The 121,999-nt window shown below is 48.8% G+C and overlaps 1 protein-coding gene across 3 annotated transcripts; it reads right to left on the reverse strand.

Annotated features, from left to right (window-relative positions):
• Window positions 1–6,275: 6,275 nt before the first annotated feature.
• On the reverse strand, window positions 6,276–98,834 carry LOC147081173 (NACHT, LRR and PYD domains-containing protein 3-like). Of its 3 annotated transcripts, none has more exons than XM_085980911.1 (7): window positions 98,427–98,834; window positions 89,150–89,308; window positions 61,528–61,623; window positions 54,126–54,292; window positions 20,533–20,704; window positions 20,368–20,433; window positions 6,278–8,587 (listed from the first exon to the last, which is right to left on the reverse strand). In XM_085980911.1, exons 1-7 carry the CDS (start codon window positions 98,473–98,475, stop codon window positions 6,849–6,851), a joined length of 2,448 nt encoding a protein of 815 aa, XP_085837037.1. In that variant the 5' UTR covers window positions 98,476–98,834; the 3' UTR covers window positions 6,278–6,848. The 3 variants fall into 3 exon arrangements, with proteins under 3 accessions (XP_085837039.1, XP_085837037.1, XP_085837038.1); XM_085980912.1 differs by lacking the exon at window positions 98,427–98,834 and adding an exon at window positions 91,949–92,231; XM_085980913.1 differs by lacking the exons at window positions 89,150–89,308; window positions 98,427–98,834 and adding an exon at window positions 91,970–92,232 and having other exon boundaries at window positions 6,276–8,587.
• Window positions 98,835–121,999: the final 23,165 nt, after the last annotated feature.

Here is a 121,999-nt window from a genome sequence, read left to right on the forward strand (position 1 = left end):
CTCCCACCCCTACTCCTGAACATTCTTACTCTCACCAACTTACCTGCACCTCCACCCATCTCTCTCTCTAATTATCACATCCCCATCACTCTGCCTTCCCCACCCTACTCCTGAACATTCCTTACTCTCACCAACTTACCTTGCACCTCCACCCATCTCTCTCTATATTATCACATCCCCATCACTCTGCCTTCCCCACCCTACTCCTGAACATCCTTACTCTCACCAACTTACCCTGCACCTCCACCCATCTCTCTCTATATTATCACATCCCCATCACTCTGCCTTCCCCACCCTACTCCTGAACATCCTTACTCTCACCAACTTACCCTGCACCTCCACCCATCTCTCTCTATATTATCACATCCCCATCACTCTGCCTTCCCCACCCTACTCCTGAACATCCTTACTCTCACCAACTTACCCTGCACCTCCACCCATCTCTCTCTATATTATCACATCCCCATCACTCTGCCTTCCCCACCCTACTCCTGAACATCCTTACTCTCACCAACTTACCCTGCACCTCCACCCATCTCTCTCGATATTATCACATCCCCATCACTCTGCCTTCCCCACCCTACTCCTGAACATCCTTACTCTCACCAACTTACCCTGCACCTCCACCCATCTCTCTCTATATTATCACATCCCCATCACTCTGCCTTCCCCACCCTACTCCTGAACATCCTTACTCTCACCAACTTACCCTGCACCTCCACCCATCTCTCTCTATATTATCACATCCCCATCACTCTGCCTTCCCCACCCTACTCCTGAACATCCTTACTCTCACCAGCTTACCCTGCACCTCCACCCATCTCTCTCTATATTATCACATCCCCATCACTCTGCCTTCCCCACCCTACTCCTGAACATCCTTACTCTCACCAACTTACCCTGCACCTCCACCCATCTCTCTCTATATTATCACATCCCCATCACTCTGCCTTCCCCACCCTACTCCTGAACATCCTTACTCTCACCAACTTACCCTGCACCTCCACCCATCTCTCTCTATATTATCACATCCCCATCACTCTGCCTTCCCCACCCTACTCCTGAACATCCTTACTCTCACCAACTTACGCTGCACCTCCACCCATCTCTCTCTATATTATCACATCCCCATCACTCTGCCTTCCCCACCCTACTCCTGAACATCCTTACTCTCACCAACTTACCCTGCACCTCCACCCATCTCTCTCTATATTATCACATCCCCATCACTCTGCCTTCGCCACCCTACTCCTGAGCATCCTTACTCTCACCAACTTACCCTGCACCTCCACCCATCTCTCTCTATATTATCACATCCCCATCACTCTGCCTTCCCCACCCTACTCCTGAACATCCTTACTCTCACCAACTTACCCTGCACCTCCACCCATCTCTCTCTATATTATCACATCCCCATCACTCTGCCTTCCCCACCCTACTCCTGAACATCCTTACTCTCACCAACTTACCCTGCACCTCCACCCATCTCTCTCTATATTAATCACATCCCCATCACTCTGCCTTCCCCACCCTACTCCTGAACATCCTTACTCTCACCAACTTACCCTGCACCTCCACCCATCTCTCTCTATATTATATCCCCATTACTCTGCCTTCCCCACCCTTACTCCTGAACATCCTTACTCTCACCAACTTACCCCTGCACCTCCACCCATCTCTCTCTATATTATCACATCCCCATCACTCTGCCTTCCCCACCCTACTCCTGAACATCCTTACTCTCACCAACTTACCCTGCACCTCCACCCATCTCTCTCTATATTATCACATCCCCATCACTCTGCCTTCCCCACCCTACTCCTGAACATCCTTACTCTCACCAACTTACCCTGCACCTCCACCCATCTCTCTCTATATTATCACATCCCCATCACTCTGCCTTCCCCACCCTACTCCTGAACATCCTTACTCTCACCAACTTACCCTGTACCTCCACCCATCTCTCTCTATATTATCACATCCCCATCACTCTGCCTTCCCCACCCTACTCCTGAACCTCCTTACTCTCACCAACTTACCCAGCACCTCCACCCATCTCTCTCTATATTATCACATCCCCATCACTCTGCCTTCCCCACCCTACTCCTGAACATTCTTACTCTCACCAACTTACCTTGCACCTCCACCCATCTCTCTCTATATTATCACATCCCCATCACTCTGCCTTCCCCACCCTACTCCTGAACATCCTTACTCTCACCAACTTACCCTGCACCTCCACCCATCTCTCTCTATATTATCACATCCCCATCTCACGAGCCACCCCTCACACTCACCCTAGTCCAATCATACCAACTAACAACACACAAGGATAGGCAATTGTGTGTTTTAGCCAATGTTCATGTGAAGTTTCTGTTAATGTGGTGTCAAACATTGAAATCTTTATTTTCAACACTTTCCGTTCTTCGACAGATTTGTGTACATGTTTGGAAGTGGCTTAGTGAGTTGCAGTGAATGGTGAGACATAACGGAACTCCTCGCAATGTTGATGAGTGTGACAGGAATGGTTTGGGCATTGCAGGGATGCTTTGTGTTGTTGGTGTGGGCTGGTGTTAACCTGGCGCATCATGTGTCATCCAGGGCATGCAGTGCCAAGTGAAGAAATTCTGGCCATGGTGAGGCCATCTCTGGTGACCCGGTCAGCAATGTGGCCGGGTGTTGATGTCCTCTGTGCGGTGCAGCATCAGGACTTGTGGAGAAGGTTGGTGTTGTTGTTGGTGCTGCTGGTGTGCCTGGTGCTGCTGGTGTTGGGGCTGATCGTGGTGAGACTGAGGCCCAAGGTGAGACAGTATAAACCAGACCCATGCTGGTGTAATAGATGGCAGGTGAACTTGAGATATCAGAAGCTATCTGTTAACGGTGAGAGAGGTTGTTCCAATGAGGTGACACTGGATAGAGAGTTTGCTCCAAACACTTGCAACCTGCATAAAGCTCAATCTGTCTTCCAAATGCAGTAAGCAACAGCTTCTGAGCTTGGAAAGTGAACAGCTGTGAGATGGGAGCTTTTATAGCACATTTCCAGCTGTCAAGTAATGAAATGATTCCATGGCCTTTCAAATCCCGCCCTGGTTACCTGACGTGATCCCCGAGCAGCGTGGACCACAGGAACATAGGGTCTGATGAAAGGGAGGAACTGAAAGAAATCAGTATTTGTAGGGAAATGGTGTTCGGGAAATTGATGGGATTGAAGGCCGATAAATCCCCAGGGCCTGATAATCTACATCCTAGGGTACTTAAGGAAGTGGCCCTAGAAATAGTAGATGCATTGCTGATCATCTGCCAACATTTGATGGAATCTGGAACAGTACCCATGGATTGGAGGGTAGCTAATGTTACCCCACTGTTCAAAAAAGGTGGTAGAGAGAAAACAGGGAATTACATCGGTAAGCCTGACATCGGTAGTGAGGAAAATGCTAGAGTCCATTATAAAAGATGTAATAGCAGAGCACTTGGAAAATAGTGACAGGATCGGACAAAGTCAACATGGATTTACAAAAGGTAAATCGTGCTTGAATAATCTACTGGAATTTTTTGAGGATGTAACTAGTAAAATAGATAAGGGAGAACCAGTGGATGTGGTGTATTTGGACTTTCAGAAAGCTTTCGATAAGGTCCCACATGAGAGATTAGCGTGTAAAGTTAAGGCACATGGGATTGGGGGCAAGGTGTTGACTTGGATAGAGAACTGGTTGGCAGATAGAAAGCAAAAAGAGTTGGAATAAACGGGTCTTTTTCTGAGAGGCAGGCAGTGACTAGTGGGGTACCGCAGGGATCGGTCCTTGGACCCCAGCTATTCACAATATATATTAATGATCTAGACAAGGGAACGAGATGTAATATCTCCAAATTTGCAGATGACAGAAAGCTGGGTGGGCGTGTGTGTTGTGAGGAGGATGCCGAGAAACTACAGGATGATTTGGACAGGTTGGGTGATTGTATTGCATCTGCCATGCTTCTGCCCAATGTGGATAAATGTGAGGTTATCCACTTTGGTGTCAAAAACAGGAAGGCAGATTATTATCTGAATGGCAATAGATTGGGAGAAGGGGAAGTGCAATGAGACCTGGGTGTCCTTGTGCACCAGTCGCTGAAGGTAAGCATGCAGGTACAGCAGGCGGTTAAGAAGGCAAATGGTATGTTGGCCTTCATAGTGAGAGGGTTTGAGTACAGGAACAAGGATGTCTTGCTGCAGTTGTACAGGGCCTTGGTGAGACCACATCTTGAGTATTGTGTGCAGTTTTGGTCACCTCATCTGAGGAAGGATATTCTTGCCATGGAAGGAGTTCAGCGAAGATTCACCAGACTGATACCTGGGATGGCAGGAATGACGTATGAAGAGAGATTGGGTTGATTGGGCTTGTACTCGCTGGAGTTTAGAAGAATGAGAGGGGATCTCATTGAAATTTATAAAATTCTAACAGGACTAGACAGACTAGATGCAGGAAGGATGTTCCCGATGGCGGGGGAGTCCATAACCAGGGGTCACAGTCTAAGGATAAGGGTTAGACCTTTTAGGACAGAAATGAGGAGGAATTTCTTCACCCAGAGAGTGGTGAACCTGTGGAATTCTCTACCACAGAAGGCAGCAGAGGCCAATTCATTAAATATATTCAAGAAGGAGTTGGATATATTTCTTAAGGCTAAAGGGATCAAGGGGTATGGGGAGAAAGCAGGGACAGGGTACTGAGTTTGGATGATCAGCCATGATCGCATTGAATGGCGGAGCAGGCTCGAGGGGCCGATTGGCCGACTCCTGCTTCTATCTTCTATGTTTCTATGTAAACTCTGAAGGCGAGCTGAAAATAGTTGTTACTGTAATCCTCTGTTAACAAGGTTATAATGACCTGAATTGCCTCCCCCGCCGCTACGTGTCGGGTCTGCTCTGCTCTGACAGACCCGACATTTGGGAAAGGCACGTGGTGGCGGGTTGACATCGGGGTCCCGAACCACTGGGGAAAAATCCATTTTCCCACTCGACCCGCCACTGATCGCGCCCGCTGACCCCTGCGAAATTCCCCCCTCACTGGGAATGTATCTCACTCTGTCCAACTGCCCATATATTCAGGGACTGTCCGTTAATGTATTTATTAAATAAAGTGCTGTCTGTGTGGAGCCTTTAAATGTCCCTCAGTCCGGTCTCATTCCCTGATGATCAGAATTACCCTCCTGGAGCTCAGTGACCGGCCTCGTCATGTTTGGAGAAACTTGTCTCAGTTCTGCTGCTCCTTAAATCCCGGATTTTATGGGAATCGGTCGATTTTTTCAGAATTAAATGATAAAGCGGTGATTCCCTGTGCTTTATACTCTGTACATTATATTAATCTGTATATCATCTCGGGGTGAGTTATATTGTGAAACGCTCACTGCTGCTGTAAAATCCGCCCCCCAGGATTTTATATAACAAGGAGAATTAATTCTGAAATAAAAACAGGAAATGCTGGAAATACCCAGCAGGTCAGGCAGCATCTAGAGAGAGAGAAACAGAGTTAATGTTTCAGGACAAGGACCCCTCGTCAGAACTGGAACAAGTTACAGATGTAACAGATGTTTAAGCAAGTGTCGGGGCCGGGAAAGGTGGGGGGAGCGGAGGACAGAACAAAAGGGAAGGTCTGTGATAGGGTGGAAGACAGGAGAGATTAAATGTGGAGGCTGGTGGGGTGAAAGGTGAAGACAAGGGGAACCTATCGTGGTTCTGGGAGGGAGGGGCAGGGGTGAGAGCAGAAGTGTGGGAAACAGAACAGACACGGTCAAGAGCCGCGTCAACCACGGTAGAGGGGAATCCTCGGTTGAGGGAAAAGGAAGACATGTCGGAAGCATTGGATGGAACGTGGCATCATCAGAAAAACTGGGAGAATGGGCCAGCGTCCTTACAGGAAGCGAGGTGGGAGGAAGTGTATTCCAGGTAGCTGTGGGAGTCAGAGGGCTTATAGTGAATGTTTGTCAATAGCAGCAAGAGAGTTTATTCTGTCCCGTTACAAGTTTTAAATGTCCCTGTGCTCCTAGTTTATAGGGGAGGGGAATCTCTCACTTTATTCCCATTATTAAACTGGCTCTACATTTATTTCGGGGTAACTGGCCCGGCAGTTTTTGGGGAATTTTCGGAAGTTCCCTCCCCGAGCGGGGCCTCACACACGGGGGGCAGATTATGGGGTATTCTCGGGTTCACTGCCCCCGGTTTACCCAGGAGCCGCCCGCTGTGTGCGAGGCCCCACCGCTGGCCGGTGTGTGTCTGTACTCCGGTTAGATTGGAACCTTTTCACCGGCAGGTTTAAGATCCTGAATATCAACCTTTACTCAATGTTCAGGACTGTGAATAATTGTAAACATTTACAGCTGAAAGAATTCCCAATTCCCCAATATTCCCAATCCAGGAAACTACCCCCTCGACAGGACACACCCTGCACGGTATTGGAGTAAATATCGAACTGTTAGTGATTTAAACTCGGGTTTCTCTCCTGTTTCTAGTTGAAATGGTGGATGTGGAAAATATTTTACATTAATTTTATCTTTACTGCCAGATTCTATTTTATGTTTATCTTCCGCTATCCAGTCTTATTAAATGTGACTTATTGTAATTATCAGACTCTCTGTGACCTGTATCTGCTGATCCGATAAAGACTGTAAAATCCCTACTTGTTCACAAGGATCCATTTTAGATTCTCCAGTCCTGAGGGAATTACTGACCGATCCTCTTATTATTGGTCATATTTGTGTTGAATCCGCTTCTCCCTGGTTTAACTGAACTGTTTGTTTCCCTACATTACGGAGCAACAACACAATCCGTGACTGTTCTACAATTCACCCAACAGTTAGAGACAAATAAACAGTTACCTCAACACCCGGCATTTGTGCAGTACGGGTCCCAGCCGCTGGAGTCCTTCACACTGAATGGAGCAGTCTCCTAGATCGAGGCTTTTTATTGTATCACAGAGTCCAATGATGTGAAACAGGACCGCACAGTCAATCGGGGTCAATGTCAATCTATTAAATGTAAGTGTTTCCACAGATCCCACTGTTTGCCGAGCCAGTGCTTTATTCTGAGACTCAAACAGGTAGTGGAATGTGTTCAGGAGGTCCCTTTGACCAGTTTCACTCCCTGTGTCTCCAATCTGTCCTTCAATCTTCTCCTTCACCCAGTCAATCACTCGGCAGGTGGTTTGATGAAGAAATCGACCCAGAAACTCCTCCAGGGGCCGAGCTGCCTGTGGGGAGGAGAGACCAGCAACAAAACGGAGAAATATCTCAAATCGCCCATCTTCCTTGCTGTGGGCTTCTCTGAGGAGTTTCAGGATGTCCCCAGGATCTGGAGTCAGGAATTGTGCGAGTGCGGCTACAAACTCTTGGATGGTGAGGTGTGGGAATGTGTACACCACGCTCTGGACAGAATCATCTCTCTCCAGAAGTTCCATCATGAACCCAGACAGGAACTGGGAAGGTTGTAGATTGTACTTGATCAAATCTCCATTTCCAAACACAATCTTCTTCTCGGAGACTCCTGTGAAGGCCATCTCACCAAGCTTCAGTAACACATCACGGGGGCTTGCAATCTCTCGGCCATGGTTTTTCAGAATGTTGTAAATATAGTAGGAATATAGTTGGGTGATGGTCTTGGGAACTCGCCGATTCCTGTCTCTTTGTGTAAAGAAGGGGCCCAGTGACAGACCGAGGATCCAGCAGTAGGAAGGGTTGTAGCACATGGTGTACAGGATCTCGTTCTCTTCCACATGTTTGAAAACAGCTGCTGCCACCGCCTGATCTTCAAAAAACTTGTTGAAATATTCCTTCCGTTCTTCACCAACAAATCCCAGGATTTCAGCCCAGACACTGATCTCAGCCTTTTCCAATAAATGTAATGCAGTGGGGCGGCTGGTCACTAGCACTGAACATCCTGGGAGCAGCTTGTGCTGTATTAAACTGTACACAATGTCAGACACTCTACATCGGCATTCGGGATCCGTGCACCTGTGCTGAGGTTCAGTATTTCTCCGATTGTCAGCAAAATCGATCCTGTCCTTGAATTCATCCAAACCATCAAATATAAACAGCAATCCCTCTGGGTTCTTCCAGAGCTCTCCCAGAATATTCCTCAAGTAAGGATAGAAAATGAGTATCAGATTCCACAGGTTTATTTTACAGTTAATAGCGTTCAAATCCCGGAATTTAAAACTGAAAACAAATTGAAAGTTTGGGTATATTTTCCCAGTGGCCCAGTCATGAACAATCTTTTGTACCATTGTTGTTTTTCCAATCCCTGGGACTCCGCTCACTGCTCCTGAACGCCCAGATTTGGATTCTCTCTGGGAAAAACTGCTGTGGAACAATTGATTAGTTCGTATTTTTTCCAGCACTCCCCGGAGATGTTGTTTTCTCCACTCTTCATGGTCTCGGCCTCTTGCCAGCAGTTCATGTTCTACAAGTGTCCGATCTCGAACAGTAGAAATGATCGTTAGTTCAGCGTATCGATCAACCAGCTGGAAAATCTTAACCTTCTCCTTTATTAGGATCGTGTTCAGTCTCAGTGTTTCAGTTTGTACCCGGAGTGTTTCCTTGTGTTTCTGCTGAACATCTTCAATTAGAACAGACAGAAAGTGGTTTCAATGTTAGTTGTATTGACAAAAACAACTTCTCAATAACATTGAATGTTCAGTAAAATATTGCACGGTTTATTTCACAGCTTCAATAGACGTGCGTGTAGAAATTAAATCTCAGTTAATGGAAACCTCGCTTGAAAGCGAACAATGGTCGAGAAAAGTTTCAAATCCTCACTTGATTCTAATATTCACTGAACATGGAGGTTTCAATGAAGGTGATATTTTCCCTCTGATGGTTAATACTCTCCGGCCTGTGCTGTGCTTTAGAAATCACATTACAAATCCACACATGATCCTGTTTATACGACAGTAGAAGTTCTAGTGGATCAAACTCTGAAACCGTCAGTGGTGATTCCCTTCTGAAGCAATGGAAAACGGGATTGATTGCTCACCGAGAGGGACAATGTGCAGAAGACCCGCCGTTAGTGTATCAGACCGTGGGCAGGTTATCTGGGTTAGTGTGTACACTGGGAGAGGGACAGACTGTGAATGGACAGGACTTGCACTGTTACTGTATCAGACCAGGGGCAGGTTATCTGGGTTAGTGTGTACACTGGGAGAGGGACAGACTGTGAATGGACAGAACTTGCACTGTTACTGTATCAGACCGTGGGCAGGTTATCTGGGTTAGTGTGTACACTGGGAGAGGGACAGACTGTGAATGGACAGAACTTGCACTGTTACTGTATCAGACCGTGGGCAGGTTATCTGGGTTAGTGTGTACACTGGGAGAGGGACAGACTGTGAATGGACAGAACTTGCACTGTTACTGTATCAGACCGTGGGCAGGTTATCTGGGTTAGTGTGTACACTGGGAGAGGGACAGACTGTGAATGGACAGAACTTGCACTGTTTCTGTATCAGACCGTGGGCAGGTTATCTGGGTTAGTGTGTACACTGGGAGAGGGACAGACTGTGAATGGACAGAACTTGCACTGTTAGTGTATCAGACCGTGGGCAGGTTATCTGTGTTAGTGTGTACACTGGGAGAGGGACAGACTGTGAATGGACAGAACTTGCACTGTTTCTGTATCAGACCGTGGGCAGGTTATCTGGGTTAGTGTGTACACTGGGAGAGGGACAGACTGTGAATGGACAGAACTTGCACTGTTACTGTATCAGACCCTGGGCAGGTTATCTGGGTTAGTGTGTACACTGGGAGAGGGACAGACTGTGAATGGACAGAACTTGCACTGTTTCTGTATCAGACCGTGGGCAGGTTATCTGTGTTAGTGTGTACACTGGGAGAGGGACAGACTGTGAATGGACAGAACTTGCACTGTTTCTGTATCAGACCGTGGGCAGGTTATCTGGGTTAGTGTGTACACTGGGAGAGGGACAGACTGTGAATGGACAGAACTTGCACTGTTACTGTATCAGACCCTGGGCAGGTTATCTGGGTTAGTGTGTACACTGGGAGAGGGACAGACTGTGAATGGACAGAACTTGCACTGTTTCTGTATCAGACCGTGGGCAGGTTATCTGGGTTAGTGTGTACACTGGGAGAGGGACAGACTGTGAATGGACAGAACTTGCACTGTTACTGTATCAGACCCTGGGCAGGTTATCTGGGTTAGTGTGTACACTGGGAGAGGGACAGACTGTGAATGGACAGAACTTGCACTGTTTCTGTATCAGACCGTGGGCAGGTTATCTGTGTTAGTGTGTACACTGGGAGAGGGACAGACTGTGAATGGACAGAACTTGCACTGTTACTGTATCAGACCGCGGGCAGGTTATCTGTGTTAGTGTGTACACTGGGAGAGGGACAGACTGTGAATGGACAGAACTTGCACTGTTACTGTATCAGACCGTGGGCAGGTTATCTGTGTTAGTGTGTACACTGGGAGAGGGACAGACTGTGAATGGACAGAACTTGCACTGTTACTGTATCAGACCGTGGGCAGGTTATCTGTGTTAGTGTGTACACTGGGAGAGGGACAGACTGTGAATGGACAGAACTTGCACTGTTTCTGTATCAGACCGTGGGCAGGTTATCTGTGTTAGTGTGTACACTGGGAGAGGGACAGACTGTGAATGGACAGAACTTGCACTGTTACTGTATCAGACCGCGGGCAGGTTATCTGTGTTAGTGTGTACACTGGGAGAGGGACAGACTGTGAATGGACAGAACTTGCACTGTTACTGTATCAGACCGTGGGCAGGTTATCTGTGTTAGTGTGTACACTGGGAGAGGAACAGACTGTGAATGGACAGAACTTGCACTGTTACTGTATCAGACCGTGGGCAGGTTATCTGTGTTAGTGTGTACACTGGGAGAGGGACAGACTGTGAATGGACAGAACTTGCACTGTTACTGTATCAGACCGTGGGCAGGTTATCTGTGTTAGTGTGTACACTGGGTGAGGGACAGACTGTGAATGGACAGAACTTGCTCTGTTACTGTATCAGACCGTGGGCAGGTTATCTGGGTTAGTGTGTACACTGGGAGAGGGACAGACTGTGAATGGACAGAACTTGCACTGTTACTGTATCAGACCGTGGGCAGGTTATCTGGGTTAGTGTGCACACTGGGAGAGGGACAGACTGTGAATGGACAGAACTTGCACTGTTACTGTATCAGGCCGTGGACAGGTTATCTGGGTTAGTGTGTACACTGGGAGAGGGACAGACTGTGAATAGACAGAACTTGCACTGTTACTGTATCAGACCGTGGGTAGGTTATCTGGGTTAGTGTGCACACTGGGAGAGGGACAGACTGTGAATGGACAGAACTTGCACTGTTACTGTAACAGACCGTGGGCAGGTTATCTGGGTTAGTGTGTACACTGGGAGAGGGACAGACTGTGAATGGACAGAACTTGCACTGTTACTGTATCAGACCGTGGGCAGGTTATCTGGGTTAGTGTGCACACTGGGAGAGGGACAGACTGTGAATGGACAGAACTTGCACTGTTACTGTATCAGACCGTGGGCAGGTTATCTGGGTTAGTGTGTACACTGGGAGAGGGGCAGACTGTGAATGGACAGAACTTGCACTGTTACTGTATCAGACCGTGGGCAGGTTATCTGGGTTAGTGTGTACACTGGGAGAGGGACAGACTGTGAATGGACAGAACTTGCACTGTTACTGTATCAGACCGTGGGCAGGTTATCTGGGGACAGGAAATTGGTTGTGTTTCTGTGTGAAATCAGGGTAATATTTTTCACTGAAGGGTAGTAGAGTGGGAGACCAGTTACCAGGGAGGACACTAAGGGGCAGTGTGATTGGGGACAAGAGACAATTGGTTGTGTTTCTGTGTGAAATCAGGGTAATATTTCTCACTGAAGGGTAGGAGAGTGGGAGACCAGTTACCAGGGAGGACACTAAGGGGCAGTGTGATTGGGGACAGGAGACAATTGGTTGTGTTTCTGTGTGAAATCAGGGTAATATTTTTCACTGAAGGGTAGTAGAGTGGGAGACCAGTTACCAGGGAGGACACTAAGGGGCAGTGTGATTGGGGACAAGAGACAATTGGTTGTATTTCTGTGTGAAATCAGGGTAATATTTTTCACTGAAGGGTAGTAGAGTGGGAGACCAGTTACCAGGGAGGACACTAAGGGGCAGTGTGATTGGGGACAAGAGACAATTGGTTGTGTTTCTGTGTGAAATCAGGGTAATATTTCTCACTGAAGGGTAGTAGAGTGGGAGACCAGTTACCAGGGAGGACACTAAGGGGCAGTGTGATTGGGGACAAGAGACAATTGGTTGTGTTTCTGTGTGAAATCAGGGTAATATTTCTCACTGAAGGGTAGGAGAGTGGGAGACCAGTTACCAGGGAGGACACTAAGGGGCAGTGTGATTGGGGACAAGAGACAATTGGTTGTGTTTCTGTGTGAAATCAGGGTAATATTTTTCACTGAAGGGTAGGAGAGTGGGAGACCAGTTACCAGGGAGGACACTAAGGGGCAGTGTGATTGGGGACAAGAGACAATTGGTTGTGTTTCTGTGTGAAATCAGGGTAATATTTTTCACTGAAGGGTAGTAGAGTGGGAGACCAGTTACCAGGGAGGACACTAAGGGGCAGTGTGATTGGGGACAAGAGACAATTGGTTGTGTTTGTGTGAGAAATCAGGGTAATATTTTTCACTGAAGGGTAGTAGAGTGGGAGACCAGTTACCAGGGAGGACACTAAGGGGCAGTGTGATTGGGGACAAGAGACAATTGGTTGTGTTTCTGTGTGAAGTCAGGGTAATATTTTTCACTGAAGGGTAGTAGAGTGGGAGACCAGTTACCAGGGAGGACACTAAGGGGCAGTGTGATTGGGGACAAGAGACAATTGGTTGTGTTTCTGTGTGAAATCAGGGTAATATTTCTCACTGAAGGGTAGTAGAGTGGGAGACCAGTTACCAGGGAGGACACTAAGGGGCAGTGTGATTGGGGACAAGAGACAATTGGTTGTGTTTCTGTCTGAAATCAGGGTAATATTTTTCACTGAAGGGTAGTAGAGTGGGAGACCAGTTACCAGGGAGGACACTAAGGGGCAGTGTGATTGGGGACAAGAGACAATTGGTTGTGTTTCTGTGTGAAATCAGGGTAATATTTTTCACTGAAGGGTAGTAGAGTGGGAGACCAGTTACCAGGGAGGACACTAAGGAGCAGTGTGATTGGGGACAAGAGACAATTGGTTGTGTTTGTGTGTGAAATCAGGGTAATATTTTTCACTGAAGGGTAGTAGAGTGGGAGACCAGTTACCAGGGAGGACACTAAGGGGCAGTGTGATTGGGGACAAGAGACAATTGGTTGTATTTCTGTGTGAAATCAGGGTAATATTTTTCACTGAAGGGTAGTAGAGTGGGAGACCAGTTACCAGGGAGGACACTAAGGGGCAGTGTGATTGGGGACAAGAGACAATTGGTTGTGTTTCTGTGTGAAATCAGGGTAATATTTTTCACTGAAGGGTAGTAGAGTGGGAGACCAGTTACCAGGGAGGACACTAAGGGGCAGTGTGATTGGGGACAAGAGACAATTGGTTGTGTTTCTGTGTGAAATCAGGGTAATATTTCTCACTGAAGGGTAGTAGAGTGGGAGACCAGTTACCAGGGAGGACACTAAGGGGCAGTGTGATTGGGGACAAGAGACAATTGGTTGTGTTTCTGTGTGAAATCAGGGTAATATTTCTCACTGAAGGGTAGTAGAGTGGGAGACCAGTTACCAGGGAGGACACTAAGGAGCAGTGTGATTGGGGACAAGAGACAATTGGTTGTGTTTCTGTGTGAAATCAGGGTAATATTTTTCACTGAAGGGTAGTAGAGTGGGAGACCAGTTACCAGGGAGGACACTAAGGGGCAGTGTGATTGGGGACAAGAGACAATTGGTTGTGTTTCTGTGTGAAATCAGGGTAATATTTCTCACTGAAGGGTAGTAGAGTGGGAGACCAGTTACCAGGGAGGACACTAAGGGGCAGTGTGATTGGGGACAAGAGACAATTGGTTGTGTTTCTGTGTGAAATCAGGGTAATATTTTTCACTGAAGGGTAGTAGAGTGGGAGACCAGTTACCAGGGAGGACACTAAGGGGCAGTGTGATTGGGGACAAGAGACAATTGGTTGTGTTTCTGTGTGAAATCAGGGTAATATTTCTCACTGAAGGGTAGTAGAGTGGGAGACCAGTTACCAGGGAGGACACTAAGGGGCAGTGTGATTGGGGACAAGAGACAATTGGTTGTGTTTCTGTGTGAAATCAGGGTAATATTTCTCACTGAAGGGTAGTAGAGTGGGAGACCAGTTACCAGGGGGGACACTAAGGGGCAGTGTGATTGGGGACAAGAGACAATTGGTTGTGTTTCTGTGTGAAATCAGGGTAATATTTCTCACTGAAGGGTAGTAGAGTGGGAGACCAGTTACCAGGGAGGACACTAAGGGGCAGTGTGATTGGGGACAGGAGACAATTGGTTGTATTTCTGTGTGAAATCAGGGTAATATTTCTCACTGAAGGGTAGTAGAGTGGGAGACCAGTTACCAGGGAGGACACTAAGGGGCAGTGTGATTGGGGACAAGAGACAATTGGTTGTGTTTCTGTGTGAAATCAGGGTAATATTTTTCACTGAAGGGTGGTAGAGTGGGAGACCAGTTACCAGGGAGGACACTAAGGGGCAGTGTGATTGGGGACAAGAGACAATTGGTTGTGTTTCTGTGTGAAATCAGGGTAATATTTCTCACTGAAGGGTAGTAGAGTGGGAGACCAGTTACCAGGGAGGACACTAAGGGGCAGTGTGATTGGGGACAAGAGACAATTGGTTGTGTTTCTGTGTGAAATCAGGGTAATATTTCTCACTGAAGGGTAGTAGAGTGGGAGACCAGTTACCAGGGAGGACACTAAGGGGCAGTGTGATTGGGGACAAGAGACAATTGGTTGTGTTTCTGTGTGAAATCAGGGTAATATTTTTCACTGAAGGGTAGTAGAGTGGGAGACCAGTTACCAGGGAGGACACTAAGGGGCAGTGTGATTGGGGACAAGAGACAATTGGTTGTGTTTCTGTGTGAAATCAGGGTAATATTTTTCACTGAAGGGTAGTAGAGTGGGAGACCAGTTACCAGGGAGGACACTAAGGGGCAGTGTGATTGGGGACAAGAGACAATTGGTTGTGTTTCTGTGTGAAATCAGGGTAATATTTTTCACTGAAGGGTAGTAGAGTGGGAGACCAGTTACCAGGGAGGACACTAAGGGGCAGTGTGATTGGGGACAAGAGACAATTGGTTGTGTTTCTGTGTGAAATCAGGGTAATATTTTTCACTGAAGGGTAGTAGAGTGGGAGACCAGTTACCAGGGAGGACACTAAGGGGCAGTGTGATTGGGGACAAGAGACAATTGGTTGTGTTTCTGTGTGAAATCAGGGTAATATTTTTCACTGAAGGGTAGTAGAGTGGGAGACCAGTTACCAGGGAGGACACTAAGGGGCAGTGTGATTGGGGACAAGAGACAATTGGTTGTGTTTCTGTGTGAAATCAGGGTAATATTTCTCACTGAAGGGTAGTAGAGTGGGAGACCAGTTACCAGGGAGGACACTAAGGGGCAGTGTGATTGGGGACAAGAGACAATTGGTTGTGTTTCTGTGTGAAATCAGGGTAATATTTTTCACTGAAGGGTAGTAGAGTGGGAGACCAGTTACCAGGGAGGACACTAAGGGGCAGTGTGATTGGGGACAAGAGACAATTGGTTGTGTTTCTGTGTGAAATCAGGGTAATATTTTTCACTGAAGGGTAGTAGAGTGGGAGACCAGTTACCAGGGAGGACACTAAGGGGCAGTGTGATTGGGGACAAGAGACAATTGGTTGTGTTTCTGTGTGAAATCAGGGTAATATTTTTCACTGAAGGGTAGTAGAGTGGGAGACCAGTTACCAGGGAGGACACTAAGGGGCAGTGATTGGGGACAAGAGACAATTGGTTGTGTTTCTGTGTGAAATCAGGGTAATATTTTTCACTGAAGGGTAGTAGAGTGGGAGACCAGTTACCAGGGAGGACACTAAGGGGCAGTGTGATTGGGGACAAGAGACAATTGGTTGTGTTTCTGTGTGAAATCAGGGTAATATTTCTCACTGAAGGGTAGTAGAGTGGGAGACCAGTTACCAGGGAGGACACTAAGGGGCAGTGTGATTGGGGACAAGAGACAATTGGTTGTGTTTCTGTGTGAAATCAGGGTAATATTTTTCACTGAAGGGTAGTAGAGTGGGAGACCAGTTACCAGGGAGGACACTAAGGGGCAGTGTGATTGGGGACAAGAGACAATTGGTTGTGTTTCTGTGTGAAATCAGGGTAATATTTTTCACTGAAGGGTAGTAGAGTGGGAGACCAGTTACCAGGGAGGACACTAAGGGGCAGTGTGATTGGGGACAAGAGACAATTGGTTGTGTTTCTGTGTGAAATCAGGGTAATATTTCTCACTGAAGGGTAGTAGAGTGGGAGACCAGTTACCAGGGAGGACACTAAGGGGCAGTGTGATTGGGGACAAGAGACAATTGGTTGTGTTTCTGTGTGAAATCAGGGTAATATTTTTCACTGAAGGGTAGTAGAGTGGGAGACCAGTTACCAGGCAGGACACTAAGGGGCAGTGTGATTGGGGACAAGAGACAATTGGTTGTATTTCTGTGTGAAATCAGGGTTATATTTCTCACTGAAGGGTAGTAGAGTGGGAGACCAGTTACCAGGGAGGACACTAAGGGGCAGTGTGATTGGGGACAAGAGACAATTGGTTGTGTTTCTGTGTGAAATCAGGGTAATATTTTTCACTGAAGGGTAGTAGAGTGGGAGACCAGTTACCAGGGAGGACACGAAGGGGCAGTGTGATTGGGGACAAGAGACAATTGGTTGTATTTCTGTGTGAAATCAGGGTAATATTTTTCACTGAAGGGTAGTAGAGTGGGAGACCAGTTACCAGGGAGGACACTAAGGGGCAGTGTGATTGGGGACAAGAGACAATTGGTTGTGTTTCTGTGTGAAATCAGGGTAATATTTTTCACTGAAGGGTAGTAGAGTGGGAGACCAGTTACCAGGGAGGACACGAAGGGGCAGTGTGATTGGGGACAAGAGACAATTGGTTGTATTTCTGTGTGAAATCAGGGTAATATTTTTCACTGAAGGGTAGTAGAGTGGGAGACCAGTTACCAGGGAGGACACTAAGGGGCAGTGTGATTGGGGACAAGAGACAATTGGTTGTGTTTCTGTGTGAAATCAGGGTAATATTTCTCACTGAAGGGTAGTAGAGTGGGAGACCAGTTACCAGGGAGGACACTAAGGGGCAGTGTGATTGGGGACAAGAGACAATTGGTTGTGTTTCTGTGTGAAATCAGAGTAATATTTTTCACTGAAGGGTAGTAGAGTGGGAGACCAGTTACCAGGGAGGACACTAAGGGGCAGTGTGATTGGGGACAAGAGACAATTGGTTGTATTTCTGTGGATAAGCTGAAGAGAGGAAGGTGAGTTCACCTCGAACAGGGACAGACTGGTTTGGACCAAAGTAGCCTTGTGTTCCCCTAAACATCCTCCTGTTGTGTTTCAGAAAATGCGATCAGCTTTCAGTAATTTTACATTTATATTATTTTTAGATAACAGTCTCATCAGATAATCGATCAGAATCAGAACTAGAACTACCGCCCACTTCACTCAGTATTACGTTAGGGAAGACAGACTTCATTTCAACAGTTACTATTATTAAACTCCATCGTTTCATTTGGATACGAGTTGCCGATAATGTAGTTTTGAAAATTATAAATATGTTTGTGATAATAATTAAATTGGGATTCAAATCCCCCTGAATGAAATGACGGTTCTTTCAGTACAACAAGATTCTCTGTGCCTAGTTTGTCTGTTTTACTGCCAGAGGTAATCGGCACAGTCAATTTCAAATCACCCAGAACACGGCCTATTGCTCATGTTCCTCCTCAGTTAATGTTTGATTGTGAAACTCTGAACATCTTCTCAGATTAGAGCGAACACTATCGGATGTTCATGAGGTGATGTACAATGGTAATGCTTAACCTTTTCCCAATTCTGCACCACTGACCACAGTTTGTGCTGAATAGCTGCCCAGGGGCAGAGATAACATCCACATCAGGCACTCGTTTCACACGGTATAATGGTCTGGCCAGGTGTGTGTGGGGTTTCACAGTGTATCAGGATCCTGCCAGGTGTGTGTGGGGTTTCACAGTGTATCAGGATCCTGCCAGGTGTGTGTGGGGTTTCACAGTGTATCAGGATCCTGCCAGGTGTGTATGGGGTTTCACAGTGTATCAGGATCCTGCCAGGTGTGTATGGGGTTTCACAGTGTATCAGGATCCTGCCAGGTGTGTATGGGGTTTCACAGTGTATCAGGATCCTGCCAGGTGTGTATGGGGTTTCACAGTGTATCAGGATCCTGCCAGGTGTGTATGGGGTTTCACAGTGTATCAGGATCCTGCCAGGTGTGTATGGGGTTTCCCAGTGTATCGGGATCCTGCCAGGTGTGTATGGGGTTTCACAGTGTATCAGGATCCTGCCAGGTGTGTATGGGGTTTCACAGTGTATCAGGATCCTGCCAGGTGTGTATGGGGTTTCACAGTGTATCGGGATCCTGCCAGATGTGTATGGGGTTTCACAGTGTATCAGGATCCTGCCAGGTGTGTATGGGGTTTCACAGTGTATCAGGATCCTGCCAGGTGTGTATGGGGTTACACCGTGTATCAGGATCCTGCCAGGTGTGTGTGGGGTTTCACAGTGTATCAGGATCCTGCCAGGTGTGTATGGGGATTCACAGTGTATCAGGATCCTGCCAGGTGTGTATGGGGTTTCCCAGTGTATCAGGATCCTGCCAGGTGTGTATGGGGTTTCACACGGTATAATGATCTGGCTAGGTGTGTGTGGGGTTTCACAGTGTATCGGGATCCTGCCAGGTGTGTATGGGGTTTCACACGGTATAATGATCTGGCCAGGTGTGTATGGGGTTTCACAGTGTATCAGGATCCTGCCAGGTGTGTATGGGGTTTCACAGTGTATCAGGATCCTGCCAGGTGTGTACGGGGTTTCACACGGTATAATGATCTGGCCAGGTGTGTGTGGGGTTTCACAGTGTATCAGGATCCTGCCAGGTGTGTATGGGGTTTCACAGTGTATCGGGATCCTGCCTGGTGTGTATGGGGTTTCACAGTGTATCAGGATCCTGCCAGGTGTGTATGGGGTTTCACAGTGTATCAGGATCCTGCCAGGTGTGTATGAGGTTTCAGTGTATCAGGATCCTGTCAGGTGTGTATGGGGATTCCCAGTGTATCAGGATCCTGCCAGGTGTGTATGGGGTTTCACAGTGTATCAGGATCCCGCCAGGTGTGTATGGGGTTTCACAGTGTATCAGGATCCTGCCAGGTGTGTATGGGGTTTCACAGTGTATCAGGATCCTGCCAGGTGTGTATGGGGTTTCACAGTGTATCAGGATCCTGCCAGGTGTGTATGGGGTTCCACAGTGTATCAGGATCCTGCCAGGTGTGTATGGGGTTTCACAGTGTATCGGGATCCTGCCAGGTGTGTATGGGGTTTCACAGTGTATCAGGATACTGCCAGGTGTGTGTGGCTATTCTCTGTCTAGCAGGATCCTGCCAGGTGTGTATGGGGTTTCAGTGTATCAGGATCCTGCCAGGTGTGTATGGAGTTTCCCAGTGTATCAGGATTCTGCCAGGTGTGTATGGGGTTTCACAGTGTATCAGGATCCTGCCAGGTGTGTATGGGGTTTTGCAGTGTATCAGGATCCTGCCAGGTGTGTATGGGGTTTCGCAGTGTATCAGGATCCTGCCAGGTGTGTATGGGGTTTCCCAGTGTATCAGGATCCTGCCAGGTGTGTATGGGGTTTCAGTGTATCAGGATCCTGCCAGGTGTGTATGGGGTTTCAGTGTATCAGGATCCTGCCAGGTGTGTATGGGGTTTCACAGTGTATCAGGATCCTGCCAGGTGTGTATGGGGTTTCACAGTGTATCAGGATCCTGCCAGGTGTGTATGGGGTTTCACAGTGTATCAGGATCCTGCCAGGTGTAGGCAATGTGCAGTTGGATTAACTGGAGCATACAAGACCTGCAAATTTACCAATAATTCAAAAATCAGCTTTATTTGTAAATTGAATCTATGCAGAACTTTTGTGGATTAATCACGAATCCAAATAATGTTCAATCCTATTCCCTGAGCCTTGGACCTTCTCATTCACAGATTCTGACAACATTTAAACAAATCAGCTCCAGTCAAATATTTGGATTCTATAGTGAGATAAACGGTTTGAAATCTCCATTTCATCACTTACCTCTCAGGTGACTGGGTACTTCGGATAAACCTCGTGCGATGTTCATGTAATCAAATGGATCAGAACCTGTTTAAATCAATTAGCGTTCATGAAATCAGATCTGTGTAATATTATAGTAAAATCCTGTTTGAATGTGAAACTGAATTCAGTGTGATTTTACCGTACCAAGTTCCTGTATTTCTTTCAGTATTTTGTCCAGCTTTGGTACCCCATGGCGCATTTTCACAAAGGATTCCCACATCACCCTTCGGGCCCGAGAGCCTTTCTCCATCACCAGAGTTAGGAGAAGTTTGGAACTGTCCGCCCGGTTTCCCTTCTCCGCGAGCTCAGTGACTTTCTGTAAAGAATAGTAATGAATGAATTGAGGAGCTGAGTGAAATATAAACACCGAGAATGAGAAGGAAAGGATCTGCTCAGTGATGGGATCTCCCAGTTGTTGAGCACAGGAAGCAGTCACTGTGCCGGGTTCTGATCCATTCTGAACATGGGCTGAATATTCTGTAAATATCTTGATTCAGTCATTAACGGCAAATAAATTTGATGAATTATAGTTCTCGGAGAGTGAGGAATCACTGAGAGCAGTTTTAATGTGATTATTTGTCTCTGTCCTTCAGTGTCCAACATGACATCAGATTACTGACAGACAATATGATAGACTCCTTTCTCTCAGTTTTTCCTGCTGCTGCACTTTGTGATTTCCCGAGAAATAAAAAAGCAGCGAGTCAGAACTCTAGTGGCAGGGAAGGAACGAATCGGAAGTGAGAGAAACAGCTAGAAAACTGCCTGAGAAATTACACTGACTAATCGAAACAATCACTGTTGGTGTAGAGCTGGAGAATCGACCAATAAAAATAATGAAAAATCTAATCGCTTTCCCCCCGGTAATTGAAATGTCCGACACCCGTTATTTTACACATCCGCTGCCGGTATGAAACCTCGGTAACCGGGAACAGATATCCAGCAATGGGGTTGGTGTAGTCAGGACTTTCATCATCAAAGATTACATTTATATAACACCTTTAATGCAGAAAAGAAAGCGTCAAAAGGCACTTCAGAGGTGCAATCAGACAACGGACAGAGAGATGATGAGACGTCGAGAACGATAGCCTGTTGGTTATGTTACTGGTCGGGTAACGATATGGAGAGGGCGAGGTGTGGAGAACGATAGCCTGTTAGTTATGTTACTGGACGAGTAATGATATAGAGAGGGCGAGGTGTGGAGAACGATAGCCTGTTGGTTATGTTACTGGACGGGTAATGATATAGAGAGGGCGAGGTGTGGAGAACGATAGCCTGTTGGTTATGTTACTGGACGGGTAATGATATAGAGAGGGCGAGGTGTGGAGAACGATAGCCTGTTGGTTATGTTACTGGACAAGTAATCCTGAGATAACGGTCCAAATATCATCGTGGACGTTTCATGAATTGAATTCAAATTTGAAACATTTCAAAACAAAAAGCTGATATTAGTAAAGATTGTTGTAAAACCCAATGCCCTTTACGCCTGGTCTATACGCGACTCCAGTCCTTCACCAATGTGATGGCCTCTGAAATGGCCTAGAAAGCCTCTCGAAAGAAGGATACAGAAGAATAAAACCGGGCGGACCGCTCAGCTTCGGCATTGGATTCGGACACCACAAAGGAACACCCAGCCCAGTCAACCCTGCCAATCCCTCCTCATTAACTCCTGGGGACTGGTGCCAAAGTAGGGAGAAGTGGACCACACATTAGTCAAGCAACTGTGTGACATAGTGATACATTTAAAATCATAGTTATTAGGCAAAGTCCCAGGTACCGCCATCAGCAGTCATCGGACAGGACAGACCCACCAGTGGTGGGCGCAGTGATGTACCCTCAGATGCAAGTGTCCTTCGTGTCATCAACATTGACTCCAGAGCCAAGGAAATCTCATGCCTTCAGGTCAAACATGGGCAAGGAAACCTCCTGCTGATTACCACCTACCGCCCTCCCTCAGCCGATGAATCAGTGCTCCTCCATTTTGAACACAACTTGGAGGAAGCACTAAAGGTGACAAAAGTTCCAGAATGTACAGTAGGTGTGAGATTTAGTGCAGAGGTCCCCCGCATTTCAGTATCAAGAAACAAATGAATGAACTGGGCACAGCAAATGCTAAAGGTCCCGTCAATATTCTGGCTGTGGTGTTGAAGATCTGTGCTCTGGAACTAACCGTACATCTAGTGAAGTTGTTCCAGTATATCCACATCACTGGAATCTGCCCGACAATGTAGAGAATTGTCCAGGTATGTCCTGTCCACAAAGAGCAGGACAAATCCAACCCGATCAATTACCGCCCTATCAGCCTGCTCGCAATCAAAGTGTTGGAAGGAGTTATAAACACTATCAAGCAGCACTTCGTCACAAATAAGCTGCTCACCGAGGCTCAATTTGAGTTCCACCAGGACCAATCGACTCCAAACAAAGGACCAAAGAACTGAATTCCAGCTGTGAAGTGACAGTGACTGTGCTTGGCATCAAGGCAGTGTTCGACATGTGTGGCACCATGGAGTGTGGTTATTGGAGAATCGTCTCAGCACCAGGACATCACTGCAGGAGATCCTCGGGACAGTGTTCGACGTGTGTGACACCATGGAGTGTGGTTATTGGAGAATCGTCTCAGCACCAGGACATCACTGCAGGAGTTCCTCGGGACAGTGTTCGACGTGTGTGGCACCATGGAGTGTGGTTATTGGAGAATCGTCTCAGCACCAGGACATCACTGCAGGAGTTCCTCGGGACAGTGTTCGACGTGTGTGACACCATGGAGTGTGGTTATTGGAGGAGAATGGTCTCAGCACCAGGACATCACTGCAGGAGATCCTCGGGACAGTGTTCGACATGTGTGACACCATGGACTGTGGTTATTGGAGGAGAATCGTCTCAGCACCAGGACATCACTGCAGGAGATCCTCGGGACAGTGTTCGACGTGTGTGACACCATGGACTGTGGTTATTGGAGAATCGTCTCAGCACCAGGACATCACTGCAGGAGATCCTCGGGACAGTGTTCGACGTGTGTGACACCATGGACTGTGGTTATTGGAGGAGAATCGTCTCAGCACCAGGACATCACTGCAGGAGATCCTCGGGGCAGAGTTCGACGTGTGTGGCACCATGGAGTGTGGTTATTGGAGAATCGTCTCAGCACCAGGACATCACTGCAGGAGATCCTCGGGACAGTGTTCGACGTGTGTGGCACCATGGAGTGTGGTTATTGGAGAATCGTCTCAGCACCAGGACATCACTGCAGGAGATCCTCGGGACAGTGTTCGACGTGTGTGGCACCATGGAGTGTGGTTATTGGAGGAGAATCGTCTCAGCACCAGGACATCACTGCAGGAGATCCTCGGGACAGTGTTCGACGTGTGTGGCACCATGGAGTGTGGTTATTGGAGGAGAATCGTCTCAGCACCAGGACATCACTGCAGGAGATCCTCGGGACAGTGTTCGACGTGTGTGACACCATGGAGTGTGGTTATTGGAGAATCGTCTCAGCACCAGGACATCACTGCAGGAGTTCCTCGGGACAGTGTTCGACGTGTGTGACACCATGGAGTGTGGTTATTGGAGAATCGTCTCAGCACCAGGACATCACTGCAGGAGATCCTCGGGACAGTGTTCGACGTGTGTGACACCATGGAGTGTGGTTATTGGAGAATCATCTCAGCACCAGGACATCACTGCAGGAGATCCTCGGGACAGTGTTCGACGTGTGTGACACCATGGAGTGTGGTTATTGGAGGAGAATCGTCTCGGCACCAGGACATCACTGCAGGAGATCCTCGGGACAGTGTTCGACGTGTGTGGCACCATGGAGTGTGGTTATTGGAGGAGAATCGTCTCAGCACCAGGACATCACTGCAGGAGATCCTCGGGACAGTGTTCGACGTGTGTGGCACCATGGAGTGTGGTTATTGGAGAATCGTCTCAGCACCAGGACATCACTGCAGGAGATCCTCGGGACAGTGTTCGACGTGTGTGACACCATGGAGTGTGGTTATTGGAGAATCATCTCAGCACCAGGACATCACTGCAGGAGATCCTCGGGACAGTGTTCGACGTGTGTGACACCATGGAGTGTGGTTATTGGAGGAGAATCGTCTCGGCACCAGGACATCACTGCAGGAGTTCCTCGGGGCAGCGTCTTCGGACTAACCACTTCAGCTGCTTCGCCAATGACCTTCCCTCCATCATAAAGCCAAGAGTGGGGATGTTCTCTGATGATTGCAGTGTTCAGCTCCATTTTCAATTAGTCAGATAATGAAGCAGCCCGTGCTCGAATGCAGCAATTCCTGGACAAAATCGAGACTTGGGCAGACAAGTGGCAAGTAACATTCGCACCCCACAAGTGTCAGGCAATGCCCATCTCTCACAGGAGAGTCCAACCATGTCCCTTTGTCATTCACTGGCATTGCCATCGTCAAATCCCTACCATTGACTAGCCACAAAAAACTCGTGGCTGCTAGAGCAGGTAAGAGGCTGTGTATTCTGTAGCGAGTGGCACAACTCCCGGCCACCCAGGAGCCTCTCCTGCACCTATAGGTACAACTGCGGTGTGATGGAAAACTCGCCACTTGCCTGGACAGGTGCAGCTGCAACAACACTCGAAGCTCCCCGCAATCCAGGACAGAGAAATACGCTTCATCAGTCCACCCACCCACCACCTTAAACATCCAATCCCTCCACCAACGCTGCACCATCACTGCAGTGTGTGCTGTTTACAGAGAGAACTGCAGCAGTTCGCCAAGGCTTCTTTGACAGCACCTCTCAAACCCTCGCCCTCTGCCACCTAGAAGGAGAAGAGCATCATCCGCATGGAAACTCCACCACCTCCAAGTTCCACTTCAAGTAACATACGATCCTGACTTCAACAGATATCGCCGTTCCTTCATCGTCAGTGTAAATTAGAGCCAAAACACCCAGCGCCCTCTACAGAGGGAACAGGAGAAGCGACTGTATGTTTCTGTAGTGTCCGTGTGTTGATAGAGACACTGAAGACAGGAGTTGGTTCATAGGTGTTTACTAAGCAAAGTCTGGAGGGGTACTAACGGATATAACACAATATACAGGCTTATATAGCCCGAGTGGCCATCACCGGCATTACAGCACATATGGGGCTCTTAAAGGCACATACACTGCAATTCCTCCCCTTTTAGCTAACCAGTACATCATATTTTAAGTAATTATTAATTACACGTTCTAAGAAAAATAATATACACATTGCTGTAGTTAATTAATTATAAGTCAGTCTCTCTGGAGGCTTCCTGACTCGGTCCGGATAACGCCTCGGTGGTGTAGTAGGTTCTTTTGGCAAGGCTGATTCGGCTTGAATGCCAGTATCGGGTTCATTGGGTTCCAGTATCACCGGATCGGAGGTAGATATGGGTATCTCTACTTCATCGTTCGGCGTATAGAGTTGTGGTGTAGGTTGTCCCTTTTCGGATGACTCTATGATCTGGTCAGCATGGCGCCTTATTATGCTTTCTCCGATGTCCATGGTATACATCAGTGGTCCTAGTCGTGTACAGATAGTTCCAGGCTGCCATTTCTCGGTACGGTAGTCCCGGGCCAAAACCTGTTGACCTATCTGGAAGGTTCTAGTTGGCCTTTCATTCATGCCTTGAAACTGCCGGTTCTCCACGTCCCTTCTGATGTTGGGCTTGACCAAATCCAGCCGGCATCTTAGGTTTCTATTGAAGAACATCATGGCGGGAGTTTGGTTGGTAACCATATGTGTTGCATTCCTGTATGCGAACAAGAAGTTATCCACCTTGTGCTGAAGTTTTATGTCTTCATCAAGAAGGCCATAAAGGCCATGGGTAAAGGTCTGGACAAACCTTTCAGCCAATCCATTGGTGGCGGGATGGTATGGGGCGGACGCGTAGTGCTTAACCCCATTGTTTTTTAAAGAACTTCCTGAATTCTTCGGACACAAATTGCGGTCCATTATCAGAACAGATCTGTTCAGGCAGCCCATTCCTGGCAATTATGCTCCTTAATACTGTGATGGTTTTTTCCGTGGTGGTGGAGGACATCTTTATTACCTCCGGCCACTTGGAGTGTGCATCAACCGCGATTAAGAACATCGAGTCCATAAATGGACCAGCAAAGTCGATGTGTACCCTTTGCCAGGGAGATGAGGGCCACTCCCATGGATGTAGAGGGGCTTGTGGTGGAGCGTTTTGGACTTCTGGCATCCTAGTCAGCTCTTGGTCATTTCTTCGATGTCTCCATTGATACCTGGCCACCATACAAACGCCCTGGCTAGGTTCTTCATTTTCACTCCACCCAGATGCCCCTCGTGAAGCTCCTTTAGCACTTTATCCTGGAGTTTGGGTGGAATCACCACTCTGGATCCACACATCAAGGTTCCTCGGCACACTGACAGCTGTTCTCTTTGTGAGAATGCTGGCAACAGTGGTTCGCCATGTGCTGGCCATCCCTTCACTGTTAAATCGTAGACCCGCGAAAGAGTCGGGTCATTTCTTGTTTCCCTTTCAATGGCAGAATGTGTTTCTGGTAGACATTCCACTTCAGTAGAGTGGAAAATCTCCACTGGGTCTACGGTAGGTGCTTCTTCTACCGTTGGCAACGGTAGGCACGATAAACCGTCAGCATTCCCATGCTGTTTTGATCCTTTGTATTCTATGTTGTATTGGTGTGCCCCTAGAAAAAGGGACCACCTCTGTAGCCTTTGCGCTGTCATAATGGGAACACCCTTTTTAGGGTTGAATATGGAGATGAGGGGTTGATGGTCAGTCAACAAGGTAAATTTTTGTCCGTGTAGGTAATGGTTGAATTTCTTCACTCCCCATACCAGGCTGAGTGCTTCCCTGTCGATTTGGGCATAGTTACGCTCAGCTGAGTTCAATGAGCGTGACGCAAAAGCTATCGGCCGTTCCGAGCCATCAGGGAATTTATGCGATAATACTGCTCCTATGCCGTAAGGGGATGCATCGCACGCCAGTCTGATTGGCAGTGATGGGTTGTAATGAGCCAAAACTTCTTTGGATGTGATTAAGTCTTTGCATTTATGGAAGGCACGTTTGCAGTTTTCGTTCCATTTCCAAATTACTCCTGTTTGTAGCAGTTCATTAAGAGGGTGTAGAAGAGTTGATAAGTTCGGTAAAAATTTATGATAGTAATTTATTAATCCCAGGAACGACCTTATGAAACATTTTCAGGTGCTGGGGCTTTTATGACCGCTTCAATTTTTTCAGGTGACTTATGCAACCCTTCCTTATTTATTATGTGGCCACAATATGATATTTGATTTCGGAAAAATTCGCACTTGGGGCGATTTGCTCGTAGGCCCCGTTCTCAGCCTAGTGAGCACCTGCTCTAAATTGGCAAGGTGCTCGTTGTCGTTTTCTCCTGTTACAAGGATGTCGTCTAGGTAGCATTGAGTCCCCGGAATCCCTTGGAGGACTTGCTCCATAGCTCTTTGCCAGATAGCTGGAGCGGATGCTACTCTGAAAACCAGTCGATTGTACTGGTACAGACCTTTGTGTGTATTTATCGTGAGATATTTTTTTTAGAGGCCTCTTCAACCTCCATCTGTAGATATGCCTGTGCCAAGTCAATTTTGGTGAAAAGTTTCCCTCTGGATAGTGAGGCGAAAATATCTTCTATCCTCGGAAGAGGATACTGTACCATGTGAAGGACCGGGTTTATAGTCACCTTGAAGTCTCCACAGATGCGAATTCTCTGTTCTTCAGATTTATCATTCTTCAATGCTTTCTTCATGACTGGGACGATGGGTGTTGCCCACTCGCTCCAATCTATTTTAGATAATACGCCTGCCTTTTCCAAATTCTCCAGCTCTGCCTCGACTGCTGGGCGAATTGCGTATGGCACCGGTCTTGCCTTAAAAAAAAACTTGGGAATTGCTGCATCTTCCACTTTTATTGAGGCGGTGATGCCTTTCAAGGTTCCTAGTTTCTCTTGAAACACTTCCTTGGCGTTGGCCAAGATGTCTTTTAAATCGCTCAGGTATGACGTCATCATTTTTTCCCTTACTGGTCACCGTCAGTGCCTGAATGGAGTGCCAGTCTAAACGTATTTTCCTGATCCATTCACGTCCCAACAGCGGTGGACCATCATCTTGTAGAACGTATAAATACAACTTCTGTATTTCCTTGCCGTTGTATACAACAGGCACCCTTATTTTTCCTTTGGGGTATACTTTCTGCCCCGTATATGTTTTCAAGATAATGGATGTGTCTTTTAAAGGTATATGCGGAAATAGCCGCTCGTAATCCCGTCGATTTATGACAGTCAGAGCTGATCCTGTATCTAGCTCCATTTTAACTGGGGACCCTGCTATTGTGAGGGTAACGCAAGTGGTCTGGTAATCTTCTTTGGCAATTACATTATGTAATTTGAGAGAGCTTAGTCTCTTGTTTCCGGAGTCGCTATCGCTCTTCTGGTCTTCGGAGCTACTGTCCGTCATCATTTGTACCTTTGTGCTTTTCCTTATTGATTCTTTTCCTGTTAGTGGACTTTTTGTTTCCAGATCGGCACACACGTGTAATGTGTCCCATCTTTCCGCATTGCCTGCATGCTTTGTCCTTGAACCAGCAGTCCCCCTGGTCATGGGTGGATCTGCCGCAGCGATAACATCTCTCGAAACCCCGTGTCCAGTGTTAAATCTTTCTCAGAAAATAGCCTTTTTTGTGTTTCTACACTTAGGGGACCGCAGACGAATTTGTCTCGCAGAGAATCTGCCAGTCCTGCCTCGAATTTGCAGTGTAGGGTATCAACAATCTCTTTAAAATTCTTGCCCATCGGTTCGGCGAGAGTGATTAAGTTTCGTAATAGCTTGCATGTCTTTGCGCCCATTAGATCCAGAAGTACTGATGCTTTTTTCTCATCATCTATTCCATTTGCATTGCAATATACCTCCACTCTTTCCACATATGTGGTCCAATCCTCTATCTTGTTATTAAAAGCATCAATATTGCCAGAATTAGACATCTTAGAAAAGATATGGCGCTTCCCGCGCTTTCCCGCCGCTGCTGCCGATGACAACACTGTTTCCCGCGGTTTCCGTTCTTTTTTTATTTATTTACTTATTTACAGTTGGAGACTCATTCCCGCCGGACTCTCTGTAGGTCTGAACGCCGACCTGCTTGCAGCCGCGGTCGTCTCCTGAGTGCTCCCTCCCCGTCTGTTACTGCTTGCCTCCGCTTTCGCTGCTTGGCCCAGCTGTAGAGCCAGCCGCTGGAGCCCCAGCCTGACGCCCAGGAAGGATTACCGCAGTACCTGCCACCAGCTTGGCCAGCTGGTGAAACAACAGCTTCTTTCACTTCTTGATTCTTCTGGACGCCAGAGGAATCGATGTCCTTGAGGTGCTGCCGAATTGTAGGTAAGTCCGTTTCCACTTCGTCGCCACTGTAGTGTCCGTGTGTTGATAGAGACACTGAAGACAGGAGTTGGTTCATAGGTGTTTACTAAGCAAAGTCTGGAGGGGTACTAACGGATATAACACAATATACAGGCTTATATAGCCCGAGTGGCCATTACCGGCATTACAGCACATATGGGGCTCTTAAAGGCACATACACTTCAGTTTCCTTAACCAATCAGCTTGAAGAATCCTTATGCAAAGTCTGAACCAGGAAGTCTTAGTTAGAATATAGAATGCAATGTCAAATCACATGCAGGAAGTGAAATAAAGAGAGGGAAAGAAAGATTGGATTCAGAATGGTTCTCACTGAAACATACAGCGTTCTTACAGGGCTTGACAGGGTAGATGCAGGGAGGATCTTTCCCCTGGCTGAGGAGTCTGTAACCAGGGGTCACAGTCTCAGAAAAAGGGGTTGGCCATTTAGGACTGAGATAAGGAGAAATTTCTTCACTCACAGGGTGGTGAATCTTTGGAATTCTCTACCCCAGAGGGCTGTGGAGACTCAGTCATTGGGTATATTCAGGACAGAGATCGACAGAGATCAACAATCTTTTTGTGCGAGGCCCCTTGGGGAGGAGCGATCATAATATGATCGAAATCTTCATTGAGATTGAGAGTGAAGTAGTTGACTCAGAGACTAAGGTCCTGAATTTAAATAAAAGGAAACTACGATGGTATGAGGCGTCAGTTGGCTAGGATGGATTGGGGAACGTTACTTCAAGGGTTGATGGTGGATAGGCAATAGCAAACATTTAAAGATCGCATGGATGAACTACAGAATTTGTTCATCCCTTTTTGGCATAAAAATTTTAAAAAAGGTGACTCAACCGTGGCTAACAAGGGAAATTAGGGATAGCATAAGATCCAAGGAGAGGACATATAAATTGGCCAGAAAGAGCTGCAAACCTGAGGATTGGGAGCAGTTTAGGATTCAGCAAAGGAGGACAAAGGGATTAATTAAGAGGGGGAAGATAGAATATGAAAGTAAGCTTGCAGGGAACATAAAAACTGACTGTAAAAGCTTCTGTAGATATGTGAAGAGAAAACGATTAGTGAAGTCAAGTGTAGATCCCTTGCAGTCAGAATCAGGGGAATTTATAATGGGGAACAAAGACATGGCAGACCAATTAAATACATACTTTGGTTCTGTCTTCACAAAGGAGGACACAAATAAACTCCCAGATATGTCGGGGAACATAGGGTCTAATGAGAGGGAGGAATTGAATTAAATCAGTATTTGTAGGGAAATGGTGTTAGGGAAATTGATGGGATTGAAGGCCGATAAATCTACATCCTAGGGTACTTAAGGAAGTGGCCCTAGAAATAGTAGATGCATTGCTGGTCATCTTCCAAAATTCTATAGGCTCTGGAACAGTTCCCATGGATTGGAGGGTAGCTAATGTAACCCCACTATTCAAAAAAGGTGGTAGAGAGAAAATGGGGACTTATAGACCGGTAAGCCTGACATCGGTAGTGGGGAAAATGCTAGAGTCCATTATAAAAGATGTAATAGCAGAGCACTTAGAAAACAGTGACGGGATCGGACAAAGTCAACATGGATTTACAAACGGTAAATCATGCTTGACTAATCTACTGGAATTTTTTGAGGATGTAACTGGCAGAATAGATAAGGGAGAACCAGTGGATACAGTATATTTGGACTTTCAGAAGGTTTTCGATAAGGTCCTGCATAAGAGATTAGCGTGCAAAGTTAAGGCACTTGGGATTGGGGGTAAGGTACTGACTTGTATAGAGAACTGGTTGGCAGACAGGAACAAAGTGTTGGAATAAACGCGCCTTTTTCCGAGTGGCAGGCAGTGACTAGTGGGGTACCACAGGGATCAGTGCTAGGATCTCAGCTATTCACAATATATGTTAATGATCTGGACGAGGGAACTAGATGTAATATCTCCAAGTTTGCAGATGACACAAAGCTGGGTGGGCGTGTGTGCTGTGAGGAAGATGCAGATTATCTGAACGGCAATAGATTGAGAAAAGGGGAAGTGCAACATGATCTGGGTGTCCTTGTGCACCAGTCGTGGAAGGTAAGCATGCAGGTGAGTCATAGAGTCATAGAGTTTTACAGCACAGAAAGAGGCCCTTCGGCCCATCGTGTCTGCGCCGTCCATCAATCCCTGTCCAGTCTAATCCCATTTTCCAGCATTTGGTCCATAGCCTTGTATGCAATGGCATTTCAAGTGCTCATCCAAATGCTTCTTGAATGTTGTGAGGGTTCCTGCCTCTACCACCCTTTCAGGCAGTGAGTTCCACATTCCAACCACCCTCTGGGTGAAAAAGTTCCTCCTCAAATCCCCTCTAAATCTCCTGCCCCTTACCCTGAATCTATGCCCCCTTGTTATTGACCCCCCTACTAAGGGGAAAAGTTCCTCTTTATCTACCCTATCTATGCCCCTCATCATTTTGTACACCTCAATCAGGTCCCCCCTCAGCCTTCTTTGCTCCAAGGAAAACAACCCCAGCCTGTTTAGTCTTTCTTCATAGCTGAGGCGCTCCATCCCAGGTAACATCCTGGTGAATCTTCTCTGCACCCTCTCCAAAGCAATCACATCCTTCCTATAGTGAGGCGACCAGAACTGCACACAGTACTCCAGCTGTGGCCTCACCAGCATTTTGTACAGCTCCATCATAACCTCCCTGCTCTTATATTCTATGCCTCGGCTAATGAAGGCAAGTATCCCATATGCCTTTTTAACCACCTTATCTACCTGTTCCGCTGCCTTCAGGGATCTATGTACATGTACACCAAGGTCCCTCTGAACTTCCTAGGGTCCTACCACTCATTGTGTATTCCCTTGCCTTATTTGTCCATCCAAAATGCATCACCTCGCACTTTTCAGGGTTAAATTCCATTTGCCACTTTTCCGCCCATCTGACCAACCCGTTTATATCGTCCTGTAGCCTGAGGCTTTCCTCCTCGCAATTTACCACCCCACCAATTTTCGTGTCATCTGCAAACTTACTGATCATACCTTTTACATTCTCATCCAAATCATTTATGTAGATCACAAACAGCAAGGGACCCAGCACCGATCCCTGAGGTACCCCACTGGACACAGGTTTCCAGTCACAAAAGCAACCTTCGACCAGCACCCTCTGCCTCCTGCCACTCAGCCAGTTTAGGATCCAACGCGCCAAGGCACCCTGGATCCCATGGGCTCTTACCTTCTTGACCAGTCTCCTATGCGGGACTTTGTCAAAAGCTTTACTGAAGTCCATGTACACCACATCCACAGCATTTCCCTCATCCACACACCTAGTCACCCCCTCGAAAAATTCAATCAGATTTGTCAGACATGATTTACCCTTGACAAAGCCATGCTGACTATCCCCGATTAATCCTTGCCTCTCCAAGTGGAGACTAATTTTGTCCCTCAGAATTTTTTCCAATAATTTCCCTACCACAGATGTTAGGCTCACTGGCCTGTAATTCCCTGGTTTATCCCTGCTACCCTTCTTGTATAATGGTACTACGTTAGCTGTTCTCCAGTCCTCTGGTACATCCCCTGTGGCCAGAGGGGCTCTGAAAATTTGTGTCAGAGCCCCTGCAATCTCCTTCTTTGCCTCCCACAACAGCCTGGGATACATCTCGTCCGGGCCTGGGGATTTATCCACTTTTTGGCCTGCTAAAACCGCTAGTACCTCCTCCCTCTCGATGCTAATATGTTCAAGTATGTCACAGTCCCGTTGCCCGATTTCTATGTCTACATCGTCTTTCTCCATAGTGAACACAGATGCAAAAAATTCATTTAAAACCCCGCCTACATCATCTGGCTCTACACACAGATTGCCACTTTGGTCCCTACCCTTTCCCTGGTTATCCTCTTGCCCTTAATATACTTATAAAACATCTTAGGATTTTCCTTTATTTTGCTCGCCAGTGTTTAAGAAGGCAAGTGGTATGTTGGCCTTCGTAGGGAGAGGATTAGAGTACAGGAGTAAGAATGTCTTGCAGCATTTGTACAGGGCCTTGGTGAGACCACACCTTTAGTATTGTGTGCAGTGTGCAGTTTTGGTCACCTTATCTGAGGAAGGATGTTCTTGTCATGGAGGGAGTGCAGCGAAGATTCACCAGACTGATACTTGGGATGGCAGGAATGATGTATGAAGAGAGATTGGTTCAATTAGACTTATACTCGCTGGAGTTTAGAAGAATGAGAGGGGATCTCATTGAAACTTATAAAATTCTGACAGGACTGGACAGACTAGATGCAGGAAGGATGTTCCCGATGGCCGGGGAGTCCAGAACCAGGGGTCACAGTCTAAGGATAAGGGGTAAGCCATTTAGGACAGAGATGAGGAGGAATTTCTTCACCCAGAGAGTGGTGAACCTGTGGAATTCTCTGCCACAGAAGGCAGTTGAGGCCAATTCATTAAATATATTCAAGAAGGAGTTGGATATATTTCTTAAGGCTAAAGGGATCAAGGGATATGGGGAGAAGGCAGGGACAGGGTACTGAATTTGGATGATCAGCCACGATCTCATCAAATGGCGGAGCAGGCTCGAAGGGATAAATGGGCTCCTGCTATTATTTCTTATCTTATGTTCAGAGGGAACGAAAAAAGTGACAAAGAAAAGGTACCAACATTATTGAATTTTTGTTTGTACAGCTCCAACAATGATTAAAATCTGAAGGAATGAGACTCCACAGGTGTAAAGGTTAATTTTCAGTGCAAGAGAGGTTGTCTGGCATCAGTTAAGACTGATCACACCGTTAAACAAATAGTTACACTGGAATAGGCAAGTCCTGACGTTTCCTGGCGAGTTTCCTGTGTATCTATCAGATAAGTACAGTAATTTTACGCCATTCCATGCATTTCAATGGCGAGTCTCTCGGCGAGACACCATTCTCGCGCAGCTTTGGGAGCAACAGGGCAACTCGGACAGGACATTCCCGATTTTCCTGTTTAACTCCACATGTGCGGTCACTGGAAGTTACTGTCCAATTTACACTTTAATAACAGTGAGCGCTGCTAGCCCCACCGTTAATTCTACCGCAAAATCTGGCCGATTATGAAAATATGAAACTGTGGGGGACTACGGTCTCCCGCGTAAAGAAATAGGCAACACAGCGAGCTACAAGAAATAGGTCTTTACTCCAACTCTCACAATACAGTACTGAATTCGTGAAGCCTGCGAACCTGTGATGACTCACGGATTGGTCACCTGCTGGAACCTGATTGCTGCTGAGAGAAGGAAAACCAGGCAAGTCTGAACGTGCCTTATTCCTCTCAGCTTGCAACTGTCTTGCGGGGGGAGGGGGGGGGGGGGGAGGGGAATACAGCAGTTAAAAAGGGGATTATACAGGGTTATCTACATACACAGTGTTTCCCCAATGTGGCAACGCCCCCCCCAGAATCCTCGTTAACTGTAAAAGTCAGTCTCTGCGGAGGTTTGACCAAGCGGCTGTAGTAGCCATCTGGCGTGTGAGGAGGGCTGTCTGGGAGGTCGGCCGGTTGGTTAGTCGGCTGGTCTGGCGGTTGGTCTGCCGGTGGGCTGGCTGGACGGGCTGCCGGCGAAGGTGGGGCGGCGGCCGGGAAGTAAGGTTCTGGCGTGTCTTGGTCCGCTTGTGGGGCCGCCGCCAACGCGGGAGGTCTGCCCCGCCGTGGGGGAAGAGCCGGCCGAAACGGGAAGCAGAGGTCCAGGTGCGCCGGTTTGAGGCGGTCTACTGAAATAAGGTCCAGCTTCCCGCCGACGGCGATAAGAAAAGCTTTGTCCCCTGTCTCCAATACTGGGAAGGGGCCGGTGTATGGTGCCTGCAGCGGGCCTCTGTGCGCGTCCCGGCGCACGAAGACAAACTCCGCATGTCGTAAGTCTCGAGGCACGTAGGACGGCTGCGGGCCGTGTTGCGAAGTGGGCACTGGACGGAATTGCTGGGCCGCGTCCTGGTGCAGGGAAAACTGTCTGGCGGCCGACCACGGCTCCGTTGTCAGGGGAAGGAAGTCGCCTGGTACTCTGAGCGGTTGGCCATGGACCATCTCGGCCGCGGAGGCCCTCTTTGGGCGTGGTGCGTAATCCCAGGAGGACCCAGGGTAGTTTGTCGATCCAGCTGGTGTCGGCCAGGCTGGCGCGGAGAGAGGCTTTCAAAGAACGATGAAAGCGCTCGCAGAGCCCATTGTCCTGCGGGTGGTAGGCTGTTGTCCTGTGCAACTTGGTGCCGAGGCCGGCGGTGATGGCATTCCACAAGTGGGAGGTGAACTGGGGGCCTCTGTCCGAGGATATGTCGGTCGGCACGCCGAACCGGGCCACCCATGTCGAGGCGAATGCTCTCGCGACGTCGGTCGTGGGGGTGGAAGCGAGGGGAACCACCTCGGGCCATCTGGTGGTGCGGTCGACGATCGTGAGGTGTGTAAAACCATGCGACGGCGGCAAGGGGCCTACCAGATCGACGTGGACGTGGTCGAAACGCCTCTCTGGCACCGGGAAACACTCCAATGGCGCCTTGGTGTGCTGCTGGACCTTAGCGCGCTGACACGCCACGCATGTGTTGGTCCAGTCTCACATCCTTGTGGAGTCCAGGCCAGACGAACTTGGCGGACATAAGTTTCTGAGACGCACGCATCCCTGAATGTGAGAGGCCGTGGATGATGTCGAAAACTCGCTTGCGCCAGGCGGATGGGACGACCAGCCTAGGCAAGGGGACTGAGACGTCGCACAGGAGGGTTGTGCCGGCTGTGTGGAAGTGGATGTCGGCCGGGGTGAGGCTGGTAGTTGACGTCCTGAGGGCCTGGATCTCCACGTCGGCGGCCTGGTCTCTCGCCATGCTGGCATAGTCGACGCCCAGGTGCACTGCGTGGAGCGAGTGTCTTGATAGGCAGTCGGCCACCAAATTGTCCTTGCCGGCGACGTGGCGGATGTCCATGGTGAACTCCGAGATGAAGTTGAGTTGGCGCTGTTGGCGCGCGGACCAGGGTTCGGTTACTTTGGCCATGGCGAAAGTGAGCGGCTTGTGGTCCACGAATGCGGTGAACGGCCGGCCTTCCAGAAGGAAACGGAAGTGCTGGATTGCCAGGAACAGGGGCTCTCTGTCGAACGTGTAGGCCTGCTCGTTCTTCTGCAGCTGTCGGCTGTTGCTGGACGGCGCAATCCGAGGCATCCGTGGTGAGGGCAGTCTTGGCGCCTGGGATGGGGTGGGCCAGTAGTGTGGCGTTGGCCAAGGCGCTTTTGGTCTGGTGGAAGGCTGTCACCATCTCGCTGGACCAGGTGAGTTGCTCTTTGCCCGTTTTGCCCCTGGTGGCTTTGTAGAGGGGGCGCATGAGTGCGGCAGCCTTGGGCACGAACCGGTGATAGAAATTGACCATCCCCAAAACTTTCTGCAGCGCCTTGACCGAGGTGGGCTCGGGAAAGTCCGCCACCGCCTGCACCTTGGAAGGTAGGGGAATGGCTCCCCTTGGCGAGATTCTGTGGCCGAGAATGTCAATTTGGGCTGCTCCGAACTGGCATTTGGCCGGGTTGACGATTAGCCCGTGTTGGCTGAGGCGCTGGAAAAGGGAGCGCAAATGCGCGATGTGCTCGGCCTTGCTGGTGCTGGCCACGAGGATATCGTCCAGATAGACGAACAGGAAGCTCAGGTCCCGTAGGACGGAATCCATGAGCCGTTGGAAGGCCTGTGCGGCGTTCTTGAGCCCGAAGGGCATGCGCAGGAACTCGAACAGTCCGAAGGGGGTGATGACCGCCGTCTTCTGGACGTCTGCGTGGTGGACGGGGACCTGATGGTAGCCGCGAATCAGGTCGACCTTGGAAAAGACGGACTTTCCTGCTAGGTGTGCAGAGAAGTCTTGGATGTGCGGAATGGGGTATCTATCGGGCGTGGTGGCATCGTTGAGCCGTCTGTAGTCGCCGCAGGGGCGCCAGCCACCGCCCGGCTTGGGCACAATGTGGAGGGGGGACGACCAAGGGCTGTTCGAGCAGCGGATGATGCCCAGTTTTTCCATCGTGGCGAATTCTTCCTTGGCCGCCATCTTGGCTGGGTCCAGGCGTCTGGCTCGAGCGAACACTGGTGGTCCCATAGTGGCGATGTGGTGCTCGACCCCATGCTTGGCTGCCGCGGCTGAGAAGGTCGGTTGTGTGAGCCTCGGGAAATCTGCAAGTAGGCGGGCGTAGTCGTCATGCGCCGGGGCGGAGCAGGACCCGACGAGGGCCGGGCTGTTGCTCTGCTGGCAGGCCAGTGAAGCGAAAGTTGCTGCGTCGATCAGGAGTCCGTGGGCGCAAAGAAAATCGGCGCCCAGCAAGGGATGTGCCACCGAGGCCGTCACGAAATCCCACGTAAATCGCTGGCCGTTGAAACAAACCTCGGCCAGTCGCTTTCCGAAAGTAGCAATGGCTGCGCCATTTGCCGCCACGAGGGGTGGGCCGCTGCGGCCTGCCTGGATGTCGAGCTGGGAGGCAGGAATTATGCTGCATTGGGCTCCGGTGTCGTAAAGGAATCTGCGCCCTGAAAGAGAGTCGGTTATGTACAGCAGTTTACCTGCGGCGCCGATGGCCATCGTGGCGGCGGGGGTGCAGTCGAGCGGGCCTAGGCGGCGGCGCGGGGCTGGTGCGTTGGGCCGGGCGGCCATCTTGGTTTGATCGAAAGAGCAGGGTGCTCTGCAGCATTGGGCCTTGTGGCCGAAACGCACGTGGTAATAGCATAGTTCTGCGGCCTGGCGTGGCGGCGCGCGCTCGGTGGTGTCGGGGAGCCTCGCGGCTGCACAGCCGAGTTGGGCGACGGCGAAGACATTGTCCGCGGCGGCTGCCAGTTGTACGCAGTCCGCGATCGGGGACCCATCGAGGGCAGTCTGTACCTGCTGAGGAAGCAGGCTGAGGAAAAGGGCCCGAAACAAGAAGCACTGCGGTTCAGAGCCCAGGAGCGCAAGCATCCGGCTCATCAACTGGGTCGGGGTAGAATCGCCGAGGCCTGGTAGTGAGAGAAGCTTGCGGGCCCTCTCCTCCCTGGACAGGCCGTAAGCCTGCAGCAAGCAGCCCTTAATGGTTGAGTACTTGCCGGTCTGTGGTGGGTTCCCCAGCAGGTCGAGAACTTCGGCGGCGGTAGAGCTTGCTAGTGCTGAGACTACGTGGAGGTACCTTTCTTCATCGTCTTGAACCCTGCGAAGGGTGAATTGGGCCTCCGAGTGCGCGAACCAAGCTGATGCTTGGTGTTCCCAGAAGGTGGGGAGCTTCAAGGACGCGGCGCCGGCCGACATCAGGCTGCTGCTGGTTGCCATCGGGTCATTGCTGGCCTCTGTAGGGCTGCGTGAGTCGGGGGCTTCGGCCGCCGACATTCGGGGTCACCAATGTGGGGGACTACGGTCTCCCGCGTAAAGAAATAGGCAACACAGCGAGCGACAAGAAATAGGTCTTTACTCCAACTCTCACAATACAGTACTGAATTCGTGAAGCCTGCGAGCCTATGATGACTCACGGATTGGTCACCTGCTGGAACCTGATTGCTGCTGAGAGAAGGAAAACCAGGCAAGTCTGAACGTGCCTTATTCCTCTCAGCTTGCAACTGTCTTGCGGGGGGAGGGGAATACAGCAGTTAAAAGGGGATTATTCAGGTTTATCGACATACACACAGTGTTTCCCCAATGTGGCAACGCCACAAAACTATCACTAATTTATCCCCCAGTCACTCAGTCCGTGAACAAAATGGTGCAGAAACCAAACCATTAAAGTGAGCGGATGGAAAATCCCGACTGAGAAATCTCAATTTCCTCATGTTCCCCCTGGGGAGTGACGTCCCACACCAAGAGCACAGGGGCAGGTAATTACAGACTGAGTAATCTCAATTTCCTCATGTTCCCCCTGGGGAGTGACGTCCCACACCAAGAGCACAGGGGCAGGTAATTACAGACTGAGAAATCTCAATTTCCTCATGTTCCCCCTGGGCAGTGACGTCCCACACCAAGAGCACAGGGGCAGGTAATTACAGACTGAGAAATCTCAATTTCCCCATGTTTCCCCTGGGGTGTGACGTCCCACACCAAGAGCACAGGGGCAGGTAATTACAGACAGAATAATCTCAATTTCCTCATGTTCCCCCTGGGGAGTGACGTCCCACACCAAGAGCACAGGGGCAGGTAATGACAGACTGAGAAATCTCAATTTCCTCATGCTCCCCCCTGGGGAGTGACGTCCCACACCGAGAGCACAGGGGCAGGTAATTACAGTCTGAGAAATCTCAATTTCCTCATGTTCCCCCTGGGGAGTGACGTCCTACACCAAGAGCACAGGGGCAGGTAATTACAGACTGAGAAATCTCAATTTCCTCATTTTCCCCCTGGGGAGTGACGTCCCACACCAAGAGCACAGGGGCTGGTAATTACAGACTGAGAAATCTCTATTTCCCCATGTTCCCCCTGGGGAGTGACATCCCACACCAAGGGCACAGGGGCAGGTAATTACAGACTGAGTAATCTCAATTTCCTCATGTTCCCCCTGGGGAGTGACGTCCCACACCAAGAGCACAGGGGCAGGTAATTACAGACTGAGAAATCTCAATTTCCCCATGTTTCCCCTGGGGAGTGACGTCCCACACCAAGAGCACAGGGGCAGGTAATTACAGACAGAATAATCTCAATTTCCTCATGTTCCCCCTGGGGAGTGACGTCCCACACCAAGAGCACAGGGGCAGGTAATTACAGACTGAGAAATCTCAATTTCCTCATGTTCCCCCCTGGGGAGTGACGTCCCACACCAAGAGCACAGGGGCAGGTAATTACAGACTGAGAAATCTCAATTTCCTCATGTTCCCCCTGGGGAGTGACATCCCACACCAAGAGCACAGGGGCAGGTAATTACAGACTGAGAAATCTCAATTTCCTCATGTTCCCCCCTGGGGAGTGACGTCCCACACCAAGAGCACAGGGGCAGGTAATTACAGACTGAGAAATCTCAATTTCCTCATGTTCCCCCCTGGGGAGTGACGTCCCACACCAAGAGCACAGGGGCAGGTAATTACAGACTGAGTAATCTCAATTTCCTCATGTTCCCCCTGGGGAGTGACGTCCCACACCAAGAGCACAGGGGCAGGTAATTACAGACAGAATAATCTCAATTTCCTCATGTTCCCCCTGGGGAGTGACGTCCCACACCAAGAGCACAGGGGCAGGTAATTACAGACTGAGAAATCTCAATTTCCCCATGTTCCCCCTGGGGCGTGACGTCCCACACCAAGAGCACAGGGGCAGGTAATTACAGACTGAGAAATCTCAATTTCCTCATGTTCCCCCCTGGGGAGTGACATCCCACACCAAGAGCACAGGGGCAGGTAATTACAGACTGAGAAATCTCAATTTCCCCATGTTCCCCCTGGGGAGTGACATCCCACACCAAGAGCACAGGGGCCGGTAATTACAGACTGAGTAATCTCAATTTCCCCATGTTCCCCCTGGGGAGTGACGTCCCACACCAGGAGCACAGGGGCCGGTAATTACAGACTGAGAAATCACAATTTCCCCATGTTCCCCCCTGGGGAGTGACGTCCCACACCAGGAGCACAACAGACTGAGAAATCTCAATTTCCTCATGTTCCCCCCTGGGGAGTGACGTCCTACACCAAGAGCACAGGGGCAGGTAATTACAGACACAGAAATCTCAATTTCCTCATGTTCCCCCTGGGGAGTGACGTCCCACACCAAGAGCACAGGGGCAGGTAATTACAGACTGAGAAATCTCAATTTCCTCATGTTCCCCCTGGGGAGTGACGTCCCACACCAAGAACACGGGGCAGGTAATTGCAGACTGAGTAATATGAATTTCCTCATGTTCCCCCTGGGGAGTGACGTCCCACACCAGGAGCACAACAGACTGAGAAATCCCAATTTCCTCATGTTCCCCCCTGGGGAGTGATGTCCCACACCAAGAGCACAGGGGCAGGTAATTACAGACTGAGAAATCTCAATTTCCTCATGTTCCCCCCTGGGGAGCGACGTCCCACACCAAGAGCACAGGGGCCGGTAATTACAGACTGAGAAATCTCAATTTCCTCATGTTCCCCCCTGGGGAGTGACGTCCCACACCAGGAGCACAGGGGCAGGTAATTACAGACTGAGAAATCTCAATTTCCTCATGTTCCCCCCTGGGGAGTGACGTCCCACACCAAGAGCACAGGGGCAGGTAATTACAGACTGAATAATCTCAATTTCCCCATGTTCTCCCCTGGGGAGTGACGTCCCACACCAAGAGCACAGGGGCTGGTAATTACAGGCTGAGTAATCTCAATTTCCTCATGTTCCCCCTGGGGAGTGACGTCCCACACCGAGAGCACAGGGGCAGGTAATTACAGACTGAGAAATCTCAATTTCCTCATGTTCCCCCCTGGGGAGTGACGTCCCACACCGAGAGCACAGGGGCTGGTAATTACAGACTGAGAAATCTCAATTTCCTCATGTTCCCCCTGGGGAGTGACGTCCCACACCGAGAGCACAGGGGCAGGTAATTACAGACTGAGAAATCTCAATTTCCTCATGTTCCCCCTGGGGAGTGACGTCCCACACCAAGAGCACAGGGGCAGGTAATTACAGACTGAGAAATCTCAATTTCCTCATGTTTCCCCCTGGGGAGTGACGTTCCACACCAAGAGCACAGGGGCAGGTAATTACAGACTGAGAAATCTCAATTTCCCCATGTTCCCCCCGGGGAGTGACGTCCCACACCAAGAGCACAGGGGCAGGTAATTACAGACTGAGAAATCTCAATTTCCCCATGTTCCCCCCGGGGAGTGACGTCCCACACCAAGAGCACAGGGGCAGCTAATTACAGACTCAGAAATCTCAATTTCCTCATGTTCCCCCTGGGGAGTGACATCCCACACCAGGAGCACAGGGGCTGGTAATTACAGACTGAGTAATCTCAATTTCCTCATGTTCCCCCTGGGGAGTGACATCCCACACCGAGAGCACAGGGGCTGGTAATTACAGACTGAGAAATCTCAATTTCCTCATGTTCCCCCTGGGGAGTGACATCCCACACCGAGAGCACAGGGGCTGGTAATTACAGACTGAGAAATCTCAATTTCCTCATGTTCCCCCTGGGGAGTGACGTCCCACACCGAGAGCACAGGGGCAGGTAATTACAGACTGAGAAATCTCAATTTCCTCATGTTCCCCCTGGGGAGTGACGTCCCACACCAAGAGCACAGGGGCAGGTAATTACAGACTGAGTAATCTCAATTTCCCCATGTTCCCCCTGGGGAGTGACATCCCACACCGAGAGCACAGGGGCTGGTAATTACAGACTGAGAAATCTCAATTTCCTCATGTTCCCCCTGGGGAGTGACGTCCCACACCGAGAGCACAGGGGCAGGTAATTACAGACTGAGTAATCTCAATTTCCTCATGTTCCCCCTGGGGAGTGACATCCCACACCGAGAGCACAGGGGCTGATAATTACAGACTGAGAAATCTCAATTTCCTCATGTTCCCCCTGGGGAGTGACGTCCCACACCGAGAGCACAGGGGCAGGTAATTACAGACTGAGTAATCTCAATTTCCCCATGTTCCCCCTGGGGAGTGACGTCCCACACCAAGAGCACAGGGGCTGGTAATTTACCCAGTTGTGTACAGGTTTGGACACTCCATTTATAGGATGTAAAAGCAGTGGAAAAAACTGGCGTGCAATTGCACGAGGATGTTACCAGGGATGTGGAGTTACCGTTAGAGAGTGCGATTTGAGAACGTTGGGCTCATTCCACGAGGTGAGCAGGTTAAGTGAGGAGTTCTGATCAAATAAATATTTACTGATATTTCCACTGATTGCCCAGAGGGCACATATTTAGGCTAATTCAAAGAATTGGGGTGAAGGTTGATAAATGTAATTACACATGCGGTGGTTAGAAAGCAGAATTCAATCCCACAAGCTATGGTGGAAGCAACTGGACATTTATTTGCTAAAATCTCTTTCTATTGCTGCGTGGATAGAAAGGAATGTTGGAGTGTGGGGAGTGAACAGAAGATTGCACCTGGACTGACTGGGATACTAACCTTAATGTGGTCAACAGGAGGTGGGATTAGACTAGGTGGGATATTAACAGTAATGGGCAGTGAGCAGGAGGTTGGGATTAGACTGGGTGGGATATTAACAGTAATGGGCAGTGAGCAGGAGGTTGGGAAGAGCTAAGGCTGGATATTAACAGTAATGGGCAGTGAGCAGGAGGTTGGGATTAGACTGGGTGGGATATTAACAGTAATGGGCAGTGAGCAGGAGGTTGGGATTAGACTAGGTGGGATATTAACAGTAATGGGCAGTGAGCAGGAGGTTGGGATTAGACTAGGTGGGATATTAACAGTAATGGGCAGTGAGCAGGAGGTTGGGAAGAGCTAAGGCTGGATATTAACAGTAATGGGCAGTGAGCAGGAGGTTGGGATTAGACTGGGTGGGATATTAAGAGTAATGGGCAGTGAGCAGGAGGTTGGGAAGAGCTAAGGCTGGATATTAACAGTAATGGGCAGTGAGCAGGAGGTTGGGATTAGACTAGGTGGGATATTAACAGTAATGGGCAGTGAGCAGGAGGTCGGGATTAGACTAGGTGGGATATTAACAGTAATGGGCAGTGAGCAGGAGGTTGGGATTAGACTAGGTGGGATATTAACAGTAATGGGCAGTGAGCAGGAGGTTGGGATTAGACTAGGTGGGATATTAACAGTAATGGGCAGTGAGCAGGAGGTTGGGATTAGACTAGGTGGGATATTAACAGTAATGGGCAGTGAGCAGGAGGTTGGGATTAGACTAGGTGGGATATTAACAGTAATGGGCAGTGAGCAGGAGGTTGGGATTAGACTAGGTGGGATATTAACAGTAATGGGCAGTGAGCAGGAGGTTGGGATTAGACTGGGTGGGATATTAACAGTAATGGGCAGTGAGCAGGAGGTTGGGATTAGACTAGGTGGGATATTAACAGTAATGGGCAGTGAGCAGGAGGTTGGGAAGAGCTAAGGCTGGATATTAACAGTAATGGGCAGTGAGCAGGAGGTTGGGAAGAGCTAAGGCTGGATATTAACAGTAATGGGCAGTGAGCAGGAGGTTGGGATTAGACTGGGTGGGATATTAACAGTAATGGGCAGTGAGCAGGAGGTTGGGATTAGACTGGGTGGGATATTAACAGTAATGGGCAGTGAGCAGGAGGTTGGGATTAGACTAGGTGGGATATTAACAGTAATGGGCAGTGAGCAGGAGGTTGGGATTAGACTAGGTGGGATATTAACAGTAATGGGCAGTGAGCAGGAGGTTGGGATTAGACTAGGTGGGATATTAACAGTAATGGGCAGTGAGCAGGAGGTTGGGATTAGACTAGGTGGGATATTAACAGTAATGGGCAGTGAGCAGGAGGTTGGGATTAGACTAGGTGGGATATTAACAGTAATGGGCAGTGAGCAGGAGGTTGGGATTAGACTACGTGGGATATTAACAGTAATGGGCAGTGAGCAGGAGGTTGGGATTAGACTAGGTGGGATATTAACAGTAATGGGCAGTGAGCAGGAGGTTGGGATTAGACTAGGTGGGATATTAACAGTAATGGGCAGTGAGCAGGAGGTTGGGATTAGACTAGGTGGGATATTAAGAGTAATAGGCAGTGAGCAGGAGGTTGGGATTAGACTAGGTGGGATATTAACAGTAATGGGCAGTGAGCAGGAGGTTGGGATTAGACTAGGTGGGATATTAACAGTAATGGGCAGTGAGCAGGAGGTTGGGATTAGACTAGGTGGGATATTAACAGTAATGGGCAGTGAGCAGGAGGTTGGGATTAGACTAGGTGGGATATTAACAGTAATGGGCAGTGAGCAGGAGGTTGGGATTAGACTAGGTGGGATATTAACAGTAATGGGCAGTGAGCAGGAGGTTGGGATTAGACTAGGTGGGATATTAACAGTAATAGGCAGTGAGCAGGAGGTTGGGATTAGACTAGGTGGGATATTAACAGTAATGGGCAGTGAGCAGGAGGTTGGGATTAGACTAGGTGGGATATTAACAGTAATGGGTAGTGAGCAGGAGGTTGGGATTAGACTAGGTGGGATATTAACAGTAATGGGTAGTGAGCAGGAGGTTGGGATTAGACTAGATGGGATATTAACAGTAATGGGCAGTGAGCAGGAGGTTGGGATTAGACTAGGTGGGATATTAACAGTAATGGGTAGTGAGCAGGAGGTTGGGATTAGACTAGGTGGGATATTAACAGTAATGGGTAGTGAGCAGGAGGTTGGGATTAGACTACGTGGGATATTAACGGTAATGGGCAGTGAGCAGGAGGTTGGGATTAGACTAGGTGGGATATTAACAGTAATGGGCAGTGAGCAGGAGGCTGGGATTAGACTAGGTGGGATATTAACAGTAATGGGCAGTGAGCAGGAGGTTGGGATTAGACTAGGTGGGATATTAACAGTAATGGGCAGTGAGCAGGAGGTTGGGATTAGACTAGGTGGGATATTAACAGTAATGGGCAGTGAGCAGGAGGTTGGGATTAGACTAGGTGGGATATTAACAGTAATGGGCAGTGAGCAGGAGGTTGGGATTAGACTAGGTGGGATATTAACAGTAATGGGTAGTGAGCAGGAGGTTGGGATTAGACTAGGTGGGATATTAACAGTAATGGGCAGTGAGCAGGAGGTTGGGATTAGACTACGTGGGATATTAACAGTAATGGGCAGTGAGCAGGAGGTTGGGATTAGACTAGGTGGGATATTAACGGTAATGGACAGTGAGCAGGAGGTTGGGATTAGACTAGGTGGGATATTAACAGTAATGGGTAGTGAGCAGGAGGTTGGGATTAGACTAGGTGGGGTATTAACAGTAATGGGTAGTGAGCAGGAGGTTGGGATTAGACTTGGTGGGATATTAACAGTAATGGGCAGTGAGCAGGAGGTTGAGATTAGACTCGGTGGGATATTAACAGTAATGGGCAGTGAGCAGGAGGTTGGGATTAGACTAGGTGGGATAGTAACAGTAATGGGCAGTGAGCAGGTGGTTGGGATTAGACTAGGGGGGATATTAACAGTAATGGGCAGTGAGCAGGAGGTTGGGATTAGACTAGGTGGGATATTAACGGTAATGGGTAGTGAGCAGGAGGTTGGGATTAGACTAGGTGGGATATTAACAGTAATGGGCAGTGAGCAGGAGGTTGGGATTAGACTAGGTGGGATATTAACAGTAATGGGCAGTGAGCAGGAGGTTGGGATTAGACTAGGTGGGATATTAACGGTAATGGGTAGTGAGCAGGAGGTTGGGATTAGACTAGGTGGGATATTAACAGTAATGGGCAGTGAGCAGGAGGTTGGGATTAAACTAGGTGGGATATTAACGGTAATGGGCAGTGAGCAGGAGGTTGGGATTAGACTAGGTGGGATATTAACAGTAATGGGCAGTGAGCAGGAGGTTGGGATTAGACTAGGTGGATATTAACAGTAATGGGCAGTGAGCAGGAGGTTGGGATTAGACTAGGTGGATATTAACAGTAATGGGTAGTGAGCAGGAGGTTGGGATTAGACTAGGTGGGATATTAACAGTAATGGGCAGTGAGCAGGGGGTTGGGATTAGACTAGGTGGGATATTAACGGTAATGGGCAGTGAGCAGGAGGTTGGGATTAGACTAGGTGGGATATTAACAGTAATGGGCAGTGAGCAGGAGGTTGGGATTAGACTAGGTGAGATATTAACAGTAATGGGCAGTGAGCAGGAGGTTGGGATTAGACTAGGTGGGATATTAACAGTAATGGGCAGTGAGCAGGAGGTTGGGATTAGACTAGGTGGGATATTAACAGTAATGGGCAGTGAGCAGGAGGTTGGGATTAGACTAGGTGGGATATTAACAGTAATGGGTAGTGAGCAGGAGGTTGGGATTAGACTAGGTGGGATATTAACAGTAATGGGCAGTGAGCAGGAGGTTGGGATTAGACTAGGTGGGATATTAACAGTAATGGGCAGTGAGCAGGAGGTTGGGATTAGACTAGGTGGGATATTAACAGTAATGGGCAGTGAGCAGGAGGTTGGGATTAGAGTAGGTGGGATATTAACGGTAATGGGTAGTGAGCAGGAGGTTGGGATTAGACTAGGTGGGATATTAACAGTAATGGGCAGTGAGCAGGTGGTTGGGATTAGACTAGGTGGGATATTAACAGTAATGGGTAGTGAGCAGGAGGTTGGGATTAGACTAGGTGGGATATTAACAGTAATGGGCAGTGAGCAGGAGGTTGGGATTAGACTAGGTGGGATATTAACGGTAATGGGCAGTGAGCAGGAGGTTGGGATTAGACTAGGTGGGATATTAACGGTAATGGGCAGTGAGCAGGAGGTTGGGATTAGACTAGGTGGGATATTAACAGTAATGGGTAGTGAGCAGGAGGTTGGGATTAGACTAGGTGGGATATTAACAGTAATGGGCATTGAGCAGGAGGTTGGGATTAGACTAGGTGGGATATTAACAGTAATGGGCAGTGAGCAGGAGGTTGGGATTAGACTAGGTGGGATATTAACAGTAATGGGCAGTGAGCAGGAGGTTGGGATTAGACTAGGTGGGATATTAACGGTAATGGGTAGTGAGCAGGAGGTTGGGATTAGACTAGGTGGGATATTAACGGTAATGGGTAGTGAGCAGGAGGTTGGGATTAGACTAGGTGGGATATTAACAGTAATGGGCAGTGAGCAGGAGGTTGGGATTAGACTAGGTGGGATATTAACGGTAATGGGTAGTGAGCAGGAGGTTGGGATTAGACTAGGTGGGATATTAACAGTAATGGGCAGTGAGCAGGAGGTTGGGATTAGACTAGGTGGGATATTAACAGTAATGGGCAGTGAGCAGGAGGTTGGGATTAGACTAGGTGGGATATTAACAGTAATGGGCAGTGAGCAGGAGGTTGGGATTAGACTAGGTGGGATATTAACAGTAATGGGTAGTGAGCAGGAGGTTGGGATTAGACGAGGTGGGATATTAACAGTAATGGGCAGTGAGCAGGAGGTTGGGATTAGACTAGGTGGGATATTAACAGTAATGGGTAGTGAGCAGGAGGTTGGGATTAGACTAGGTGGGATATTAACGGTAATGGGCAGTGAGCAGGAGGTTGGGATTAGACTAGGTGGGATATTAACGGTAATGGGTAGTGAGCAGGAGGTTGGGATTAGACTAGGTGGGATATTAACGGTAATGGGTAGTGAGCAGGAGGTTGGGATTAGACTAGGTGGGATATTAAGAGTAATGGGCAGTGAGCAGGAGGTTGGGATTAGACTAGGTGGGATATTAACAGTAATGGGCAGTGAGCAGGAGGTTGGGATTAGACTAGGTGGGATATTAACAGTAATGGGCAGTGAGCAGGAGGTTGGGATTAGACTAGGTGGGATATTAACAGTAATGGGTAGTGAGCAGGAGGTTGGGATTAGACTAGGTGGGATATTAACAGTAATGGGCAGTGAGCAGGAGGTTGGGATTAGACTAGGGGGGATATTAACAGTAATGGGCAGTGAGCAGGAGGTTGGGATTAGACTAGGTGGGATATTAACAGTAATGGGTAGTGAGCAGGAGGTTGGGATTAGACTAGGTGGGATATTAACAGTAATGGGGGAGGAAAAACCTGCACAGCGTCAGGTTTTCAATCCTCATTCTTTGGGGGGTTAGTTTTCCTGTTCGTGTCTCATACATTTTAACCAGTGTTTTTTTCTTGAAAAGCCTCTCATTTACTCCACAGATGATTTTTGTCATCTCTCATTTCCTTCATTTACTTTATAGTTTTGGTTTATAGTTTCTAAGGTGTGATATTCACCATGTAGAATCGGGGCAGAGGATATTTAAGAATAATATTAATAAATTTAATTAATTACATAGAATGGGAGATCAGATGATGTGTTGCTGCTGCAATATGTGGGAGCTGGTGGACACCATTGATGCTCACGGTGATCACATTTGCAGTAAGTGTTGGCTGCTCGAGGAACTCCGGCTCCGTGTTGAAGAGCTGGAGTCCGAGCTTCAAACACTGAGACATATCAGGGAGGGGGAAGAGTTACCTGGACTCTGTTCCAGGAAGTAGTCACACCAATTAGATTAATTAATTCAGATGTAGTCCGTGGCCAGGGTCAGGATGGTGTGACTAGAAGTGAGGCAGGTACGGGGATCCAGGAGGTAGTGTTGGAGGAGCCGCAGCCCTTGCACTTGTCCAACAGGTTCGAGGCTCTTACTTCCTGTGGGGACAGGAGCAGGGACTGCAGGGAGGATGAGCAACCTGGCCACAGCACCGTGGAGCAGGGGGCCATTCAAGTGGGGGGGGGGGGCGGGAGTTAAAAGAAATGTTGTAGTGGTAGGGGATAGTATCGTTAGGGGGATAGATAGAGTTCTTTGCAGCCGAGAGCGAGAGTTCCCGAAGGCTGTGTTGCCTGCCCAGTGCCAGGGTTAAGGACATCTCCTCTGGACTGCAGAGAAACTTGGAGTGGGAGGGGGAGGATCCAGTTGTCGTGGTCCATGTTGGTACCAACGACATAGATAGGACAAGTAAGGAGGTTCTGCTGAGGGAGTTTCAGCAGCTAGGGGCCAAATTAAAAAGCAGAACCACAAGGGTAATAATCTCTGGATTATTACCTGAGCCACAAGCGAATTTGGCTAGGACAAATAAAATTAGAGAGTTAAATGTGCGGCTCAAAGACTGGTGTGGGAGAAATGGGTTTTGCTTCCTGGGACACTGGCACCAGTACTGGGGCAGGAGGGAGCTGTTCCGTTGGGACGGGCTTCACTTGGCCAGTGCTGGGACTAGAGTCCTGGCGGATCATATAACTAGGGCTGTAGAGAGGGCTTTAAACTAACTAGTGGGGGGGGGGGGGGGAGGTTCCTAGAGAGCAAATAATACAAATGACAACAGAGAAGGTCATAGACTTAGGCAGCAGTGGGGAAATTAAAAACCAGAGCGTGTCAGGAAGGGGCAGAAGGTATGGAGTAAAAGGTAAAGTAATAAAAAGGGCAAAAGCAGGAACTAAGTGTCACAAAACATCTTTGAAAGTTCTCTATCTGAATGCACGTAGCATTCGTAACAAAATAGACGAGTTAATGGCAAAAATAACTACATATGGGTATGATCTTGTGGCCATTACAGAAACATGGTTGCAGGGTGACAATGACTGGGAATTAAACATACCAGGTTATTTAACAATCAGGAAGGACAGGCAGGAAGGAAGGGGAGGTGGGGTGGCTATGTTAATAAAGGAAGGAATCACTAATACAGAGAAATGATATTGGGTCAAAAGATCAGGATAATGAAACAGTTTGGGTGGAGGTAAGGAATAATAAGGGGAAAAAACACTAGTGGGCGTAGTCTATAGGCCTCCGAACAGTGGCAACTCTGTTGGCCGGAGTATCAATCAGGAAATAGTTGAGGCTTGTAATAAGGGAACATCTATAATTATGGGGGATTTTAACTATCATATTAATTGGACAAATCAAATTGGGCAGGGCTGCCTTGAGGAGGAGTTAATTGAGTGTATTAGGGATGGGTTTCTTGAGCAGTATGTAACTGAACCGACCAGGGGGCAAGCAACCTTAGATCTGGTCCTGTGTAACGAGACGGGATTAATTAAAAATGTCCTAGTAAAGGATCCCCTTGGAATGAGTGACCATAAAATGGTTGAATTCCATATTCAATTAGAGGGTGAGAAGGTTGGATCTCAAACAAGCGTGCTAAGCTTGAATAAAAGGAGACTATGAAGGTATGAGAGCGGAATTGAGTAGAGTGGATTGGGAGAATAGATTAAAGGGTAAGACGATACATGATCAGTGGTGTACATTTAAGGAGTTATTTTACAACTTCCAATATATATTCTACTGAGAAGAAAAGGGTGTAAAAGAAAAGACAGCCATCCGTGGCTAAGTAAAGAAATTAAGGATAGTATGCGACTAAAAACAAGGGCATATAAGGTAGCCAAATCTAGTGGGAGGATAGGGAAAACTTTAAAAGACAGCAAAAAACAACAAAAAGATTAAGAAAGGGAAGATAGATTATGAAAGTAAATTAGCACAAAATATAAAAACAGATAGTAAGAGTTTTTATAGTTATATAAAAAGAAAAAAGGGTGGCTAAAGTAAATGTTGGTCCCTTAGAGGATGAGACTGGGAAATTAATGGTGGGAAATATGGAGATGGCAAAAACACTGAATGAATATTTTACATCAGTCTTTACAGCAGAAGACACTAAGAATATCCCAACACTGGACAAACAGGGGGCTAAAGGGGGGGGGGGGGAAGGAGCTAAACACGATCAATCACTAAGGAAGTGGTACTCGGTAAAATAATGGGACTCAAGGCGGATAAATCCCCTGGACCTGATGGCTTACATCCTAGGGTCTTGAGGGAAGGGGCGGTAGGGATTGTGGATGCATTGGTAATAATTTTCCAAAACTCCCTGGACTCGGCAAAGGTCCCAGCAGACTGGAAAACTGCTAATGTAACACCCTTATTTAAAAAGGGCAGTAGACAGAAGGCTGGAAACTATAGACCGGTTAGCCTAACATCTGTGGTAGGTAAAATTTTGGAGTCTATTATTAAGGAGACAGTAACAGGACATTTGGATAATCACAATTTAATAGGACAAAGTCAGCATGGTTTTATGAAGGGGAAGTCATGTTTGACAAATTTGCTGGAGTTCTTTGAGGAAGTAACATATAGGGTGGATAAAGGGGAACCAGTGGACGTAGTGTATTTAGACTTCCAAAAGGCATTTGACAAGGTGCCACACAAAAGATTATTGCTTAAGATAAAAAATCACGGGATTGGGGGTAATATTCTGGCATGGATAGAGGATTGGCTATCTAACAGAAGGCAGAGAGTTGGGATAAATGGTTCATTCTCAGACTGGCAATCAGTAACTAGTGGTGTTCCGCAGGGGTCAGTGCTGGGTCCCCAACTCTTCACAATCTATATTAACGATTTGGAGGAGGGGACCGAGTGTAACATAGCAAAGTTTTCAGCTGATACTAAGATGGGAGGGAAAGTAGTGAGTGAGGAGGACATAAAAAACCTGCAAGGGGACATCGACAGGCTAAGTAAGTGGGCAGAGATTTGGCAGATGGAATACAATACTGGAAAGTGTGAGGTTATGCACTTTGGCAGGAAAAATCGTAGAGCAAGTTATTATCTTAATGGCAAGAAAATGGAAAGTACTGAAGTACAAAGGGATCTGGGGGTCCTGGTGCACGAAACTCAAAAGGTTAGTATGCAGGTGCAGCAAGTGATTAAGAAGGCCAATGGAATGTTGGCTTTCATTGCTAGGGGGATAGAATATAAAAATAGGGAGGTATTGCTTCAGTTTAACAAGGTATTGGTGAGACTGCACCTGGAATACTGCGTACAGTTTTGGTGTCCATACTTAAGAAAAGACATACTTGCTCTCGAGGCAGTACAAAGAAGGTTCACTCGGTTAATCCTGGGGATGAGGGGATGGACATATGAGGAGAGGTTGAGTAGATTGGGACTCTACTCATTGGAGTTCAGAAGAATGAGAGGCGATCTTATTGAAACATATAAGATTGTGAAGGGGTTGGATCGGGTGGATGCGGGGAAGAGGTTCCCGATGATGGGTGAAACTAGAACTAGGGGGCATAGTCTTAGAATAAGTGGCTGCTCTTTCAAAACTGAGATGAGGAGGAACTACTTCACTCAGAGGGTGGTAGGTCCATGGAATATGCTGCCCCAAAAAGCTGTCGAAGCTACATCATTACATAAATTTAAAACAGAAATAGACAGTTTCCTAGAAGTAAAGGGAATTAAGGGTTACGGGGAGCGGGCAGGAATTTGGGCATGAATCTAGGTTCGGATCAGTCATGGCCCTGTGGGTAGCGGAGCGGGCCCAGGGGCCGTGTAGCCTGATCCTGCTCCTATTTCGTGTGTCTAATTCTGTTAGATTCCGGAGATGGTTCTGTGATAGTGGATTGGCGGTTAGGATCAGATCAGCCATGATCTTATTGAATGGCGGAGCAGGCTCGAGGGGCCGATTGGCCTACTCCTGCTCCTATTTCTTATGTTCTTATGTAAGTAGTTTCCAGGTCAGTAAACTCATGACGTTCCCTGTAATTCCTGTCTGTTGCCTCTGGCCTCTCCTTTTCCCAGTCCCACTTAAACTGTTCCCTTTGTTTTCAGTCCACAAAGAGTTATACCCGAACCGTTCCCCGGTCCTTTGTACAGATACTGACCGATCCGCTGGGTATTTTCACCTCTTCATATCATTGTTTCAGATTCACAATATTTTCAGTTTATCTATTTAGTTCCTATTTGACGAGTTTCTCTTCGGTAACATTGTGATTCTAAGATCTGATATCCTGTCAGTTCTGTGATGTTTAAATAATCCAGACTCATTCTGTGTCCCTCCCACTTACTCGATGTTCTTGTCCACTGAAATGCCTCTCCTGTGTTAACAACGAGCTCAGTCCGTCCACCCCTCCTTCAATCGCCTGTTCCAGTCTGTCCCGGTAGAATTTCGTGAACCGGAACAGCTGGTAATCGTCGCACTTTGTCAAGAACTCAGTGATTGTAGAGTCCGGATCTGTGAACACAAATGGAGAAAACTAAACATATTATCCACTTTCTACCCAGGTGGCTACATGTCATCGTATACCAAACGGCGACAGCTTCCTGTGAGCCACATTGTCAAACACCTTCTGGTGAGCCACATTATCAAACACCTTCTGGTGAGCCACATTATCAAACACCTTCTGGTGAGCCACATTATCAAACACCTTCTGGTGAGCCACATTATCAAACACCTTCTGGTGAGCCACATTATCAAACACCTTCCTGTGAGCCACATTATCAAACAGCTTCTGGTGAGCCACATTATCAAACACCTTCCGGTGAGCCACATTATCAAACACCTTCCGGTGAGCCACATTATCAAACACCTTCTGGTGAGCCACATTATCAAACACCTTCTGGTGAGCCACATTATCAAACAGCTTCTGGTGAGCCACATTATCAAACACCTTCCGGTGAGCCACATTATCAAACACCTTCTGGTGAGCCACATTATCAAACACCTTCTGGAGAGCCACATTATCAAACACCTTCTGGTGAGCCACATTATCAAACACCTGGTGAGCCACATTATCAAACACCTTCCGGTGAGCCACATTATCAAACACCTTCCGGTGAGCCACATTATCAAACACCTTCTGGTGAGCCACATTATCAAACACCTTCTGGTGAGCCACATTATCAAACACCTGGTGAGCCACATTATCAAACACCTTCCTGTGAGCCACATTATCAAACACCTTCTGGTGAGCCACATTATCAAACACCTTCCTGTGAGCCACATTATCAAACACCTTCTGGTGAGCCACATTATCAAACACCTTCTGGTGAGCCACATTATCAAACACCTTCCGGTGAGCCACATTATCAAACACCTTCCTGTTTGCCACATTATCAAACACCTTCTGGTGAGCCACATTATCAAACACCTTCTGGTGAGCCACATTATCAAACACCTGGTGAGCCACATTATCAAACACCTGGTGAGCCACATTGTCAAACACCTTCCTGTGAGCCACATTATCAAACACCTTCTGGTGAGCCACATTATCAAACACCTTCTGGTGAGCCACATTATCAAACACCTTCTGGTGAGCCACATTATCAAACACCTGGTGAGCCACATTATCAAACACCTGGTGAGCCACATTATCAAACACCTTCTGGTGAGCCACATTGTCAAACACCTTCCTGTGAGCCACATTATCAAACACCTTCCTGTGAGCCACATTATCAAACACCTTCTGGTGAGCCACATTATCAAACACCTTCTGGTGAGCCACATTATCAAACACCTGGTGAGCCACATTATCAAACACCTGGTGAGCCACATTGTCAAACACCTTCTGGTGAGCCACATTATCAAACACCTTCTGGTGAGCCACATTATCAAACACCTTCTGGTGAGCCACATTATCAAACACCTTCTGGTGAGCCACATTATCAAACACCTGGTGAGCCACATTGTCAAACACCTTCCTGTGAGCCACATTATCAAACACCTTCTGGTGAGCCACATTATCAAACACCTTCTGGTGAGCCACATTATCAAACACCTGGTGAGCCACATTATCAAACACCTTCTGGTGAGCCACATTATCAAACACCTTCTGGTGAGCCACATTATCAAACACCTGGTGAGCCACATTATCAAACACCTTCTGGTGAGCCACATTATCAAACACCTTCCGGTGAGCCACATTATCAAACACCTTCTGGTGAGCCACATTATCAAACACCTTCCGGTGAGCCACATTATCAAACACCTTCTGGTGAGCCACATTATCAAACACCTTCTGGTGAGCCACATTATCAAACACCTTCTGATAACCCACATACACCACATGTACAACATTCCATCAACCTGTATAGTCACGGCTCCACAAAACTGCATCTTAATGTGTTGGGAGATTGGGCACATGACTGGCAAATGGTGTTTAGCTTGGATAAGTGCCGTGTTATGCCTGTGGGCAGTGCGAGTGCTCAACATTCATACACCCTTCATGGCATTAAATAAGGGGGAGAAAGGAAGATCCGGGCATTCCAGTGGATACATCTCTAAAGGTACAGGAGCAATGTCGTGAAGTGATAGCTAGAACAAAGGAAATATTGGGGTGTATTCATAGGACAGTAGGGTATAAGACGACCTATTCTGTCCTAGTACAAGACCTTGGTAAAGGCCTCACTTGGAATACTGTGTCCAGTTATAGCCCCCACATAAGTTGGGTGATATTGGGGCTTTGAACCTGTTGCAGAGGAGGGACATTACACTAATTCCCAGTATAAAGCACCTTAGTTATCAAGATAGGCTAAGAATGTGGACTCTACACTTTAGAGAAGCAAAGACTAAGCGGTGATCTGATTGAGGTTCATAAGATGATGAAGGGAATCGATTGTGTTCCATTTAACAGTTTGTTCCAATTACATAGCTTACGGAGGGCCAGGGGTCACCATTTTAAGTTGTGAAAGGCCAGATTTAAGTTAGCTGTCAGGAGGTGGTTCTTTTCCCCAGAGAATAGTCGACCTCTGGAACAGGATCCCTTCTCTGGCGGTGGACAATGACTCAGTGAATTCCTTCAGGTGAGAACTGGACCGGTTCCTGTTTGGTGCGGACATCACCGCTTAAAACAGGAAGACACTTCCGGGAATTCAGTGTAAGATGGATCTGCTGGACTAGTTTCAATCGCCTAGATGGGTCGGAGAGGAATTTCCCGTATTTTAATCCTCCAAATTGGCCTGTGTTTTTACCTGTGTTTTTCACCTCACCCATGGTTTGGTTTGGGATAACTAGAACAAATTATGACAAAGCATCGCAATTGCCTAGGAAAGGCTGGATGGACCAAAAGGTCAAATTGTCAAAGACAACTTTTCTACAGCTAATCCGTTCCAGCCACCCCGCATCATCATCTTTATCGCTAAATGCTCACTAATTCGACCTGGATTAACAGATTTGAGGAGTTTCTACACAATGGTCTCTGGTTACCAGGTTGATCCTCTCTCCACATTAGAACAGAATCACTTGGGCTCCTTCAGCCCACCTGTATATTTTTGATATTAAACCTGGGTTGAAATGCTGTGCTCCGTCCCTCCTATCTCCTCTCTGACTTCCTCTAACAGTCTGGGGTGTATTATCTCGGAGCCCAGTGACTTCTCCACCTCGGCTATTTTACTCAGATCCAAATCCTTCTCTCCAGTGATGTCTAACTGTGGGCCCACATCCTCATCTAGTACCTCAAAACTTCACTTCCACCATCATTTTTAGAAAGTTAAGGAAATATTTTGTATCGCCCCAAATTGCATCCGTCAGAACTAGTTTCCCCAGTCCCACCTCTCTCACCTCCACTGCTCGCTGACCTGTAAAACCCAGAGAATTGTGCTATCTCCCTTCCTGTTGCTGAACTGTGTACATATGGATTCCATCTTAGCATTGCTCCCTGGAACACCCTTACCTTCTAAACCTCTCCGCCTCGCTCTCCTCCTTTCAGGCGTTCCTTAAACTTTACCTGCCCCAATATCTCCTTATGTGACTCGGTGTCAAATTCTGATTGGTCACACTCCTGCGAAGCACCGCGAGAGGTTTTTCAACATTAAAGGCGCTATATAAACACCAGTTTGTTCTTGTTGTTGCTGCGTTGTCATAGAATGCTTTATTAATACTGGTGTCCACAATTTTGTTGCTCTTCCCTCAAAATGTTATCACCAGGAACATTTCCCTCCGAGTCCTGTGAAAACCAAGGCCGTGTCTTATAGATACTAGATCACATCTCATGTTTCTGAATGTTTGGAATGATTTGTTCACTCACACACAACTCAATACTAGCTCCAACACTGGGAATGTTGACTTGTCCCTGTTTCTTCTATAGATACTAGATCACATCTCATGTTTCTGAATGTTTGGAATGATTTGTTCACTCACACACAACTCAATACTAGCTCCAACACTGGGAATGTTGACTTGTCCCTGTTTCTTCTATAGATACTAGATCACATCCCATGTTTCTGAATGTTTGGAATGATTTGTTCACACACACATAACTCAATACTCGCTCCAACACTGGGAATGTTGACTTGTCCCCGTTTCTTCTATAGATACTAGATCACATCTCATGTTTCTGAATGTTTGGAATGATTTGTTCACACACACACAACTCAATACTCGCTCCAACACTGGGAATGTTGACTTGTCCCCGTTTCTTCTATAGATACTAGATCACATCTCATGTTTCTGAATGTTTGGAATGATTTGTTCACTCACACACAACTCAATACTCGCTCCAACACTGGGAATGTTGACTTGTCCCCGTTTCTTCTATAGATACTACATCACATCTCATGTTTCTGAATGTTTGGAATGATTTGTTCACACACACACAACTCAATACTCGCTCCAACACTGGGAATGTTGACTTGTCCCCGTCTCTTCTATAGATACTAGATCACATCTCATGTTTCTGAATGTTTGGAATGATTTGTTCACTCACACACAACTCAATACTAGCTCCAACACTGGGAATGTTGACTTGTCCCCGGTTCTTTTAATAAACAAGTGAATTTCTCTCTCACTATTTCAAATCCTCTTTCCTTTTTCTTGCTAATACCTTTTTCACTATTTCTTAAATCTTCTGTTCCTGCTCCAGCATTTTTATTAATTCCTCTCTCTAGTCTGAGGTCTGGATATTTCCCACTCTCCAGTCACATCCCGATACCCTCCCACTGCTCCATTCACCTTTTCTGTAAAACCATTAATGTTGGTCGGTACAGATCGCGGCCGTCCCTTCCCCTCTCACTGAACTCACCCTCGTGCCCCAAGAACGTGAACACTTCCCTCCTGCTCCAGCCCTCAGCCACACATTGACTAGCCTCATATTACCCGTCTTAAGCAGCCCAGTGCAAAACAATCCGGAGATCAACAGCTTGAGGCCTGGTTTCTTAGTTTCGTGCCTCAGTCTCAATAGTCCCTCTATAAACGTATTTCTATCCGTGTTACTGGCTCCGACCGTGGCTATTTTCTGCTCTCCTTTCCTGCCCAGAGGTGGTCCCACCGGTCAAGGATGTTCTTCCCTCGGCACCAGGGAGGTAACTAACCATTCAGGACCTGCTCAGGGCTACAGAAGAGGTTGTTTATTCCCCCGACTATACAATCTGACACCAGTCCCGCTCTCCTATTCCTGGGCCCCACCTGCCTCTCACTCTCGCCCCGCTGGGTGGCCTCCTGCTCTCTGGGGCCACACTGTTTGCTCAAGAATACGGTCCTGAGTCACTGTCTCTCTCCACCTTACAGTCCCCAATACCAGGTATCTATTGGGCAGTTCCAGTACTCACGGGCTCCCTCCACCTGTGACTGTGATCCTCTGAGTCACTGTCTCTCTCCACCTTACAGCCCCCAATACCAGGTATCTATTGGACAGTTCCAGTACTCAGGGGCTCCCTCCACCTGTGACTGTGATCCTCTGAGTCACTGTCTCTCTCCACCTTACAGCCCCCAATACCAGGTATCTATTGGACAGTTCCAGTACTCAGGGGCTTCCTCCACCTGTGACTGTGATCCTCTGAGTCACTGTCTCTCTCCACCTTACAGTCCCCAATACCAGGTATCTATTGGACAGTTCCAGTACTCAGGGGCTCCCTCCACCTGTGACTGTGATCCTGAGTCACTGTCGCTCTCCACCTTACAGTCCCCAATACCAGGTATCTATTGGACAGTTCCAGTACTCAGGGGCTCCCTCCACCTGTGACTGTGATCCTCAGTCACTGTCTCTCTCCACCTTACAGTCCCCAATACCAGGTATCTATTGGACAGTTCCAGTACTCAGGGGCTCCCTCCACCTGTGACTGTGATCCTCTGAGTCACTGTCTCTCTCCACCTTACAGTCCCCAATACCAGGTATCTATTGGACAGTTCCAGTACTCAGGGGCTCCTCCACCTGTGACTGTGATCCTCAGTCACTGTCTCTCTCCACCTTACAGACACCAATACCAGGTATCTATTGGACAGTTCCAGTACTCAGGGGCTCCCTCCACCTGTGACTGTGACCCTCAGTCACTGTCTCTCTCCACCTTACAGTCTCCAATACCAGGTATCTATTGGACAGTTCCAGTACTCAGGGGCTCCCTCCACCTGTGACTGTGATCCTCAGTCACTGTCTCTATCCACCTTACAGTCCCCAATACCAGGTATCTATTGGACAGTTCCAGTACTCAGGGGCTCCCTCCACCTGTGACTGTGATCCTGAGTCACTGTCTCTCTCCACCTTACACTCCCCAATACCAGGTATCTATTGGACAGTTCCAGTACTCAGGGGCTCCCTCCACCTGTGACTGTGACCCTCAGTCACTGTCTCTCTCCACCTTAAAGTCCCCAATACCAGGTATCTATTGGACAGTTCCAGTACTCAGGGGCTCCCTCCACCTGTGACTGTGATCCTCAGTCACTGTCTCTCTCCACCTTACAGTCCCCAATACCAGGTATCTATTGGACAGTTCCAGTACTCAGGGGCTCCCTCCACCTGTGACTGTGATCCTGAGTCACTGTCTCTCTCCACCTTACAGCCCCCAATACCAGGTATCTATTGGACAGTTCCAGTACTCAGGGGCTCCCTCCACCTGTGACTGTGATCCTCTGAGTCACTGTCTCTCTCCACCTTACAGACCCCAATACCAGGTATCTATTGGACAGTTCCAGTACTCAGGGGCTTCCTCCACCTGTGACTGTGATCCTCTGAGTCACTGTCTCTCTCCACCTTACAGTCTCCAATACCAGGTATCTATTGGACAGTTCCAGTACTCAGGGGCTCCCTCCACCTGTGACTGTGATCCTGAGTCACTGTCTCTCTCCACCTTACAGTCCCCAATACCAGGTATCTATTGGACAGTTCCAGTACTCAGGGGCTCCTCCACCTGTGACTGTGATCCTCTGAGTCACTGTCTCTCTCCACCTTACAGTCTCCAATACCAGGTATCTATTGGACAGTTCCAGTACTCGGGCTCCCTCCCCCTGTGACTGTGATCCTGAGTCACTGTCTCTCTCCACCTTACAGTCCCCAATACCAGGTATCTATTGGACAGTTCCAGTACTCAGGGGCTCCCTCCACCTGTGACTGCGGTGTCCCTCTAGATGGTCACTCACTTCCCTCTTTGCACTCAGCCCCTGTCCTGTTCCCTCGACCTGTGCGAGCTGCAGGTTCAGGCAATAGGTCTGGACCTTTTGTCGGGGCAGAAATTGTATTTTAAAGAGCTTTGTGAGCCTACCTGTGTCCATTCTCATTCTTGTTGAAGATGTTGGATCTTCTCCCCTGTCTGGACCTTCAGCCATGGTGGTGACAGGCGTTCCCAGGCTCTGATGCTCTGTAACAAATATAATAATAGGTGGGTTTGAGGGAAATATTAAAATGAGAAGGAGAACGTTGCCTTGTTGCCATGATATCAAGTCCCTCCTCCCCCATCAGTACAGCAGCTGGCAGCTCTGGGATCTCAGAAAACACCACGAATATACAACTGGTGAATGTGACTGCTGTTTTACAATCATAATTCTCCATTTGTGTGTGAGCCCGCGCACGTGCGGCCATTGAAACTATCAATCAGCAGCCTTTCCTTTCCCCACTGTGGAAATGTAAAAGCGATTCAGTTAATTCAGTACCAGTTTGAGACTTAGTGAAACAGCAAAGTACTGAATTTTACAAATGCTGCCACTAGTCCAATAAACACACAAAAGCAACAGAGGGGCAGGGAGAATGTGTGAGAAATGATTGGTGGTAACATAATAGGGAACACTAACACCTTTGATAAATATAAATAGTGAAAGAATAGTCCAAGGAAAGGTGGGGCCGATTACTGACCAAAAAGGCAATCTTGTGGAAGCAGAGGACATGGCTGAGGTACTAAATTAACACTTTGTGTCCGTATTCACTAAAGGAGAGGATGCTGCCAATCGTACAGTAAAGGAGGAGGTGTTAGAGAAATTGGACAGGATATAAATTGATTAGGACGATGTACTAAATTGGTTGGCAGGGCTCAAAGTAGAAATGTCACCCGCTCTGCCACAATCTTCCAATCCTTAGATATGGGAAAGGTGCCAGAGGACGGGAGGGCTGCAAACGTTGCTTCACTGTTCAAAAAAGGAGAGCGCGATGAACCAAATAACTACAGGCGACTCAGCTTAACATCGGTGTTATTTCCGAAACACAATTAACCGTCACTTGGAAGAACATGGGTTTATTAGCGACAGACAAAATGGATTTTATTTAAAGGCAAATCTAACCTGGCTGACTTGAATGAGCCAATGGATGAAATAGGAGAGGGTTGATGAAGGTAGTGCAGTTGATGTTCTGTTTCTGGACTTTCAGAAGGCCTTTGATAAAGTACCTCATAATAGACTGGTGAACAAAATTGGAGCCAATGATATTAAAGGAGCAGTGGCAGCGTGGATACTAAATTGGGGAAGGGACAGAAAACAGACAGTAGTTGTGAACCGATATTGTTCACACTGGAGGGAAGTTTACAGTGTCCCCAGGGGGCGGGATTAGGACCACTGCTCTTTGATTTATTTCAGTGACATGGACTTAGGTATACAGGGCATAGTTTAAAAGTTTGTCGATGACACGAATCTCGGAAAAGTCGTAAACCGTGAGGAGGACAGAAGACTTCAGGAGGAAATAGAGACACTGGTGAAATGGGCAGACACATGGCCGGTGAAATTTAATGCAGAGAAGTGTGAAATGCTGCATTTTGGAAGGAAGAATGAGGCGATGCAATTTAAACCAACTGGTACAATTTAAAGGGGTTGCAGGAACAGTAAAACTTGGGGGTATAGACACAGAAATCTTTGACAGTGGCAGGACAGGACGATAAGGCTTTTAGAAACGTATATGGGAGCATTGGCTTTATAAATAGAGGCACAGGAACATCGGAACAGGAGTAGGCCACTCATTCGTTCCAGCTTGTTCCTCCATTCAATTCGATCACGACTGAGCTGTATCTTAACTCCATCTCCCCGCCTTGGTTCCATAACCCTAAATACCATTGGCTAACACAAATCTATCAATCACAGTTTTGTCATTTTCAATTGACCGAACCTCAACAGCTTCTTGAGGGCGAGTGTTCCAGATTTCCACTACACGGTGTCTGAAGAAATGCTTTGTAACATCACCCCTGAACGGCCTCGCTCTGCGGTTAAGGTTACGTGGACCCCTCGTTCTCTCTGCCAATCCACAGTTCCTAACTTCTAACATCACCCCTGAACGGCCTCGCTCTGCGGTTAAGGTAACGTGGACCCCTCGTTCTCTCTGCCCATCCACAGTTCCTAACTTCTAACATCACCCCTGAACGGCCTCGCTCTGCGGTTAAGGTTACGTGGACCCCTCGTTCTCTCTGCCCATCCACAGTTCCTAACTTCTAACATCACCCCTGAGCGGCCTCGCTCTGCGGTTAAGGTTACGTGGACCCCTAGTTCTCTCTGCCCATCCACAGTTCCTAACTTCTAACATCACCCCTGAACGGCCTCGCTCTGCGGTTAAGGTTACGTGGACCCCTCGTTCTCTCTGCCCATCCACAGTTCCTAACTTCTAACATCACCCCTGAGCGGCCTCGCTCTGCGGTTAAGGTTACGTGGACCCCTAGTTCTCTCTGCCCATCCACAGTTCCTAACTTCTAACATCACCCCTGAACGGCCTCGCTCTGCGGTTAAGGTTACGTGGACCCCTAGTTCTCTCTGCCCATCCACAGTTCCTAACTTCTAACATCACCCCTGAACGGCCTCGCTCTGCGGTTAAGGTTACGTGGACCCCTCGTTCTCTCTGCCAATCCACAGTTCCTAACTTCTAACATCACCCCTGAACGGCCTCGCTCTGCGGTTAAGGTAACGTGGACCCCTCGTTCTCTCTGCCCATCCACAGTTCCTAACTTCTAACATCACCCCTGAACGGCCTCGCTCTGCGGTTAAGGTTACGTGGACCCCTCGTTCTCTCTGCCCATCCACAGTTCCTAACTTCTAACATCACCCCTGAACGGCCTCGCTCTGCGGTTAAGGTTACGTGGACCCCTCGTTCTCTCTGCCCATCCACAGTTCCTAACTTCTAACATCACCCCTGAACGGCCTCACTCTGCGGTTAAGGTTACGTGGACCCCTCGTTCTCTCTGCCCATCCACAGTTCCTAACTTCTAACATCACCCCTGAACGGCCTCGCTCTGCGGTTAAGGTTACGTGGACCCCTCGTTCTCTCTGCCCATCCACAGTTCCTAACTTCTAACATCACCCCTGAACGGCCTCGCTCTGCGGTTAAGGTTATGCCCCTTTTTCTGGACTAGTCCACCGAAGGACATAGTTTAACTCACTGCCCTAACAATTCCGTTGATCATCTTAAACACCTCAATTAGTTCACCCAGTAACTTTGTATAATCAAGGGAATAAAAGCTTCGTCTGTGTAATCTATCCTCATACAGGAAACTTTCGTTTAACCGGAAGTCCGGAAAGCTCTATCTACTGGCAAAATTCAGGAGCCGTTTCCAATAAGTTTTTTTACTTCTCATTGCTTTTTTTTTCCCCCCAGTCAGGCTCTGCAAGGTCTGTAGCTAAGCAACAGCTTCAGCTAGAGACGCTTTTAAGCTGCAGCCGACTGTTTTGAAGCTGTTGCTAAACAACAGGGTTTGTTGATTCACACGGAGCTGAAAAGCTCGATGTTTTAACATTAGCGCTGGTTTGTCCGGCAGTTTTGAGGGGACGGCACCAACTCGGTCCAGTCAGTGCCGGATACCAGACAGTTTCCAGTAATTTAAAGCTTTTAGCCCCGGGATCATTCTGGTGAATCTGAGCTGCACCACCTCCAAAGCCAAGATATTGTTGCCGAGGTGCGGTTCTCTAAATGGGTCTAACCCGAGCTCTGTACAGCTGGAGCAGAACTTCTACCCCTTTGTAATCCAGCCCGCCAGATAAAGCCCAACATTCCATTAGACTTTTGCTTATTTTTGGTCCCTATCCACTAGCTTCTAGTGATTTCTGTACCCGGACCCAGAGTTCTCTCTGCCCATCCAGTTCCTAACTTCTAACATCACCCCTGAACGGCCTCGCTCTGCGGTTAAGGTTACGTGGACCCCTCGTTCTCTCTGCCCATCCACAGTTCCTAACTTCTAACATCACCCCTGAACGGCCTCGCTCTGCGGTTAAGGTTATGTGGACCCCTCGTTCTCTCTGCCCATCCACAGTTCCTAACTTCTAACATCACCCCTGAACGGCCTCGCTCTGCGGTTAAGGTTACGTGGACCCCTCGTTCTCTCTGCTCATCCACAGTTCCTAACTTCTAACATCACCCCTGAACGGCCTCGCTCTGCGGTTAAGGTTACGTGGACCCCTCGTTCTCTCTGCCCATCCAGTTCCTAACTTCTAACATCACCCCTGAACGGCCTCGCTCTGCGGTTAAGGTTACGTGGACCCCTCGTTCTCTCTGCCCATCCACAGTTCCTAACTTCTAACATCACCCCTGAACGGCCTCGCTCTGCGGTTAAGGTTACGTGGACCCCTCGTTCTCTCTGCTCATCCACAGTTCCTAACTTCTAACATCACCCCTGAACGGCCTCGCTCTGCGGTTAAGGTTACGTGGACCCCTCGTTCTCTCTGCCCATCCACAGTTCCTAACTTCTAACATCACCCCTGAACGGCCTCGCTCTGTGGTTAAGGTTACGTGGGCCCCTAGTTCTCTCTGCTCATCCACAGTTCCTAACTTCTAACCATTTAGAACATTCTCTGATCGATCCTTTTTAGGTCCAACGTGAATGAGCTCATTGTGTTCTGAAGTGAGGGGAGTGCGACAAACTTGCTCAATCCACTCCAGGAGGGTGGGTTCTCCAGCGTTCTGAATGTTATTTAATATTGGTGTCACGAGTCTAACACCCTGGAACGTCTATGTGGACACAGTGTCAAGATGTAATGAGAGTGGGAGGAGGCTCCCGTGGAGTATAAACACAGCATAGACCACTTGAGCCGAATGGACTGTTTCTCTGCTGCAGTTTCGATGTAAATCTAATCTGCCCCGAACTGTCACAAACTCCAATCTCTGTGACGGTGACCATGGTGTGTAACCCTTCCTTGTCCATCATTCACCTTCCCACAGCATTCGATATAGTCTCATCTGGCATCCTTTTCCATGTCATGGCCTCCATTGTCCATCCCATAAAACTGATCCTTGTGTGCTTCCTGTCCTAGCTCCCTGATCACAGATCGCAAATCTCCAGCAATGGGTTAACTTTTGTCTTTCTATCCACACCTATATTGTTGGCCAATATTGAACCGATGCTGCTTCTGGTGCATAGTAACCGATTACTGTAGCGCCGGAGGCAGATTGGATTGTTTCAATATCTGCTTCTTGGGATTTGCCGGGGCATTGAAATCTCGGTGCAGAGATCGCCTCATCAGGCACCTCCATTGACTAGGCGAGGCTGCATCATAGACCCATAAAATGATACAGCACTGAAGGTCATTCAGCCCATCAGGCACCTCCATTGACTGGGCGAGGCTGCATCATAGACCCATAATATGATACAGCACATGTCGTGTATGTATCCGTCTACCTTTAAGAAAACCATTGTATGTAACCGTTCACCTTTAAGAGAACTATTTTAGGTGTGGCACTACTTTGTTGGCTTCTGTATACTGTAATACCGACGGTGACCACACCAGTATATAAGTGCTGTGTCAGGATTTATTTGGCAGATTCGCCCTGACCTTCGAATAGTAAAGTCCTGTTTTAAGTTACTCTGGTAGTCTGTGTATTAATTAACTAAACAACTCACAGACTTTACAGTGGCGACGAGTCCGATCGTACCCTGCGGCAACAATACTTCCGAAGCAGTTAACGAGCGTCGAGAAGAGGCAACCGCCCTCGTCGTTCTGCTGGGAGAAAACTCGAGGCTGCAGAACTAGAAAGGAAGAAGAAGTTAGAGACAAAGACTTCCATCAGCAACAGGCACTGACTGTCCCTTCTGCCACGGTGAGGAGTGAGCCGATCAGCACGAGAAGCAAGGCGGCCACGGTGACTGTGAGTAAGGGAAAGTAAAAAGAATAACCGGAGGATAAGGGCGGTGCACTCGACCACGGTCGAGGGGGAAAGGAGCCGGACAGAAGTCGGGCCCAGAGGCGCTGAGACTGGGGCAGCGTGGAGCAAGGAAGCCGCGGTACAGACAGGCTGGGGACGCAACGGCGTCGTGAGACAGCTAGACCGCGACCGGCGAAAAAGGCCGGGCAGCGACCGAAGCCACGAAGCGCTGCGACCGGGAGCGTAGGCGCGGGAAGAGATAAACTCAGCCGCAGCCGGGGAGGGAAGCACCGGACTGCGAGAGGGCTGGGAGGCGCGATTGGGAGCCGAGTGAGCGGGAGAGGCAGAGCCGACCAAGGGGGAACTGAGCGAGAGCCAGTCCAGCGGCTGAAACTGTTCTCCGTCAACGGGGTGTACCCAGCGCCGGTAGAGCCGAGCGAGCGGGAGAGAGACAGAGCCCGAGCAAGGGGAACCGAGCGAGAGCCAGCCCAGCGGCTGAAACTGTTCGCCGTCAACGGGGTGTACCCAGCGCCGGTTGCCCTGCCGAGAAAAGGGAAAGCACTGAAGCAGACGCGCAGGCTGTGAACCTGAAAGCCAGCGGCCGTCGCCCGTGGGGAAAGTGTACCCCTCCCGCTAGGGAAGAAACGCGGGAAGCCGCCATTAGGCGGGGAAGAAGACAGAAGCGGGAAACCGCCATTGAAGTGGGCGGGGAGAGAAGATAAGCGCGGGAAACCGCCATTTTCGCGGGAACCGCCATCTTGGAAAAAAAAAAGAAAAGAAAATTTAAAGAAATAATTCGTGGTGTTATCAGGAAGAGAGGAAGATGCCTAAGCGTGGTAACATCAACGATTTTAATTCCGAGGTAGAAGACTGGGCCACGTATGTGGAACGCATTGAGATCTATTGTGAGGCCAATAAAATAGAAGATGACAAAGCTATAACCTTGCTAAACTCGATGGGCGCGAAGACATACGGGCTCTTGAAGCATCTACGAGCACCAGCTAAACCGGCGGATCAGACTTTCGATGATATTGTGACTGTTCTGAAGGATCACTTGAACCCCACACCGTTGATGTTGGCGGAACGATTCAAATTCTATGCGAGAACGCAAAGGAAAGACGAAAGCAACGCAGAATACTTGGTCGAACTGCGTAGACTAGCGAAACACTGCCAGTTTGGAGGGAATCTGACAGAGGCATTGTGAGACATGTTCGTGTGCGGGTTGTCAAAGGAAGGAACGCAAAAGCGACTACTCGAAGAGAACGACCTTACACTTGACAGGGCTGTCCTTATTGCAGCATCGCACGAAGCCGCAGCGAAGGGAACTGCGGAAATGCAGCTAAAGGCAACGGCACTCAGTGTGGATCAAATTACCTCGAGTACAACAAAATGCTATCGTTGTGGGAAGACAACACACGACCAGAACCAATGCTGGTTTAAGAACCAGGAATGTAGGAAATGTGGCAAACTGGGTCACATAGCTAAGGTATGCCGGTCAGGGAAGAAGACCAACAACCAAAGGAAGCCATCACAGGAAAAGTACAACAAGGTACACAAGGTGGCCGAGAAGAGTTCAGACGAACAGAATTCGGACTCAGACCCAAACGGCCAGGAGCTGGGCAGTTTGAGAATTCACAATGTGAGTAAGGAAGCTGACCTACAAACTATCTGGGTCATGCTAAAAATAGCTGGAGTCCAAGTGAAAATGGAGTTGGACACTGGATCAGCTCTATCAGTCATAAATCGAAGGGATTACCACCGGCTATTCTCACATATACCCTTAAGAGATACCAAGTTCGTATTGCAGACATACACGGGGCATAAAGTATACCCCATGGGGAAGATAAGAGTCAAGGTGAGAGATGGGGGTAAAGAACACCCAAGAATGAACTTATACGTACTACCTGAGGGAGGACCACCACTTCTGGGACGGGAGTGGATCAAGAAAAGAGACATGGAATGGCACTATCTAAAAGCCATAACGAGTGAGGACTCAGTGCAGACAATCAGCTCAGATTCTGAAACGGATGACGATAAGACCAACCCAAATATGAAAGACAAGGCTAAAATGGACTTGCCGACTAAGGTTGGAAGAACGAAGGCATGCATAAAGGCTTATGCTCCAGAGAAGAACAAAGTTTCAGAACAGAACTCCACCGAACAACGACAACATAGTTTGACAGAGAATTCTGAGTCTGTTCAGTTTACGGACATATCCATGACTGACTAACACCGAGCTCGGACTCAACTTTATTTCAAATTACGACAGCAAGTAGAACAAGTGAGTTACCATCTCGAACAAGAGATGAAAACAATGAAAAAGTTCTATGACACCGAATGGGAGAATCTGGAAAGACAACAGAAGCAGCTAGCTCAAGCAGAGAGCGACCATAGAGCCATCGTGACCAATTACCGATCACATCTCCCTTATGCTGTTCAGGAGTTAGAATATTTGCAGGAAGGAGCAAATGAAGAGGAATCTTCAGGAAGCCAGGATTTTATTCCCGTTCTTCTCTACGACTCCTTACAAGCAGAGTTTGAGAAGTTGAAGGAACAGTATGAACAGGCCCAGGCTACAATCCTGGAGGGGATTAACTCGGCAACCTCCGAAAAGCTAGTTTCAGTAGAAGCATATGAGCAACTAAAGGTTGAACATGAGCAAGAAGTCCAAAGGCTGCAGGAAATTCTTGATGAGCTCAAGGCCAAGACAGACTCATCGATAGAAGCTCCATCCATAGATGAGAAATTAGAGGTGAAAGACATGGCAGAACATGAAAGACAAGATGTCCAAGAACTCAAAAATATTGAAGGAAACCCAAGACAAATATGAGGCGGCAATGACCGAGGTTCAACAACTTGAAGAACAGATTCAACTGGGAATCCTCTCAGTGGAAGAAAAGGAAACTGTAAGAAACACAGAGACTGTAAGAATGGCCCCTGAACATGAGCTAGAGAGCATCAAGGCGCAACTTCTCCGAGCGCTGAAAGCCAAAGTACAAGAGGAAAAGAAGGTGAAAGCATTGGAGGAAAAGGTGGATGAAATGGAGAAGACTCTGATCCACAGTGTTCCCGTGGAAGAGTTAACGGTCAGCCAACTCCTTCATATGCTGAGGGACAAGACTCTGCAATGGGAACAATCTGAACACGAGCTTCAATCTTCAAAGGGAAGGAGTTCGGAGCTCTCAAAAGTTATGGAAATAGCTGAGGTTGCAACACAGATTTTACTGGGATGCCAAAAGTACACTGAATCACGTCTATGTGAACAACAGAATGTTGAAACAGCTGCTCCAGTAGAAGGATTGAATAGCCCGATCAATCAATCCCCGATGGAAGGGGAAGTGTTGAAATCACAAATGAGGTCATTAGTGAAGGATTTGCAGGAAACCCAGGAAGAGCGGGATGAATATGAACGCATGAAGAAGTCTCTTCAGGAAAGATGTCTAGGGAGGGAACAACAGTCGGCTAACGTCCAGTTGGGTAAGGAAGAAGTAGCAGGGGCCCTCTCGCTAGACTAGTTCAGGACGACACCGAATATTACCATGACCTGTTGAGTGACACGGAATATTACGAGGACTTGGTCTGCCCAGCTTGTGATGAAAACTCCCAAAGTGCAGAAATCAGGATGAAGCACTTAAAGTCTAAGGAACATAGGGAGATGGTGGCGCTACAGCTGGCAGCTGATAAGGGAGCCCCGAGAGTCTCCAAGAAGCAGAAAAGAAAAAGACGAAGCAGAAGGTGATAACCATCTAAATCATTATCACTTCTACCAGATCATGTACGTGGGCCCTACGAAGGGAGCCAAATCAGTTGGCAAGTAGGAAAAATTACCAAGGCAGTCCAGCTGTTTGTAAAAGTCAGCACTGCTGGTTCAGCAGGACGGAAGTTCAAGCTGTTAAGTCAAGGGAAAGACTATTGGATGAGTCACGCTAGCAATGTGAACCGGCTACACCACAGAGATGTTGTTCGGACCGAGTCAAGACCAGAGACTGAATCTGTGAACTGTTCCCGCAGAGACTGAATCTATAAACTGTTTCCCGCATAGATTATACCTGTGAATTGTTTTACATGAAGTTGAATATATGTTATGTTTAATGGGGGACTAAGTATGTTGTAAGCTAAAAAGGGAGGATTGTAGTGTATGTATCCGTCTACCTTTAAGAAAACCATTGTATGTAACCGTTCACCTTTAAGAGAACTATTTTAGGTGTGGCACTACTTTGTTGGCTTCTGTATACTGTAATACCGACGGTGACCACACCGGTATATAAGTGCTGTGTCAGGATTTATTTGGCAGATTCGCCCTGACCTTCGAATAGTAAAGTCCTGTTTTAAGTTACTCTGGTAGTCTGTGTATTAATTAACTAAACAACTCACAGACTTTACAGCACAGGAGGTCATTCAGCCCATCAGGCACCTCCATTGACTGGGCGAGGCTGCATCATAGACCCATAATATGATACAGCACAGAAGGAGGTCATTCAGCCCATCACACCGGTGCTGACTCTTTGGAAGAGCGATCCCATTATTACCACTGTCCCTCTCTTTCCCCATAGCCCTGTAAATGTTTTCCCTTCAAGTATTTATCCAATTCCCTTTTCAATGTTACAACAGAATCTGCTTCCTCCACCCTTTCGGGCAATGCATTCCAGATCTCACTAACTCGCTGTGTAACACAATGTTACCTCACCACCCTTTCGGACAATGCATTCCAGATCACACTAACTCACTGTGTAACACAATGTTACCTCACCACCCTTTCGGGCAATGCATTCCAGATCTCACTAACTCGCTGTGTAACACAATGTTACCTCACCACCCTTTCGGACAATGCATTCCAGATCACACTTGTAAGAGCCATAAAAGCTTAAGAAAATACTTTAAAATAGTGGCTAAATGGCATAATACAGTTAATTTACCTGAACGACTTATTGTATTAAGAAACCCCCTATTTTCTTGCTCCAGTAGTATAGTCCGACACCCCCTTCATTCTTGCCACAATGGAACAGTCCCTAAGCCACACATGGGTGCAGCCATTTTACAGTTTTAAACTGCACGTGGTGAAAGAGGCAGAAGCTGTGAGGTTTGGAGCAGTACAGTTTTTGACCGTGTTCGTTTATACGTGTTTGCTTTGTAATTCTGTTTGTTAAGTGTTATAGTAAACCATTTAAAAGACAAAGCTATGTTTGGGAACGTTTTATTTCGACACGCGCCTACTCGATGTTAAAAGCCCCACAGCTCAGTGGCCTGCCTGTTTGGAAAGTAAGAAGCGCCACTACATTAGTCAAAAACTTGCTCCCTAAGAAGGAAGGGGCGGAATCGTCGGCGAACGTATACATGAATGGTCACGGAGCCAGACGACAATTTAAGAAAGCGAAGGTACAGTGACTGTTACTTGCTTTGTTCATTCTGTTGAGAAGCTAAATAAGAGCTGCGGGTAAAATGGCCGAGGCCTTACGGAGCCAGGAGCTTCCCCCAGCCAGAAGGATTGCTGGCCAAGAGGGAAATAAAGCTCACCCCAAAGGCAAGGGAAGAGAAGTTACATAGAAACATAGGTGCAAGGAAGGCTAAATTAGTTCAGATAACTGGAAAAATGAAGATAATTGATCGTCTCATGGAAGATAATGCTAATATTAAGAAAGCTGAAGACATGATGTATTACGATTTCTCCAAGCTGCATGAAGAATTTAATATACTCAATGAAGATGTATTAGCACTTCTGTCTGAAGAAGAGGGAAACACTGATCAGCACGACTGGTTTGATCTTAAATCAACCAGCATTAAGGACTATATCAAGGCCACGGAGCAGTGGATGTTAAAAATTCGTCAAGATGCTGATACAACAGAGAAAGATAAGGTTGACGATGAAGTCGGACCAGACGATAGCATTTCAGAGACTTCCGCCAGACCGAGCAAAAATCGAAAAGAAGGTAGCTCTGTTTCTGGACGCAGGTCAGTCGCTTCTACCACAAGCTCGGCGCGACGCATGAGAGCGGAGGCTGAACAGGCGGCGTTGATGGCGCGCGCAGCATCTTTAGATGAGAAGCAAGCTCTTGAACAGGAAGAGGCCCAACTGCAGGTCCAAGAGGCCCAACTGCAGGCCCAACAGGCCCAACTGCAGGCCCAAGTGCAGGCCCAGGTGCAGGCAAAGAAAGAACGGCTGGAGATGAAAACAGCTATCGAGGTCTCAGATGCCAGGTTGAGTGCGTACGAAGATTATGAAGGCTCACGGGACGGCGGGAGCCACTGCCAGTCAACGTTGCCACATAGAGTTGGATCCAGGGCACCTTCAAGAGTTACAACAGAGCCCGAAAGCAATTCCCCGGCATTACAGCGTGGAAGAGTGGCCTCTCCACTAACAGGAGCACGTGATGCTACCCCAGACGTCAGACGGTCTAGACTAGACCCTGCTGATGACCACCAGAGGCCTGAAGACACAGGGAGAAGCCTATACCGAGTGATGCAACGTCAGAACAAAATTACAGAGATGCTTGTAAAACAGAATCTGTTTTGACTCCCTCAAAGAGACATACCAGTGTTCCAAGGCGACCCACTCAAGTATAAGCCCTTCATCAGATCCTTTGAACAAGCCATTGACTCCAAGACAGAGAGCAGCAGTGATAAGTTGTACTACCTGGGACAGTACACCAGTGGTAAACCACAAGACCTGGTCAGAAGCTGTGAACACATGAGACCGGACTGGGGATACATAGAAGCCAGGAAGTTGCTGCAGGAGCACTATGGTAACGAGCTGAAGATAGCCACTGCATATATCGAAAAGGCTACCAAGTGGCCACAGATCAGATCGGAAGACGGAGAGGCATTGAACGCATATGTTCTCTTCCTCATAGGATGTCGCAACACCATGGAGGATGTTGAATTCATGGAAGAGATGGACAATCCTACGACTATGAGAATCGTCATCTCTAAGCTTCCTTACAGGATGAGAGAACAATGGAGAAGAACAGCCTTTGAGATAATGGAGAGACGGAAAAGTAGAGCCAGGTTTGCAGACTTAGTGAATTTCATAGACAAACAGGCTAAAATTGCTAGGGACCCATTGTTTGGAAACATCCAGGATGTCAGCCCGACCACCGATGGAAGAGTGAAAGCCAAGCCTGCTGAATCAAAGACTCTCAGGAAAGGTGGTTCCAGGGGAAGCAGCTTTGCAACTATCGTCACTCAGGCCGAGGAAGAAAGGCCCCAGAACTCATCTCCCAAAAAGAGCAGCACAGTGACGCCTGCTAATGCCTTTCAGAAGCCATGCTTATTCTGCCAGAAGAATCATACATTGGATTTCTGCAGCGACATCAAAGCACAGCCACATAAGGACAGAATCGAATTCCTGAAGTACAACGGCCTATGTTTTGGATGTCTCTCTCAGGGGTACCTGAGTAGAAACTGTAAGCAAAGAACAACATGCAGAGAGTGCACTCGGAAACATCCCAGTCTGCTGCATATCCATAAAGAAGAACAAGTCTCTAAGAAGAGTGAAGAAAACAATACCGACGAGAAGGTTGTTTCAAGTGCTCTGGTGTCGCTAGAACCAGAGACTTGTGGACTCACTGGGGCCGGTGATAGTGACTGTATTCTTGCCATCGTACCAGTAAGGATCAAGTCTAAGAGGAGTGAGAAGGTTGTGGAGACTTACGCCTTCATGGATCCAGGTAGTTCAGCAACGTTCTGCACAGAATCACTCATGCGACAGCTGAACGTTAGAGGCAGAAGAACAGAAATCCTATTACGCACCATGGGTCATGAGAAGTCAATGCAAAGCTATATCCTGTCAGACCTAGAAGTGTGTGGACTTGAAGAGAAGGACTTCATAGACCTGCCTAATGTTTTCACACAGAGGGAGATTCCTGTTAGAATAGGGAACCTAGCCCTGCAGAAGGATGTGGATAGATGGCCCTACCTAGAAAAGGTGCGTCTCCCATACATTGAAGCAGAAATTGGCCTATTAATTGGAACCAATGCCTACAAAACTATGGAGCCATGGCAGGTGATAAACAGCAAGGATGACGGACCCTACGCCGTCAGGACAGCCCTTGGATGGGTAATCAATGGACCGGTAAGGAGAGATGATGGCCACAAGTCGAACAAGGAGGAACGACAAAACGTCACAGTTAATCGCATCTCTATCGCAAGCATTGAAGAGCTGTTGATACAGCAGTTCAACGCAGACTTCTCAGAACGCAGCTGTGAGGAAAAGACAGAGATGTCACAAGAAGACCATCAGTTCATGGGTTTGATGACAAGGTCTACACAGTTCATTGATGGCCACTATCACATTGGTTTGCCACGGAGAAGACACACCGCGAAGATGCCGAACAATCGCTGCATAGCAGAGCAACGCGCCATCAGTCTAAAGAGAAAGCTGAACAAGAACCCCGACTTTCACGAAGACTACAAAGACTTCATGAGAAACATCATAGCGAAAGGCTATGCTGTAAAAGTGCCCGAAGAACAGTTGAACAGAGACGATGGAAGGGTCCGGTACATTCCTCATCACGGGGTGTATCACCCAAAGAAGAAAAAGATCCGTGTAGTGTTTGACTGCGCCGCCTCATTCAGAGGAACTTCATTGAATGACCAGCTGCTTCAAGGTCCTGATCTTACTAATACCCTCATTGGCGTCTTGACTAGGTTTAGACAAGAGCTCGTTGCCACGATGGCAGACATAGAATCAATGTTCTACCAAGTCAGAATCCCTGACGAAGATGCTGATCTTCTGCGTTTCCTTTGGTGGCCAGATGGTGACGTTAGTCAAGCTATGGTGGAATGTAGAATGGCCGTACACCTGCTTGGAGCCACATCATCTCCCAGCTGTGCAAGCTACGCTCTCAGAAAAACTGCAGAAGATGGCAAGGGCAAAGCACCATCCGAGGCTGTGGAGACAATCTTCAGAAACTTTTATGTCGATGACTGTCTGAAGTCCGTGTCAACAGAAGACGATGCCATCGCACTGTCAAGAGACCTTAGAACTCTGTGTTCGAATGGAGGATTCCATCTGACTAAGTGGATAAGCAACAGCAGAGCAGTTCTAGCTTCTATCCCAGAAAAGGAAAGAGCCACTGAAGTCAAAGATCTGGACCTGAGCCACGATGTCCTTCCTATCGAGAGAGCTCTTGGTGTACAATGGTGCATCGAGTCAGACACGTTCAACTTCAGGATAATGGTGAACGAAAGACCATCCACAAGACGAGGGATTCTCTCCGTGGTCAGTTCCATCTACGACCCTCTCGGATTCCTGGCACCACTCATTCTGCCGGTGAAGCTGATGCTACGAGAGCTGTGTAGAGACAAGAGAGGATGGGATGAAGATATCCCAGAAGGTCAAGCTCAGAGATGGCACAGATGGCTGACAGATTTGCAACAACTTTCTAGCTTCAACGTCAGTAGATGCATCAAGCCCGCGAGTTTTGGAGTTACAAAGACGGCTCAACTACATCATTTCTCGGACGCCAGTGAGGACGGCTATGGCACGGCTACCTACCTCTTGCTGACAAATCAACAGGGCCAGAAACATTGTGCCTTCCTCATGGGAAAATCCAGGGTGGCTCCGCTGAAGCAGGTCACCATCCCGAGACTGGAATTGACGGCAGCAGTTGTTGCAGTTAAAGTTGACCAGGTGATGCGTAAAGAGTTACAGCTCCCATTAGAAGAATCTGTCTTCTGGACGGATAGCACGACGGTGCTGAAGTATATAGAGAATGAGAAGATACGCTTCAAGACCTTCGTAGCAAACAGAATCTCATCCATTCGAGAAGCTACACAACCATCTCAATGGAGGTATGTAAACACCTCATTAAACCCAGCAGATCAAGCCTCACGGGGATTGAAGGCTGAAAACTTCATGAGGAGTGAAACTTGGATACAAGGCCCAAGTTATCTGCTGGAAACAGAGAGATCATGGCCAGAAAGACCAGATATGCCAAGTCAGATTACTGAAGACGACGTCGAAGTCAAGAGATCAGTCACAGTAAATTTCATAACTACGAAAGAGAACTTTGACACAGTGAACAAGCTTGTTAACCATTTCTCAGGATGGCACCAGTTGAGGAAAGCAGTTGCATGGTTTCTAAGGTTGAAAGAGTTGCTGCTACACCTGAGCGGTAAGAGAAAAGAGTACCGAGCCACTATCAGTCAGTCTGAAAGTAACCCTGATAAGCAGAGAATGCTTCTACAGCAGTATATGCATCAGCACAAGACCACATTGAGCAAGAATTCATTGACCGTGGAGGATTTGGCCAAGGCTGAGAAGGAGATAGTTTGCTTCAGTCAAAGACAAAGATACCCAGAAGAAACCGAAGCTCTACAGCGAAATACTCCAATCAAGAAAGGTAGTCATATCTACAAGCTGGACCCTACACTGCAAGATGGAGTACTGAGGGTGGGAGGGAGACTAAACAAATCTGCTATGCCAGAGGAGGCCAAGCATCCTGCTATCCTTTCTAAGGACCTCCGGGTTGCTACTCTCATTCTTCAGCATATACACCAGAGTATTGGACACAGTGGGAGGAATCACGTGCTTGCGAAGCTAAGACAAAGATACTGGATTCCAGGAGCTAATTCCGTAATAAGAAAAATACTCTCTGAATGTATTGTTTGCAGACGGTTACACGCTAGAGCTGGGGAGCAGAAAATAGCAGACCTGCCTGAAGACCGTTTGTTACCAGACAAGCCCCCATTTACAAACGTAGGGGTGGACTATTTTGGGCCTTTCGAGGTAAAGCGAGGACGGAGCCTTGTCAAGAGATATGGTGTGCTTTTCACTTGTTTGACCATCAGAGCAGTTCATATTGAGGTGGCACACACGCTTGACACTGATTCCTGTATTAACGCCTTGCGGCGCTTTGTCTGTAGAAGAGGACAGGTGTCCATTATGCGTTCTGATAATGGCACTAATTTCGTCGGAGCGGAGAGAGAACTACGGGAAGCTATTGAAGGTTGGAATCAGCTTAAAATACAGGAAGCCATGATGCAAACAGGAATTAAGTGGATCTTCAATGCTCCGGCTGCATCCCACCACGGAGGTGTCTGGGAAAGACAGATACGCACCGTAAGAAAACTACTCAGTTCTGTACTGAAGCAGCAAGCGCTGGACGACGAGGGACTCCAAACCGTTCTGTGCGAGGTCGAAGCCATCATTAATGACCGACCGATAACTAAGACATCAGATGATCCCAATGACCTCGAAGCCCTGACTCCGAACCACCTGTTGTTGTTGAAAACACAGCCAGCCATGCCCCCGGGAGTCTTCAAAAAGGAAGATCTGTATGCCCGTCGGAAGTGGAGGCAAGTTCAGTATATGTCAGACCTCTTCTGGACCAGATGGACAAGAGAATACTTACCTCTGCTACAGGAGCATCAAAAATGGTCCAAAATAAAGAGGAACTTCATCGTCGGAGACATTGTCTTAATTGTGGATGATTCAGCCCCTAGAAATTCTTGGTTGATGGGAAAAATAATTAAGACCATGCCAGACTCCAGAGGCGTCGTTCGTCGCGTCTGTTTGCAAACCAAGACCAGTACCCTGGAGAGACCGATCACAAAGCTCTGCCTGCTACAAGAAGCAGCGTGAAAAGCTCCTGAACGAAAGAAAAAAGTGGACACTTGTATTGTAAATATGTTGAACTCATTAGTTTATGACTCTTAATGTTTGAGTAATTGATATGCTTCATGTGCCTAGTCAATTAGGGGCCGGAATGTAAGAGCCATAAAAGCTTAAGAAAATACTTTAAAACAGTGGCTAAATGGCATAATAGTTAATTTACCTGAACGACTTATTGTATTAAGAAACCCCCTATTTTCTTGCTCCAGTAGTATAGTCCGACACCCCCTTCATTCTTGCCACAATGGAACAGTCCCTAAGCCACACATGGGTGCAGCCATCTTACAGTTTTAAACTGCACGTGGTGAAAGAGGCAGAAGCTGTGAGGTTTGGAGCAGTACAGTTTTTGACCATGTTCGTTTATACGTGTTTGCTTTGTAATTCTGTTTGTTAAGTGTTATAGTAAACCATTTAAAAGACAAAGCTACGTTTGGGAACGTTTTATTTCGACACGCGTCTACTCGATGTTAAAAGCCCCACAGCCCAGTGGCCTGCCTGTTTGGAAACTAAGAAGCGCCACTACAACACTAACTCGCTGTGTAACACAATGTTACCTCACCACCCTTTCGGGCAATGCATTCCAGATCTCACTAACTCGCTGTGTAACACAATGTTACCTCACCACCCTTTCGGACAATGCATTCCAGATCACACTAACTCGCTGTGTAACACAATGTTACCTCACCACCCTTTCGGACAATGCATTCCAGATCTCACTAACTCGCTGTGTAACAGAATGTTACCTCACCTCGCCTGTGGCTCTTTTTCCACTCACTTTAAATCTGCGTCGTCTGGTTACTGACCCCTTCTGCCAATGGAAACAGTTCCTCCTTATTTACTCATCAAAACCATTCATGAGTTTCAACAGCTCTATAAAATCTTCGTTTAACCAACTCTGCTCTAAAGAGAACAAACCAGCCTCTCCCCAGAACTGAAGTCCCTGATCCTTAGTACAATTCTCTCAAATCTCTTCTGCACCATCTCCAAGGCCTTGATATCCTTCCTAAAGTGTGGTGCCCAGAATTGCAAACCATACTCCAGCTGAGGCCTAACCAGTCTTTTATAACAATTTAACATAACTTTCTTGGCTTTATTACAAGAGGAATAGCAAATAAAAGCCGAGGACATGGCTCATGGTGTCAGCACTTGACTAACGAGCACTGTAGGAGGGGAGGACATTCACCACTGCTCCACTAATATTAACAGTGGTGTAACTTTAAGCAGATTGGTGACGTACTATCTTTAGGGGTCTTACAGTATCTGGAAATGACAAATACATAACTGGTTTGATCTGACTGCTGTTTTACAATTATAATTCTCCACGTGTGCACGTGTCCCGCTGTGTGTCTAACAAACTCTCAGTCAGCGTCCTTCCCTTTCCCCACTGGGGAAATGTGAAAGCGATTCAGTCCCGGATCAGTAATTTCTCCAAACTTAAGTTGATGTTATTTGCCGGCATTAAGTTATAACCCAATTTGAGACCTTGTAAGATGGAGTTTTCTGCTGTTTGACACACGCAGACTCTGGTATAATAAACACACGACAACAGCAGCAACACCGTAGGGAATCAAGCTGAATACAGAAAGTACAGAGGAGAAATCAAAAACAAACTAAGAGGGGCACGGAAAAACTGAGGAAAGATTAGTGGGAATAGAATAGGGAACATTAAAATCTTTCTTAAACATGTAAAGCCTTAAAGGAGAGTCAATGGAAAGGTGCGATGATTAAGGAGCAAAAGGACAATCTTCTGGTGGATGCAGTGGGCATGGCTGAGGTACTGAATGAGTACTTTGCATCTGCCTTCACTAAAGAAGAGGATGCTGCCAATGTTACAGTGAAGGAGAGGGTGGTAGTGAAATTGGACAGGATATAAATAGACCAAGAGGATGTAGTGAAACAGTTGACAGCGCTCAAAGTGGAAGTGTCATGGTCTGGATGGGATGCATCCTGGGTTACCGAGAGAAGGAAGGCTCTGGCCACAATCTTTGAATCCTCCTTGGATAGGGGAGTGGTGCCACAGGACTGGGGATTTGCAAATGTTACCCCCTTGTTTAAAAACGGGGCGTGTGGTAAACCAATGAACGACAGGCGAATCAGTCTAGCGCCGGTGTTCAGGAACCTTCTGGAGATAAATCAATGAGAACCTGCTAAGATATCATCTCTCCTTACAGCAGTAATTGACTCCTTGATTAATATTGCGACACCCACTCCTCTTTTACACCCCTGTCTTGCCTGAAGATTCTATACCCTGGAATACTGAGCTGCCAGTCCTGCCCCTCCCTCAACCATGTCTCTGTGATAACAATATCATACTCCCATGTGTTCATCAGCACCTTGAATTCATCTGCCTTACTCGCAAGACTCCTTGCATTAAAATAAATGCCATCCAGCCTTGCCATACTCCCTTGTGCGGTTACATATTTGCTCTGCCTTGCAGGCTGACCTGTTTTTTCCTCTATATTTGGCTGTGCATCACCCTCTACTGTAGCTCCACTCTGTATCCCATCCCCCTGCCAAGTTAGTTTAAACTCCCAACAGTACTAACAAACCTCCCTGCAAGGATGTTGGTCCCGTTCCGATTCAGGTGCAACCCGTCCGACTTGTACAGGTCCCACCTTCCCCAGAAGCAGAGCCAGTGATCCAGGAAACTAAAGCCCTCCCTCCTGCACCAACTCTTCAGCCACGCATTCATCTGCTCTATCCACCTATTCCTATAATAATCACTACCACGTGGCACCGGGAGCAATCCAGAGATTACAACCTTTGAGGTCCTGCTTTTTAATCTGCTACCTAGCTCCCTAAATTCTTGTTGCAGGACCTCATCCCGCTTTCTACCCATGACCTTGGTACCAATGTGAACCACGACCTCTGACTGTTCGCCCTCCCCCTTCAGAATGCCCTACAGCCGTTCAGTGACATCCCTGACCCTGGCACCAGGGAGGCAACATACCATCCTGGAGTCACGTCTGCGGCCACAGAAACGTCTATCTGTTCCCCTTACGATAGAATCCCCCATCACTATTGCTCTCCCACTCTTTTTGCTCCCCTCCTGTGCAGCTGAGCCACTCGTAGTGCCACGGACTGGGCTCTTGCTGCATTCCCCTCAGAAAGCATCTCCCCAGCAGTATCCAAAACGGAAAATCTGTTGGAGAGAGATGGACCCAGGGGACTCCTGCACTGCCTTCCTAGTTCTTTTACTCTGTCTGGCAGTCACCCATTTCCTGTCTGCCTGTGCACTCTTTACCTGCGGTGTGACAACGTCGTTTGACAAGCTAGCCATGAAGAACTCAGCTTCGCGGATGCTCCACAGTGACTCCAGCCGCAGCTCCAAAATGCAGATTGCAAGTAGCTGCAGCTGGAGACACTTCCTGCACACATGTTCGCCCTGGACACCAAAAGTGTCCCTGACCTCCCACATAGCACAGGAGGAGCACTCCACACTGCTGAGCTGCTCTGCCAAGTCCTACCCTTAATTTACTCCCTTTAAATATTAAATACACTAGGGACCTTACTTCCCTTTAAACACTACTTACGCTAAACTAGAGACCTTACTTTTACTTTAACGACTGGACTGTAGAAATACTCACCAGGTCCTACTTACCAATCAGCTCCTTCCCTGGTTGTGATGTCACTTTAGCGGTTTTACAGTTGTAGTTTGACTGCTCCCGCTCTCAGACTCTTTCCTGCAGTCCTGTGACGTCACTCCTTGATTTTGCTGTTCTTTTGGAATTCGCCGGATAAGTATCGGCCTCCTCACTGCTGCCGACTCCTCGCAGGTCCGCGCTGTCCTCGGCCTCCCGCTGTTCAGCGAATGAGGCCCGACCAGAGCGGACCTGCGAGCGAGCAGCTGAGGAGTTTCAAAAACCGGCGGCAGTTGGGGCGCGGCGGCTGATTCAGCGAACGAGGCCCGACCAATTCAACAGCAGGGGAAGAGAGGTAAAAAGTAATCAAATTGTGGCGTCACCAGGAAGCAGGTAAGTGATTGGTTGGTGAATATTTCTCTCTTTTTTAAACTTTAACTCTGGTTTATAGTTTCTAAGGTCTCTCTAGTGTAGCAGGGACTGCTGGTAAACCAGTTAACTGTAGTGTAATTAGTGGGATTGATTGATTTAATTTAAATTCAATTAATTAAAGGGTAAGTCATGGCAGGACAGCCGGGCCCCATGATCTGCTCCTCCTGCGATATGTGGGAACTCAAGGACACTTCCTGTGTCCCCGACAACTACATGTGCAGGGAGTGCATCCAGCTGCAGCTACTGACAGACCGCATTGCGGCACTGGAGCTGCGATTGGATGCATACTGGAGCGTTCATGATGCTCAGGACATCGTGAATAGCACATTTACGGAGTTGGACACACCGCAGGTAGAGGTTGGACAGGAAGAAAGGGAACGGGTGACCAACAGGCAGAGTACTAGGCGCAGGCAGGTAGTGCAGGGGTCCCCTGTGGCCATCCCCCTCTCCAACAGATACACCACTTTGAATACTGTTGGGGGGGATGGCTTAGCAGAGGAAGGCAGCAGCAGCCAACTTCCTGGCACCAGGGGTGCCTCTGCTGCACAGAATGGGAGGAAAAAGAGGGGTAGAGCTATAGTAATAGGGGATTCAATTGTAAGGAGAATAGATAGGCGTTACTGCGGCCGGAAACGTGACTCCAGGATGGTGTGTTGCCTCCCTGGTGAAAGGGTCAAGGATGTCTCCAAGCGGCTGCAGAACATCTTGGAAGGGGAGGGTGAACAGCCAGTTGCCGTGGTGCACATAGGCACCAACGATATAGGTAAAAAGTGGGATGAGGTCCTAAAAAGCGGAATATAGGGAGTTAGGAGATAAATTAAAAAACAGGACTTCAAAGGTAGTAATCTCAGGATTGCTACCAGTGCCATGTGCTAGTCAGAGTAGAAATAGAAGGATACTTCAGATGAATACGTGGCTAGAGGAATGGTGCCAGGGGGAGGGATTCAAGTTCCTGGGACATTGGAACCGGTTCTGGGGGAGGTGGGACCAGTTCAAACCGGACGGTCTGCACCTGGGCAGGGCTGGAACCAATGTCCTAGGGGGGAGTGTTTGCTGGTGCTGTGGGGGAGGGTTTAAACTAAAATGGCAGGGGGTTGGGAACCTGAGCAGGAAGACAGAGGAAAGGGAAACAAGGATAAAAGCAAAAGATAGGAAGGAGAAAAACAAAAGTGGCAGACAGAGAAATCAACAGTTTAAATCAAACATGGCCACAGTAAATAATAATTCTAATAGGTCTAAGAGCATTAAAAAAACAAGCCTGAAGGCTTTGTGTCTTAATGCGAGGAGCATTTGTAATAAGGTGGATGAATTGGCTGCGCAAATAGAAGTAAACAAACATGATTTGGTTGGGATTACAGAAACGTGGCTCAAGGAAGGCCAGGACTGGGAACTCACCAGGGGTATTCGATATTCAGGAAAGATATGCAAAAAGGAAAGGGAGGTGGGGTAGCATTACTGGTTAAAGAAGGGATTAACACAATTGTAATGAAGGATATTAGCTCTGATGAGGTGGAATCTGTATGGGTAGAATTGAGAAATACTAAGGGGAAAAAACGTTAGTGGGAGTGGTTTATAGACCTCCAAACAGTAAGGCGGAGGTTGGGGATGGCATTAAAAGGGAAATTAAAGAAGCGTGCAATAAGGGCACATCAGTCATCATGGGTGACTTTAATCTACATATAGATTGGGCCAACCAAATTAGTAACAATACTGTGGAGGAGGAATTCCTGGAGTGTTTACAGGATGGTTTCCTGGACCAATATGTCGAGGAACCAACCAGAGATCAGGCCATCTTAGACTGGGTATTATGTAACGAGAAAGGATTAATTAGCAATCTTGTTGTACGAGGCCCCTTGGGTCGGAGCGATCATAATATGATCAAATTCTTCATTAAGATGGAGAATGAAGTAGTTGACTCGGAGACAAGGGTCCTCAATTTAAATAAAGGAAACTACGATGGTCTGAGGAGCGAGTTGGGTAGGATTGATTGGGGACTCAAAGGGTTGACAGTGGATAGGCAATGGCAAACATTCAAAGACCGAATGGATGAACTACAGAAGTTGTTCATCCCAGTTTGGCATAAAAATAAAACAAAAAAGGTGACCCAACCGTGGCTAACAAGGGACATTCGGGATAGCATAAGGCCCAAGGAAAGGGCATATAAATTGGCCAGAAAAAACAATAATCCTGAGGATTGGGAGCAGTTTAGGATTCAACAAAGGAGGACAAAGGGATTAATTAAGAAAGGGAAAATAGAATATGAGTGTAAGCTTGCAGGGAACATAAAAACTGACTGTAAAAGCTTTTATAGATATGTGAAGAGAAAAAGATTGGTGAAGTCAAGCGTAGGTCCCTTGCAGTCAGAATCGGGGGAATTTATAATGGGGAACAAAGAAATGGCAGACCAACTAAATACATATTTTGGTTCTGTCTTCACAAAGGAGGACACAAATAACCTCCCAGAGATGCCGGGGAACATAGGGTCTGATGAAAGGGTGGAACTGAAAGAAATCGGTATTTGTAGGGAAATGGTGTTAGGGAAATTGATGGGTCTGAAGGCCGATATATCCCCAGGGCCTGATAAGCTACATCCTAGGGTACTTAAGGAAGTGGCCCTAGAAATAGTAGATGCATTGCTGGTCATCTTCCAAAATTCAATAGACTCTGGAATAGTTCCCATGGATTAGAGGGTAGCTAATGTTACCCCACTATTCAAAAAAGGTGGCAGAGAGAAAACAGGGAATTATAGACCGGTAAGCCTGATATCGGTAGTGGGGAAAATGCTAGAGTCCATTATAAAGGATGTAATAGCAGAGCACTTGGAAAACAGTGATATGATCGGACAAAGTCAACATGGATTTACAAAAGGTAAATCGTGCTTGACTAATCTACTGGAATTTTTTGAGGATGTAACTGGTAGAATAGATAAGGGAGAACCAGTGGATGTGGTGTATTTGGACTTCCAGAAGGCTTTCGATAAGGTCCCACATAAGAGATTAGCATGTAAAGTTAAGGCACATGGGATTGGGGGCAAGGTACTGACTTGGATAAAGAACTGGTTGGCAGACAGGAAGCAAGAGAGTTGGAATAAACGGCTCTTTTTCCGAGTGGCAGGCAGTGACTAGTGGGGTACCGCAGGGATCGGTCCTAGGACCCCAGCTATTCACAATATATATAAATGATCTAGACGAGGGAACTAGATGTAATATCTCCAAGTTTGCAGACGACACAAAGCTGGGTGGGCGTGTGTGCCGTGAGGAGGATGTCAAGAAATTCCAGTATGATTTGGACAGGTTGGGTGATTGGGCAGAAGCATGGCAGATGCAGTATAATGTGGATAAATGCGAGGTTATCCACTTTGGTGGCAAAAACAGGAAAGCAGATGATCTGAATGGCAATAGATTGGGAGAAGGGGAAGTGCAACGAGACCTGGGTGTCCTTGTGCACCAGTCGCTGAAGGTAAGCATGCAGGTGCAGAAGGCAAATGGTATGTTGGCCTTTGTAGCAAGAGGGTTTGAGTACAGAACAAGGATGTCCTGCTGCAGTTGTACAGGGCCTTGGTGAGACCACATCTGGAGTATTGTGTGCAGTTCTGGTCACCTTATCCGAGGAAGGATGTTCTTGCCATGGAGGGAGTGCAGCGAAGATTCACCAGACTGATACCTGGGATGGCAGGAATGACGTATGAGGAGAGATTGGGTCGATTGAGCTTATACTCGCTGGAGTTTAGAAGAATGAGAGGGGATCTCATTGAAACTTATAGAATTCTAACAGGACTGGACAGACTTGTTGCAGGAAGGATGTTCCTGATGGCCGGGGAGTCCAGAACCAAGGGTCACAGTCTAAGAATAAGGGGTAAGCCATTTAGGATAGAGATGAGGAGGAATTTCTTCACCCAGAGAGTGGTGAACCTGTGGAATTCTCTACCACAGAAGGCAGTGGAGGCCAATTCATTAACTATATTCGAGAAGGAGTTGGATATATTTCTTAAGGCTAAAGGGATCAAGGGGTATGGGGAGAAAGCAGGGACAGGGTACTGAATTTGGATGATCAGCCATCATCGCATTGAATGGCAGAGCAGGCTCGAGGGGCCGAATGGCCGACTCCTGCTCCTATCTTCTATGTTTCTAAAAGGCATTTGATAAGGTGCCACATAAAAGGCTGCTATGCAAGATAAGGACTCATGGGGGTGAGGGCAATATATTAGCTACAAGGACAGGTTGGAGAAGCTGGATTTGTTTTCATTAGAACAAAGGAGGTTGAGGGGTGATTTGATCGAGGTGTACAAGATTATGATGGGTTTGGATAGGCTAGACAGGGAAAGGCTGTCCCCACTAATGGATGGTACGAGGACTAGGGGACACAGATTTAAGGTTTTGGGCAAGAGGTACAGGGGGCGAATGTGAGTAAAAACCTTTTTACGCAGCGAGTGGTGAGGACCTGGAACTCGCTGCCGACGGAAGTGGTGGAAGCGGAGCCACTCGATGTTTTCAAGGGGAGACTGGATAGGCACTTGAGGGAAATAAACTTGCAGGGCTACGGGGATAGAGCGGGGGAATGGGACTGACTGGATTGCTCTACAGAGAGCCGGCATGGACTGGATGGGCCGAATGGCCTCCTTCTGTGCCGTTATGACTATTAGCATTGATAGAGGATTGGTTAACTGACAGAAAACAGAGTAGGGATAAACAGGACATTTTCAGCTTGGCAGGCTAGTGGGGTGCCACAAGGATCAGTGCTGGGGCCTCTGCTATTTACAATCTATATTACTGACTTAGATGAAGGGACCGAGTGCAATGGATCCAAGTTTGCTGCTGATACAAAGCTAGGTGGGACAGTAAGCTATGGGGACACAGAGCCTGCAAAGGGATATGGGCAGTCTAAGTGTGCGGGCAGTAAGGTGACAGATGGAATATAATGTGGGGAAATGTGTGCGTATTCACTTTAGTAGGAAGAGTAGAAAAACAGAACCTTTTTTTAAATGGTGAAAAATTATTAAATGTTGGTGTTCAGAGAGATTTAGGTGTTCTCGTACAGGAAACAAAGTTAGCATGCAGGTACAGCGAGCAATTGGGCAGGCGGATGGCATGTTGGCCTTTATTACAAGGGGTTGGAATACAACAGTGAGGAAGTCTTGCTACAATTGTACAGGGCTTTGGTGAGACAACACCGGAGTACCGGGCACAGTTCTGGTCTCACATCGATAAAGGATGGGATAAAGACAGGAGGGAGAAATTATCTTAGCTCCAAAAATAAAGCAAATAAATCAGTTTGGGTGGAGCCAAGAAACAGCAAGGGTCAGAAAACATTGGTTGGAGGTGATTATAGGCCCCCAAACTGTAGTTGTAATGTAGGGCGGCGTATAATTCAGGGAACTGGAGGTGCATGTAGCAAGGGTAATATAGTAATCATGGGGGATTTTAAGCTATGTAAAGATTGGGGAAACCAAATCTGCAGTAATAGTGTGGGGACATCATCTGAGTCAATGGGACTCTCTCTGACCTTTCTCCCCAGTCCATCTCCAGGACCAGTGTGTATCTGAGTCAATGGGACTCTCTGACCTTTCTCCCCAGTCCATCTCCAGGACCAGTGTGTATCTGAGTCAATGGGACTCCCTCTGACCTTTCCCCCCAGTCCATCTCCAGGACCAGTGTGTATCTGAGTCAATGGGACTCTCTCTGACCTTTCTCCCCAGTCCATCTCCAGGACCAGTGTGTATCTGAGTCAATGGGACTCTCTCTGACCTTTCTCCCCAGTCCATCTCCAGGACCAGTGTATATCTGAGTCAATGGGACTCTCTGACCTTTCTCCCCAGTCCATATCCAGGACCAGTGTGTATCTGAGTCAATGGGGCTCTCTCTGACCTTTCTCCCCAGTCCATCTCCAGGACCAGTGTGTATCTGAGTCAATGGGACTTTCTCTGACCTTTCTCGCCAGTCTATCTCCAGGACCAGTGTGTATCGGAGTCAATGGGACTCTCTGACCTTTCTCCCCAGTCCATCTCCAGGACCAGTGTGTATCTGAGTCAATGGGACTCTCTGTGACCTTTCTCCCCAGTCCATCTCCAGGACCAGTGTGTATCTGAGTCAATGGGACTCTCTGTGACCTTTCTCCCCAGTCTATCTCCAGGACCAGTGTGTATCTGAGTCAATGGGACTCTCTCTGACCTTTCTCCCCAGTCCATCTCCAGGACCAGTGTGTATCTGAGTCAATGGGACTCTTACCTTTCTCCCCAGTTGATCTCTGGAAGCTCTTTGAATCGGAAGTGTTCTCTCCGATGGGTGTTCTGACAATCCTGTGCTGGTTCACCGGCTGTTGTTCCTCAGTCTGCAGTCTCTGTTTACTTCCAGCTTCCTCAATCACTCCATCAGTCACCGGGAGATCTAATTATGGCAGGTCAGAAAATTAGAATTTTGATTGAAAGCGTGAAATGATGTAATTTAGATGTCTTATCTGCTTACTAAAAATTCAATTTTAAGGCCGAGTATTTGTTTGATTTTGTCCCTTTCCTCAGATCCCCAGTTGCGGGGCTGTGTGTTTAGTTTGGAGATTTTCCTCAGATCCCCAGTTGCGGGGCTGTGTGTTTAGTTTGGAGATTTTCCTCAGATCCCCAGTTGCGGGGCTGTGTGTTTAGTTTGGAGATTTTCCTCAGATCCCCAGTTGCGGGGCTGTGTGTTTAGTTTGGAGATTTTCCTCAGATCCCCAGTTCCGGGGCTGTGTGTTCAGTTTGGAGATTTTGCTCACAGTAAATTTCAGCCCTCCCGAGACTCCCCCATTCTCACTGCTCTGGGCGGAAATGCACCATTTTCTGTCCCAACTGCCAATGAACCCACCGCCCCCTCCACCCCCGGACCAGCCCCTGTATTGTGAGTCAGTTCAGCTCATTCCCCGGGACCTGATGAACCCACCGCGCCCTCCACCCCCGGACCAGCCCCTGTATTGTGAGTCAGTTCAGCTCATTCCCCGGGACCTGATGAACCCACCGCGCCCTCCACCCCCGGACCAGCCCCTGTATTGTGAGTCGGTTCAGCTCATTCCCCAGGACGTGATGAACCCACCGCGCCCTCCACCCCCGGACCAGCCCCTGTATTGTGAGTCGGTTCAGCTCATTCCCCGGGACCTGATGAACCCACCGTGCCCTCCACCCCCGGACCAGCCCCTGTATTGTGAGTCGGTTCAGCTCATTCCCCAGGACCTGATGAACCCACCGCGCCCTCCACCCCCGGACCAGCCCCTGTATTGTGAGTCGGTTCAGCTCATTCCCCAGGACCTGATGAACCCACCGTGCACTCCACCCCCAGACCAGCCCCTGTATTGTGGGTCGGTTCAGCTCATTCCCCGGGACCTGATGAACCCACTGTGCCCTCCACCCCCAGACCAGCCCCTGTATTGTGAGTCGGTTCAGCTCATTCCCCGGGACCTGATGAACCCACCGCGCCCTCCACCCCCGGACCAGCCCCTGTATTGAGAGTCGGTTCAGCTCATTCCCCGGGACCTGATGAACCCACCGCCCCCTCCACCCCCGGACCAGCCCCTGTATTGTGAGTCGGTTCAGCTCATTCCCCGGGACCTGATGAACCCACCGCCCCCTCCACCCCCGGACCAGCCCCTGTATTGTGAGTCGGTTCAGCTCATTCCCCGGGACCTGATGAACCCACCGCCCCCTCCACCCTCGGACCAGCCCCTGTATTGTGAGTCGGTTCAGCTCATTCCCCGGGACCTGATGAACCCACCGCCCCCTCCACCCCCGGACCAGCCCCTGTATTGTGAGTCGGTTCAGCTCATTCCCCGGGACCTGATGAACCCACCGCGCCCTCCACCCCCGGACCAGCCCCTGTATTGTGAGTCGGTTCAGCTCATTCCCCGGGACCTGATGAACCCACCGCCCCCTCCACCCCCGGACCAGCCCCTGTATTGTGAGTCGGTTCAGCTCATTCCCCGGGACCTGATGAACCCACCGCGCCCTCCACCCCCGGACCAGCCCCTGTATTGTGAGTCGGTTCAGCTCATTCCCCGGGACCTGATGAACCCACCGCGCCCTCCACCCCCGGACCAGCCCCTGTATTGTGAGTCGGTTCAGCTCATTCCCCGGGACCTGATGAACCCACCGCGCCCTCCACCCTCGGACCAGCCCCTGTATTGTGAGTCGGTTCAGCTCATTCCCCGGGACCTGATGAACCCACCGCCCCCTCCACCCCCGGACCAGCCCCTGTATTGTGAGTCGGTTCAGCTCATTCCCCGGGACCTGATGAACCCACCGCCCCCTCCACCCCCGGACCAGCCCCTGTATTGTGACCGGTTCAGCTCATTCCCAGGGACCTGATGAACCCACCGTGCCCTCCACCCCCAGACCAGCCCCTGTATTGAGTCGGTTCAGCTCATTCCCCGGGACCTGATGCTGACAGGAATCTGCCATCCATTGCAGACCGATTCTGTTGCACATTAACACCCCTCCCTGTGATATAAATCATTAGAACTGAGACTTCCTCTTTCTCACTCCTGTAGACGGAAATGCGCCATTTTCTCTGCAGAGTTACTAACCAGCGCTGTGACCCTCCCTCCCTCGCTGTGATCTAAACTCGGGGCTGGGCATCTGCTGTCGGGCTGTGTGCTGAATGGAGCCGAGTTCCCTCAGTCACAGAGCGCCAGCCTAGCTCCAAGTTGAAGTTTAAGCCTCATTGTTCAGGACTCCCCCACCAGAGGAACAATAGTTTTTCTCTATCTATCCTGTCAACTCCTTTAATCATCTTAAACACCTCAATTAGATCATCCCCTGATCTTCTATATTCAAGGGAATAGAAGGCTAGTCTTTGCAACCTGTCCTGATAATTTAACCATTTTAGCTCAGGTATCATCCGATGAATCGACGCTACATCCCCTCCAAGGCCAACATCTCTCTCCTGAGGGGTGGTGCCCAGAACTGAACAACATGTGCAACAATATTCACTACTCAAGAATATAATGAGACAGTTTATCAAATTTAAAAAAGAAAGTTACTAAACCATGCTAACAGGAAGTCTTACCAATGATATGTATCTGCATACCCTACTGCTCAGAACCAACAGGTTCCTACTCCTGGACTGCCGAGTACATGGACAGTTTACACTGAATGTTTCACAGTCTTTCAGATATAAATTGGAGCCAAGACCTCTTGTACTGAGATCTGACAGATTGTTACCCTGACAATAGAGGAAATCACTCACCGACAATAACTGAAAACGGAAATAACAAAACCAGCATCACATGTTCAGAGTTTAGTGAAGAACATTAACCCTGAACATTCAGCCAGTGTTTCTAACCATGAAGCTGCAATTCCAATAACGGATTTTTTACACCACCAGACCTGACACTGTGGGTTTACTGAATCCACCGCCAGTTCCAGCTGTACAGAACATTAAGCAGCGCCACATCTACAGAAATACATCAATAAAATAGGTCACATTGTTGGAGATTCACCCTGTGACCGCTGAAAAATCAGATTGTCTTAAACTATCAAATCTGTTACTGTTATGGAATTGTATGTATCCATACACCTGGATCATGGGACCAACAAGAAACTTTTTTCTGACAACACAAAATAATTTTACTAATCATTAAAATATAAGATTTACGTATCATTTTATCAGTTTTTACTAAAACGATAATCATTTAATTCAACTGCCATCGTGAAATTCAGAAATAGATTTACTGATAGAAAATAACTCAGTAAATCCAGCGTCCAGTTCAGAATTGTAATTCACAACATGGTGCAGTTTGTCACGGAGTGCAGCTTGGAATAGAAACATAGAAACATAGAAGATAGGAGCAGGAGTAGGCCATTCGGCCCCTCGAGCCTGCTCCACCATTCAATGAGATCATGGCTGATCATCCAAATTCAGTACCCTGTCCCTGCCTTCTCCCCATATCCCTTGATCCCTTTAGCCTTAAGAAATATATCCAACTCCTTCTTGAATATATTTAATGAATTGGCCTCTACTGCCTTCTGTGGTAGAGAATTCCACAGGTTCACCACTCTCTGGGTGAAGAAATGCCTCATCTCTGTCCGAAATGGCTTACCCCTTATCCTTAGACTGTGACCCCTGGTTCTGGACTCCCCGGCCATCAGGAACATCCTTCCTGCATCTAGTCTGTCTAGTCCTGTTAGAATTTTACAAGTTTCAATGAGATCCCCTCTCATTCTTCTAAACTCCAGCGAGTATTAGCCCAATCGACCCAATCTCTCCTCATATGTCATTCCTGCCATCATAAGAACATAAGTAGGATCAGGAGTAGGAGCAGGAGTAGGCCATACGGCCCCTCGGGCCTGCTCCGCCATTCAATAGGATCATGGCTGATCCGAATCTAGACTCACCTCCACTTCCCTGCCCTCTCCCCGTAACCCCTAATTCCCTTATCTGCTAGGAAACTGTCTATCTCCATTTTAAATTTATATAAAGTCGCAGCTTCCACAGCTCTCTGGGTAGCAAATTCCATAGATTTACTACCCTGAGTGAAGAAGTTTCTCCTCATCTCAGTTTTGAAAGGGCAGCCCCTTGTTCTTAGATTATGCCCCCTAGTTCTAGTCTCACCCATCAGTGGAAACATCCTCACCACATCCACCCGATCAAGCCCCTTCACAATCTTATATGTTTCGATAAGATCACCTCTCATTCTTCTGAACTCCAATGAGTAGAGTCCCAACCAACTCAACCTTTCCTCATACGTCAACCCCCTCATCTCCGGAATCAGCCGAGTGAACCTTCTCTGAACCACCTCGAGAGCAAGTATATCTTTTCTTAAATATGGAAACCAAAACTGCACGCAGTATTCCAGGTGTGGCCTCACCAATACCCTGATCCCAGGCATCAGTCTGGTGAATCTTCGCTGCACTCCCTCCATGGCAATAACATCCTTCCTCAGATAAGGTGACGAAAACTGCACACAATACTCCAGATGTGGTCTCACCAAGGCCCTGTACAACTGCAGCAAGACATCCTTGTTCCTGTACTCGAACCCTCTCGCTACGAAGGCCAACATATCATTTGCCTTCTTCACCGCCTGCTGCACCTGCATGCTTACCTTCAGCGACTGGTGCACAAGGACACCCAGGTCTCGTTGCACTTCCCCTTCTCCCAATCTATTACCGTTCAGATAATAATCTGCCTTCCTGTTTTTGCCACCGAAGTGGATAACCTCGCATTTATCCACATTATACTGCATCTGCCATGCTTCTGCCCAATCACCCAACCTGTCCAAATCATACTGGACTTTCTCAGCATCCTCGTCACAGCACACACGCCCACCCAGCTTTGTGTCGTCTGCAAACTTGGAGATATTACATCTAGTTCCCTCGTCTAGATCATTTATATATATTGTGAATAGCTGGGGTCCGAGGACCGATCCCTGCGGTACCCAACTAGTCACTGCCTGCCACTCAGAAAAAGACCCATTTATTCCAACTCTTTGCTTTGTCTGCCAACCAGTTCTCTATCCAAGTCAGTACCTTGCCCCTAAGCCCATGTGCCTTAACTTTACATGCTCATCTCTTATGCGGGACCTTATCGAAAGCCTTCTGAAAGTCCAAATACACCACATCCACTGGTTCTCCGTTACCTATTTTACCAGTTACATCCTCAAAAAATTCCAGTAGATTAGTCAAGCACGATTTACCTTTTGTAAATCCATGTTTTCCAAGTGCTCTGCTATTACATCTTTTATAATGGACTCTAGCATTTTCCCCACTACCGATGTCAGGCTTATCGGTCTGTAATTCCCCGTTTTCTATCTACCACCTTTGGTGAATAGTGGGGTAACATTAGCTACCCTCCAATCCATGGGAACTGTTCGAGTCTATCGAATTTTGGAAGATGACCAGCAATGCATCTACTATTTCTCGGGCCACTTCCTTAAGTACCCTAGGATGTAAAGGATCAGGCATTGGGGATATATCAGCCTTCAATCCCGTCAATTTCCCTACAAATACTGATTTCTTTCAGTTCCTCCCTCTCATTAGACCCTATGTTCCCCGACATCTCTGGGAGGTTATTTGTGTCCTGCTTTGTGAAGACGGAACCAAAGTATGTATTTAATTGGTCAGCCATTTCTTTGTTCCCCATTATAGATTTTCCTGATTCTGACTGCAAGGGACCTACACTTGACTTCACCAAACTTTTTCTCTTCACATATCTATAGAAGATTTTACAGTCAGTTTATATGTTCCCTGCAAGCAAACTCTCATACTCTATTTTCCCCCTCTTAATTAATCCCTTTGTCCTCCTTTGCTGAATCCTAAACTGCTCCCAAACCTCAGGTTTGCTGCTTTTTCAGGCCAATTTATATGTCCTCTCCTTGGATCTTATGCTATCCCTAATTTCCCTTGTTAGCCATGGTTGAGTCAACTTTTTTGTTTTATTTTTATGTCAAACAGAGATGAACAAATTATGTAGTTCATCCATGCGATCTTTGAATGTTTGCCATTGCCTATCCACCATCAACCCTTTGAGTAACATTCCCCAATCAATCCTACCCAACTCGCGCCTCATACCATCATAGTTTCCTTTACTTAAATTCAGGACCCTAGTCTGAGTCAACTACTTCACTCTCCATCTTAATGAAGAATTCTGTCATATTATGATCGCTTCGACCCAAGGGGCCTCGCACAACAAGATTGCTAATTAATCCTCTCATTACATAATACCCAGTCTAAGATGGCCTGATCTCTGGTTGGTTCATCGACATATTGGTCCAGGAAACCATCCCGTAAACACTCCAGGAATTCCTCCTCCACAGTATTGTTACTAATTTGGTTAGCCCAATCTATATGTAGATTAAAGTCACCCATGATGACTGCTGTGCCCTTATTGCACGCTTCTTTAATTTCCCTTTTAATGCCATCCCCAACCTCCGCATTACTGTTTGGAGGTCTATATACCACTCCCACGAACGTTTTCTGCCCCTTGGTATTTCTCAGCTCTACCCATACAGATTCCACATCATCAGAGCTAATATCCTTCCTTACCATTGTGTTAATTCCTCTTTAACCAGCAATGCTACCCCACCTCCTTTTCCTTTTTGCTTATCTTTCCTGAATATTGAATACCCCTGGATGTTGAGTTCCCAGCCTTGGTCACTCTGGAGCCATGTTTCTGTATTGCGAGATGGTTCAGCTCATTCCCCGGGACCTGATGAACCCACCGCGCCCTCCACCCCCGGACCAGCCCCTATATTGTGAGCCGGTTCAGCTCATTCCCCGGGACCTGATGAACCCACCGTGCCCTCCACCCCTGGACCAGCCCTTGTATTGTGAGCCGGTTCAGCTCATTCCCCGGGACCTGATGAACCCACCGCGCCCTCCACCCCCGGACCAGCCCCGATATTGTGAGCCGGTTCAGCTCATTCCCCGGGACCTGATGAACCCACCGTGCCCTCCACCCCTGGACCAGCCCTTGTATTGTGAGCCGGTTCAGCTCATTCCCCGGGACCTGATGAACCCACCGCCCCCTCCACCCCCGGACCAGCCCCTGTATTGTGAGTCGGTTCAGCTCATTCCCCGGGACCTGATGAACCCACGGCGCCCTCCACCCCCGGACCAGACCCTGTATTGTGAGTCGGTTCAGCTCATTCCCCGGGACCTGATGAACCCACGGCACCCTCCACCCCCGGACCAGACCCTGTATTGTGAGTCGGTTCAGCTCATTCCCCGGGAGCTGATGAACCCACCGCACCCTCCACCCCCGGACCAGCCCCTATATTGTGAGCCAGTTCAGCTCATTCCCCGGGACATGATGAACCCACCGTGCCCTCCACCCCCAGACCAGCACCTGTATTGTGAGCCAGTTCAGCTCATTCCCCGGGACCTGATGCTGACAGGAATCTCCCCTCCATTACAAACCGGTTCTGTTCCACATTACCATCCCTCCCTGTGATATAAATCATTAGAACTGAGACTTCCGCTTTCTCACTCCTGTAGACGGAAATGCGCCATTTTCTCTTCTGAATTACGAACCAGCGCTGTGGCCCTCCCTCCCTCGCTGTGATCTAAACTCGGGGCTGAGCAGCCGCTGTCGGGCTGTGTGCTGAATGGAGCCGAGTTCCCTCAGTCACAGAGCGCCAGCCTAGCTCCAAGTTGAAGTTTAAGCCTCATTGTTCAGGACTGCCCCCCCCCCCACCCCCAGAGGAACAATAGTTTCTCTATCTATCCTGCCAACTTCTTTAATCATCTTAAACACCTCAATTAGATCGTCCCCTGATCTTCTATATTGAAGGGTATACAAGCCTAGTCTTTGCAACCGGTCCTCATAATTGAGCCATTTTAGCTCAGGTATCATCCGATGAACCCCCTCTACATCCCCTCCAAAACCAACAACTCTCTCCTGAGGGGTGGTGCCCAGAACTGAACAACATGTGGAACAATATTCACTACTCAAAAATATAATGAGACAGAGTTTATCAAATTTAAAAAGAACCATTACTAAACCATGGCAACAGGAAGTCTTACCAATTATATGTATCTACATACCCTACTGCTCAGAACCAACAGGTTCCTACTCCTGGACTGCCGAGTACATGGACAGTTTACACTGAATGTTTCACGGTCTTTCAGATATAAAAGGAACCAAGGCCTCTTGTACTGAGATCTGACAGATTGTTACCCTGACAACAGAGGAAATCACTCACCGACAATAACTGAAAACGGAAATAACAAAACCAGCATCACATGTTCGGAGTTTAGTGAAGAACATTAACCCTGAACATTCAGCCAGTGTTTCTAACCATGAAGCTGCGATTCCAATAACAGATTTTTTACACCACCAGACCTGACACTGCGGGTTTACTGAATCCACCGCCAGTTCCAGCTGTACAGGACATTAAGCAGTGCCACATCTACAGAAATACATCAATAAAATAGTCACATTGTTGGAGATACACCCTGTGACCGCTGGAAATCAGATTGTCTTAAACTATCTAAATCTGTTACTGTTATGGAATGGTATGTATTCATACACCTGGATCATGGGACCAACAAGAAACTTTTTCTGACAACACAAAATAATTTTACTAATCATTAAAATATAAGGTTTACATATCATTTTATCAGTTTTTACTAAAACGATAATCATTTAATTCAACTGCCATCGTGAAATTCAGAAATAGATTTACTGATAGAAAATAACTCAGTAAATCCAGCGTCAGTTCAGAATTGTAATTCACAACATGGTGCAGTTTGTCACGGAGTGCAGCTTGGAACAGAAACATAGAAGATAGGAGCAGGAGTAGGCCATTCGGCCCCTCGAGCCTGCTCTGACATTCAATGAGATCATGGCTGATCTGATCCTAACCTGAAATCTTCTATCACTCTCCATCCACCCGAGCCCGTGTGGTCTCCCAGGAGAGGCGAAAAACCAGATAAATGACCCAATGGCCAATTTGGGATGAAAAAATCTGGGAAATTCCTCTCCGACCCATCTAGGCGATCGAAACTCGTCGAGATCACTCTGTCCCTATATTTTCTACAGTACTTACCTTCTGTAAAGGCGATCTCCACCCTAGCCAGGAACAGGAATAAAACCATCTCCTGAAATCTAACACAGAATTAGAACACAGTAGGATCAGAACCAGGCTACACAGCCCCTGGGCCCACTCCACTACCCACAGGGCCATGACCATTCCGAACCTAGACTCATGTCCAATTTCCTGCCCGCTCCCTGTAACCCTTAATTCCCTTTACTTCTAGGAAACTATCTATTTCTGTTTTAAATTTACTTAATGATGTAGCTTCCACAGCTTTCTGGGGCAGCAAATTCCACAAACCTACCACCCTGAGTGAAGAAGTTTCTCCTCATCAGTTTTGAAAGAGCAGCCCCTTATTCTAAGATTATGCCCCCTCGTTCTAGTTTCACCCATCATTGGGAACATCCTCACCGCATCCACCCGATCAAGCCCCTTCACAATCTTATATGTTTCAATAAGATCGCCTCTCTTACTTCTGAACTCCAATGTGTAGAGTCCCAATCTACTCAACCTCTCCTCATATGTCCACCCCCTCATCCCCGGGATTAACTGAGTGAACCTTCTTTGTACTGACTCGAGAGCAAGTATGTCTTAAGTATGGACACCAAAACTGTATGCAGTATTCCAGGTGCGGTCTCACCAATACCTTGTACAACTGCAGCAATACCTCCCTGTTTTTGTATTCTATCCCCCTAGCAATAAAAGCCAACATTCCATTGGCCTTCTTGATCACTTGCTGCACCTGCATACTAACTTTTTGAGTTTCGTGCACCAGGACCCCCAGATCCCTTTGTACTACGGTACTTTCCAGTTTCTTGCCATTAAGATAATAACTTGCTCTATGATTTTTCCTGCCAAAGTGCATAACCTCACACTTTCCAGTATTGTATTCCACCTGCCAAATCTCTGCCCACTTACTTAGCCTGTCTATGTCCCTTTGCAGGTTTTTTATGTCCTCCTCACTCACTACTTTCCATCCCATCTTTGTATCATCTGCAAACTTTGATATGTTACACTCGGTCCCCTCCTCCAAATCGTTAATATAGATTGTGAAGAGTTGGGGACCCAGCACTGACCCCTGCGGAACACCACTAGTTACTGGTTGCCAGTCTGAGAACGAACCTTTTATCCCAACTCTCTGCTTTCTGTTAGAGAGCCAATCCTCCACCCACGCCAGAATATTACCCCCAATCCCGTGATTTTTTATCTTGAGCAATAATCTTGTGTGGCACCTTGTCAAATGCCTTTTGGAAGTCTAAATACACTACGTCCACTGGTTCCCCTTTATCCACCCTGTATGTTACTTCCTCAAAAAACTCAAGCAAATTTGTCAAACATGACTTCCCCTTCATGAAACCTCGAGCCTGCTCCGCCATTCAATGGGATCATGGCTGATCATCCAAATTCAGTGCCCGGTCCCTGCTTTCTCCCCATATCCCTTGATCCCTTTAGCCTTAAGAAATATATCTAACTCCTTCTTGAATATATTTAATGAATTGGCCTCTATTGCCTTCTGTGGTAGAGAATTCCACAGGTTCACTACTCTCTGGGTGAAGAAATTCCTCCTCATCTCTGTCCTAAATGGCTTACCCCTTATCCTTAGACTGTGACCCCTGGTTCTGGACTCCCCCGCCATCGGGAACATCCTTCCTGCATCTAGTCTGTCTAGTCCTGTTAGAATTTTATAAATTTCAATGAGATCCCCTCTCATTCTTCTAAACTCCAGCGAGTATAAGCCCAATCGACCCAATCTCTCCTCATACATCATTCCTGCCATCCCAGGTATCAGAAACATTGAAACATAGAAGATAGGAGTAGGCCATTCGGCCCCTTCAGCCTGGTGAATCTTCGCTGCACTCCTTCCATGGCAAGTACATCCTTCCTCAGATAAGGCGACCAAAACTGCACACAATACTCATGGTGTGGTCTCACCAAGGCCCTGTACAACTGCAGCAAGACATCCTTGTTCCTGTACTCAAACCCTCTTGCTACGAAGGCCAACATACTATTTGCCTTCTTAACCGCCTGCTGCACCTGCATGCTTACCTTCAGCGATTGGTGCACAAGGACGCCCAGGTCTCGTTGCACTTCTCCTTCTCCCAATCTATTGCCAATCAGATAATAATCAGCCACCTTGTTTTTGACACCGAAGTGGATAACCTCGCATTTATCCACGTGAAATTGCATCTGCCATGCCTCTGCCCAATCACCCAACCTGTCCAAATCATACTGGAGTTTCTCTGCATCCTCCTCACAGCACACACGTCCACCCAGGTTTGTGTCATCTGCAAACTTGGAGATATTACATCTCGTTCCCTTGTCCAGATCATTAATATATATTGTGAATAGCTGGGGTCCGAGAACTGATCCCTGGGGTACCCCACTAGTCACTGCCTGCCACTCGGAAAAAGAGCCATTTATTCCAACACTTTGCTTTCTGTCTGCCAACCAGTTATCTATCCAAGTCAATACCTTGCCCCCAATCCCATGTGCCTTAACTTTACACGCTAATCTCTTATGCGGGACCTTATCGAAAGCCTTCTGAAAGCCCAAACACACCACATCCACTGGTTCTCCCTTACCTATTTAACCAGTTACATCCTCAAAAAATTCCAGTAGATTAGTCAAGCACGATTTACCTTTTTAGATCCATGTTGACTTTGTCCGATCCGGTCACTGTTTTCCAAGTGCTCTGCTATTACATCTTTTATAATGGACTCTAGCATTTTCCCCACTACCGATGTCAGGCTTATCGGTCTGTAATTCCCCGTTTTCTCTCTACCATCTTTTTTGAATAGTGGGGTAACATTAGCTACCCTCCAATCCATGGGAACTCTTCCAGAGTCTATCGAATTTTGGAAGATGACCAGCAATGCATCTACTGTTTCTCGGGCCACTTCCTTAAGTACCCTAGGATGTAAATTATCAGGCCCTGGGGATTTATCGGCCTTCAATCCCGTCAATATCCCTACAAATACTGATTTCTTTCAGTTCCTCCCTCTCATTAGACCCTATGTTCCCCGACATCTCTGGGAGGTTATTTGTGTCCTGCTTTGTGAAGACGGAACCAAAGTATGTATTTAATTGGTCTGCCATTTCTTTGTTCCTCATTATAAATTCCCCTGATTCTGACTGCAAGGGACCTACACTCGACTTCACCAATCTTTTTCCTCTTCACATATCTATAAAAGCTTTTACAGTCAGTTTATATGTTCCCTGCAAGCTTACTCTCATACTCTATTTTCCCCTCTTAATTAATCCCTTTGTCCTCCTTTGCTGAATCCTAAACTGCTCCCAACCCTCAGGTTTACTGCTTTTTCTGGTCAATTTATATGTCCTCTCCTTGGATCTTATGCTATCCCTAATTTCCCTTGTTAGCCACGGTTGAGTCAACTTTTTTTTTATTGTTATGCCAAACAGAGATGAACAAATTCTGTAGTTCATCCATGCGATTTGAATGTTTGCCATTGCCTATCCACCGTCAACCCTTTGAGTAACATTCCCCAATCAATCCTACCCAACTCGCGCCTCATACAGGTAGACTATCCTTTATCCGAAAACCTCGGGACCAGCCGTGTTTCGGTTTTTGGAGAATTTCGGATTTCGGAAGGTGGGCCGGCAGGGGTCCGCGGGGGGGTCGGTGGGGGGGGTCGTGCGCACGACCCCCCGCCGACCCCGACCCCCCCGCCGACTTACGGTCAGGGTCGGCGGGGGGGGGGGGGGGTCGGCGGGGGGTCGTGCGCACGACTTACGCTGACGCTCAGCGTAAGTCGGCGGGGGTCCGCGGGGGGGGGTTGGCGGGTGTCGGGGGTGTCTGCGGGGGGTCGTGCGCACGACTTACGCTGGACTTACGCTGACTGAAAAAACCTTCGGTTTTTAGAGGGTTTCGGAAGTCCGGATAAAGGGTAGTCTACCTCTACCATCGTAGTTTCCTTTATTTAAATTCAGGACCCTAGTCTCCAAGTCAACTACTTCACTCTCCATCTTAATGAAGAATTCTATCATATTATGATCGCTCCGACCCAAGGGGCCTCGCACAAGATTGCTAATTAATCCTCTCATTACATAATACCCAGTCTAAGATGGCCTGATCTCTACTTGGTCCCTCAACATATTGGTCCAGGAAACCGTCTTGTATACACTCCAGGAATTCCTCCTCCACAGTATTGTTACTAATTTGGTTAGCCCAATCTATATGTAGATTAAAGTCACCTGTGTTAACTGCTGTGCCCTTATTGCACGCTTCTTTAATTTCCCTTTTAATGCCATCTCCAACCTCAGCATTAATGTTTGGGGGTCTATATGACACTCCCACTAACGTTTTCTGCCCCTTGGTATTTCTCAGCTCTACCCATACAGATTCCACATCATCAGAGCTAATATCCTTCCTTACCATTGTGTTAATCCCTCTTTAACCAGCAATGCTACCCCACCTCCTTTTCCTTTTTGTCCATCTTTGCTGAATATTGAATACCCCTGGATGTTGAGTTCCCAGCCTTGGTCACCCTGGAGCCATGTTTCCGGAATCCCAATCATACATCCGTTTACCTCTATTTGCACAGCTAATTCATCCACCTTATTACGAATGCTCCTCGCATTAAGACACAAAGCCTTCAGGCTTGTTTTTTTAACCCTCTTAGACCTTTTTAGAATTATTATTTACTGTGGCCATGTTTGATTTAAACCCTTGATTTCTCTGTCTGCCACTTTTGTTTTTCTCCTTCCTGTCTTTTGCTTTTATCCTTGTTTCCCTTTCCTCTGTCTCCCTGCTCATGTTCCCAACCCCCTGCCATTTTAGTTTAAACCCTCCCCCACAGCACTAGCAAACACTCCCCCTAGGACATCGGTCCCGGCCCTGCCTAGGTGCAAACCGTCCATTTTGTACTGGTCCCACCTCCCCAGAACCGGTTCCAATGTCCCAGGAATTTGAATCCCTCCCCCTGGCACCATTCCTCTAGCCACGTATTCATCTGAAATATTCTTCTATTTCTACTCTGACTAGCGCGTGGCACTGGTAGCAATCCTGAGATTACTACCTTTGACGTCCTGTTTTTTTAATTTACCTCCTAACTCCCTATATTCAGCTTTTAGGACCTCATCCCGTTTTTTACCTATATCGTTGGTACCTATATGCACCACGACAACTGGCTGTTCACCCTCCCCTTCCAAAATATTCTGCAGCCACTCAGACATCCTTGACCCTTGCACCAGGGAGGCAACATACCATCCTGGAGTCACGTTTGCGGCCACAGAAACACCTATCTGTTCCCTGTACAATAGAATCCCCTATTACTATAGCTCACTCTTTTTCGTCCCGTCCTGTGCAGCAGAACCACCCACGGTGCCAGGAAGTTGGCTGCTGCTGCCTTCCCCTGATAAGCCATCCTCCCCAACAATATCCAAAGCGGTATATCTGTTTGAGAGGGGTATGACCACACGGGACCCCTGCACTACCTGCCTGCGCCTACTACTCTGCCTGGCCATCACCCATTCTCTTCCTGCCTGTGCAGCCTTTACCTGCAGTGTGACCAACTCCCTAAATGTACTATCCACGACGTCCTCAGCATCGTAAATGCTCCAGTATGTATCCACTCGCAGCTCCAGCGCCGCATGTGGTCTGCCAGTAGCTGCAGCTGGATACACTTCCCGCACACATGGTTGTCAGGGACACAGGAAGTGTCCCTGATTTCCCACATAGTGCAGGAAGAGCATACCATGGCAGAGCTCTCCTGCCATGACTTACCTGTTAATTAAATCAAATTAAATTAAAAGTGAGGCAGGTATGGGGACCCAGGAGGTGGAGGAGCCTCAGCCTTTGCAATTGTCCAACAGGTTCGAGGTTCTTGCGGCCTGTATGGGTGAAAGCGGTGGCTGCAGGGTGGATGAGCAAACTGACCGTGGCACCGAGGTACAGGAAGCGATTCAAGCGGGGGGAGTTAATAGGAAGATAGTGGTCATTGGACAGCATAGTCAGGGGGATAGATACAGTTCTCTGCAGCCAAGAGCGGGAGTCCAGACAGCTGTGTTGCCTGCCGGATGCCAGGATTCAGGACATCTGCTCTGGGCTGGAGAGGAACTTGCAGTGGGAGGGGGAGGAGCCAGTCGTCGTGGTCCATATAGGTACCAATGACACAGTTAGAACTAGGAAAGAGGTTCTGCTGAGAGACTGTGCAGCTAGGGGCTAATTCAAAAAGCAGAACCTCAAGGGTAATAATGTCTGCATTATTACCTGAGCCACGAGCAAATTGGCATAGGGTAAATAAAATTAGAGAGATGAATGCGTGGCTCACAGACTGGTGTGGGAGAAATGGGTTTTGATTCCTGGGGCACTGGCACCATACTGGGGAAAGTGGGATCTGTATCGTTGTGATGGTCTTCACCCGAACCATGCTGGGACCAGTGTTCTGGCGAGTCATATAACTAGGGCGGTAGAGAGGGTTTTAAACTAAATAGTGGGATCAAACTTGTTGAGATGTGGTAAATCAAAGAGTGGAGACAAGGCAAGAGAGAAAGGTATTAATATGGGAAATGATAAACAGACCGTGACAGGAAGGGATAGAGAGGACAAATCTAAGAGTAAATCAACAGATAAGGCTAGAGGTTACAAAAATAATAAAAGGACAAAACTAAAGGCTCTGCATCTGAATACACGTAGCATTCGAAACAAAACAGATGAACTGATAGCGCAAATAGAAATAAATAAGTCTGATCTGATCGTCATTACAGAAACATGGCTGCAGGATGACGTCGATTGGGACCTGAATATTGAAGAGTACGTGACATTTAGGGAGGACAGAAAGCTAGGAAAAGGTGGAGGGGTGGCTCTGTTAATTAATGGTATTAGCACAATAGAGAGGGATGACCTAAGTTCAGGAAACCAGGATGTAGGAGCGGTTTGGGTAGAGATGAGAAATGATAAAGGCAAGAAGTCACTTGTGGGAGTGGTGTACAGGCCCCCTAACAGTAACCACACGATAGGATAGAGTATAAAGGAAGAAATAATGGGAGCTTGTCAGAAAGGTACGGCAATAATCATGGGGGATTTAATCTACACAGAGACTGGAAAAATCAGACCGGCAAAGGTAGCATAAATGAGGAGTTCATAGAATGTTTTCGGGATAGTTTCTTACAACAGCACGTTCTGGAGCCAACCAGAGAGCAGGCTATACTAGACCTGGTATTGTGCAACGAGATAGGATTAATTAATGACCTCATAGTGAAGGAGCCCCTAGGTAGCAGCGATCATAATATGATTGAATTTTACCTTCAGTTTGAGGGAGAGAAGAGTGGGTCCTAGACTAGTATTTTAAGCTTAAATAAGGGCAATTCTGAGGGCATGAAAGCAGAGCTAGCTAAAGTGAACTGGCAAATTAGGTTAAGGGAGAGGTCAATAAAGATGCAGTGGCAGACATTTACGGGGATATTTCAGAATACACAGAATAGATACATTCCAAAGAGAAAGAAAATTTCCAAGGGGAGGACCCACCATCCGTGGTTAACTAAAGAAGTTAAAGAAAGTATCAAACTTAAAGAAAAAGCAGATAATTGCGCAAAGGCGGCTGGCAGCTCAGAAGATTGGACAGAATATAAAAAACAGCAGAGCATGACGAAAAGATTAATTAAGGAGAGAAAAATTAGAGTATGAGAGAAAGCTAGCTAGAAATATAAAAACAGATAGTAAGAGTTTCTATAGATATTTTAAAAAGAAAAAAGTGTTAACAGTGAGCATTGGTCCTATAGAAAGTGAGTTTGGGGAATTAATAATGGAAAATAAGGAGATGGGAGCTGAATTGAACAGGTATTTTGCATCGGTCTTCACTATAGAGGATTCAAGTAACATCCCAGAAATAGCTGTAAATCAGGAAATGGAAGGGAGGGAGGAACCAGTGTGTAACGGAGTCAGTCAATCAGACTCTCTCTGACCTTTCTCCCCAGTCCATCTCCAGGACCAGTGTGTATCTGAGTCAATGGGACTCTCTCTGACCTTTCTCCCCAGTCCATCTCCAGGACCAGTGTGTATCTGAGTCAATGGGACTCTCTCTGACCTTTCTCCCCAGTCCATCTCCAGGACCAGTGTGTATCTGAGTCAATGGGACTCTCTCTGACCTTTCTCCCCAGTCCATCTCCAGGACCAGTGTGTATCTGAGTCAATGGGACTCTCTCTGAACTTTCTCCACAGTCCATCTCCAGGACCAGTGTGTATCTGAGTCAATGGGACTCTCTCTGACCTTTCTCCCCAGTCCATCTCCAGGACCAGTGTGTATCTGAGTCAATGGGACTCTCTCTGACCTTTCTCCCCAGTCCATCTCCAAGACCAGTGTGTATCTGAGTCAATGGGACTCTCTCTGACCTTTCTCCCCAGTCTATCTCCAGGACCAGTGTGTATCTGAGTCAATGGGACTCTCTCTGACCTTTCTCCCCAGTCCATCTCCAGGACCAGTGTGTATCTGAGTCAATGGGACTCTCTCTGACCTTTCTCCCCAGTCCATCTCCAGGACCAGTGTGTATCTGAGTCAATGGGACTCTCTCTGACCTTTCTCCCCAGTCCATCTCCAGGACCAGTGTGTATCTGAGTCAATGGGACTCTCTCTGACCTTTCTCCCCAGTCTATCTCCAGGACCAGTGTGTATCTGAGTCAATGGGACTCTCTCACCTTTCTCCCCAGTCCATCTCCAGGACCAGTGTGTATCTGAGTCAATGGGACTTCCTCTTACCTTTTTCCCGGTCGATCTCTGGAAGCTCTTTGAATCAGAAGGGTTCTCTCCGGTTGGTGCTCTCACAATCCTGTGTTGGTTCACCTGCTGTCGTTCCTCAGTCGACAATCCCTGTTTACTCTCAGCTGTGAACCTTTCTCAATCACTCAGTCTTTCACCGGGAGATCGAATTATGGCAGGACTGAAAATAACAACATGAAGAGTGTGAAGTAATGTAATGTAGACTTTTCTTCTGCTTAATAAAAATAAAAGTTTGGGTCCGAGTGCTTCTGTCTGATTTTTGTCCCTTTTCTCAGATCCCCGCCATGGCGTCCAGCAAATCACACTGCCTGATCTCACTGGGCCCATCCTCCCCGGGTTACACACTGTCTGATCTCACTGGGCCCATCCTCCCCGGGTTACACACTGTCTGATCTCACTGGGCCCATCCTCCCCGGGTTACACACTGTCTGATCTCACTGGGCCCATCCTCCCCGGGTTACACACTGTCTGATCTCACTGGGCCCATCCTCCCCGGGTTACACACTGTCTGATCTCACTGGACCCATCCTCCCCGGGTTACACACTGTCTGATCACACTGGGCCCATCCTCCCCGGGTTACACACTGCCTGATCTCACTGGGCCCATCCTCCCCGGGTTACACACTGTCTGATCTCACTGGGCCCATCCTCCCCGGGTTACACACTGTCTGATCTCACTGGGCCCATCCTCCCCGGGTTACACACTGCCTGATCTCACTGGGCCCATCCTCCCCGGGTTACACACTGTCTGATCTCACTGGGCCCATCCTCCCCGGGTTACACACTGTCTGATCTCACTGGGCCCATCCTCCCCAGGTTACACACTGTCTGATCTCACTGGGCCCATCCTCCCCGGGTTACACAGTGTCTGATCTCACTGGGCCCATCCTCCCCGGGTTACACACTGTCTGATCTCACTGGGCCCATCCTCCCCGGGTTACACACTGTCTGATCTCACTGGGCCCATCCTCCCCGGGTTACACACTGTCTGATCTCACTGGGCCCATCCTCCCCGGGTTACACACTGTCTGATCTCACTGGGCCCATCCTCCCCGGGTTACACACTGTCTGATCTCACTGGACCCATCCTCCCCGGGTTACACACTGTCTGATCTCACTGGGCCCATCCTCCCCGGGTTACACACTGTCTGATCTCACTGGGCCCATCCTCTCCGGGTTACACACTGTCTGATCTCACTGGGCCCATCCTCCCCGGGTTACACACTGTCTGATCTCACTGGGCCCATCCTCCCCGGGTTACACACTGTCTGATCTCACTGGGCCCATCCTCCCCAGGTTACACACTGTCTGATCTCACTGGGCCCATCCTCCCCGGGTTACACACTGTCTGATCTCACTGGGCCCATCCTCCCCGGGTTACACACTGTCTGATCTCACTGGGCCCATCCTCCCCGGGTTACACACTGTCTGATCTCACTGGGCCCATCCTCCCCGGGTTACACACTGTCTGATCTCACTGGGCCCATCCTCCCCGGGTTACACACTGTCTGATCTCACTGGGCCCATCCTCCCCGGGTTACACACTGTCTGATCTCACTGGGCCCATCCTCCCCGGGTTACACACTGTCTGATCTCACTGGGCCCATCCTCCCCGGGTTACACACTGTCTGATCTCACTGGGCCCATCCTCCCCGGGTTACACACTGTCTGATCTCACTGGGCCCATCCTCCCCGGGTTACACACTGTCTGATCTCACTGGGCCCATCCTCCCCGGGTTACACACTGTCTGATCTCACTGGGCCCATCCTCCCCGGGTTACACACTGTCTGATCTCACTGGGCCCATCCTCCCCGGGTTACACACTGTCTGATCTCACTGGACCCATCCTCCCCGGGTTACACACTGTCTGATCACACTGGGCCCATTCTCCCCGGGTTACACACTGCCTGATCTCACTGGGCCCATCCTCCCCGGGTTACACACTGTCTGATCTCACTGGGCCCATCCTCCCCGGGTTACACACTGTCTGATCTCACCGGGCCCATCCTCCCCGGGTTACACACTGTCTGATCACACTGGGCCCACCCTCCCCGGGTTACACACTGTCTGATCTCACTGGGCCCATCCTCCCCGGGTTACACACTGTCTGATCTCACTGGGCCCATCCTCCCGGGGTTACACACTGTCTGATCTCACTGGGCCCATCCTCCCCGGGTTACACACTGTCTGATCTCACTGGGCCCATCCTCCCCGGGTTACACACTGTCTGATCTCACTGGGCCCATCCTCCCCGGGTTACACACTGTCTGATCTCACTGGGCCCACCCTCCCCGGGTTACACACTGTCTGATCTCACTGGGCCCATCCTCCCCGGGTTACACACTGTCTGATCTCACTGGGCCCATCCTCCCCGGGTTACACACTGTCTGATCTCACTGGGTCCATCCTCCCCGGGTTACACACTGTCTGATCTCACTGGGCCCATCCTCCCCGGGTTACACACTGTCTGATCTCACTGGGCCCATCCTCCCCGGGTTACACACTGTGATCTCACTGGGCCCATCCTCCCCGGGTTACACACTGTCTGATCTCACTGGGCCCATCCTCCCCGGGTTACACACTGTCTGATCTCACTGGGCCCATCCTCCCCGGGTTACACACTGTCTGATCTCACTGGGCCCATCCTCCCCGGGTTACACACTGTCTGATCTCACTGGGCCCATCCTCCCCGGGTTACACACTGTCTGATCTCACTGGGCCCATCCTCCCCGGGTTACACACTGTCTGATCTCACTGGGCCCATCCTCCCCGGGTTACACAGTGTCTGATCTCACTGGGCCCATCCTCCCCGGGTTACACACTGTCTGATCTCACTGGGCCCATCCTCCCCGAGTTACACAGTGTCTGATCTCACTGGGCCCATCCTCCCCGGGTTACACACTGTCTGATCTCACTGGGCCCATCCTCCCCGGGTTACACAGTGTCTGATCTCACTGGGCCCATCCTCCCCGGGTTACACACTGTCTGATCTCACTGGGCCCATCCTCCCCGGGTTACACACTGTCTGATCTCACTGGGCCCATCCTCCCCGGGTTACACACTGTCTGATCTCACTGGGCCCATCCTCCCCGGGTTACACACTGTCTGATCTCACTGGGCCCATCCTCCCCGGGTTACACACTGCCTGATCTCACTGGGCCCATCCTCCCCGGGTTACACACTGTCTGATCTCACTGGGCCCATCCTCCCCGGGTTACACACTGTCTGATCTCACTGGGCCCACCCTCCCCGGGTTACACACTGTCTGACCTCACTGGGCCCATCCTCCCCGGGTTACACACTGTCTGATCTCACTGGGCCCATCCTCCCCGGGTTACACACTGTCTGATCTCACTGGGCCCACCCTCCCCGGGTTACACACTGTCTGATCTCACTGGGCCCATCCTCCCCGGGTTACACACTGTCTGATCTCACTGGGCCCATCCTCCCCGGGTTACACACTGCCTGATCTCACTGGGTCCATCCTCCCCGGGTTACACACTGCCTGATCTCACTGGGCCCATCCTCCCCGGGTTACACACTGTCTGATCTCACTGGGCCCATCCTCCCCGGGTTACACACTGTCTGATCTCACTGGGCCCATCCTCCCCGGGTTACACACTGTCTGATCTCACTGGGCCCATCCTCCCCGGGTTACACACTGTCTGATCTCACTGGGCCCATCCTCCCCGGGTTACACACTGTCTGATCTCACTGGGCCCATCCTCCCCGGGTTACACACTGTCTGATCACACTGGGCCCATCCTCCCCGGGTTACACACTGTCTGATCTCACTGGGCCCATCCTCCCCGGGTTACACACTGTCTGATCTCACTGGGCCCATCCTCCCCGGGTTACACAGTGTCTGATCTCACTGGGCCCATCCTCCCCGGGTTACACACTGTCTGATCTCACTGGGCCCATCCTCCCCGGGTTACACACTGTCTGATCTCACTGGGCCCATCCTCCCCGGGTTACACACTGTCTGATCTCACTGGGCCCATCCTCCCCGGGTTACACACTGTCTGATCTCACTGGGCCCATCCTCCCCGGGTTACACACTGTCTGATCTCACTGGGCCCATCCTCCCCGGGTTACACACTGTCTGATCTCACTGGGCCCATCCTCCCCGGGTTACACACTGTCTGATCTCACTGGGCCCATCCTCCCCGGGTTACACACTGTCTGATCTCACTGGGCCCATCCTCCCCGGGTTACACACTGTCTGATCTCACTGGGCCCATCCTCCCCGGGTTACACACTGTCTGATCTCACTGGGCCCATCCTCCCTGGGTGACACACTGTCTGATCTCACTGGGCCCATCCTCCCCGGGTTACACACTGTCTGATCTCACTGGGCCCATCCTCCCCGGGTTACACACTGTCTGATCTCACTGGGCCCATCCTCCCCGGGTTACACACTGTCTGATCTCACTGGGCCCATCCTCCCCGGGTTACACACTGTCTGATCACACTGGGCCCATCCTCCCTGGGTTACACACTGTCTGATCTCACTGGGCCCATCCTCCCCGGGTTACACACTGTCTGATCTCACTGGCCCATCCTCCCCGGGTTACACACTGTCTGATCTCACTGGGCCCATCCTCCCCGGGTTACACACTGTCTGATCTCACTGGGCCCATCCTCCCCGGGTTACACACTGTCTGATCTCACTGGGCCCATCCTCCCCGGGTTACACACTGTCTGATCTCACTGGGCCCATCCTCCCCGGGTTACACACTGTCTGATCTCACTGGGCCCATCCTCCCCGGGTTACACACTGTCTGATCTCACTGGGCCCATCCTCCCCGGGTTACACACTGTCTGATCTCACTGGGCCCATCCTCCCCGGGTTACACACTGTCTGATCTCACTGGGCCCACCCTCCCCGGGTTACACACTGTCTGATCTCACTGGGCCCATCCTCCCCGGGTTACACACTGTCTGATCTCACTGGGCCCATCCTCCCCGGGTTACACACTGTCTGATCTCACTGGGCCCATCCTCCCCAGGTTACACACTGTCTGATCTCACTGGGCCCATCCTCCCCGGGTTACACACTGTCTGATCTCACTGGGCCCATCCTCCCCGGGTTACACACTGTCTGATCTCACTGGGCCCATCCTCCCCAGGTTACACACTGTCTGATCTCACTGGGCCCATCCTCCCCGGGTTACACACTGTCTGATCTCACTGGGCCCATCCCCCCTGGGTTACACACTGTCTGATCTCACTGGGCCCATCACCCCCGGGTTACACACTGTCTGATCTCACTGGGCCCATCCTCCCCGGGTTACACACTGTCTGATCTCACTGGGCCCATCCTCCCCGGGTTACACACTGTCTGATCTCACTGGGCCCATCCTCCCCGGGTTACACACTGTCTGATCTCACTGGGCCCATCCTCCCCGGGTTACACACTGTCTGATCTCACTGGGCCCATCCTCCCCGGGTTACACACTGTCTGATCTCACTGGGCCCATCCTCCCCGGGTTACACACTGTCTGATCTCACTGGGCCCATCCTCCCCGGGTTACACACTGTCTGATCTCACTGGGCCCATCCTCCCTGGGTTACACACTGTCTGATCTCACTGGGCCCATCCTCCCCAGGTTACACACTGTCTGATCTCACTGGGCCCATCCTCCCTGGGTTACACACTGTCTGATCTCACTGGGCCCATCCTCCCCGAGTTACACACTGTCTGATCTCACTGGGCCCATCCTCCCCGGGTTACACACTGTCTGATCTCACTGGGCCCATCCTCCCCAGGTTACATCCTGTCTGATCTCACTGGGCCCATCCTCCCCGAGTTACACACTGTCTGATCTCACTGGGCCCATCCTCCCCAGGTTACATCCTGTCTGATCTCACTGGGCCCATCCTCCCCGGGTTACACACTGTCTGATCTCACTGGGCCCATCCTCCCCGGGTTACACACTGTCTGATCTCACTGGGCCCATCCTCCCCGGGTTACACACTGTCTGATCTCACTGGGCCCATCCTCCCCGGGTTACACACTGTCTGATCTCACTGGGCCCATCCTCCCCGGGTTACACACTGTCTGATCTCACTGGGCCCATCCTCCCCGGGTTACACACTGTCTGATCGCACTGGGCCCATCCTCCCCGGGTTACACACTGTCTGATCTCACTGGGCCCATCCTCCCCGGGTTACACACTGTCTGATCTCACTGGGCCCATCCTCCCCGGGTTACACACTGTCTGATCTCACTGGGCCCATCCTCCCCGGGTTACACACTGTCTGATCTCACTGGGCCCATCCTCCCCGGGTTACACACTGTCTGATCTCACTGGGCCCATCCTCCCCGGGTTACACACTGTCTGATCTCACTGGACCCATCCTCCCCGGGTTACACACTGTCTGATCACACTGGGCCCATTCTCCCCGGGTTACACACTGCCTGATCTCACTGGGCCCATCCTCCCCGGGTTACACACTGTCTGATCTCACTGGGCCCATCCTCCCCGGGTTACACACTGTCTGATCTCACCGGGCCCATCCTCCCCGGGTTACACACTGTCTGATCTCACTGGGCCCATCCTCCCCGGGTTACACACTGTCTGATCTCACTGGGCCCATCCTCCCCGGGTTACACACTGTCTGATCTCACTGGGCCCATCCTCCCCGGGTTACACACTGTCTGATCTCACTGGGCCCATCCTCCCGGGGTTACACACTGTCTGATCTCACTGGGCCCATCCTCCCCGGGTTACACACTGTCTGATCTCACTGGGCCCATCCTCCCCGGGTTACACACTGTCTGATCTCACTGGGCCCATCCTCCCCGGGTTACACACTGTCTGATCTCACTGGGCCCATCCTCCCCGGGTTACACACTGTCTGATCTCACTGGGCCCATCCTCCCTGGGTTACACACTGTCTGATCTCACTGGGCCCACCCTCCCCGGGTTACACACTGTCTGATCTCACTGGGCCCATCCTCCCCGGGTTACACACTGTCTGATCTCACTGGGCCCATCCTCCCCGGGTTACACACTGTCTGATCTCACTGGGTCCATCCTCCCCGGGTTACACACTGTCTGATCTCACTGGGCCCATCCTCCCCGGGTTACACACTGTCTGATCTCACTGGGCCCATCCTCCCCGGGTTACACACTGTCTGATCTCACTGGGCCCATCCTCCCCGGGTTACACACTGTCTGATCTCACTGGGCCCATCCTCCCCGGGTTACACAGTGTCTGATCTCACTGGGCCCATCCTCCCCGGGTTACACACTGTCTGATCTCACTGGGCCCATCCTCCCCGGGTTACACAGTGTCTGATCTCACTGGGCCCATCCTCCCCGGGTTACACACTGTCTGATCTCACTGGGCCCATCCTCCCCGGGTTACACAGTGTCTGATCTCACTGGGCCCATCCTCCCCGGGTTACACACTGTCTGATCTCACTGGGCCCATCCTCCCCGGGTTACACACTGTCTGATCTCACTGGGCCCATCCTCCCCGGGTTACACACTGTCTGATCTCACTGGGCCCATCCTCCCCGGGTTACACACTGTCTGATCTCACTGGGCCCATCCTCCCCGGGTTACACACTGTCTGATCTCACTGGGCCCATCCTCCCCGGGTTACACACTGTCTGATCTCACTGGGCCCATCCTCCCCGGGTTACACACTGTCTGATCTCACTGGGCCCACCCTCCCCGGGTTACACACTGTCTGACCTCACTGGGCCCATCCTCCCCGGGTTACACACTGTCTGATCTCACTGGGCCCATCCTCCCCGGGTTACACACTGTCTGATCTCACTGGGCCCACCCTCCCCGGGTTACACACTGTCTGATCTCACTGGGCCCATCCTCCCCGGGTTACACACTGTCTGATCTCACTGGGCCCATCCTCCCCGGGTTACACACTGCCTGATCTCACTGGGTCCATCCTCCCCGGGTTACACACTGCCTGATCTCACTGGGCCCATCCTCCCCGGGTTACACACTGTCTGATCTCACTGGGCCCATCCTCCCCGTGTTACACACTGTCTGATCTCACGGGGCCCATCCTCCCCGGGTTACACACTGTCTGATCACACTGGGCCCATCCTCCCCGGGTTACACACTGTCTGATCTCACTGGGGCCCATCCTCCCCGGGTTACACACTGTCTGATCCTCACTGGGGCCCATCCTCCCCCGGGTTTACACAGTGTCTGATCTCACTGGGCCCATCCTCCCCCGGGTTACACACTGTCTGATCTCACTGGGCCCATCCTCCCCGGGTTACACACTGTCTGATCTCACTGGGCCCATCCTCCCCGGGTTACACACTGTCTGATCTCACTGGGCCCATCCTCCCCGGGTTACACACTGTCTGATCTCACTGGGCCCCATCCTCCCCGGGTTACACACTGTCTGATCTCACTGGGGCCCATCCTCCCCGGGTTACACACTGTCTGATCACACTGGGCCCATCCTCCCCGGGTTACACACTGTCTGATCTCACTGGGCCCATCCTCCCCGGGTTACACACTGTCTGATCTCACTGGGCCCATCCTCCCCGGGTTACACACTGTCTGATCTCACTGGGCCCATCCTCCCCGGGTTACACACTGTCTGATCTCACTGGGCCCATCCTCCCCGGGTTACACACTGTCTGATCTCACTGGGCCCATCCTCCCCGGGTTACACACTGTCTGATCTCACTGGGCCCATCCTCCCCGGGTTACACACTGTCTGATCTCACTGGGCCCATCCTCCCTGGGTGACACACTGTCTGATCTCACTGGGCCCATCCTCCCCGGGTTACACACTGTCTGATCTCACTGGGCCCATCCTCCCCGGGTTACACACTGTCTGATCTCACTGGGTCCATCCTCCCCGGGTTACACACTGTCTGATCACACTGGGCCCATCCTCCCCGGGTTACACACTGTCTGATCTCACTGGGCCCATCCTCCCCGGGTTACACACTGCCTGATCTCACTGGGCCCATCCTCCCCGGGTTACACACTGTCTGATCTCACTGGGCCCATCCTCCCTGGGTTACACACTGTCTGATCTCACTGGGCCCATCCTCCCCGGGTTACACACTGTCTGATCTCACTGGACCCATCCTCCCCGGGTTACACACTGTCTGATCTCACTGGGCCCATCCTCCCCGGGTTACACACTGTCTGATCTCACTGGGCCCATCCTCCCCGGGTTACACACTGTCTGATCTCACTGGGCCCATCCTCCCCGGGTTACACACTGTCTGATCACACTGGGCCCATCCTCCCTGGGTTACACACTGTCTGATCTCACTGGGCCCATCCTCCCCGGGTTACACACTGTCTGATCTCACTGGCCCATCCTCCCCGGGTTACACACTGTCTGATCTCACTGGGCCCATCCTCCCCGGGTTACACACTGTCTGATCTCACTGGGCCCATCCTCCCCGGGTTACACACTGTCTGATCTCACTGGGCCCATCCTCCCCGGGTTACACACTGTCTGATCTCACTGGGCCCATCCTCCCCGGGTTACACACTGTCTGATCTCACTGGGCCCATCCTCCCCGGGTTACAGACTGTCTGATCTCACTGGGCCCATCCTCCCCGGGTTACACACTGTCTGATCTCACTGGGCCCACCCTCCCCGGGTTACACACTGTCTGATCTCACTGGGCCCATCCTCCCCGGGTTACACACTGTCTGATCTCACTGGGCCCATCCCCCCTGGGTTACACACTGTCTGATCTCACTGGGCCCATCCCCCCCGGGTTACACACTGTCTGATCTCACTGGGCCCATCCTCCCCGGGTTACACACTGTCTGATCTCACTGGGCCCATCCTCCCCGGGTTACACACTGTCTGATCTCACTGGGCCCATCCTCCCCGGGTTACACACTGTCTGATCTCACTGGGCCCATCCTCCCCGGGTTACACACTGTCTGATCTCACTGGGCCCATCCTCCCCGGGTTACACACTGTCTGATCTCACTGGGCCCATCCTCCCCGGGTTACACACTGTCTGATCTCACTGGGCCCATCCTCCCCGGGTTACACACTGTCTGATCTCACTGAGCCCATCCTCCCCGGGTTACACACTGTCTGATCTCACTGGGCCCATCCTCCCCGGGTGACACACTGTCTGATCTCACTGGGCCCATCCTCCCCGGGTTACACACTGTCTGATCTCACTGGGCCCATCCTCCCCGGGTTACACACTGTCTGATCTCACTGGGCCCATCCTCCCCGGGTTACACACTGTCTGATCTCACTGGGCCCATCCTCCCCGGGTTACACACTGTCTGATCACACTGGGCCCATCCTCCCTGGGTTACACACTGTCTGATCTCACTGGGCCCATCCTCCCCGGGTTACACACTGTCTGATCTCACTGGCCCATCCTCCCCGGGTTACACACTGTCTGATCTCACTGGGCCCATCCTCCCCGGGTTACACACTGTCTGATCTCACTGGGCCCATCCTCCCCGGGTTACACACTGTCTGATCTCACTGGGCCCATCCTCCCCGGGTTACACACTGTCTGATCTCACTGGGCCCATCCTCCCCGGGTTACACACTGTCTGATCTCACTGGGCCCATCCTCCCCGGGTTACACACTGTCTGATCTCACTGGGCCCACCCTCCCCGGGTTACACACTGTCTGATCTCACTGGGCCCATCCTCCCCGGGTTACACACTGTCTGATCTCACTGGGCCCATCCTCCCCGGGTTACACACTGTCTGATCTCACTGGGCCCATCCTCCCCGGGTTACACACTGTCTGATCACACTGGGCCCATCCTCCCCGGGTTACACACTGTCTGATCTCACTGGACCCACCCTCCCCGGGTTACACACTGTCTGATCTCACTGGGCCCACCCTCCCTGGGTTACACACTGTCTGATCTCACTGGGCCCATCCCCCCCGGGTTACACACTGTCTGATCTCACTGGGCCCATCCTCCCCGGGTTACACACTGTCTGATCTCACTGGGCCCATCCTCCCCGGGTTACACACTGTCTGATCTCACTGGGCCCATCCTCCCCGGGTTACACACTGTCTGATCTCACTGGGCCCATCCTCCCCGGGTTACACACTGTCTGATCTCACTGGGCCCATCCTCCCCGGGTTACACACTGTCTGATCTCACTGGGCCCATCCTCCCCGGGTTACACACTGTCTGATCTCACTGGGCCCATCCTCCCCGGGTTACACACTGTCTGATCTCACTGGGCCCATCCTCCCCGGGTTACACACTGTCTGATCTCACTGGGCCCATCCTCCCCGGGTTACACACTGTCTGATCTCACTGAGCCCATCCTCCCCGGGTTACACACGGTCTGATCTCACTGGGCCCATCCTCCCCGGGTTACACACTGTCTGATCTCACTGGGCCCATCCTCCCTGGGTTACACACTGTCTGATCTCACTGGGCCCATCCTCCCCAGGTTACACACTGTCTGATCTCACTGGGCCCATCCTCCCTGGGTTACACACTGTCTGATCTCACTGGGCCCATCCTCCCCGAGTTACACACTGTCTGATCTCACTGGGCCCATCCTCCCCGGGTTACACACTGTCTGATCTCACTGGGCCCATCCTCCCCAGGTTACATCCTGTCTGATCTCACTGGGCCCATCCTCCCCGAGTTACACACTGTCTGATCTCACTGGGCCCATCCTCCCCAGGTTACATCCTGTCTGATCTCACTGGGCCCATCCTCCCCAGGTTACACACTGTCTGATCTCACTGGGCCCATCCTCCCCGGGTTACACACTGTCTGATCTCACTGGGCCCATCCTCCCCGGGTTACACACTGTCTGATCTCACTGGGCCCATCCTCCCCGGGTTACACACTGTCTGATCTCACTGGGCCCATCCTCCCCGGGTTACACACTGTCTGATCTCACTGGGCCCATCCTCCCCGGGTTACACACTGTCTGATCGCACTGGGCCCATCCTCCCCGGGTTACACACTGTCTGATCTCACTGGGCCCATCCTCCCCGGGTTACACACTGTCTGATCTCACTGGGCCCATCCTCCCCGGGTTACACTCTGTCTGATCTCACTGGGCCCATCCTCCCCAGGTTACACACTGTCTGATCTCACTGGGCCCATCCTCCCCGGGTTACACACTGTCTGATCTCACTGGGCCCATCCTCCCCGGGTTACACACTGTCTGATCTCACTGGGCCCATCCTCCCCGGGTTACACACTGTCTGATCTCACTGGGCCCATCCTCCCCGGGTTACACACTGTCTGATCTCACTGGGCCCATCCTCCCCGGGTTACACAATACAATACAATACAAATCGCTTTATTGGCATGATAAGGTACATCTTATGTTGCCAAAGCATCAAAATACATTTATGGTTGAACACATAAACGCGGTTCCATTCATAGTGTATAAACAGGTATATCCCGGAGTTTATAAATATATTTTCGCCTCGTTTATATATACTCTTGTCTTAGTTTACTGGTTGTCCCTCTGTTCATGGCAAGCTGTAACATAGTGTGCCGCCAGTGTTACACAGCTTCTCTCCTCCCCCAGTAGGAATGGGAGTTTTTGGTTGTCAGTCAGATTTCTGAATTCAGGGCATATTTGTGAGAATTTTTGATAGAAATTCTCTCTGATGCCCTGATATTTTCCACAGGCTGTGAGGAAGTGCATCTCTGTCTCCACTACTCCATGACTGCAGTGAGAGCATATCCTGTCTTCTCTTGGCAGCCTGGTCTGCCTGTGTCTGCCTTTTTCGATCGCTAGGCTATGTTCGCTAAGTCTGTACCTTGTCAAGGTTCTTCTCAGTTTGTTATCCTTTACCATGGTCAGGTAATCAGCTATGTTGTATTGTCTGTTTAGGGCCAAGTAGCAATTGAGTTTGCTTTGGGTTTTTGTTGTTTCTGCCCAATATGACAGATATTTTTCCTTTTGCTTAGCGACGATTGTGTTGGGTCGAATTCTTTGTGTTACCCTGTCACTGTCCTGGGGCTGGTTATTGTTAGTATTGTTATTAGTTACTTTATTGAGTCCCAGGACTAGTTGACTGAGGGTATTCTTCTTTATGGTCAGCTCTTGGCATTTCAGGGCGTCGTAGTGATAGCATTGGGGGTTGCTCATTTGTAGGTGATTCCAAAATTTGGTGGCTCTTTTTTGGATAGTGATTATTAATGGGTATTGGCCTAGTTCCGCCCTGCATGCGTTGTTTACTGTTTTCCTTTGAGTCCGGAGGCTACTTTTACAGAATTCCGCATGTAGGATCTCAATTGGGTGTTTGTCCCATTTTGCAAAATCTTGTTGTGTTAGTGGTCCCCAGACCTCACTGCCATAGAGTGCAATTGGTTCAATTACTGATTTGAAAATTTTGAGCCAAATGCTAATTGGGATTTCTATTTGGATTGATTTTTTGATGGCATAGAAAGCCCTTCTTGCTTTCTCTTTCAGTTCATTCACAGCCAGTTTGAAGTTTCCCGTAGAACTGATTTTTAAGCCCAAGTATGTGTAGTGAGTGGTTTGTTCAATTTTGGTTGTTCCTACTGTGAAATTTATTGTGGGTCCATGTTGTTTGGATCTTTGCTGGAACACAAGGACTTTGGTTTTTTGGGGATTTATTGTCAGGGCCCAAGTCTGGCAGTACGACTCCAGCAGGTCCAGGTTCTGCTGTAGACCCTCCTTAGTTGGTGACAGCAGAACCAGGTCGTCGGCATAGAGGAGGAATTTAACCTTGGATTCATATAGGGTGAGGCCGGGTGCTGTAGATTGTTCAAGTAGTTTTGCCAATCCATTAATGTAAATATTAAAGAGTGTCGGTGAGATTGGCGAGCCCTGCGTCACCCCCCGCCCCTGTGGGAAGTATTTTGTTTCTTTGTCTCCAATTTTAACTGCACATTTATTGTTTGTATACATTGATTTAATTACATCATATGTTTTACCTCCTACCCCGCTTTCGATAAGTTTCAGGAATAAACCGTCATGCCAGATGGAGTCGAAAGCCTTCTGGAAATCTACAAAGCATGCGTAGATTTTGCTTTTGTTATGGTGAACGTGTTTGTCAATTAGGGTCTGTAGGGTGAAGATATGATCGGATGTTCTATAGTTTGGCAGGAATCCAATTTGGCTTTTACTCAAGACATTGTGCTCTTCAAGGAAGTTTATAAGTCTTTTGTTTATGATGCTACAGAATACCTTCCCCAGGTTACTGTTCACACAGATGCCTCGATAGTTGTTTGGGTCGATTTTGTCCCCACTTTTGTATATGGGTGTTATGAGTCCTTTGTTCCAGATGTCAGGGAAATAACCGACACTCAGAACCAAGTTGAAGAGTTTTAGGATAGCCAGTTTCAGTTTGTCGTCTGCGTGTTTAATCATCTCGTTTAGTATGCCGTCTGTCCCGCAAGCTTTTCCTGGTCGCAGGTCCTTGAGTTTTTCAAGAAGTTCTTTTTCTGTTATTATGGCGTCTAGCGGGTTTTGGTTATCTTTTATGGCCATTTCAAGCTTTTCAAGTTTTTTGCGTATTTGGTGTTGCTCTGGTCCTAGTGTGTTTTTCTGGTATAATTTTTCAAAGTGGTTTACCCATGTGTCCCCATTTTGAATGGACAAATCGTCGTGTTGTTTTTTGTGTAGTGTTTTCAAGTTGTCCCAGAAACAATTCGACTCAATGGATTCCTCCATGGAGCCGAGTGTATTCTTAATAAATTGCTCTTTTTTGGTCCTGAGTGTGTTTCTGTATTGTGTTAGCGTCTGACAATAAGTAAGGCGTAATTCCTCGTTTTCTGGATGTCTGTGTTTTTGGTTTGATAGTTTTCTAAGTTTTTTCCTCATGTTATGGCAATCATGGTCAAACCATTTTTCATAGTTTTTTGTTTTGGGTTTGTTCTTGC

This window comes from Somniosus microcephalus, unplaced genomic scaffold (genome assembly GCF_052327205.1).
Source record: "Somniosus microcephalus isolate GS21.2 unplaced genomic scaffold, FLI_Smic_1.0 scaffold709, whole genome shotgun sequence".
In the NCBI taxonomy this organism is placed as follows: domain Eukaryota; kingdom Metazoa; phylum Chordata; class Chondrichthyes; order Squaliformes; family Somniosidae; genus Somniosus; species Somniosus microcephalus.

Bases quoted from the DNA above. Each gene is read 5' to 3' on its own strand.
- LOC147081173 (XM_085980911.1), bottom strand. From the start codon at position 98,475: ATGGTTTTATTCCTGTTCCTGGCTAGGGTGGAGATCGCCTTTACAGAA. The intron at 89,309-98,426 runs GTAAGTACTGTA...TGCCATAATTAG, and splicing joins GGAGATCGCCTTTACAGAAG to ATCTCCCGGTGACTGATGGA. The intron at 20,705-54,125 runs GTAAGTGGGAGG...TATTCTTTACAG, and splicing joins TCAGTGGACAAGAACATCGA to AAAGTCACTGAGCTCGCGGA.